A 144,179-nucleotide genomic window follows, 5' to 3' on the forward strand; every position below is an offset into this window, starting at 1 on the left:
TATGAAAATTGGACTATTGGCCTCATTAAGAGTGATTGCAGGCACCAGTCACAGAGCTTGACATAGAATTGATGTCAGCTAGCTGGAACAACTGGCAACAACCCATAACGTTAATGTGTGGCTTTACCGTCACATTAATGGAAAGAGCTACCTCGACAAAGCAAAAAGCCAGATATCAAATGGTATCTGGCACAGTTTGGCATCTTTATGCAGCTGTTGCGATTTGCACAGATGATCCTATCCTCACTGAATGAACATAGTTAACGAGTGACTCCTATAATTTTCAAATGTTAAACAGACTTTTGTTCTTCTTTTCCAAAGCTGAATTATTGGAAAAAAGTAATTGTTTCTATTGTTTAAAATGTTTCATACTCTACATGAGAGGTCCTTCCATAATATACAATGACTCATTTATGTACAGGCCTAACCATTCAACCCCTTAACATGGTTATAGTACATTATTTAAAGAATAAAGTATGATATTTCAAATAAATCTTCATCAGCAAACCTTACAAACCTCAAGGAGATGCAAGACATAATGCTTCCTAACTTGAACATATATCACTGATCTTTTAGCATTATGGGATCAAGATTCTGGAACTCCCAATCTAATAAAAACCTGAAAGAACATTCATTGTTTTGGCAGAAATGTTCAAAAAGACTCACCACTAACTTTTTAAAGAAAGAAATGAATGCAGATTTTGACTACAATAGCCACGTACTTGGAATATGAACATGGCACCGCAGTCCTACTTATCAATGTTAATAACATCATTAGAGATGAAAGTATAGAGATCTGCATATTACATTTTATTTGTAGGTCACAGTAAATCTGTAAATGAGAACAGCCAGATTAAGTAAAGACATGGTCAAATGTAGCAAATGTTTAAAACAGGAGCAGATGAAGATAAAAGGAAACACACAATTCGAGTATTTTCTAAATGGTAATAAACCAGGTTCTGTGAAAGAAATGTGTGCCACCATTTGTATGTGGTGGAACACGGTAATGCAGGTGAGGACCTCACTGGACTGCTCAGCCTGACCCGCCTCCGACCTGGTAACTCCTCCCCGTGGTTTCCCATAAAGGGTGAGAGTCCTAGTCTCCTCCCTCAATTCCAGCCTTGGATCTGGGCCAGAAGCATGTAGTTACATGCTGGATGTTTCTGGATATTAAAGCCTTTAACCACGTGCTTCGTATCTGCTTGTGGTTATTGATCATACTACATTGTACAATTCATTAAATAAGAAGACGTTATTACAAATTTTCAGTAGATCATCAGCCAAACATGATTGGCTGGAGGAAAAGAAATCATGCTTCAGTTGTATAGAAACTTAGTATGGTCCCATTTGAAACCGGACATTCAGTCCTATGAAGCAAGAGTATTTAAAAATTTTAAAAATTTAGTCATGCTGTACTGTAACAGGCCATTTTGGTCCACAAGTCCATGCTACCTAATTTACACCCCATTTACCTACACACCTGGTACATTGTTTTTGAAGAGTGGGAAGAAACCTAAGCCCCTGTAGAAAACCCACACAGACATGAGAACATACAAACTCCTTACAGACAGTCCGGTACTTGAGTTCAAATGGTCCAATGAGCCTCAGATTCTGGGCCTTAGATTTTATCATATGGTGGGGGAGTCTGCATTGGTTTGTGGCCCACTTTCTAGATATGTGATGTTGGTGGTTCGTAAAGAATGATGACTTTCAGAGCCATGTGCTGAGTTTGACAGAATCAAAGTATTCTTGTGGACTAGAGACTAGGTTAAGAGGTTACAGGTCTGAGAAGTCCTGTTGGTGATCACATGGCTAGTTCTCAGGCAATAGGTACACTGTAAGGAATGGGGATTGTTGTATGAGGGAGGACTAGGACATCAAAACTCCTTCCAGGATCAGATATCTAGGACATTTGACGTGCAGTGCACATTATGGTGGGCACTTACTATTGTGAATAGAATACCAGAGAAACATTGTGATTAGGGATTTTTGTTTGTAGCTAATTCAAATCAGTTGTTGGATGGCTCATGGCAAACAAAAGTTGTAGCAGGGATCAGAATCAGGTATCAGCCTTATTATTTGGATTCAAATTGCCTAATCCTTACTGCAAGATTAGTTAAAGAACACCATGTTCTTTTCCTTTACCATTTTGGCTTCAAATACATTAGATATATTCAAAAGGGATTGGCAATGGCCCTGTTGCCTAAATGAATCAAGGAGTATAGAGAGAAAGCAGGAATAGAGTACTTAAGTCATATGATCAGCCATGATTGTATTGAGTGGTGGAGTAGATTTAAAAGGCTGAACAGCTTTCTCCTGCTCTGGTTTTCTGCTTCTAAACATACCCAGACACTTTCAGTTTGCCCCACAAATTAGCCCATTGTTTGCCAAACATTGACTGTTTCAAATTTCAAGTCTTTGAAAAGATTGTGAAACTGAAATAGTTAAATTATTATATGAAGAAATATGACATATTTCCTTGAGTTTAAAAAGTTGTTCTTATCAAGATGCAGAAAAAGGACAAAAAGAATTGAGGAGTGGACAAAAATAAATTATGGAGAAAGCAGGTTTTTCTCTTCGACATACAGGCTATTTCAGGCCATGAGAATGTGCTGCCCAGTTTACACCCAATTAACCTACAACACAAGGTATGTTTCAAACAGTGGGATGAATCTGGAGCTCTCAGGGAGAACACACGCAGACACGGGGAGAAAGTACAAACTCATTACAGACAGCGTGGGATTTGAACGCAAGTTCCCATCATTGACACTGTAAAGGCATTGCACTAACTGCTATGCCAACCATGCCTGAAAGACAGTAAACTAAATCTTTGAGGAATTAAATCATATGACAAGAAAGCTGCAGAGATCTAAAAACAATTTCCATGATAAGAGATAGGACCAGAAATAAGCTATTCAGCCTATCGAGTCGACCCCATCTCATTCAATGATGAGCTGATCCATTTTCCCACTCAGTCCCACTGCCCAGGCTTCTCCCCATAACCTTTGATGCCGTGGCTTATCAATAACCTATCAATCTCTGCCTTAAGTACATCTAATGATTTGGCTTTCTATGACTTCCTATGGCAACAAATTCCACAGATTTACCATCCTCTGGCTAAAGAAATTTCACCACATCTCTGTTCTTAGGGAATGGCCTTCAATGCTGTACTCATTTCCTTGACCGGGGTAGCCAAACTGCGGCTCATGAGCCACATGCAGCTATTTGACATATGATGTGCGGCTCACAGAAATATGTTGTCCAAGACAGGAATCGTATGAGCCGCATATTACATGACAAAGAGCTGCATCTGATTGGGGACTCTCACCTAGGCCCATCCAAGCTCCCGATGCCCCGGCCGCAACATACGATCTCCCAATGCCGCATCTGCCCTCCCATCTGAGTCCTGACGCCCTCCCATCTGAGTCCTGACGCCCGACCGCAAACTCTTGCCTAGGCCACAGCTGCCTGCCTATCCAATCTCCAGACCCTCGACACACCACCCAGTTCTGACCAACTATCTGAGCTCCTGACTCCCCGAACTCAGAGTTACCACCCAGCCCCAGCCACCCACCTGCCTATCCAAGCTCTGACGTCCCAAACACGAACTTAACATGCAGTCCTGGCCGCTCACCTGCCAAAGCTCCTGATGTACCAAATGACGTGGATACTTACCACAGTCAAAAGTAGTATGTATGTCATAGTCAACCCCCTAAATTTCCCCCTAAAAATTGGTCCACAAAATTCGACTATTACACACGTATGTACGATATGTGTACTTTTGAATTATTGAAACTGATACAAATTAGCAGTTTAAAAACTACATACACAAATAATTATTATTACATACAGGTATTTCTTAATATTTATATAATTTTTTTATAACAAAATATGCATGTAAGAATAAAAGGTGTATATTTTTTCATGACTTGCAGCTCTCTAACACCTGAAGTTTCCCATATGTGGTGTGATAGTAAAGATTCTATCACCGATGTGTATATGTACAGATTGTAGTGTAGGATGACTGTGATTGGCTGAGTGTGTAGCCACACCTACTGGCAGGTGTTAAAGGATTGCTCCTAGCCAGACCAGGTCATTCTGGACTGGTTGACCTACTTGTGATATGCTCCAGTCTTTTAGTTAATAAAAGCCTTTGGTTCTTTCGACGTGCACTACATGTGGCTCTTACATTAATTAAGTTTGGCCACCCTGTCCTAGACTCACCCACCACCTTTCTACATGTTCTCTATCCATGCCCTTCAACAGTCGAAATGTTTCAATGAGTTTCACCCACCCCCCCTCCTAAATTCCAAGAGTTGTCAAATATTTCCCCAAAAGGCTGTGGATATTGAGTCAATTAATTCTTTTGATATTACAGTAATAGATATTTTTACAATTATTTTGAGAAGTATGAAACAATAATAGCAGTAAATAGTCAAATATAAACCATGTGGAATACAAACTGATAATAACATAATTGGGATGGATCTTTACATTAGCCAAGATCTAGAGAATTGGTGGAATGGGTTAAACAGCCTATATCCATATGTTCTCATTGTTGAGATTGGGAATTTAACATATGAAAAACCATTTTTCATTGCACAGTATTTTAGAGGTTCAAAATATTAAATGTGACTAAGCATTAGACAAAATAATATCATGTTCTAGGTAAGAAGGCAATCACCATCAACTATTTTAGTGAAATTACTCATGTATTAAGAAGGAAAAATAAATAATGAAACAAACGTAGAGAATGCAGATTCTGTTTGTCTTAATTCATTTTGAGTTAAATTTTATTACAACATAGAGAGAAGTAATTCAGTCTATCAAGTCCATGTAGACTCCCAGATCAATCCCATTCATCCATTCCCTCCATTTATTTCCCTATAACTGCTCTCCCTCACATACCCATTAACTTCTTTCTGATTCTCCTGTCACTCATTTGCACCAGGGGGCATTTAGAGTAGCCAATTAATCTATAATTTTGTTTTTGGGATATGGGAGGAAACCAGAGGACTTGGGGAACAGCTATGCGCAGTCACATGGAAAATGTGCAAAACCTAGACAGGCAGCACCAGAGATCAGGATTGGACACCTGGAATGTTAACCAACCTTGGGTTCCAGCATACACATTTTAATGGAGCATAGCATAATAGCAAGAACAAGTGACAGGTAACATGTATTGAAATGTTGATTTTCAATATTTATGGCTGCGACATGCACGATAAAATTGGGGTCTGTATTCTTCAATGCATCAAAGATTATCAAACAACATAATGATATTTCTGATAATATTTAGCCTTTTTCACAGATAATACTTTTGTATATAATTGATTTCCACAGATGTTGTGGAAGAGATGATAAAGTTATGGAAAGTAGAGAATAGGTTTGCTTTTCATAATGTTTTAATAGGTGAAAATAAATCAAAGCAGGAACAAAAAAAACATTTCAAATGAGTGATGCCCTTCAAATGATTAAGGGTTCCCTTTTCAAATTAGTCAACTTTACAAATAAGGCCTGCATCTTCTGAATGCCTACAGTTAGTCTTTCCCCATCCTGAGAATTTGCATTGAAGAATTGTGTGTTCTGATCCAGTACAGGCAAGATCATCCATCCTGACACTTCCTGCACCTGCAAACAAAAAAATCAATTCCTATTAGTTGTCTTGTGGGATTTCTTCAAAAATGTTTTATCAGTAAAAGTGACCCATTCAGTCATTAAAGAAAAGCAAATCTTTATTTAGAGATACAGCATGGTAACAGACCCTTCTGGCCCACAAGCCCACATTGCCCAAATACATCAATGTGACCAATGAACCTACTAACCCAGTACGTCTTTAGAATGTTGGACGAAATCCACATAGATACAGAGAGAATGTATAAACTCCTTACAAATAGTGCCCGATTTGAAACAGGGTCGCTAGCACTGAATAGAGTTGCACTTGCTGCTAATCCTAACCATGCTACCTTAAAAAATGAGATTGATTCATCACCTGAATCAATCAGTATGAATGGCTCTAAAATCTACACCTTCCAAATTTGCTTTAAATTAAATGTTTGTTCCTGCCTGTTTTTGGCTGACTTTGCACAATATCCAGTGGTAGTATTTTTGGTTCAAAATGCTGATTGTTGAAGCTTTTGTACCAGATTTAACACTAGCATATTTGTCCGAAACAGGATCAACAATGAAATGAATTTATTCCAAATTGTCCAAAGTCTATTTCAGGCTTCTTAGGGAATTACAAACTTTGCACAGTTTTACTGGTTTCAGTTTTAGCCCAAATTTTATGTTGCAAACTTTCCAGTTCTCTGGTGAATGCTGTTTACCAATCACCAATCAAATAAATTGACTGTGCACCATGTGGCGAGTTAACTCAACACATGTGAGTTCTGAATTTCTTATTTTTGCAAAAGCTTCCTGATTGGAACCAGTTTGAATTCATTCAATACAACCTGAATTTTGGCCAATTTTTCCATTATAATTAAAATCACAAGAGACTACAGATGCTAGAATCATGGGAATGCTGGCGGCTGCTTAGCTTACTGGGTTCCTCCAGCAAGTTGTTTCTTGTTGCATACTGTAATTATTTTGTTGAGCCTGCTAAGTGAAAATAGTTGTGCTCCAACCACAGGGATTCAGTGTTCCTCTGCACGAGCTAGTTGCAATTTTTTGAGTTATCGCCAGTTTATCGCACACCCAATGCTTCTACACAACACCCACCACTACCATCACCTCTCTGCCCCTCCACACACAATCTCTATAGCTCTCATCTCTCACCACCAATATGCCATTTTGAGTTTTGCTGTTCACGCACAACATGCCATATTGCTTGCACAGAAACAATCTAAATGGAGAATATCATCAATTGCGTAGAAAGCTCAGGTCTTTTAACAAAGATATTTGAATGCATGTAAAATTTGAATTAATCTCAAAAATTTTGTCTCCCATTCTTCTGCAGTTAAGGGAAATGATACCTTTTGGAGGCTACTTTTTCAATCTGGTTTGATTTACAGTCTATAAATAGAAACATCAGCTGGAAGATGATGTTAAAGCATTAGTTTGTTTAAAATCATGTATATACCTGAATGCAGTATTCACCAAATAAGAACTTTGGTGAGCAAGGAGATCTTTGGTTTTGTTTCAAAATTTTGTTGATTGAATTTAAACTGACAGTTCAATCCTTTTAATTTTTTTTAATTTGAAGCAATAAACATGAGTATTGATAAGGGTTTATTGGGCACATAAGCAACAAAATTCTTGGTACAGATGAGCAGGTATACAAGTTGCAGCAACTACATTAAATTACTCCAGTACAGAAAGACAATAAATATAAAGGAAAGCTAGCTAATTAAATATTCACAATTACAGTTAGTACAAGAAAAAAAAAGTGGCATTTCAATCCTTCTGTGGTCCCAGGGTAGTTCATGGTTAGGGTTCAAGAGTCTGAAATGTGTTGAACCAGAGGTTCTCAACCTTCTTCTTTCCACTCACATACCACTTTAAGTATTCTCTATGCCATAGGTGTTTTGTGATTAGTAAGGGATTGCTTAAGGTAGTATGTGGGTGGGAAGAAAAAGTTTGAAAACCACGGTTTTAATTGTATCTAATTGACTCGTTATGTGCACGGTTTCATAACTCTAAAGGAAATGGGCCAATGACAATTTTTCTCAAACAATTAAGTCTAGAGCAGTGATTCTCAACCTTCCCTTCCCACTCACATACCACCTTAAGCAATCCCTTACTAATAACAGAGCACCAATGGCACAAGGATTACTTAAAGTGGTATGTGAGTGGAAAGAAAAAGATTGAGAACCACTGTGTTAGATAAGTGCTGCTCCAAAGGTAGTAGCAAGAAGAGGTTGTAGGGTGACGGGGGTCTTCTATGATGTTAGCTGCCTTCTTGAGGCAGCGCCACACATGTATGTCTTTGATGGATGGAAGGTTAGAGACAGTAGACTTGTAAAAAGATATTGAACTAGAAATATGTGACCCAGATACATGGGAATATAAATTTCAGGGACCCCAAATGAAAGCATGATTTTAGGATGGCATCCTGTGAGTGCAGCATTTGCAAAATGTGGTCCTTGGTGAAATAAAGCCAATAAAGACAAAGTTTAATTAAACAAGTCGTCTGATACAGGCATGACAGGATAGGTGTGATATTTGTGAGGTGCTAAAATCATTTGGATCATTGGTGTTGTAAATGTCAGCAGATTAAGGGAAATCAATGGATTAGGTTGTGATAAATCAAGGCGGCATGATTATTATTCGTACAGTTTGTTCCACACCATTGGTCAATCAGGAAGGACAGGAGAGGATGATAATGACTATTGATAATGGCATGTTGTGGGTATAAGAATCCAGAAGATAGGAACCTCAGCTCTTGCACTTTCAGTAGTTGTGAGCCTCTTGTTGTTTTATGTGGAGGTCCAGGTGGATGATCAAACAAACTACAGAACTGTGGTATAGGAAGTCATTCAAACTGGGGGAGTGAACAGGAATGTCATGGCAATAAGGTCCCATATAGTTAAAGATATAGGTGCTGTCCTCTATAGCCATGTGTTGCTTGCCCACTGGCAGGAGTAAGGACATCTTTCTTGGGCTTGAAAATAATTTGGAGTAGATGGGAAGGGTTTAGCTGCTAGAGTCCATTGAAGAACAAATAACATTGATAGAACAAAGAAGGAGATCCTGTCATAGGAAAACGAGTCCAAGGGTCACATGAATGTTGGAAAATAATCACCAATGCATCTATCTTTTCTAGATTCATTTTCATAAATATTCTGGAATATATATTATCAGGCCCTAGGGATGTATTGGCATCCAATCCTAGGAATTTCCTGAACACCATCTCCCTACTAATACTGACTTCATTCAGCTCATTCTTCATTTCAGATCACACAGTCCCCGGTATCTCTGGGAGTATATTTGTTTCCTCATTTGTGAAGATGGAATCAAAGTTAGAACCAATTTACATACTTAATTATTCTGCCATTTCTTTATTTCCAATTTTAAATCTATGTGTCCGACTGTAAAGGACTTGCATTGTTTCCACTAATCTTGTTCTCTTCACAATTTCACAGAAGCTTTTATAGTCATTTTTTATGTTTTGATGGTTACTTGCATTCTCTATTTTACCTCTCTAAATTAATCCCCTTGTCAATGGACATCTGTCTTCAAGTCCTCTGCATCCACAGTCAAGCAGTAAAGCTAGATATTGAGTTACAGAGCTTTGCCATTTGAACATGGCATGTCACCGCTGAATTTCTGATGGGACATAGACTATATACCGCACTTCCCTACTCTGCAGACCCAAACAGGAACAGAGATGTCAAAATTGTTGAATGGAAACAAAAGCATCTGCAATGGAGACAAAAAACAAATGATGACAAGCCAGCAAGATGCTTAGGGCCACTGGCACAACATGACACAGTGAGACTCAGAGATTCCAACACTTGGGAGGAAGTAAATCCAAGATCCTACACTGTCACAACAGAGGACAGTCAAATACTGAGAAGGAATTTAAAGAGCCCACTGAAAGTGCAAGAGACACTGCAGGAACAGACAAATACAGAAGATCCAGCCTGCACAGCAACAGAGGAAACACCACCAGTGTTAGAAAGTAGTGGAGCAGCAGAGCCAACACAAGCACCTGTGTTAAGAAGAACCACAGGCATTGTGAAAGCACCTGACAAACTGAATCTCTAAAGGAAAAGAATTTGTGCTGCTGATGTTTGTGTTTAAGTTTATGTTGAACTTTAAATTGAAATGAATACTGTATTAGTGTGTCATGTTATTAGATTTAACATCTCAAGGAAAGTGGATGTGGTGATAGACTGCTGGTCACACTCCTGACCACTAGAGGGAGTCAGAGACTAGTTTGTGGTAGCTTTGGTTGGATTCAAGATGTATGCCTCCACACAGTCCTGAGTGAGTTCTTTAGCTAATAAAGTATATTTGTTTTAAAATAACCCGTTTGTTTATTACAATAAAAGGAACATCACAGTGGTGCAGTTGAGTATTTTAAGAATTAAATAAAGGCAACAGCAAAGAAGGACATCAACTCAGAAAATTATGAAATATAGTCATATGGGTGGAACTAAAAATAGCTAAGAATTTAAAATATTGGCTTCCAAATGTGGCAATTTGCAAGATTGTGTAAATCAGGAAAATAGATATGCATGTAATCAGGGTGAAACAGTGATCACAGAGCACATTATTCTGCAATATATACTGGGCACACCAAGTGAACAGAATGCATGTGATAGATGAAATTGTGCAGAGACAGGTTCTTGGATGTTGAGAAATGAACAAGACCATTTAACATCTAATATTGTGTAGTGAGAATGGGTTCACTGATGATCTTGCAGTTAAGGCGTCTTTAGAGAACAATGATGATTGTATAATAACATTTGACATAAAGACTAAAAAAAATCTGGTACTTAATCTGAAACTAGCTTTTAAAATCTGAATAAAGTAAACTATGATGGTATGAAACACATTGCATATGGTAGATTAGGACTCTATAATTAAACATGTCACAGTAAATATGCAATGACTATGTTTTAAAGAAATAAGACATACAGTAAAACCCCAGCTATCCAGCACCCTTAGGAATCGGTAGATGCTAGATAAGTGAGTTTTCTGGTGGCTTGAGTCTCACTCTTACAATGGCTAACTAATACAGCTGTATTAAGAATAAAGTTTAAAATACAACAATACTATTCTGTACTTTGTCTGAACAAACTTCACCCTCATGAATATATAAACCTTTAAGCTTTTCACTTTACTTTCAGTACATTTTTTGAAAACATTTAACCATCAACACATCTGCAGGTTCCTCCCCTTCAATGGAACCACCCGAAAGATAAACAAAAACATCATAATTAACCCCCCTCCTTTGAGATTACAGATAAAGCTTTACCAATATACTTCATAATATGCTAATAAAGATAGAAGCTCTTACTAAGCATGGATAAGGAGTTACCCCCAACCCTCACGGTGAGTAGCATCAACCAGCTCTTTATCCTGGGCAGCACCATTTTATTGAAACACAACTTTATTCAAACAGCTGCTATAAGCAAAGCACAACTAAGGCACTCCGCTGGCTCAACATTTGCTCCCATCTTCACCAAACATTTATGTGTTACTTCAGAGAACATTTAGTTTTTCAATTTAAAACATTTATTTAAATACTTATTTATTTTAAATTTATTTATTTTCCTTGATATTTTTTGCATGATTGCTTGAGGTTGCCAGTTGCTTGAATTCTGGAGAACAGAAGATTACAACAGATATATAATCCCTTTGTTTCACAAAAATACAGGAGAATTAGTCCAGATTCGTAAAGTAAAAAAGATTATGAGTTGCTCACAAATTGAGAGAGGAGAAATTTTAATAAGGAAAAGGCAGAGACATTGAACATATATTTTGTGATCAATCAGGTGTGCGATAAGAGAAATAGTTGACATTTTAGGCCTGGACATTTCATAAAAAAAAGAGAAAGAGAAGAACTTTCTCTTGAGGTGCCGATAAAAAATTATCCTGTCACACGAAAAACCAAACAGGGCAGTTAAAGGGCATGGATCTAATTTAATCTTAAAAATTGCTGATAAAGACTGAAAAATATTCTGCCAATAGCCTCCTAATTTAGGACATTCCCAAAACAATGAGGATTCCACAATTTTAGACTTTTCACAAAATGAATCACCATCCGCATAGAAATGAGATAATTTGAGTTTACACATATGTATTCTGTGCTCTTTGATCAAACTAAGAGTAGAATACAAATCCTCATCTGAAAAAGTTTCATTAAGATTGCACTTCCAATTTAAGCTGGTCTTAAATCCAAAAAATGAATCCACTGTGAACAAATTGTAGTTCAAAAAGTATATCAAGAATATTTGAATTGGTGATTCTAGGAAAAACATTTAATTTTGACTGACCAAAATTCCTAACTTGCATATATCTAAAAAATGTCTACGAGAGAGCTTAAATTTAACTGACAATTGATCAAAAGAAGTTATTTTGAATAAATAAAGTCTTCATTTATGCTGAAGGTTATCTATAATTGAACTAGCCAGAGAAAAATTATTATAACCAAAAAATAACCAAACTTTTATTTGTACCTCAAGGGAAAGTTTTAGCGTTTAGCATGTTGATAGCTAGACGAGCAGTTTTAAAGGAATGGGAAGATGAACTCTTACTGACTCATGCTCAGGGGTTACATGATGTAATGATATATTTAAGTTTAGAGAAAATTAGGAATAATTCTAAAGATAAAAAAGTTTCAGTTTGAAAATGTTTGGGGCCCTATTTATAGAAATACTTTCATAATTGGTACTTTTAGATGATTTGGGTTCTTTACCGATGATCTGTTTGTCTTATGGATGGTGTATTGTCTTTGAATTTTACTTGTAACATTGATTAGAGGGAAAGGTTTGCTTAGTATTAGTTTTAGGGTTTTTCATATTGATAAATTGATTTTTGGGGTTTAATTATGATTATCCTAGATGATATCTCTTTTTTAAAGATAATATATTAAAGTATAATGAGGTTTGATATAATATTATTTAACTGATATTTATGTATAATCATTTTAACAAACAATCACAATTAGGGATGAAATTTAAAATTTGTTGCATTGTGCATTTATTTTAATTATATGCTATGTATATGCTAGCATTTGCTTTGCTATATTAATACCTTGTATATGGATTATTATGTTAAACTCAATAAAAAATATTTTAAAAAGAAAGAAAGAGAAGAACAATTTAGTCTTTCTAGCAGAGAAGGTGGGGAGGGGGAGGAATGTGTGAATCAAAGGGAATTTCATTAATCAGGTAAGATAATGGGGCAGACAAAATCACATTAGGCTTCTTTGTCGATGTAATTAAAAAAAAAATATTTAGACATACAGTTCAACTCCGATTGTCCAAAATCTTTTTAATCCAAATCCTCATTTATCCAAAATTTTTTAAAACTTGGAAGTGATGTCTGTTCACCTCTGAAAAATTTTGGATAAGTGAGGATATTCAAAATAATCAGAAATTGTCAGTTATCCAAAAAATTTTCAGATCCAAAAGATCTCACAAGTTGAAAAAAAATTCATCTGACATTATATTAGAACGATGATTGTCCTCATTTAAGATAATTCCTCCCTTCTCTTTTCATTTCTTCAAGTCCCTGTTGACTTTTCTCCAACTCTCCCTCTCAAACTGTGTGATGCTGTCTCCCAGCCACAAGTGGTCAGAAGAATCTCTTGTTCTAGTGTTATCAAGGATATTCACCTCCCAGGTAGGAGAAGGACCATGGGCTCCTGGGCAGGAGTGGGGTCCTTGGTAGGGAGGTACTCCCAGCAGTAGTTGGGAGGGGGGAGTGTGTGCAGGCAAAGACTGGGTCTGTATTGGGCTCCAACATCGAGAATCAGGATCCAAAGCTGGAACCCATGGGGTGACAGGAACCCACTAACTCATGAGTGTTCCACTGGCCCAGGAAGCATCCCCGGGGATCAGCAGCAGGGGTGGGGACGTGTTGGGGATCGGCGGCAGCAGTTGGAAGGTCTCAGTGAGGAGGTGACAAGGATTGGTGGAAGCCAACATTATTTTGGTGAGAATTAAACATTATTTTAATGCTTAAAAAGCCTTCCATTGTTGTTTAAACATTGATGCAAGTGATTTATTGTTCCTATTGGACTGGTTTTTTTTATAAAATGACAATTTTTCCAAAATAATCAGTCATCCAAAATAGGTCCAGTCCGGATCATTTTGGATAATCGGAGTTGTACTGTACAACTTCACTACTTACATCCTGCTTCTTTACCTAATCATCTGGAACTCTACACCTTTTCCTACCTGTTTGAACTGGTATGAATGCAGTGATTTTTCAGCAAGAGGCCAACTACTCACTGCCTGAGAAAACATTAGCATCCACAGCCCATCGCTGTTGGAGAAGGTAGTCAGTGTGGGGCTTTGAACCCACGATCTGACTCTGAGAACTAGCATTATGAAAGAAAGATTGAGTGCTGGAGAACAGGATTCATATTACTGATATGCAGCCTATCCTGCTGGGTATACATAATGCAAAATTAATGGGAAATTGTGGCCAGTATATGAACTACTTCCTGCTGTGTGTTGCAAATGGATGAGATTCCCCATCAGCAATGTGAACTTTGACAATCATCTTTAATGCCACAGTAAAGCTACTAAGACATTTATGTAGGTTGCACTATGGTGTCTGGAATCCTGATCAAAGTCTCAATTAAATGCAGACATCTGTATTTAATCACAATTTCCTTAAAAATCTCACAGCCAACAAATATGTATCCTATCTCCCTGACAAAGACATCTGTGAACCAAATGGATTTTTTTTTATAAGGGAAATAAGTTTTTGACATATTTTAAATAGCTTTCACTAGTAATGTTTCTTCAGTTTTTTGTTTCAAATAAGCAATTTTATGGGAAACATTTTATTTCAGTTTCACTTAATACAATAAAAAGACAGTTTTGCTTCATTTTTGCAACATATTTAAATTTCAATTTAATGTAAAGGTCAATAAATTTTTAGATATACGGCACAGTAACAGGTCCTTTTGGCCCACGAGTATCTGAACGTTAAAAAAACAAAAGAGATGGTTGTCAGCTTCAGGAGGGACCAGGGACCGCCTGGTTTGGAATCTGTACCACCATGGACTGCAAGACACTGCAGGTGATAGTGATGCAGCGGAAAGCAATAAATATTAAAAAAGACTCCAAACGTCCCACATATAAACTGTTCTCCCTTCTGCCCCCAAGCCATCAGGCTCCGTAAGAAAATACCAGCCCTCTCCAGAAAACAAAACAAAAAGTAAAGAAAAAGCAAAGCCACAGACACAGAAACCACAACAAATTAAAAATAAAGGTGTGGAGAAAATGGCACCAAAGAAAGAAAAACCAAAACTAATGGGAAGAAAAGAAGAAGGAAAGACGTCGGAGGAGAAAGGTGAAGGCCTTACCTGTACAAAGAGGCCCGCCATGGAGAGAGAAGCCCACTCCCTGAGGTCAGTGGAAACCCCGAGCGCAGGACTACAAAGATGAATAACGGAGCCAAACAGAAGTGTGCAACTGTACATGTGCGAATCCTCGCACATGCGCGATGCACATGACAAAAACAACACCGACGGGACGGGGGACCAGCTAAGGAGTGGATCTCCACAGCTTGAACAGACAAAAATAACACGACAGCAAGGCTCCCAACAGGAAAACACAGAAAATTAGAGAAACAAGAAGGAAGAGAGTAAAAAAAAGGAAATCAGAAAAACAGCAGATGACCAACCCAGAGGAAGAAGACCAACACCAAGACACCATTAATAAAAATAATAAAAACAAAAATACCCAACAAACTGAGATAAACAACCCAACAAGAAAATCAGAAGAGACAGAGGTAAAGAACACAGATCCTAGAGTGGACTCAGAAGAAGAGGAGGGAGAACATGAAGCTCTATACAGAGAAATGGAAGATGAAGGGAAGGGACAGTACATGGATAAAATTTTTTTAAAGAATATGTGGAAACATTAAAAGAATGGCTGACACAAGAATTCAGTGAAATAAAAAGAAGAATAAAAGGCACAGAAAAAAAAGTGAATAGATTAGAGATGGTCATGACAGAAATAGGGAAAAGAGTAGACAAGATGGAAGAATGAGAAACAGCCATAGAAATGGAGGTAGATGACTTAAAAAAAGAAATTGGAAGAATCTGATAAAAAAGTTAAAGAAACACAGGAGCTGTTAGCTCAGAAGATGGATATAATGGAAAACTATAATAGGAGAAACAATATAAAGATAGTGGGCCTTAAGGAAGATGAAGAAGACAAAGATATGAAATAATTTATAAAAGAATGGATCCCCAGGGTCCTAGGAATGCCAGAATTACAGGATGGAATGGAAATAGAAAGCGCACACAGAACATTAGCCGCTAAACCACAACCACAACAAAAACCAAGATCCATTCTAGTAAAATTCCTGAGATATACGACAAGAGAAAATATATTGGAGAAGGCAATGAAAACAATAAGAGAAGACAAAAAAACCACTGGAATACAAAGGTCAAAATTTTTTTTTCTACCCAACACAAGTTTTGAACTCCTGAAGAAGAGGAAGGAGTTTAACGCAGCAAAATCGACCCTATGGAAAAAAGGTTATAAATGTATGTTAAAATATCCAGCGGTACTTAAAACAGTTATCCCGGGGCAGCAAAACAAACTTTTCTCAGATCCGGAAAAAGCACGAGAATTTGCAGAACACCTACAAAACAGACAGAGAGATGAAGAGATATAACAAGAACAAAAATGACCACAAACTATATATGAAGAAGAAGAATAAAGTATAAATAAGAACTAAGAAGGGAAAGAAAGGGAAGAAAGGAAGTAAGAAGGGATTTAAGAGAGTGAGCTTTGTTATATGTGAAGATTAAAATCTTTTCTGGGTGGGCTGGGTGGGGAAGAATAACAGTCACTGCGAAATCAGTTGACGCTTGCGAGCAGATTCGCAAATCCAAATGGAGAGGGGAGATGTGGTTGCCCGACAAGGGAGAAAGGGCAACTCAGAGAGGGGAGGGACTATTGGGTTTAAAGGAATTTTAGATATGGGAATAGTGGAAATATTTTATGTTTTAGAAATGTTGTCTTACAATGTGTTCAAAAACAGAAAACAGAAATGGATAAGAAGGGAAGGTAGTGATGAGGAAACGGAAAGGAAAGATAAACAAAGTATGAAATGGCCATGTTGAACTATATGACTTAAAATATTAATGGAATACATAACCAAATCAAAAGGAAGAAGTTGTTAAATTTAATGAAGAAAGAAAAAATTGATATAGCATTCATGCAAGAAACACATCTAACTGAAGTGGAACACAAGAAATTAAAGAGGGATTGGATAGGGCACATAATGGCAGCATTATATAATTCAAAAGCCAGAGGAGTAGCTATATTAATCAATAAAAATGTACCAATTAAAATAAAAGAGGAAATAATAGATCCAGCAGGAAGGTATGTAATGATAAAGTGTCAGAATTTTGGAATTTACTCAATGTATACGCACCTAATGAAGAAGATCAAAAATTTATGCAAGATATCTTTTTGAAGCTCACAGATACGCAGGGGAATATACTAATAGGATGGGATTTTAACCTTAATTTGGTGTCAAACATGGATAAAACTGGAAAAAAGACTAACAGAAAGAACAAAGTAACCGAATTTATGATTAAATCGATGCAGGAAATGCAACTTTTGGATATATGGAGGAAACAACACCCAAAGGAAAAGGAATATTCATATTATTTGGGTAGACATAAAACATACACAAGGATAGACCTGTTCCTGTTATCAGCCCACATTCAAGGAAGAGTTAGGAAAATAGAATATAAAGCTAGATTGTTATCAGATAACTCAACCCTGTTATTGGCAATAGAGCTGGAGGACATCCCACCGAGAATGTATGGATGGAGATTAAACTCCATGCTACTTAAAAGGCAGGATTTTAAAGAATTAATTGAGCGACAAATTAAAATGTACTTTGAAATAAATACGGAATCAGTGAAAGATAAGTTTATACTATGCAACTCAATGAAAGCATTCATCAGAGGGCAGATAATAAGTTATGTAACTAAGATGAAGAATGACTACAATCGGGAAATAAAACAGTTGGAAAGAGAAATAGCAAGTACAGATAAAGAATTAGCATTAAAGGAAGATACAACTAAAAGAAGAGAATTGGCAGACAAGAAAATAAAATATGAAACACTACAAACATATAAGGTGGAGAAGAACATAATGAAGACAAAACTGAAGTATTATGAGCTAGGAGAAAAAACACACAAAATACTAGCGTGGCAGCTTAAGACAGAACAAACTAAAGGAATGGTATTGGCATCAAGGAAAAAGGACAAACAAATTACATATAACCCAATGGAGATCAACGAAAACTTCAGGGAATTCTACGAGCCACTATATCAAACTGAAAATGAAGGGAAAGAAAACAAAATAGATGCATTTCTAACTAAAATTGAAGTACCGAAATTGCAAATAGAGGAGCAAAATAAATTAATAAAACCATTTGAAATAGAAGAAATACAGGAGATATTGAAAAAACTACCGAACAATAAAACACTGGGAAAGGATGGACTCCCAATAGAATTCTATAAAACATTTAAAGACTTATTAATTCCTCCTCTCCTGGAAGTAATGAACCAAAGTGAAAAAATACAAAACATACCAGATTCATGCAAAACAGCAATAATTACAGTAATACCAAAGACAGGGAAAGATCCACTAACACCAGCATCGTATAGACCAATATCTCTACTTAACACAGATTATAAGATAATAGCTAAACTATTAGCAAACAGATTGGCCGACTGTGTACCAAAAATAGTAAAACTAGATCAAACTGGATTTATTAAAAAAAGATGAACAACGGACAATATTTGTAAGTTCATTAACTTAATCCATGCAGTCCAAGGAAACATGACTCCAACAGTAGCGGTTGCTTTAGATGCAGAGAAAGCCTTTGACAGAGTAGAATGGAAAGTACTACAGAAATTCAACCTACCAGAGAAATATATTAATTGGATTAAAGCATTATATAAGGGACCATTGGTGAAGGTGACAGTAAATGGATATATATCAAACCAATTTAAATTAAGCAGATCAACAAGGCAGGGATGTCCACTATCTCCCTCACTGTTTGCATTAGCTATAGAACCACTAGCAGAACTGATAAGAACAGAAAATAAAATACGAGGGATAAAAATAAAAGAGAAGGAATATAAAATCAGTCTATTTGCAGATGACATCATAGTATACTTAACAGAACCAGAAATATCAATAAAAGAATTACATAAGAAATTGAAGGAATATGGAGAAGTATTGGGGTACAAGATCAACGCAAATAAAAGTGAAGCAATGCCAATGAATAATGCAGATTTCACAAAGTTTAAGAAAGAATCACCATTTAGATGGCAAACATAAGCAATTCGATACCTAGGTATACAACTAGATAATAATCTCGGCCATCTATACAAACTAAATTATCAACCATTAATGAAAAAATTACAAGACGACTTAGAGCACTGGAAAGACTTACCACTAACACTGATAGGAAGGATAAACTGTATTAAAATGAACATCTTCCCAAGGATACAATACCTATTTCAATCATTACCAATTCACCTAACAGAGAAATTCTTTAAGGAGCTAAAGAAAATAATAAGGAAATTCTTATGGAAAGGAGGGAATCTGAGGATAGCACTAGATAAATTAACAGAATGGTCCAAACAAGGGGGCTTACAGCTACCAAACTTTAAGAATTATTATAGAGCAGCACAATTAAGATACCTATCAGATTTTTATCAAACAAGGGAAAAACCAGATTGGACCAGATTAGAGCTAGATAAAATAGGGGAGAAGGTTCCTGAACATATACTATATAAGTGGGATGAAAAGTTGGTGCAACATAGGAATTCACCAGTATTCACCCATCTGCTAAAACATTTGGAAAAAGATTCACGTAGAAAGGAATAAAATAAATTATCAAGTACCAAAATTAATATTGACACAAAATCAACTAATCCCTTTCACAATAGATAACCTTTCCTTCAGAGAATGGGAGAGAAAAGGGATCAAAAGAATAGAAAATTGTTTTTCGGGAAATAAATTATTATCTTTTGAACAAATGAAGGACAAATATAGTATAACTCACGATACAATGTTTGCATACCACCAACTGAAAACCTACTTGAAGAACAAATTGGGAAACAGTCTGAGGTTACCAGAAGGAAGCAATTTTGAATATGTGATTACAGACACAATGGTAATTAAAAAAATTATAACAAACTTGTACATCAAACTGCAAGAAAAGGAGAACGAAGAAACAAACTGTAAACCTAAACAAAAATGGGAACAAGATCTAAACATAAAGATAAAGAATGAAACATGGGAAAAGCTATGCTCTGGAACTATGGGAAATACAATAAACATGAGGTTACACATGATACAATATAATTAGTTACACAGGCCAATTATAATTGGTTATAATTGGTTATACATCTCACCCCAAAAGTTAAATAAATGGTACCCAGCAGTATCAGTCAGATGTTTTCGCTGTAAGAAGGAAACGGGAACAACAATACATGCAATTTGGGCATGTGAGAAAGTGGAAAAATTTTGGGAAGATCTAAACCAGGTATTAAATAAAATCACAAAAGGCAACATACCAAAAAATCCAGAGATCTTCCTTCTAAGTAATATAAGAAATAAAGAACTTGGACTCGATTTGGATGGAGCACAAAAAAGATTTATGATAGCCCTAGCTGTAGCAAAAAAATGTATTATGTCAACCTGGAAATTAGAAGATAACCTGAGAATACAGCAATGGTACATAGAAATAAATAAATGTATTCCATTAGAAAAAATAACATATAATTTAAGAAATAACATCACAGTATTCAAACAAATATGGGAACCATACATGCAACACAAAAGAGAAATCCTACCATGGATCTCCACCACCTAAAATGACAGAAGGAGAAGACAACAAAATTAACTGAACCAGTATGTAAAAGTAGAAGACACAAGTTTATTTTTATTAAGTGACGGCGTTGTTTAACGGGTTTAATGTATCATATAGGTTTAACGTTGAATAAATGGAGAGGGGAGGGGTGAGGGAGGGAGGGAAGGGAGGGGGTAAAAAGGGGAGAAAATGACACTGTGTATATTTAAGAGAAAAATGTCTGTATGTATTTTGGTCAGTATGGTACATAGTGTGAAAAATAAAAAAATTAAAAACAAAACTCCAGTACAGATGTGGATGGTGTACTCTGGACGTTCGGTGTATACATCATAATACATTAATATTTTAACTTGTTAACTGTTTTCCTAACTTATATTTATGTAAATATGCTCCATGGTCCTGGAGAAATGCTATCGTGTCCTACCGTGCAAACATGATATGAACAGTAAATAAAGTTGACTTGACTTGATGAGTCTGTGTCATCCAAGTCCACTAATTAACCTGCAAACCTGGAGGATGAGAGGAAACCAAAGCACCCGGAGCAAACCCACACAGACATGGGGATAACATTAGAGACAATGCCAGATTCAAACCTGGGTCACTGGCACTGTAATAGGGTTGCACAGATTTTTGCACGATGATATTTGTTCTGTGTGGAGATGAAAGGGGGACAAATTTATAATTGTTTCCATGCATTATCCACAACATGTAGCATTATATGTTTATTTTACACTTCTAAAAGTTGATCCTCTGTGGAGCTAAGTTTTGGAAGCAGAATAAAATGCACTTATGCTCCTATATCACATATTCAGTGCATGAAATGGAGCATGCATTATGGTGTTTATTTTCTTTCATAACACTGAAGCATATAAGCAAATTGTGTTGCATGTCATTTGTCCATGAAGTCTACATTTATTAAAAATTTGGAAACATAATGATAATATGAACACTTCCTGACAGTCAACCTTTTCCAAAGCTTTGTTTTTAAAAGCAGATTTGCTCTGGTAAATACATAAACAGAATCAACAGATCAGCAATAAATAACAGTAACCAAGTTAGTTTTGTTCTCTCATGTTTCCTTTCAGCTAATGTAATACATGAAGAATTAAATGAAATGAAGTTTTGAGAACTAGATTACAAATTAGGCTAAATTTTATAAACTAGTTGACAGTGCCTTCTGAACCATGACAAGAATTTTCACACAAAAACAAAACAAATGGAATTGTTTATTTAATGAACATTATTGATTGCTAACCCACATAAACTGCAAATTGAGAAACAGGAGCATTAACATACTAGGGCAGATATATCACCATCACTTATGTTACTGTAGTGGGCTGAGCAACCGTGCAAGTAAATGGGCTGAATCGCCGCAACACACGGCCGGTGCAAGATGGTGAGAGCTCCCCTTCACTGCCAAGAAGCCGCCCACGCCTAATGCTACGTGCGGGCTAAGGAGTCCTCCACTTCTGCATAGCGTCCCGCTGGCCGGAGAGTGACACCACAACACAATTATATCACTTCCGGAAGCCAGCGGGTACGCCACAGGAAGTGGACAGGTCAGTGTAGAGACGCGGCAAATTCAAACCAATAAAGACATTCTTTGGTTCACCCTCACGCTGTGTAGATGTCTCTTTACTCGGTAGCGCTGCCGCAGCAGTCGTTACAGTAGTGACCCCGATGGTTCCAATGCTTTGGAACCAGCATTGATCACACGAGAATGCAGCAACTGGCTGAATCCACAGTCGCAGTGCCTGCAACCACCATGGTGGGTGTACATCTCCCGCCCTTCTGGGTAAGCCAGCCCAGGAAATGGCTGTAGCTGGCTGAGTCCCAGTTCCATATCAGGGGAATTGTTTCAGAGGACACCAAGTTCTGGCACGTCGTCAGCGTACCGGATGCTGCCACAATTGCCAAAGTAAGCTCCTTCATAGAAAACCCACCGATGGAGCTCAAGTACGAACAGTTTCATCGTTTCCTCCTAGAGCTCATCCGGCACGAGCATGCCATCAGGGCCTGGGTGACAGAAACCCCTCCTGCCACTGGGAATCCACACCCTGGACCAAGATAAACTTACTAGCCAAATACCTGGCTTTATTGGCACCAAACTTCCATGACTCCAACCTGCCACATGGCGTGGAGCACCATATAGAGACCGCTGGCCACCCGTTGCATTCACAAGCCTGGTGCCTCCCACCAGACAAGCTCCAACAAGCCAAGGCTGAGTTCACCACTATGGAAGTGTTGAGGATCATCTGCCATTCCAACAGCCCATGGGGCTCCCTGCTCCACGTGGTGCAGAAGAACTCGGGTGGTTGGTGTCCGTGTGGTGACTTCCGACATCTAAATGAGGTGACGGTCCCGGACAGGTAGCCCATCCCACACATCAAGGTTTTCACCATGAGGCTACAGGGCTGCAGGGTATTCTCCAAGGTGGACCTCGTAAAGGGGTACCACCAAATCCTGGTACACCCCAGCGACGTCCAGAAGACGGCCATCATCACACCCTTCGGCCTCTTCGAATTCCTAAGAATGCCTTTCGGACTCAAAAACATGGTCCAGACATTCCAGCGGCTAATGGACATGATCAGCAGAGACCTCAACTTCATTTTCGTTTATCTAGACAACATCCTCATCAACGTCAGCACCCACATGATGCATCTCACCTGTCTGTTTGACAGACTGCAGCAGTTTGGGCTCACAGAGAACCTGGCCAAGTGCCAGTTTGGCCTGCAAACAATAAACATCCTGGGGCACCGCATCACCCCAGAGAGCACCACACCACTACCTTACAAGATGGAAGCCATCTATAATTTCCCTAAGCCAAGCACAACCAAAGGACTACAAGAGTTCCTGGGGATAGTCAACTTCTACCATCACTCCATCACGGGAGCGGTCACCCTCATGTCAAACTCATCAACAAAATGCTGCAATGGATGCCGGAGGCCATGGAGGCTTTCCACACCACCAAGGTCACGGCACTGGCACACCCAGATCCCGACTCCCCCCTGCCCTCACAATGGACACTTCAGAAAGGGTGGTGGGCACGGTGCTAGAGCAATGGGTTGATGAACACTGGCAGCCCCTCGCCTTTTTCAGTAAGCACCCCCAAACACCAGAGCTCAAATACAGTGCATTTGACAGCGAACTGCTGGCCTGGTGATACAGCACTTCTGCTACATGTTAGAGAGGAGAGTGTTCACTGCCTACATGGACCACAAACCGTTGGCCTATGCTCTGAACAAGGTCTCAGACACGTGGTCGGCAAGACAACAACGGCACCTCTCCTACGTATCAGAATTCACCATGAATATCCACCACGTCACCGGCAAGGCCAAAGTAGTAGGTGACGCGCTGTCCAGGCCAGTCACCACAACCTGCAGACGCTTAACATCACCCAGCTCGCCAAGGGCCAGAGGGAGAATGCAGAAGGCACTCTGGATGGCCATCACCAGCCTGAATGTCAGAGATTTCTGCCCTGTACCAGGGGAGCTCCTATCCACAACCTGGCAATGGTGGGTTTTCGACAAGATCCATGGCTTATCTCACCCCTCCATAAGGTCCACAGTCTGCCTGCTCTTGGACAAGTTTGTGTGGCATGGACTCTGCCGAGTCATTACCCTATTGGCATGAACTTGTTTACAATGCTAGTGCGCCAAGGTGCACCGGCACACCAAAGCTCCCCTACAGACTTTTGAGCTGAAGCAACACAGGTTTGAACATGTCCACGTCGACATTGCTGGCCCCTTCCCAGTGAGCCAGAGTATGTGGTATCAGTTCACGACCATCGATAGACTCACCTGCTGGCCAGAGGCGATACACATGGTTGCGTGCATCACAGAAATGTACGCCTGGGATTTCCTTGCCACCTGGGTCACGTGTTTCAGAGTCCTGACCCACATCACATCAGACTGAGGAGTGCAGTTCACCTCCTCTCAATGGTCCAACTTGGTAAAATTTTGCGGTAGCCAGGTCCACCATACAATGGCCTACAATCCCCAAGCAAATGGACTGGTCGTACAGTTCCACCGCTACCTGAAGGTCACGTTGAAAACCCAACTGACCAGGCCAAACTGGATGGATGAGCTCCCATGTGTACTGCTGGAGATGTACATGCCACTGAAGGAGGATCTACCAACATTGTCTGCAGAAATGGTGTACAGTGCACTGCTCTTCATTCCATGGGACCTACATTTCAACTCCACCCCTCCAAGCCCACAGACCAGCACATTAGACGTCCTGCACAGTCTGAGAATGATACCCCCTGCCATGGCTCGCCACCCAGTCACATTCCAGTAGATCTGCAGTTGACCCACTATGTTTTTGTATGCAGAGAACAGCAAGGAACCCCTCCTACTGTGCCTGTAAGAAAGCCCCTTCAAGGTATTCTGGAGAGATGGTGTGGTTTTCACATTTGATATTGGGGACCGACAGGACAGATTTACAGTCGACCGCCTCAAAGTTGTGTACCTGGGCTCTGACCTGCCGGCCCCGGACCCATGAGTCAATCACAAAGGGAGACCACCCAGAGAGGTAGACCACTCAGAGTGCAGTGGCGATTCTGCATGGGGTGGTGTAGCGGGCTGAGCGACCGCGCGAGTAAACGAATTGAATCGTTGCAACATGTGGCCAGTCCAAGATGGCGCAGGCTCCCTTTCACTGCTGGGATGGAGCCCGCACCTAGCGATAGGTGCGGGCTAAGGAGTCCTGCACTTCTGCGTAGTGGCCTGCCGGCTGGAGAGTGGAACGGCATCACTGAAACGGCATCATGATGATGTCACTTCGGGAAATTCGTCACCAGAAGTGGGTGGGCCAGCATGGAGACACGGCAAATTCAAACCAATAAAGTCATTAATTGGTTCACCCTGATGCTGTGTGGATGTCTCTTTACTTTGTAGTACTACTGCAGCAGTCATTACGCTTCAATGCATGGTTGTGTGTAGTAAACTACTGTAATGTATAATTATCTATTGGCCTGTGGCCCCTCCCCACAGACTCCTGTATAAAGACGGCTGTTCCACAGTCCCCTGTGACTCAGTGCAGGACAACCAAACAGTAAGGATATGAGATGTTTTCAAGTGAATGAAAGCCTATTGGTTTCTCCACAATGTGACTTACAAAACTTATTACTAGGCATGTATGGTTTCCAGTCATCCTAAGAATTAAATTCAGAATTAGGTCTTAACCAGAGAATTAAGGCTTGTTCCTGGTCTACCTGGTCAATGCAAATTTTGATCTAAAGGTTCTACCTGGATAGGTCTTTCCTCATTAGGTCCAATTTTCAGTAACTAAGCTTAAAGCAGTGGTCCTCAACCTTTTTCTTTCCACTCACATACCACTTTAAGTATTCCCTATGCCACAGATGCTCTGTGATTAGTAAGGGATTGCTTAAGGTGGTATGTGAGTGGAAAGAAAAAGTTCAAAAACTACTGTTTTAATCGTACATAATTGACTTGTTAGGTGCACGGGTTCAGAATGCCAAAGGAAATGGGCCAATGACAATTTTTCTCAAGCAAAATATTTCAGTTACAATTGGGTCTAGAGCAGTGATTCTCAACCTTCCCTTCCCGCTCACATAACACCTTAAGCAACCCCTTACTAATCACAGAGCACCAATGGCATAGGGATTACTTAAGTTGAAATGTGAGTTTAGGGGGTAAGTTCTGATTTTTAAATGAATACATTGACAAGATAAGAGGGATATAGGTCAAATACAGGCAGGTGGGACAAATGTTGTGGGGGGGGGGTGGCATTTTGGTCAGCACGATTAGGTTGGGCAAAGGGTCTCTTTCCATTCTGAATGATCCAATCACTCCATTTAAGAATCAAAGGTAATGTGGGTACAAAGAAGATGAGAACAAATACAATTTCTAACTGCTTCATTTCAGTACCAAAGGATGCAAAATTAACAATATAATAGAAAGAGGAAGTCTGAAAAGTTTATTCTCGTTCTCATTGATTTGGTCTGCTGAATACTTAGTCTTTCAAATAATTCCAGTTGAGTTTAAGTTGTATATTGGAGAATAAATAAAGATAATCACAGTCATAATATCAGGATAGTGATGTTATTTTCCATTGGAATGTGCATGGAATGTATGAAACACCCTGGACTGCAAGGGTTGTTCTTTCATGAACAGGTAGATCTGCTTCCTTTGAAGTTTCAGAGAATGAGGGGTGATCTTATTGAATCACAAGACTAAAGGACAGAGCAGAGTAGATGTTGAAGCAATTCCACTAGAAGGAGAATCTCGAACAATGGATCATGGTTACAAGAAGAAGTACTCATTTAAAACTGGCGTGTGTAAGACTGAGGTAGTGATTCCTTGGAATTCTCTACAATGAAGAGAAGGAGGCACTTAAAGATAATCTTTTGAAAGATGAAGGAATTAGGGCAACGTGGAGCCCACTCAGAAGAGGAGTTGAAGCCTGGGCCCCATGTACCACGGTTATATTGAATGGCAAACCACATTTAAAAGGCTAGGTGGTGGCCACTCCTGTCTTTATATTCTTGTGATAACTAGTACAGTCAGACCATTGAAGTTGCCAGTATATTGAGGAGTTGCTGTACTCCTCAATGAAGTGGGTTGCTAAGTGTGGTAAACCACTGTTATGCCATGATTGGCTGCTGCTGGCTAGACACATCTCCTGAGACCAATCCTACCCATAGCCCCTTGCATGCTCCCCCTTTCTTGTTCCTTCGATCAGTCAATGAGGTAGACAGTTGTTCCAGTCTTTAGTTAATAAAAGCCTGATAGTTTCACAACTCCAGTCTTTTGTGACTATTAATGATGCATCACAAATCTTAAATCTGCAACTAGCATGGCTCCCCAATTTCTGTAGGAGAGCACCAAGGTTTCTGGAACATTATTTTTGAAGGGTTTTAGCAAGCTCCTAATTTGTAAGCTCTATTACATATGTTTTATGGATTGGAAATAAAATCCATCCATTATGCTTTAAATACCTCTAATCAGTTCTCTATTATTGTATATCTTTATCCACTTTCTTGTTATAGCAGAGGAGCAGAAGGTTTCTCCTTACTGAAATCCTTTGCCCCAGTGCCAAATTTTGATGTTCCCTTTAACGTTGGGAAGCCTGTTCAATAAGACTAAAGTGCAAAATAGGAAGAATAAAAAAATTCTACCTGGAGAAAGTTGGAGAAAGATGCTGTCGATAACTTGGTTATGTTATCATCTCCGGCTTTTCCCAGTGCTGTTCAGACTACAAACTATATAATTAGATTAGTGGTGTCAGTGGATGAACTTGCCCAACTACTTCATATTTATGTACATTGGGCTAGGCTTATGCTCAGCAGTTGCTAGAGCTGGTGGTTTAGGAGGGGAGACATTTCATAGTCTCCTGGGGCTTCAGTGTAGTTTATTAGACATTTTTTCCCCATAGAATGACTGATAATCAAAAGATAAAATACCATCCAACATTTCAAAGCCACAATAACAAAGTGAATTCCCAGCAACGTGCGACAAACAGATTGCACTCATTAGAGCCAAAGTTGAAAGGAGTCAACATGTTGGAATCACAATCCAATCTTGCCCCTGAAATTAAATATTAGAATAACATGCTGCAGCTTTTTTGAGTTAGGAAAGCAGACCGTGACTATTTTCTCCTCTGAAAAAGATGAAAACACTAAATATATAAACTGAATGTAGAAAAAAAAAATCAAAAGAGGGATAGAGTTGTTAAATATGAATGAAAATAAGATATTTTAACTCTTCTCCCCACTTTCCATGAATTTCTTAGATCATCTTTGAAGCTGACTTCTCACCTACATAAGAGTCTGGCATGAAGCAGGGTCTTTGAAGCCCTCAGTAAACATCTAAAGCTGTGTGTCTGGATCAAATTGATGCAAAATTACTACTCATATTTTCTGCAGATGTTTTCTTTTCTGATCCATTAAATAACTAGTCACTATATTTTTCAACAAAAGGACTTATCATCCATGGATTGAAGAGCCCATAATGCATTCTAGTTTGCATTTGTAAATCGACCACATGCCAACAATTACAAGTTAGCTTTCATCATAGTTTGTGAAATGCCAGAAAAAATATTGTTTTCTCAACCACAATTTACTATATTTAATTATGAAACATTTTATGTTTTTTTTCTCAATTAATTTGAAATTAATACATAGTGTTTCAGTGCAACTATTAATGAATTATATACATTTATTGGAAGACATCAGTCCTGTCTGGTGCTTTGAACCAAGATAGAATGTATCATTGACAGTGTGGTAGCACCTGGAGCATAAATAGAAACATGGTTGAGTACCTTTCTGGTGACTATTTTAAAGAAAAGCAAAAATAAGATAAGAAATAAGAAAAGAGTAATTAACTAGAATGCCAATGAAAGAATGAGAGGGGATGAGAGGAAGAAATACAGTCGGGGAAGTGTGCTGCACCTGACGGGTACCCAGTGCTCACCATTAGGGAATTCTGTTTGGAACCAACTGTGTTTTCTTTGTGTGCCCAGAATGATATGATGGGATGGCTTAAGATGGTAAGTGAGTGGGAAGGGAAGGTTGAGAATCACTGGCCTAGACCCAATTGTTACTGAAATATCTTGCTTGAGAACAATGGTCATTGGCCCATTTCCTTTGGAGTTCTGAAACCGTGCACATAACGAGTCAATCAGGTACGATTAAAACAGTGCTTTTCAAACATTTTCTTTTCACCCGCAGACCACCGTTTGGAAGGAATGAAGAGCTGATAGAAGGTAAAGAAAAGAATTACAAAAATTAAAACCAAAATTAATGAGAAAGGGAGCAGAAGGATGAAGAAAAAAGGACAGGTGACAGGGTGAATCCCCTAACACTGGTCTAGAAAAGGGACAGAACTCCCTATGCTGTTATGTGGACTTGTTGAGACTTTCTGAGGAAGATGTATGACCCACACCTGTATTGTCTAATTTCATGTTAAAAGAGCACAAGAATTTCAACCTAACTGTAAAAGAGCATTACCTTGTCCAAACTTCTTTGCTGGATGTATCTCAGAAACATCTTTATAGCCCAGCATCCTGCAGACCACTTCTCCATCCAGCTTGTTCCATTTATCATCACATACTGTTCCCCAGAGCTTGTCATAGAAAATCTCTACCCTTCCTTCGTGAGGTCCTGAGCCATTCACCAATCTTACCATCGGTCCAATTTCTCCTAATGGAAAAACAGAAGAACAAAATAAATATCCAATCAACATAAATGATCTCTTGGCATGTGATGGTTGAAAAGAAATTGCACCTGCTTCAAGTATATTTCCAAAGCTGTCTGGACTATAAATTGTGTTCTTGGCTGAGAAGATTGCATATTTCACTCCATTAGGGAAGAATGAATGGAAAGATGTAACAGAAGGGAAGGCTTAGCTTCACTGGAATATTCACTGGTAAGAAGGGATTTAATTTTAAGAAAGATTTGACAAATGCAGCTCCTTTCATAAAAAACAATTGAAGGAGAAACTGATATAATCTGAGTGTCTAAAACTATAAAGAAATGGGAGAAATTAGATTGAAAAAGATTAACCTTGAAACTGATGAATTGGGTTGGGTGAGATGTAAAAATATCTAAAATCTCAAGACTCTGCCCACTCAAGATATATCTTGTCCAAATCCAAACTGAGAAAAGTGTGTCACCTTTGGGCAACAAAATAATTTTTCAGAGGAGGACTGGCTAACTAAATGTATCATGAGATTGAGAACCTAACATTTAATTCCACCTTTTGGTTTAATGCTGGTTCTCTGAGACTTCTAGACTTTGGAAGCTCAGCAGCTGCGTTAAGAACCTTTGCAGCACTGCAGGAGGAATGGGAAATTTTAAATGCCCCTCAAAATCAAATGATTTATCTAGTAGACAGTTTCTTTGAGATTCCCTCATACAATTTTGGGCTTCCCAGTTGTGGCTAAGGAACCATTTTTCCCATTCCACCTAAATGGAAGTCAAACCTAACAGTTGGTGTTGACCACAAGAGAAAGTCTGAGATATCACGGATTTCAGATCCTGGAGAAAGTCCAGTTGAAGTAAGGGATGATTGACAAACCTAAACAAAGGTGCATGGGTTACAAATTAAATATAAACCATTCATTTTAGAAACCAGTTCAAGTTAATTATACACAGTGTAACGAAGCCCCCATTAGAGTTAGTAATTGAGGAAAAGTTTGAGTGATCATTTAACAACTGATAAGATGGATGGGTTCAAATGAAAAGGAAACAAACTATAGATGAGCAGCACTCGTACAAGGAACTTACATGCAGAATATACGCCAAAATACCTGGATGAGATAAGATGTGAAGTACCATGGTGGTTATGTTACTGGACGAGAACCCCAGTTAAAAATAGAGGAAATGTATTTAAGCACCACAAAGTTCAACATTTTTATAAAATTTGCTGAATATGATCAGGAAATTTTGATTGTAGAAAATATAATCAATTTAAGTTCATAAAACATTGGCCTAGAAATTCTTTGATGTCCAGAAATAGATACATTATGTGTTTGAGGCAAGGCTGTGAACAAAGTTGGGAATATTGTTAAACTCTGACTTCAGTGATAACTAGAATGTCGGGAGTTGAAGGAAGAGCAATAAGGGAACAACAAGTAGTCTTTATTTCTTAAACATACATCGTAACGTCATTAGGTTCCAGCCCACCTGCCTTACTAACATAATAAATACCGCACTGTACAGAAACAGTGGGGAATGGCAAACAATGAATACTTTTTCAGGGTTTGTGCTGCTGCAGGATTCTACTTTACATGAAGCTTGGGCACCATAAAGCATAGAATATGTTTATATGTTTATAGTTCATGATTCTTTAGTGAGAAAGAGTAATGGGGTGGGCGTTAGCTGGGCATGGTATGGTGCATTATGATTTTGAGAATTAGTTTGGGCATAAGGGGAAAGGGGGGAATGTGTTGTTAAGGTCATTAACATGTAGTGAGTGGTAAGAGGATTAAGATTGCAATGAAGGTGCCACATGCAATTGGGAAAGGGGGCGATGGGTCCTGAGCACAGGTGTTCCATTATAGACCAATAACCTGCAGTGAGTTTTCTGCATTGGGCAGCATGACAAAGGGATTTACTCTGGCCCGTGCTTCTACAGTTCATGTGCTCGCAATGGCTGAGGTGGTTTCAGGCATGTGTTGAACACTGCTTGGTATCACTGTAAGTTCATGAGAATCTTCATACTGATTAACAGATAGAACATTGTAATTCCACAAATCATGATTCTTTTTTAAACAAACACTTTAAAAATTGAAATTATATCATATAGAAACCAGTGGCTGCACCAAAATATTTCTAGTCCCACACCAAAAACATGACTCTTTGCTATCCCCTGAGGATGATATTCAGTCATATCAAACTACTTTCAGGAAAACAGCTCAACACAATTTTGGACACTAGAGATTGGGACAACATGTCCATTATGGCAGCAGTGTCCACTTTACAAGCCATAACTGCTAGATAATTCTGTGGTTGAGAAATTGCTCAGGAAATTATTTCACTGCAGTGGAGACACCTTTTAATGAGATTTTAAGTAACTTTTTTCAGTGAAATAGTTCTGGTGAATTGGCAATGGATCCAAGGGATTTCTGGCCTTCATTTCGGTTAGCACACCTTTTTGGTTCTGCACTTCAATACCAAATTCATTTCTATAACTGCAGAAAGTACATATCTACCCAGCTGAAGAAAGCAATGATGCTCTCAAATGATTGGACATATCCAATAATCACAAAAATGTTCAGAAAATCAAGGAAAAGCTCTTTTTTCTGGACAGGAATATCATGAGAGCATTCATTGTTTATTTAATGGATATAAACATTACATGCTTTGAGAAAAGAAAAATGCCTAAATTTATGTTGTTAGTCATTCCAGAATGCTTTACCAGCAGTGATTTATTTTGAAGTGTGGTTACTATTGTCTCAGCAAGTAACTATCAACTGTAAATGGGCAAAAGACAAGATGATCTGCCATTAGTATTGTTAGTCAAGATTGGACAAAACAATACCAGAACTCCAGGTCTTCTTTGCTTCATGTGAAGTGATCAAGACACAGTTTATCATTCCTTTACAAAACTTTGATTAATTGGGTCTTAACCCATACACTGACAAAATTTAGGAATAAGCAGATATTTTCAGGGCTGTTGTCTATATAAACATGCTAAATGCATGGGCGGAGTATATATCCTTCATTCAAATTTAATTCACAAAATTGATTTATATCTAATCATAACCACATCTCATTATTGGTGCTGGTTGATCCCTGTTTAATGTCCAGGTTAGAAGACTAATGTGAATTATTTTGATTATCCAGACATTCCTTCCAGTGTTTTGTGGACTGTGATTTATGGCTAGCAGATGTAACTGCTGGAAATACTTTAGTTTACAAACTAAAGCAACCTTCAGGGCCCTTTCAGATGATATCATGATGAAATATCTGCAAGGATTTGGCAAGCCCAGCTAAAGTGGGCAGAAAGGCATTGTAGATGGCAAGCAATTCTTGGTAAAATGTGGACAAACAGTCGTCACAACATAATATTAAAAGAAAGTAAGAAATTAGCCTTTAGGAAAAGTATACAACCTTGTATGATGACTCCCACTTTGGAAAATTTCCAATGATAAAAATATTGAGAATATTTTCTCCATTTACTCCAGTATTGCTCCTGAGCAAGCGGCAAAAAAATCAAGGAAATAAATAAATAGATAATAAAATAAATACAAATTTAAATAAAAGTTTTAAATTGTCAAAATAAATGTTCACCGAAGCAACACACAACCCTTGGTGAAGATGGGAGAAAACATTCAGTCAATGGAGTGCCCCTGTCATGCTCCTCCTGCAACAACAGTTTGAATAAAGTTTCAATAAAGTTGTGTTTGAATAAAATGGTGGTACCCATGATGAAGAGTTGGCCAATGGCGGTCTCCACTGGGGCGACTTCCAAAATGTCTCCCTAACCCTGCCTATCTTTGTCTTTATTAGTATATTATTAAGTATACTGTATTAGTAAGGCTTTATTTGTAAACTTGGGGGAAGGGGATTAATTATGATAGTGGGGATTAATTAGATTAATTAGTATAGCAGTTAGCTCAACACTATTACAGTATCTGAGGCGCCTGCAAGCTCACACCAAGACACAAGAGAAACTTGTCCGTGAACTACTCTTTGCAGACGATGCCGCTTTAGTTGCCCATTCAGAGCCAGCTCTTCAGCGCTTGACGTCCTGCTTTGCGGAAACTGCCAAAGTGTTTGGCCTGGAAGTCAGCCTGAAGAAAACTGAGGTCCTCCATCAGCCAGCTCCCCACCATGACTACCAGCCCCCCCACATCTCCATCGGGCACACAAAACTCAAAACGGTCAACCAGTTTACCTATCTCGGCTGCACCATATCATCAGATGCAAGGATCGACAATGAGATAGACAACAGACTCGCCAAGGCAAATAGTGCCTTTGGAAGACTACACAAAAGAGTCTGGAAAAACAACCAACTGAAAAACCTCACAAAGATAAGCATATACAGAGCCGTTGTCATACCCACACTCCTGTTCGGCTCCGAATCAATGGTCCTCTACCGGCATCACCTACGGCTCCTAGAACGCTTCCACCAGCGTTGTCTCTGCTCCATCCTCAACATCCATTGGAGCGCTTTCATCCCTAACGTCGAAGTACTCGAGATGGCAGAGGTCGACAGCATCGAGTCCACGCTGCTGAAGATCCAGCTGCGCTGGGTGGGTCACGTCTCCAGAATGGAGGACCATCGCCTTCCCAAGATCGTGTTATATGGCGAGCTCTCCACTGGCCACCGTGACAGAGGTGCACCAAAGAAAAGGTACAAGGACTGCCTAAAGAAATCTCTTGGTGCCTGGCACATTGACCACTGCCAGTGGGCTGATATCGCCTCAAACCGTGCATCTTGGCGCCTCACAATTTGGCGGGCAGCAACCTCCTTTGAAGAAGACCGCAGAGCCCACCTCACTGACAAAAGGTAAAGGAGGAAAAACCCAACACCCAACCCCAACCAACCATTTTTCCCCTGCAGCCGCTGCAACCGTGTCTGCCTGTCCCGCATCGGACTTGTCAGCCACAAACAAGCCTGCAGCTGACGTGGACTTTTACCCCCTCCATAAATCTTCGTCCGCGAAGCCAAGCCAAAGATTACAGTACCAGTAACTGGAGTATGAATTTAAATTTTGTAAATTATAGGTATTACTAAATTAAAGTGAACTTTACATAATTAAAGAATACAATACTGATTTTTTTTCAGATTACATTTTTACACTGTCATTTGTCTTTTAAATTGTTTATTTTTATTGTAGTTAGGCATTGTCAGGCAACTGGAAAATTCGCATATCTGGCATCCACAATCCCCGTAGGTGCTGGATACCGGGGATTTTACTGTATTTGTACAAAATGAAATCGTTTCTCTTGGACCTAAATGCAAATGTACAGCAATCAGTACAAGGAAAATGGAAACAATTATGAATGAAAGGAAACATGAAATCATTCATGATTGTAGGGTAAAACAACAAAAATACCTTCATGGAGTTTGAAATGACTAACAATGTATTTCTAATGAGTTTCACATTACATCTTGAAGGAATAGACTTGATAATGCCTCGGCATTCTCTTTAATTACTCAAAAGGTACCAGAGCAGAAGAACACCATGCTGCCAAAAAAGTGAAGCTTGGGAGAAGACCAGACAGGTAACATACCATAATCAGTAAACCAGTGAGGGGCATGGTAGCTGAAGGACTCACCAGACTGCAAGAGATTAGATTGTGGGAACCATGTTTTGAGTTCAGTTCCCAAAAAGCATCAGGTGTTTAATTTTCTAAATTGAAAAAAAAATTTAGAGATGCAGCACAGTAACAGGCCCTTCTGGTCTATGAGCTCACTGAATGCACACATGTGACCAATGAATCTTACTACCCCATACATCCTGTGGGAGGAAACCAGGAAGATATTCATTCAAGCCATAGAACCATAGAACACTACAGCACAGAAACAGGCCTCTTCGGCCCTTCTAGTCTGTGCTGAACCATTTTTTTTGTCCAGTCCTACTGACCTGCTGCGATTCCGTAGGCCTCCGTACCTCTCCCATCCATGTTCCTGCCCAAATTCCTCTTAAAGGTTAAAATTGAGCCCACATTTGTCACTTCAGCTGGAAGTTTGTTCCATACCCCCACCATCCTCTGTGTGAAGATGTTCCCCCTAAACCTTTCCCCTTTCAATCTTAACCCATGCCCTCTGGTTTGTAGTAAATCACAAAATTCTGTAGATAACATGAATGAAGTAAAAATACAAAATGCTGGAGAAACTCAGTTGGTCAAACAGTGTCCTTTACGTAACAAAGATTTTAAAAAATAACCAACGTTTTGGGCTTGAGCCCTTCATCATATGAAAGCGTGTCGGCAGGTGTCCAAACAAAACAATTGTGGGGGGGGGGCTGAGAGGCAAAGGCAGGAGATGATAAGTGGAGAAGGGAGAGAGGGTACAGCAATGATCAGGGGGAAGAGGGACATTTAGGTGGGTGAAGGGGGAAGGGAGATGAGAACTAGAAAAACTAGAAAGGGGAGGAGAAAGAAAAGGTGAGGAAGTTAGCAGAAATCAGAGAAATCAATGTTAATGCCATCTGGCTAGAGAGTCCTAGACAGAAAATAAGGTGTTGTTTCTCCAATCTGCGGGTGGTCAGGATGGGACAGTACATAAGGCCATGGACAGACATGTGAGCATGGCAGTGTGACTTAGATCTGAAATAGTTGGCTATGGGGAGGTCTCCTTTGTGGCAGAGGGAGTGGAGGTGCTTAGCGAAGTGATCTGCCAATCTGCAACGGGTCTGTCCGATGTAGAGAAGGCTGCAAAGGGAATACTGGTTGCAGTAAATCAGTCCTGTGGATATTCAAGTGAAGTGTTGCTTCACTTGAAAAGCCTTTGTGGCCCTGGACCATGGTGAGGGAGGAGATGTGGGCATAAGAGTTGCACCTTCTGCAGTGGCGGATTAACCATTAGGCTGACTAGGCTGAAGCCTAGGGGCCCCGAAAGGTAAAGAGGCCCATAACAACCATTGGTTTACCAATGCCAAAATCTGCTCTCGGAACTCCAAATTGATTAAAGTGCTCTCATCTGGAGTCTATCACTATTTAGTATCCAAAATGCCAAACCAGAGTCAGGAAAATTGGGGTGCTTGGTGTTATGAAAAATGACTGCAGCAAACTTCACAGAACACCAGTGGTTAGTTCTATGACTGCCATAAATACCCAGAAAACTCATGGCAAGAATGCATCTTATCTCCACTGAAGAAGCCGAGGGTGCAGTCACGACTTGGAAATGACTTAAGGAACATGCGTGGTGTTCTCCAATACCCTGAATGGCAGCAGTGGGAGTGGAGCTGCACGGTAGGGGGGGGGGGGTGGGTCGCACTGATCTCATCAATGCGGATGTGGGGATCCACATTGAAAAGAGCAGCCACCGAATGGGAGTGAGGAACTGGGGTGAGCTCTGGGAATTCCATGGGTAGCTCCATGGGACTGTGCCCTGCCCTTCGCCTTTGCAAAGTTTTGCACCTAAGGTCCCAATGCTACCTGTTAATTAATGTTTGCATTTGTATGTACATGTGAGTCCAAAGTCTTCCTCCTGCAACAGAGGTCGGCTGATACAGCGCCACTCAAGGAAGGTTTACTTTTTTTTTTAAAAAAGACTCTCCCTTCTGTGTTATTTTGTATCGAGACTTTTTTAGAACTGATTTTATTTATCCTTTTGTAACTAGCAGACTTTTCAAATTATTTGGGGCTAGCAGATGGCTTCTGTAATGTAAAGTTTTGTTTGATTTTAATGAAGTTTTTCCTTCGCTCCTCCAACAAACACAAACTGGTGTATTCGCAGGACATACCTGGCAGATAAATTTAGAATATATGAGGGCATCACACCCAAATGATAATAGATGGAATAATTTTACTTCATTCTATTCATCGAACAGGGGGCAGGGGGCAAGGTCAGGGGGGGGCCTTACTAAAACAGCCTAAGGCCCAGGTGGTAGTTAATCTCCCACTGACCTCTTGCAGCCAGAGGGGAAAGGCTGGGGGGGGGGGGCGGCATTATAGGTGGGGAGGGATGAGTGCACAAGAGAATCACGGAGGGAGGGAGGGTCCCTATGGAAGGAAGAGAGGGGAGGGAAAGGGAAAATGTCTCTGGTGCAGGAAATTCTGGTGAATGGATGCGGAGGCTGGTGGGGTGGTAGGTGAGGGTGAGGGGGATTCTATGTTTGTTGTGTCTGGGGGCAGAGGGGGCCAGGGCAGATGAGCAGAAAAGGGAAGTGATACGGGTGTGGGCTGAGTTGATGGTGGTGGAGGGGAAGCTATGTTTGTGGAAGCCTCTGGTTTGTATCTCAACTACCCTCAGTGGAAAAAGCCTATCTACATTTACTCTGTCTACCCCCCTCATAATTTTATCAAATCTTCCCTCATTCTTGAACACTCCAGGGAATAAAGTTCTAATCTATTTAACCTTTCCCTGTAACTCATGGGGATAACATACAAACTCCTTACACATAGCACTGGATTTGAATCTGTATTGCTGGCACTGTAATAGCGTTGTGCTAACGGGCTAACCACTACACCAACCATGCTGTCCAATATGTTGACAGCTTCCTAATCATATTGGAGGTTCAGAACTAGGGGCCGAGGAGTTAACTTGGATGCCTAGAATCCGGGTTAACTACTAGAACAGACAAGAGGCCATGCAGCTACATAGATTATTAGGCGATGCCATTGGAGGAGTCTCAATGTCTCTGAAGGGATTCTCTTTTGCATTTCCATCTCCTCTTGGTGGGGGTGCTGAACTAGCGGTGTCTCCAGTATAGTAAACTAAACTAATTTTGTGTATTTATGCACATGACAATGAAAAGGGATTGACCTGAAACTTATGAATAATCTGAATTACTCACTTTTAAAAAGGGGAACTGTGTAGACTGCTGACGGATGCTAATTAATGTATGATATATATATCCATGAAGAATGTAGCTGGAGAGAGTAGAATAAACATGCATCCAGTTTAGCCGTTCACCATGCCGCTTTGTATGCTTGAAGTTAAAATATAAACCCACACATAGTTGATATTGAAGCAACAATAAGAACTTGTCTTTATACAAGAGACTATTTCTTCACTGACCTGCAGAATTCCACCAGTGGTTTAACTTTTCTCTGCAGTCTCTTGTGTCCCTCCTTATTGTTATTTGTAGAACCATATTTCATGATCTTTACTCAAGCTGCTGCAGATAAGGCAGCACAAATTTTGCTAATAAATTGAGTGGCCGAGGATTGGCATGAATGTTTCTTCACCTGATTTCACAAAAACTTTGTTTGCACCATCATAAGTTGTAAAGGAGAGAAGCACTTTGGAGAAGAGTACCAGCATATACTGTTTTCCCTCCCTCCAATTCCTAATAGTCAATTATAGACCAAGTAGTACCTCAGCTCAATGTAATGGGCATCTAATACCCCAGGATATCATTGTTAGAGATGTACTCTGTACTCACCGTTATCACCCTTCTGCCCTTTTTGTCCTTTTCTTCCTCTTTCACCTCTGCGACCTTTTAAAAAAAAATACAAGAAATACACATTAGTGAGCAAAAATGCTCAAATTGGAGGCCTGTAACCATGGTGTGCCACAGGGATTGGTGATGGAGTCACTGACTGTCATCCATAACAGCGACTTGTATGACAATGAAGTTAGTAAGTTTCTTGATGATGCCGAAAAACAGCTATAGAGAACAGGATTGAAGTGAGCTGGAAAAGTGGGCCTTGGAATGACAGATAGAATTTAACCGAGACAAGTATGAGATTTTCACTTTGTTCAGTTAAACCAAGACAGGGCTTACAAGATGAATGGTAGAGCCTTGGGGAGTATTGTAGACAAAAAAGATACTTGGGAGGTACAGCAACAGGGTTCTACGAAAATGGTGTTTTCCATCAGGACTTGTCCAGTTTTGTTTTTGGTGGCACTGCAAAGCTACTTTTGCTGGTGGGCATTGATGACCCTAATCAGAATACAATATACATCCTTCTTTCGACTAAATCTGAAGACTACTAATTCATCTGATTCATCTGCCAAGAGATAGTAGGTGTAATCAGAAGGTTTCCTTGCCCGTGTTTGACCTGATGCCTTGAAACATCCTAGGGTCTGTAGCCAATGTTGAGGAACTGAATGGTTACTGTGTTTCCCCCTTGTTAAATAATCTATATAAGCAAAATTAACTTGACTCATCTTAAGTTAATCTCTTCTGCACTAATCAGGGTTGTGCATTTCTAAATTTATCTCACTACAGAGAAATGAATAATGTAGAACACTTCAAATGTGGCCACTGAAGATTCTGAAGTGTGCCATTCAGGTTCTGAGGACTAGAATATCAATTATGAAGAGACTTGAATAAACTTTAATAAATACAAAACTAATTTCTCTCAGAGGCTTCCAAAACAATGAGGTATAAATGGAGGAAAATCAGTCTGACTTCAGAAGTCATAAACCTTGCACCAGATCGAGGATTTTTGGAAAATCAATATAATATATTCTGTTTTATTAAATATGATTTTAACACACCATTTTAGGGATTGCACTTTCCAATTCTTCCTCTTTATAATGAAGACCAGTCATTCACAAAAAAAAACTAAGCAAATCAAATTCGATTTTTATCTCCATGACATTTTGGGTTTTCATAGTTTTCAGAGTTCTTTTTTTTTTGAATATTTTATTTTCAAAGGTTCATGCAAATGCAAACAATACAAAGCATTTTCTTGCCAAGCAATATCATTTACAGAGTCCAGTATTTTTTCCCTTCCACTCCCCTTGTTCTCTCCCCACCTTCTCTCAACTTGTACAAACACACAACTACATAAGAAAAATGGCCTAGCACCAACGGGATCCAAAATCTTCCTCAAAGTTCAAGAAACACGGGAGTTAAATAAACTGTAAAAGTAAAACTAAAAAGTAAAACACGTCGTCTGTGCCACAGCCCCAATTCACTCTCTCCTTTATTTACCTGGTAGGACGGCTTGCTTCCTATCTCATTACTCAAGGGGAGGTGGGTGAATATAGATAATTTCTGCACACCTATATGCCTCAGATATGGCTGCCATACTTCAATGAGTGTGTCATATTTATATATAAGTAATCTTCTCCAGGGGAATATAACTCTGCATTTCCATATTCCATCGTGTAATACTAAGTTGAGAGTTAGCCATTTCCTGGCTACCAACAATGCGACTTTCACAAACTGAATTTGGTGCTTGGATAGTCTAAACTGCATTTCACCAATATCACCCATATCTCTCTTCTTCTTTCTTATCCAAGTAACTGTCTAAATGTTGTTTAAACACCATTTTCTCTGGCAACTCATTCCAGATAGCCACTACATTCATGTGAAAACTTTGTCCCAAAATCTCCATTAAACTTCTCCCCTCTCAACTAAATCTATGGCCTCTACTTTTAGATTCTCCCATTCCTGGGAAAAAGACCGACTATTTACTCTATCTATACCTTACTCCAATTAGTATTATTTTGGAAGGCTAACTGAAAATGAAATTGTATCTGTGCAATATTCCTGGAGAACAGCAATTCCCTGATAAAAAATGAATTGGACTATTAATGTACGACAGGATGAAGCTTGAATAATAACATACCCCATGATCCTTTCTGTCCCTTGACAGAAAACCCAGGTGGTCCACGCTCTCCAGGATCCCCTTTGAGGCCTATTTGTCCAGGTTTTCCAGGATAACCAGGAGTCCCTAAAAAAAAAGCAAAAACATGCCTCAGAATGACTATTATCCATAGGTTGCATTTTGCTCTTGGAACAAAGGCAGAGTTTATGGCAATTGAGGAGTTGGGTATCATTCAACGCTCCAACAGTCCTTGGGCATCTCCATTATACATGATATCCAAGAAAACAGGTGGATGGAGACCCAGCAGCAATTACCTTAGGCTTAATGATGTTACAACACCTGACAGGTACCCAATTCCTCATATACAGGATTACTCTGCCCACCTACACCATTGCCACATTTTTTCCAAGGTTGATCTGGTCAAAGGATATCATCAGATACCTATCCATAAGGATGATATCCCTAAAACAGCAATTATTACCCCTTTTGGACTTTTTGAATTCCTCAGAATGCCATTTGGATTGAAATACACTGCTCAAATATTCCAGCGGCTGATGGACGCTTTAAGCAGGGATTTGGAGTTTGCATACATTTACTTGGATGACATCCTCATAGCCAGTCAAACTGAGCAAGATCACCACCTGTATTTGCACCACCTTTTCCAATGGCTAGAGGAATTCGGTCTTACCATCAACCCTAGCAAATGCCAATTTGGCAGATCCACCATTGACTTCCTCAGACACAAGATCACGGTCAACAGTATATTTCCCTTATCCAGCAAGATAGACGCAGTTCGTGCTTTTTCCAAACCTACCACGGTTAAGGGACTGCAGAAATTTCTGGGCCTGATAAACTTCTATCAACGGTTTATTCCTTCAGCTGCTGACATTCTTCGGCCACTGTTCCAGATCATCTCCACCAAGCACAGGGACGTTACCTGGACATCAGAGGCACAGGTTGCGTTTACGACTGCTGAAGAGGCATTGGCCAAAGCAGCAATGCTCGCCCATCCCAACCCTGAGGTTGCCTTGGTACTAAGCACTGACGCCTCGAGTACGGCTGTGGGTACGGTTCTCAAGCAGTACATCAATGGCCATTATCAACACCTCGCTTTCTTCAGCAGGCATTTAATGTCAACGGAACTTAAATATAGTACATTTGATCGGGAACTGTTTTGCATTGTACCTAGCCACACGGCACTTCTGATATATTTTGTAAGGTCGCCATTTCACTGTGTTTATAAGCCACTCATTTTTGCCTTCAGCAAAATAACGATCCATGGTCAGCAAGACAGCAGCGTCACTTATCGTATGTTTCAGAATTCACGACGGACATGCACCATGTTTCAGGGAAAGATAATCTTGTCGCAGATATGCTGTCCAGACCGACTGTATATCATATTCAGGGTGGAATTGATATTCCTGAATTGACTAGTGCACAGGCCATCGACGCCGATGTTCAGACATATAGTTCGGCCATTACTAACCTGGACATACAACGGGTGGCACCACAACAGGGTGGCCCAACCCTTCTTTGTGACATTTCTTTAGGCTACCCTAGACCGTTGATTCTGGCATCATGGAGATGACGTCTTTTTGACCAGATACATGGCTTGTCTCATCCATCCATCCATCAGAACGTCAGTCAAACTCATTTCAAATAAATACGTATGGCATGAACTAAGAAAAGACGTCGCTCAATGGGCACGTATATGTGCCTCCTGCCAGACGGCCAAAATTCAGCGGCCCACCAAGCACCTCCTCAGCCTTTTCCAGCGGTACGCAGGAGGTTTGAACACATGCATGTGGTCCTGGTCGGCCCATTGCCAGTATCTCAAAACATGAGATACGTTTTAACAGTGGTGCACCGTTTCATGTGTTGACCAGGGGCCATCCTGCTGCCATTCAGTGACACTGAAGCATGTGCTAGGGCGTTCATCATCAATTACATCGCTAGATTTAGTGTCCCAACGCACATAATGTAAGACTGCAGAGCACAATTCACCTCTGCATTATGGTCTGCCTTTGCATGCTTTTGTGGCTTACACCTGCACCACACGACGGCGTACCATCCACAGTCAAACTGCCTTGTGGAGCGTTTCCACCAGCAACTAAAGTCCACGCTTAAGGCTCGACTCACCGGTCCCAATTGGGTCGATGAATTGTCATGGGTTCTACTGGGAGCTCCCAAAGGAAGATTTGTCTGCATCATCGGCAGAGATGGTTTATGGTATGGTACTTACAGTTCCAGGGGACATTCATTTCACAACCAACTCTAACCTGGACAACCTTCAGCAACTTTGACACGGTATCATTAGCAGGAAACCGTTTCCTACCAGCTGGCATGGAACCCCTAAATAACATGTGCCCACAGCTCCTCGACGCTAATTTTGTTTTTGTATGCAGACAGGTCCCAGTAGCACTGTTACAAGAACCATATGATTAAGAGGGACGGAGTTGTGTTTACTTTGGACATTGGGGGACATTTGCAACTGTTTAGTGTCGACAGACTGAAGCCTGCCCATATGGATCCCACTGCACCCATTCAATGCCCACAGCCCAGACGACGTGGGTGTCCTCCTAAGGCACACGCTACTGGTGTTTTAATTTCCAGTGACAATTTGGGGGGGGGTTGTGATGTAGAGGGTGTGTAGCAGGCTGAGCGTGTGCACAGCGCGGCAATGCGAACTGTTGCCGGTGGGGTTCTGCGGGCATGCAGAACCATAATGTGAACACCTGCCTACTCACTAGGACCGCACGCAAGGGATACCGAGTGCTGAGGAACAGCACGTAGAGTCCCCTGCTGGAAGGCGCAGGACACTTGCAAGGCTAGATTTAAACCTGCCGGACACAAGATCACGGCAGCAATTTCATAGTGACACCCCACCTTGTCTCATGGAGCCCAGGACACACAGTATATAAAAGAAGCCTGTCAACCTGAATAAATCAGTCTTCAGCTGACTAGTCTGGTGTGTGGTTTTGTATTATTTCAGTAGCTCTACCGTAGTAGCCGCTACAGTACGGTTTTTTTTGGAAGGGTGAGAGGAAACCGGAGCCCCCAGAGAGAACCCACGTAGACGTGGGGAGAACATACAAACTCCTTACAGACAGCGCGGGATTCAAATCCCTGCCCGATCGCTAAGGCTATAAAGACATTGGCAAAAGCCGTTATGCCAACCGTGCCGCCCCAATTCAGTTTATGAAAACTAGGAATTGAGAAGCAAGATGAGAGCAATGCAGCTAATGTGCAAAAAGATACTTGGCAAGACACAATATATTAGGGTTGTTAGCAAAAATGAAGCCCATGTGCTGAGATCTGCAGTAACAATATGAAACCGATTTTGTGGAGAGTTGTAGCAGCCTCCCCTACTGTTAGAGTGAGGCCAGATGTAAACAAGAAGAGTAAAAGTAAGATATTTAAAAAAAACACAACCCTTTGCACTCTCTCTAGCTCTGAGGAGGAATTGTTGAGCTGAAAAATTGGATGATTTCTCTTTCATGGATGCTGCTTGACTTTGAGTTTTTTTAAATGTAGATATGGTAATTTTGGCTCACGAGTCCATGCCGCCAAATTTATTCCTGCAGTTCTATTTATCTTTTGTATTCCAACATCTGCAGTTGTATTTGTTTTCCACTTTTTATGCTATTCATTGTTTCCAGTGACTAAAAGATTGATTTCTGCTGACTGGAACAGAACAAAGCATGATGATGAATGAGGAAAGCTTCCATACATGAGAGTCTGGTATTTGGAATGCTCTCCCTGATGGATTGACATACAGAGACTCAAAGAGTCATCCTCAGAGAAATCCTGAATAAATATTTGAAAGAGAAAAATAATGCCGATATGGGCAGAATGCACCATATTGAAATAACTAAGTTTCTTTAAGATTTGGCACAGACTAAATGAGTCAAATGCTTTTGTTCTGTGCTATTGATATACTACGATTATAAATATCCCAGACAAATGACTACTGATGTTTGAATAATGATTGAAACATTTTTTGTGGAAGCACCATGGTTTCATATTTCAATTATCAATCAAATATCATTCCATTTTAGTGCAGTATACAGTAGAGCTGGAGAAAGGCAGCAGGTCACACAAAATCCATAGGAAGTAAAAGGCAGTCAACGTTTTTGGGTCAGGGATGTTGAAAATCAGTTAGACACAAGAATAAAATGGTTTGGGGAGAGGGGAGGAGAGGAAAGGGGAGGAGCATAGGCTAACAGATAAGAGGCAAATGGTGGATTCGGGTGGGAAGATGAGGAGATGAGGTAAGAATGGTAGCTCTCTGATCGGAGAAATATGGGAGACTTGACACAGACTGGGTGTTTGTTTTGATAGCACCTTTGCTCTTTTTGTTGTAATAACAGGTCTTTTCAGTGGCCAACCACTTTAATCCCACATATCACACCCACACTCATATCTGCCCATGGCCTCACGTACTGCCAAATAGAGGCCACCCACAAAATGATAGAATAAATCTTATATTCTGTCTCAGTAGTCTCCAACCAGATGGCATCAATATTGATGTCTCCAATTTCCATTACCCCCCCTCACCCCCAGTTTCTCTCTTTTCCTAGCCGTCTGTCTCCAGCTCTCCACCTCCTTCCCTTCCTTTTCCTATCAGGGAACTGTCTTACTGTTAGGTCTGCTTTGTTCATGAATGAGTGAGTCAGACACCAGACTGAGTCGAAATCAAGGTTCTTTGTTCTTTATTACCGGATTGTAACACTTGTAACTAACAGTGTTAGTTGGAGAAGGCGCATTCTGCTGTTATCAGCAAGTGGTGTTTTTTATACCTCAGGATACGTACTTAGTGAATTATCATACCATTACATTGTCCAATGAATAAACTGTTGCTATCCTTCTCTGCTAGCTTGCTGCACATCAATTTGTCATTACCACTCTTATCTTGAGAGTACAAGGTCACAACTGCATCTTGTTACGGCCCAGCACTGGGTGACTCCTTCTTCATTCCCAGCTCATGATGTTTTTACCTAACATTACCCCCTCAACACATTCTATTTACGATGTGCAGTGAACTGGAATTCACTATCTATGTATTGTTCAGATGTCTGGCTCCTCTCCTGGCTCCACCCTCACCTACCCCCAATATGAACCCTGGTTTTCCCACCTTATCTCAGATTCCTCTGAGGACTATTGTGTCTACTGGCCATTGATTGTAAGCTATTAAAAGCACGTTTGTACTCCTCACTTGTCTCCGAGTGCATTTAGTCACATTACAATTTTAATAGCTTAACTTTGAAGCAGGATGGAAGCCCTGTTGAAGCCAGGCATGCTCCAGATAGACCCTTTGTCCCGTGGAGTCCCAGAGGAATTCACCTATTGGCTGGAGTGCTTCCTGTCTTACCTGATGGCCACACAAGACATCTTAAACTCAGATGGTCTACGGAAATCGGCACTTCTTTCTTGAGTCGGCCCCAAAAGATTCACTGTCATCAGAGACTGTGCTACCTACGATTCAGCCTTTGAAGGCTTGAATGCTTGCTACACGAGGCCCCAGACGATGAGCTGGTGAGACACAGATTCTCTCAACGTCGGCAGTGTCCAGGTGAGTCACTGGACGACTATGTTCTTGAACTGTGGGCCCTGACCAGAAAATGCCACTATGAAGCGGCCACGGCCTGGGTGAGAGAGGAGGAACAAATCCGGGACACCCTCATGGCAGGAGTGAGGTCAAGGTACGTGAGACAGTGACTCCTGGAGTTGGGGAAGAAAGACTTGGCCAGAACCCTGGAGGTGGCGAAAGTGCTCGAACAGGTCAAATGAGAGCTGATGACCTCATGGGCAAATGTGCTGCCTTTTCAGAAGGCCAGGTCATTGGAGCACCTGTGACCCCCTCAGCTCCAGTGCTGACCACTGTGGCCTGGCATAGCACCTCCTCGCTTGATGCCCCACGAAGGACTCCATGTGTGCAGGATGCAGTAAGTGAGGGCACTGGATGAAGGTCCACCGGGCTAAAGGAAACCCAAAGAGGACGACCTAGTGTGCAACCCCCAAATCATCACTCGACCTATGCTAAGTCCTGAAGGACTGGCCTCCTCCTCTCCGTGCTGTTTGCTGCCAGTGTCTTGATGCACCTCGTGGTGGGACCCACCACCAGAAGTGAGGCATCGCAGAAAGCCACGGTGGCCATCTTGCTACGCCTCAAGGTCAGCGCTGCCTAGTCCTTCGTCGGATCAAGATGGAGGGTGGCATCTTGCCGTGCCTTGTGGTCAATGCCATCTTGTCTGCCCGTGGGCAAAGAGGAGGGAGTCGACATCAGCATGGGGAGCAACAGGGTTTCTGGAGCACTGGCATCGGTCGTCCTGAATCAGGCAATACCTCACTAATTGAATAACTTGATAATGGAGGTGAGGGTAAACGGACATTTGACTGATTGCTTAGTTGGCATGGTTCCACTGAGAGCTTTATAAATTCTACAACGACTCTGTGGAACATCTTAAGAGTGTAGCTGATGGACTATCATATTTTCCTAGCTTCACACTCGCACTCTGCGATGATCCGGGGTATTGTAGAGTACATCTAACTGTAAAAGGTGGGGGGGGGGGGTGGTAATTTTGCAAGTTCTGATTGAATGTATTGAAGGATTTGGGTACTCCTGTGTTGCTGGGTCCAGACTTCCTGTGTCAGTCACCTCTGGCCCACTCCCCCAATCACGGTGCCGAACAGAAGGTCCCAAAAGCCGGACACCTCATGCATTCTCTCCACCCTAAATATTGATCACGGCCCACTGTTTCCGAACCTGACTCCCAATTGCAAACCAATAGCTACAAAGAGCAGTGTGGGGGATCGGGGATTTATTAGGGCCAAGACACAGAGGCTGCTCAAAGAAAACATCATTGAGCCCAGCAACAGCCTATGGAGAGCCCAGGTGATAATCACGAAAGGGGAAGAAAAATCCAGGCTAGTGATTGATTACAGCCAAACAATTAATCGTTTCACACTCCTGGTCACGTCAACCACTCCCTTGAACATCAGCCATGGTAAATGAAATTGCGGAGTATCTGATCTATTCAACCAGCAACCTGGAAGCTGCATACCATCAATTACTGATCTATTCCAAGGACTGCCCCTACACCGCACTTGAGGCAGACGGATGGCTCTATCAGTTCCAGAGGGTCCCTTTTGGTATTACCAAAGAGTTCTCAGTTTTCCAGGGACAGATGGACAAAATGGTCGACAATTATAGATTGAAGGCCACCTTCCCTTATCTTGACAATGTCACCATTTGTGGACACTCTCTCGATCATGACCCCCAACCTCCAGAGGTTTTCCACACGGCCAAGGCCCTGAATCACACGGACAACTCCAGTAAGGCCGTATTCTGGAGGAAACATCTGATGATCCTGGGCTATGTGGTGGAGAATAGCATAATTGGGCCTGACCCCCTGTTAGACCTCCCGATCCTGAGGACCATGAAAGCTTTAAGGAGGTGTCTGGGCTTCTTCTCCTACTATGCCCAATAGGTCCTTCATTACATGGATAAGGTCAGCCCTCTTTTAAAGTTCGCCTCTTTCCCATTGTCAGCCGAAGCACAGGCGGCTTTCGAAAAGCGATGCCTCTGACATAACTCTGGCCGCTACCCTTAACCGAGAGGCAAGCCAGTTGCCTTTTTCCCCTGCACCCTACAAGGCCACGAACTTCGGAACGCATCAGTAGAGAAAGAGGCTCAAGCCATCTTAGAGGCCATCAGGCACTGGAGGCATTACCCAGCTGGCAGAAAAATTACACTGCTCGCTGACCAGCGATTGTTGGCATTTATGTTTAATAATGCAAAAAGGGGTAAAATAAAGAATGATAAGATTGCCAGGTGGAGGATCGAACTCTCCACCTATAATTACAACAAAGCATACAGGCCAGGTACTCTCAATGAATCCCAGATGCCCTGTCAAAAGGGAGCTGTCCCTCTGCACATACCGACCAGTTGCGGTCATTGCACAATGAACTTTGCCATCCAGGCATCACCCGCATGGCTCATTTTGTCAAGGCATGCATTGAGGACATCAGGGAAATGACCAGGCCCTGCCAAGTCTGCACGGAGTGCAAGCCCCAATTCTACCACCCTGTCAAAGCACACTTGATAAAGGCATCCTGCCTCTTTGAATCACTCAGTGTCGATTTCAAGGGTCCCCTCCCTTCCATTAATGGAAACGTGTACTTTCTCAATGTCATCAATGAGTATTCTCATTTTCCATTTGCCATCCCCTGCCCAGACATGACCACCACATGGTCATTAGGGCTTTGCACTCTATTTTTACCATGTTGGGTATCCCAGCTATATCCATAGTGACCAGGGCTCATCATTTATGAGCGAAGAACTATGCCAGTACCTGCTCGCAAGGGGCATTCCCTCAAGCAGGACGACTAGCTACAATCCCCAGGAGAACGGACAAGTTGAAAAAGAGAACATGACTGTATGGATGGCTGTGAAATTGGCTCTCTGGTCCAAAGGCCTTCCAGACTCACACTGACAAAAAGACCTACTCACGCTCCACTCCATAAGGTCACTCCTCTACACTGCGACCAACGCAACTCCTCACGAGCTTATGTTCCAGAGGAATCCTCATCTGGGACTACTCTCCTGGCTTGGCTGATGGCACCAAGGCCAGTCCTGCTGAGAAATCATATGAGGAGGAGCATCCTCTCATATCGAGAGGATGCATCTGCTGCACGCCAACACAACATATTCTATATGTTATACCCTGATGGCAGAGAGGTCACCTGGCACCTGCTGGAACTGAGAGTCTGTTGCCTCAAGTTTGCCAGGAACTACCGAGTACCTGACTCAGGGTCCCGAAAGTCACTGTTTGGGAAGTGGTCCAATCCACCTCAAGACCTGAGCCGGAGCCCTCGAGACTCACTGATCCTGTACCACAGCGAGTCCAGGAAGTTCAAGAAGCCCAAAATCATCCAGTATTGTGGTGCTCAACTAGAATTACAAAACCCCCTGACAGACTTAACATAAATATTTGTAAACTATTAGTTTTTTGAATGAATGGTCTCTGTTTTTCACCCACAGGCTCAATTCTGAAGGAAGGGGTGAATACAGTGAACTGGCATTCAGATGGCTGGCTCCTCCCCTGGTTCCACCCTCACCTAACCCAATATAAACCTTGGTTTCTCTGCCTTACCTCAGATTTGCTTGAGGACTATTGTGTCTACCGGCTATTGATTGTAAGCTTTTAAAATCGTGTTTGTACTTCTCACTTGTCTCCGAGTGCATTTAGTCACATTACAATTTTAATAGCTTAACTTTGATGGAAACCCTGTTGAAGTCAGGCATGCTCCAGATAGACCCTCTGTCTCCTGAGGTCCCCTTACACAATGCACCAAAGCCAGTCAAGTAATCTCTTTCACCAATATCCCCTCTAAGTGATTGAACGGTTCCACATTGTCTGAAGTCTGCTCTTCAGAAAAAAATAGTCCGAGCCTCATCCGAGGAACCATAATCATAGATCTGTACTGTGCCCTCCTTTACAATCTCATATTCATTCCACAATGTGGTGACCAGAACTGAACTTGACTACTGTTTATGAAGATTCAGCCCAATTTCCCTGCTTTCATGCTCTTTTTCACTCTTCCTCAAGTCCAGGAGAACAGAAGCCTTATTAATCACCTTGCAACTTTTGAAACACTTCAGTGATTTTCAGCTGATAAAATATTTTGCAAAGTATTAACAAAGTTTAATTCTTCAATCATGTAACATTAAATCAAAGCACATTTTATTAAACTCACCATCAGCTCCGGGAAATCCACTGAGTCCACCAGGCCCTTGTAATCCTTGATCACCTTTGTCACCTTTCGGTCCCGGGGGTCCTGACAAATTAATAATTTGTAAACCATTGAAATGTAATAGTTTAACAATGGACCCAATTTTACATTAAGAAATGCAGTAATGAACACCGGATTTTTGTTTAAGGAGCTCTGTTCTTAGATCTCATTCCATTCTTAATGTCTACATATATCCAATGAGGTATTACAGTAATTAATGTCATAAAAATGAGATTTCTCATTAAAATGACATTTTTTAAACACCACATGCAATTGTCATATTTTGAGTAGTCATGAGAACATTTGCACTGATAATAATTTAACAAGAAGTCGATGAATGTTTTTTTTAAACTTTGTGACATGGCTTTGACCACATTTAATGTTATTGTCCAAACAAGGAGCCACTCTCTTCACTTTAATTTATGCTGTTTATCCAGGGCATTGACCGGTTTTTATACAGTATATTCCAACTGAATCATCTGGCATTGAAGCAGATGAAATAATTTCCTAATTAAATGAAATACTTTCATAAGGCACCAGTTCATTTATTCAACCATTCTGTTATAGACTTTATACAAGACACTCAGTGGTGGAATTTGCATTGTATTGTTTGTCAGTTTTACCATTTAACTTTGGCATTTTCCTCATAATTTTGCCAAGTTTGTTGTATTACCACATTTGTACTTTTTTTAAGAATGCTGAGTCTCACGTCTTAACTTTGTAAGGCTTAATTTTAGGACCAGTACTTGGCCTGGCTTGTTACTAACAAAACAGGAAGAAACAATGAACAATCAAGGTAATATGATACTTAAAACCCAGCATGTTTTCATTATGCCAAATATTAAGAGCAAGAAACCACAAATCAATATACAAATGCCTTCTGCCTATTGAATATACAATTTCACTTTCAATCACATTGGGGCAGCAGAGAGGCTCAGCTTTAAATCTGCTGCTTCACATCTCTGCCAACCATGATTCAATCCTGACCTCCTGTGCTGCCTACATAGCTTTTGCTCCTTTTCCCATGACCACGTGACTTTCCCTCAAGGGCTGAGGTTTTCTGCGTGTTGTATATAATTGTCCGGCTGATTGTATCTTTGGGCCCTGCAATCACTCAGCAGGGCCTACTCAACTGACATCACAGCTGCCTCATGTTTACCTAGGGCACCGCCATCTTGGGATGCACCACTTCCCATTTGCTCTGCTGACGATTAGACCATGGCAGCATTGCTCCACAATCACCTTCCATCATTTTTGTCCAGTCTGGTGAATACAAGACTGTGTCCGCTGCAGAGTACACAGAGAACCTAATCCAGGATGCCTACGTCGCGGGGATCAGGTCAAACTACATCTGACTGAGACTCTTGGAGCAAGGGGAGCTCAGTCTGTGGAGAGCAGTTGTGCTGACATGTACGCTGGAGGTGGCTCTCCAGGACATGGAGGCCTACTCAACTGACATCACAGCTGCCTCATGTTTACCTAGGGCGCCGCCATCTTGGGATGCACCACTTCCCATTTGCTCTGCTGACGATAAGACCATGGCAGCATTACTCCACAATCACCTTCCATCATTTTTGTCCAGTTCTGGTGATGACCCGACCACAGCTGGGGTGCTACGGGAACATCCAAAGCACTACTTCTGCAGCCTGGGCAAGCATCAGAGGAAAGTGCTGCCCAGTGAAGAATTCAACTTGCTCCAGCTGCGGGAAGAGCCACTACATCAAATTGTGTAAATCAAAACCTCTTCCTAGTAGTGCCACGTGCGGATCGTGGGGGCCGCCGTCCCGTGTACTATTATCTTGGGGGGGCCAGCAGTGCCATGTGTGATCCATGAGGGCCGCTATCTTGAGTGCCATCTTTGGGACCTAGTAGCATCGTGTGCAGACCGTGGAGGCCAACATCTTCGGAATCCAGTAGTGGCGCATGCGGGCTCTGGGGGGCCACTATCTTGGATGCCACTGACTTCCACAGCAGTGATGTGCATGACCGGACACTGGCCTCTATCACACTCGACCAGGACAGCCCACATCAACTCGCCAGGTCGATGATGGATATTCAGGTAAAGGGCCATGTGCTGAGTTGCTTTTATAATAGTGGAAGCACAGAGGGCTTCATACATTCAGTCACAGTGCGGTGGCTTTCCCTTACAGTATTGCCGGTGAACCAGAAGATCTCCTTGGCATCCTAGTCACACACAATGGATAACCGTGCCTTCTGCTTAGTGACTCTAATAGTGAAGGGTACTGAATATAAAGAGTTTAGACTGATGGAATTGCAGCAGCTCTGTGCTGCCGCGCTATTGGGACTGGATTTTCAGTGTCACCTTAAAAGCGTGATGATGGAGTTCAATGGGCCCCATCCACCTCTCACTGTGTATAACTGCTGCATACCACTCACTCCCGCAACCCCTTATTATACACGACCAACAACCCAACCACGCACGACCTGCAGGCTCTCCACCCTTAAGATGACTCCCTGTCATTATTTGCCAACCTCACTCCCGACTGTAAACCCATCGCCACTAAAAGCAGGCGGTGCAGTGCTGGGGACAGGGCCTTCATCCGGGCAGAGGAACAGCGTTTACTCAAGGAGGGGATTATTGAAGCTAGCACCTGCCCTTAGAGAGCACAGGTAGTGGTAGTATGGAATGGGGAAAAGAATAAGATGGTCATCAACTACAGTCAGACCATCCACAGATACACGCAATTGGCTAACTACTCCCTCCCATGAATCGCCGACAAGGTCAACCTAATACCCCAGTATCAGGTCTTTTCAACCTTCCTGAAGTCGGCATACCAGCAGCTCCCTATTCGCCCAGAGGATCACTAGTATTTGATGTTTAAGGCGGATGGCCACCTCTACCACTTCCTGCGGTCCCCTTCAGTGTCACGAACGGTGATCAGTCTTCCAGCAGGAGATGGACTGCATGGTGGATCAGTATGAGTTGCGGTCCACCTTCCTCTACACCATCTAAGGCCACTATCTGCAGGACCATGTTGCCAATCTCCAGAAATTTCTCAAAACAGCCAAGCTTCTTAACCTTACATATAATAAGGCCAAGTGCATGTTTCACACAACTTGTCTGGCCATCCTTGGCTGTGTCGTGGAGAATGAAGTCATTGGCTCCAACCCTGACTATATGGTCATGCAGTTTTCAATTGCATTAAGACAAATATCACCAAGGCTGCAATGCATGCTGTGGACGAATCCACCCCATTTCAGATGGGAAGCAATGCATCAGACTTCACCCTGGCAGCCATCCTTAACTGGCAGGCCAGTTGTACTTTTTTCACGTATCGTGCAGGGCTCCAAGATTCGACACATCTCGGTCGAAAAAGAAGCTTAAGCTATTGTTGAGGCAGTGCGAGCACTGGCACCATTACCTGACCAGTAAGAGGTAAGAGATTCACCTTGCTAACTGATCAATGCGCTTTTGCATTCATGTTTAACAATCTGCAGTGGGGTAAATTAAAAAAAGATAAAATACTGAGGTGGAGGATTGAACTGTTTACTTAAAATTACGATATTCTGTACCGTGTGGGGAAACTTAATGAGCCGCCAGACATCCTGTCCCACAGGACATGCGCCAGTTCACAGATCGACCAGCTGCAAAACCTCCACAACAATCTCTGTCACTCTGGAGTTATCAGGTTTTTTCATTTTGTCAAAGCTCGCAACCTGCCGTACTCCATCGATGAGATCAGGTCCACGACAAAGAATCGTCAGGTCTGCACTGAGTGCAAGTAGCACTTCTACTGGTTAAACAGGGTACAATTAATCAAAGCCACCCACTCCTTTGAGCGGCTCAGTGTTGATTTGAAAGGACCCTTGCCCTCCACTGACAGCAATGTGTATTTTCTGAATATCATCGATGAATACTCCCGTTTCCCATTTGCCTTCCTTTGCTTCCACAATCATCAAGGCCCTGCTCAGCCTCTTCACTCTGTTTGGTTTCCCCAGTTATATCCACAGGGGGTTTCCTTTATGAGTGATGAGCTGCACTAGTACCAGTTGGCCAGAGGCACTGCCATGAGCAGGACCATTAATTACAACCCCCGGGGTAATGGGCAAGCGGAGAGGGAGATTTGGAAGGCAGTCCTTTTAGCATTCCGCTGGCAAGAGGTCTTCCTGGAAGCACTCCACTCCATCAAGTCCCTGCTATGTACTGCCACAAATATCACACCACATGAATGTGTGTTTTCCTTTCCCATGAAATCTGTGACAGGGACCACATTATCAACATGGCTGACATCCCCAGGTCCCTTCCTACTCTAGAAGCCTGTGAGGAGCCATAGGTTTGACCCCCTGGTCGAAAGGGTCAACCTCCTCTATGCCAACCCCCAATATGCCTACATGGTATACCCTGATGGATACGAAGACACTGTCTCTGTCAGGGACTTGGCTTCCTCAGGGGCCCTGAAGACCACTGCTGATCACCCCACACCCCAATCTCCATTGAACATACACAATGCACCTGACCCCGGTACTCTGTCTCTGCCCCAAAGGAGGTTACACTGGATTCATTGCTACGTACCCACTGACAAGTATGCACAGGCACCTGAAACCATCCAGGACCCAGCCGCTGCACCAAGGCCGCAACCGGTACTACAACAGTCCCAGCGAACAACCAGACAACCTGAAAGAATGAACTTGAGACATTTGAATTTGTAATTTTGTAAGTTCCACTTCACCCCGCTGGACTCTTTTTAAAAACAAGGGGTAAATCACTGTTGCTTATGATTGTCTGGTCAGGCACCTCTATTGGCCAATTGGACCTGTGGTCCCTCCCCACAGGCTCCCGTATAAAGGCGACTGTTTTATAGCCCCATCCTCAGTGCAGGATGTACCATTGTACCTAAGTGAATAAAAGCCTATTGGTTTCTCAACAACAGTCTTTTGAGTAATTGATGGTGCATCACTCTGCACTCCAAACTCTGCATTTGATAAATTAATTGCCACTGGAAGTCCCCCTACCCCTCCCAATATAAGGGTGAATGGTAGAATCTGAGGAGGGGATCTAGAACATAGAACAGTACTGTGGTGCGCTGTCAGTCAGAAGCAAACACACAAAACTAAAAGACTGTACAACAGGCTTTATTCGACGTAAACTTCCACAGAGCCAGCTGGGAGATTGTGCTCCTGTGAACTCTGAGAGTGACTTCAAAGGGCCGGCTCTGGCTTATGTCCTGGAAGGGTGACTGATACCCGACTGGGTGGGGCTTGGTCCATTCAGATCAGCTGATTGACAGCAAGCCAGGTGTTGTCTTGTCCCTGTGCTCTTCTGCAGGTACAGAGGTTTCCCCTTGCAGTAGGCCAGTGGTGTACCACCACATTCACCCACTTCTTTAAAATTGACCCGGCGGGGGGAGTTGCAGTAAAGCCCCAAACATATACACAAAAATTACAGATTAAGGCCGTCTGGTGGCCATTGGAATCTCTGCAACCATCGCATGACTGGTTCCTGGTCACTGGTCAGTGAGACGAGGGGGAAGGGGGGGCTGGGGGCAGGGGCCAGAGCGGCTGGCATAGTGCAGCACGGAGAGGTGGCCGGGGGGGCGGGGTTTTGTGTGTATCACATCAGATGGGCAGGGGGGGCGTGTTCGTCCACCACAGTTGTAGTAAGTCCTTGGTGACAAGGAGGTCTTGAGTGCCCCATAGCTGTTCGGGGTCAGGGCTGTGTGTCAGACCAGTGGGGTCCTGGGCTGGAGGATGGTGTGTTTGAGTGGGTGCTGCTGCCGGTACCAGGTCCCTGGTTGAGACGGTGTCCTCTCTGCCGCTGCTGAACCTAACATAGGCATATTTGTGGTTTGCGTGTAGGAGGAATTCCTGCTCAACCAGGGGTTTGGCCTTGTGAACCTGCACATGTCTACACAGGAGCACCAGTCCCGGGGATGTGAGCCATGCTAGAGGGACTTTCCCATCGCCGATCTCCTGGGGAACGAAATCAGGCATTCGTGAGGGGTCACACTGGTACTGAAATGACTGAATGGCATGGAGTGCCTCAGGAAGAGCATCCTGCCAGTATTCTATGGACCACCCTTTGACTTAAAAGCCAAAAGAACTGCCTTCCAGATCATTCCATTCTCGCATTCCACTTGCCCATTACCTCTTGGGTTGTAACCAGTCATGCGACTAGTCGTGATGCCCCTTGATTTAAGGTATTGACACATTCAATCACTCATGAAGCTAGACCCCTGGTCGCTGTGGATAAATGTGGAGGTTGCCAAACATGGTGAAGATCCGTGTCAGTGCCCTGATGACGATGGCCGTGGAGGTTTCTGGGCAAGGGATGGCAAAAGAGAAGCAGGAGTACTCGTCTATGACCGTGAGGAAATAGACATTGTGATTCGTGGAAGGCAGGGGCCCCTTGAAATCCATGCTGAGGTGCTCAAAGGGCCAAGTGGCCTTCACGACACGAGCATGTGGTGGGCGGAAAAAGCGAGGTTTGCATTCCATGCAGACCTGGCATGCCTGACATCTCTGATGGTGTACGGGAGGTTCCGGTACTTGATAAAATGGTATAAACGGGCGAAGCCCAGGTGGCAGAGGGACTCGTGCAGTGCCTGCAGCTGATCGTCATGGGGTGACGCACAGGTCCGGGAGAGGGCATCGGAGGAGTCGTTAAACTTCCCTGGACAATACTGGATGTCGTAGCTGTATGTTGCCAGCTCGACTCTCCAGTGCAAGATTTTGTCATTCTTAATCTTGCCCCTGTGTGTGGTGTTGAATATGAATGCTATTGCCCACATGACAGTGAGGAGGGTGAACCTCCTGCCTGCCAGGTAGTGGTGCCAGTGATGGACCGCTTCCAAAATTGCCTGGGCCTCCTTTTTGAATGGCGCAGTGCCCTAGCTTGGAGCCGTGGAGGGTCGTAGAAAAGAAGGTGAACGGGCACCCCCTCCTTGGTTGAGGGTCAGGCAAGAGCTACATCGGAGGCATCGCTCTCCACCTGGAAGGAGGAGTCCTCGCCCACGGCATGCATCGTACCTGCCTGATGTGCATGAATGCTGCCTGCGCCTCGGTTGGGAGCAGAAATGTTGTGGCCTGGGCCAGTGGGCGGACCTTGTCCGAGAAGTGGGGAACCCACTGGGAGTAATAAGAGAATAAGCCAAGGCACCTGCAGAGGGCTTTGAGCATTGGGGGGAGGGGCAGATCCATTAACGGGCGCATCCGTTCTGGATCTGGGCCGATGACATCATGTGCCATGATGTACCCCAGGATGGCGATACGGGTGGTGCTGAATACACATTTCGCCTTGTTGTACGTTAGGTTCACTCCTCAGCCATCCAGAGAAATTTCTCCAATTTGCATTGTGGTCCCGCTAGTCATGGGCGCAGATGGTGACATTATCCAGGTACGGGAATGTCGCCTTCAGCTTGTGTCAGTCTACCATTTGATCCATCTCCCGCTGGAAGACCGAGACCCCATTCGTGACCCCAAACGGAACTCAGCAGACCTGGTACAGGTGCCTGTCCACCTGGAAGGCGGTATGGGGCTTGTCCCACGGGTGGATGGGGAGTTGGTGATAGGCTGACTTTAGGTCAATTGTGGAGAAGACCCAGTAATGGGCTATCTCATTAACCATGCTGGCCCCCTTGGATGGGGAAGGCATCCAGCTAGGTGTACCGGTTGATGATCTGGCTGTAGTCCATGATCATCCTTGGCTTGCTTCCCCCTTTGACCACTCAGACTTGGGGTCTCCAAGGGCTGTTGCTGGGCTCTATGACACTTTCTGCCAAAAGCCGCTGCACTTCTGCCCTGATGAACTCTCTGTCTGCGGCGCAATAGCGCCTACTTCTGGCGGCTATCAGCTTGCAGTCTGGTGTGAGGTGTAAGAAGAGGCCAGGAGGGGTGATGCGCAGTATGGAGAGGCCGCAGGTCGGCCAGGACTGGTTGGACAGCACGCTGTGGAGCGTGAGTGGAGGTAGGGGCTCCCCAAAGGCAAGGGTGATGCTCTGTAGGTGGCATTGGAAATCTAAGCCCTGGAGGATTGAGGCGCAGGGTTTGGGCATGATCAGGAGCCTGAACCCAGTGTATGCCTGCACCCACCACCCCCCCCCCACCCCACCACAGTCAGATTGGCTGAGCATTGCCTGAGGGTATTGATAGTCCGGTCCTTGGCAATAAAGGCAACAGAGAAGGTGGTGGGGTGCATTTTTAGCTTTAGTGAATGGGCCACGCTCGGATGAACGAAATTCTTGGTGTTGCCACTGTCGATTAGGTACTTTGTTACCTGTCCATTGATTTTAACATCCATCATGGAGTGCCCAAGGTCGTGGGGAATGTCCCTGGTCAGTGTGGTGGCTGCTAGGACCTTCTCGAGGTCCGAGTCATCCTTTCCCGACAGTGGAGGTGAAGTGTGGTTGTCGGAGTCTACTGTAGACATCGTGAAAGGTGGTGCTCACCATAGTCATGGGGTGGCCTGGTCAGTGCCAGTGTTGATCATGTTGTCCTTGCTGGAGGCCTGGGGGTGCCTTGATGTTGGTGGCTGGAAGTTGGGTCGCTGGGGTTGGGGAGGCCAGAAGTGGATGCAGGAGCAATGGCGCCACCTGGCAATCGCACGTGGCAGAGGCTGTGAGGGAGGGGTTGGAAGATCGTAGAGGGCCACTGAGCTTGCTTTTAGAGGTATACCTTCGCAGTGGCATTTCTTGCCGCATCTTGAGCAATACTGTGTTTTGGCCAGAGTAGTTTTGGCGTGATCGACGATCAGACCCACACCGGGACCCACAGAACTTACAGGGGCGCTGGGCGTCCACAGCAGCGAAGTTTTCTTCCCCAGCTTGATCCAGGGCCACAGCAGCCGAATGTGCTGACCACAAGGAGGCCTGAGGAAGCCTGGAATCGAAAGCTTCGGTGTGCAGGGCTGCTGCCTCCAGGGTTCGGACCACCTCCACTGTTTTGGCCAGTGAGTAGATATTTTCTTCCAGCAGCTTCTGCCTGGTGGCCCTTGGACGTAGGTGTCCCTGATCAGCCTCTTGACCTCCCTTTCACTTACCCCGGGTTCAGCCAGACAAGGTCAGGCCAACTCATGCAGGGCTCCCAGGTAAGACTCGGCCGCCTCCTCGGATACTCAGGAGGTACCTTGCAAAGACCACATTTGTGGGAGGTTTATACATGGCATTGAGGGTGTTCATTGCTTCTGAGTACCTGGTGCAGTCTTTGAGAGCCTGGAAGCCTCGGGGCCCCAGCTTTGATTGGAGTAACTCAAACCTCTTTCGATCGGAGTCCAGGATGTCATCGGTGTGAGCCTCAATGATCACTTCGACCGTGTCCTTCCAGATCTCAAAGTGTGTTTGTGCTTCTGGGTGGTGTGGGTCGATTTTCAGGCTCCCGGTGCTCAGGAGCTTTTCCATAGCAGCTTTTAAAATTTGCGTTGAATAAATTGTGGTGCGCTGTCAGTCAGAAGCAAACACACAAAACCAAAAGACTGTACAACAGGCTTTATTCGACGTAAAACTCCACAGAGCCAGTTGTGAGATTGTGCTGCTATAAACTCTGAGGGTGACTTCGAAGGGCCGGCTCAGGCTTATATCCCGGAGGGTGATTGACACCCGACCGAATGGGGCTTCGTCCATTCAGGTTGGCTGATTGACAGCCGGCCAGGTTTTGTCTTTTCCCCTTGCTCTTCTGCAGGTACAGAGGTTGTCCCCTGCAGTAGGCCAGTGGTGTACCACCACAAAAACAACACAGGAACATGTGTCTGCCCAAGTTAAAAAAAATCCAAAATATGGAATAAAATACAATCTCACAGAATATATGTGGCAATGTAGATAAATAAGCACAAAATATTTACTTTTTGACGCTTGCACAGATGAAGCAGATTCACATTGCAGAAAATAATGATGCAAGACTTTGCCTTGAAATATAACACCCCCTGCCCCTCTGTCCCTACCAATGTGGAGGTGCAGGGTGAGGGAGCAGGGGATTGTCTTTATAGCTTCCCAAATGTGGAGGAATTATCATTTGTTCCAGGATGGAGGCAACAAGGCCTCCAATGGTGAACTAAAAGAAATACACTTCAAAAATACTGAAACTTTTTATATCTGGTAAACCCTTTTCCACAAATTTTCTCATGGTCAAATTTGTGAGGAATTTTAAAAATCTCGAAAAAACATTTTAAATATTTGAAGCAAATAGCGTAATTTTAAAACTTTGAAATTATTATTTTAAGGGTTAGGTTGGTGATGCATAACATGAATAATAGTACACTAAATTAGAAATTGAAAAAAGAGCTTCCCTGTCCTTTTCCACCTTTAAAATCAGGTACAATCAGATGTAAGATCCAAGAACTTTATTGCCACTGTAAATGCTGATGTGTCTCAGCAATTTCTCCCATATTTATCTCTCACTTCCATCCCATCCTAATCCATGTAAAATTCAATCAGATTTTATTCAGCATTCACACACACATACACACAAACACACACCTCATCCATCAAACTCTCATGCTTGCTTCCACTTAAATAGGTAAATTGCAGAAGCCCTGTTGAGAATTGTCATTTATATTCAGTTTTTGGGCCCATTAAATGAGGATAATGGAGAAAAAAAAAAGGCATGAAGAGGCTTTGGCTGACAGAGTAGAAATAAATCCAAAGGGTTTCTATAAGTACATTAAAAGTGAAAGATTAGTGAGAGATAAAATTGGACCCCTTGTAGATAGTGAGGGTAGGCTGAGTGAGAAGTCTGAGGAAATGAGGGAAATTTTGAATGATTTCTTTGCCTCGGTATTCACTAGGGAAAAAAATGCTGAACCAGTTGAAGTAAAGAAAAATAGTGGGGAGGTCATGAAGCATATAAGGATAACCGAGGAGGTAGTGATGGCTGTGTTAAAAAAGATAAAGGTGGATAAATCTCTCGGACCGGACAAAATATTCCCTAGGACACTCAGGGAGGCTAGTGGACAGTTAGTGGGGCCATTAACAGAGATATTTAGGATGTCACTGGCCACGGGGGTGGTACCAAAGGATTGGAGGGTGGCGCATGTAGTTCCTCTGTTTAAGAAAGGGTCCAAATGCAAACCTGGGAATTATAGGCCTGTAAGTCTGATGTCTGTGGTGGGTAAGTTGATGGAAAGTGTTCTGAGGGATGCTATTTACAAATTTTTGGAGGTACAAGGATTGATAGGGAGTAATCAGCATGGTTTTGTCAGGGGTAGATCATGCTTGACAAACCTGATTGAGTTCTTCGAGGGGGTTACAAAAAAGGTTGATTAAGGGAAAGCTGTGGATGTTGTCTATTTGGACTTTAGTAAAGCTTTTGACAAAGTTCCCCACAGGAGGTTAGAAAAAAAGGTGGAAGCATTAGGTATAAATAAGGAGGTAGTGAAATGGATTCAGCAGTGGTTGGATAGAAGGTGTCAGAGAGTAGTGGTAGAAAATTGTTTGTCCAATTGGAGGCCGGTGACTAGTGGAGTTCCTCAGGGTTCAGTCCTGGGTCCACTATTATTTGTTATATATATTAACGATCTGGATGTAGGGGTAGAAAATTGGATAAGTAAGTTTGCAGATGACACAAAGATTGGTGGTGTTGTGGACAGTGAGGTAGATTACCGTAGATTAAAAGGTGATTTAGGAAGGCTGGAGGTGTGGGCTGAGAAATGGCTGATGGAATTTAATACAGATAAATGTGAGGTGCTGCATTTTGGAAAGGCAAATTGAAATAGGTCATATACATTGAATGGTAGACAATTGAGGAGTGCAGAGCAACAAAGGGATTTAGGAGTTATGGTAAATAGTACCCTCAAGGCTGATACTCAGGTAGATGGTGTGGTGAAATATAAACAAAATAGAGAGAGTGCAGAGAAGGTTCACGAGAATGTTGACAGGATTTCAGGGTCTGAGTTACAGGGAAAGGTTGTGCAGACTGGGGCTTTTTTCTCTGGAGCGTAGAAGACTGAGAGGAGACTTGATAGAGGTGTTTAAGATTTTAAAAGGGACAGACAGAGTAAATGTGGATAGGCTTTTTCAATTAAGAAAGGGGGAGATTCAAACTAGAGGACATGGTTTAAGATTGAAGGGGGAAAATTATAAGGGGAGCATGAGGGGAAATTTCTTTACTTAGAGGGTGGTGGGGATGTGGAATGAGCTTCCGGCAGACGTGGTCGAGGCGGGATCATTGGTTACATTTAAGGAAAGACTGGATCGTTCCATGGATAGGAGGGGACTAGAGGGGTATGGACCGGGTGCTGGTCAGTGGGACTAGGAGGGTGGGGATTTGCTACGGCATGGACTAGTAGGGCTGAACTGGCCTGTTCTGTGCTATAAGTGGTTATATGGTTATATGGTTATATGGCTATAATTTAAAAAAATGCAAATATGTTCAAAATGTTTAACATACTTAAAGTACTTCATGCAATTATTTTATAAGTTAGAATTTGGGTGAAATTCTGTTGATAGAAATGAGGTCCAAAGTGGAACCGATGCTAGAAATGTACCATGGCTCTTCAGCCTATCCATCTGAGATGCCGCTGAACTTTTTGTTTATTCCTTGCTTATCCAATTCCTCCTTGTTCCAGTTGGGCCATTAGCTATGTTTCCTTCTCTGACATTCTGAACTCTAGCCTTTTGGCTCTCTGCCATCACTTCCTTTTATTAGAAGCTACCACATTCCCAGACTGATGATTATGCAGCACTGATTCCCTCAGTGGTTTAATTAGAAATACCTGGCATTTGTTTATAGATTATGTGATTCATTGGGTATGCGTTAAACCTACATTTTCTAATACCCATCTTGAGCTAACCTGTTATAAATCCCTTGGTCAAATGATCATTTCTTTACCAGGTAGGCCTGTGGTTGCCCCCAGTAATTGGTCACTGACTGTGGCTTTATATCCACAAAAGGCTTCTTATCCTATGTTCTGATGGGGACACATAGTCTGACAATCTGGAAAGATATGCTACTTATTCAAGATAATTTGAAGGAAAATTAGATTTAAAAAATACTGGTTCACAGAATAAAATAATGAGAGTATATTGAAGATAGTCTTGAAATGACTCAGTTATTATTTAGCATGCCAAAACTTAGATCACAAGAATTGTTAAAAGATAGGAACAAAAGGATTAGAGGTCAAACTCACCTTGTACTAAAGTAAGATTTTTCAAAGTGAGTGAATGTTCCCAGTCTTTCAGCCTCAGATCCTCTGTTATATTGTTGAGCAAGGCTACCTCCTCTTTCAGTTGTTTCTCTGTGTTTTGCTGAACAACTTTCAAGAATTTTGCATTTTCTGACACATTAGCTAAATGTACTTGAAATTGCTGAAGTCTCATGTGATGGATATTAATGTCCTCTGTGAAGGTGCTGTTGACTGTATTTAGTGTCCAACGAACCTCCTTCACCTGCCTACTCAGATTTCCGACGTTTAATGTTATTTTTTTCAAGTCTGCTTGCTGTTTCTGGAGTTTATCTTGCTCAATATTTAAATTTAGACTCAAATTGTACATTTCTTGTCTGTTTGTTAAACTAAACTGTTGTAAGTCATCTTCTAAATCATTCACAGATGCATTAATGTCATCCATGCGCACCTCGAAGCTCTGCAGTGTATTTTCCAGTCTCTGAACAGACTCACTCAGTTGAAGCCACAGGGCTGAGCGATTCCGGAAAAGTTCATGCAGTTTCAAAATATTATCCATGACATCTTCCTGGGTTGCCTTCTGCTCCATTGTTTGGCGCATGTCTTTGAAGTTTTCACCTAAAGTTGTAATGTTGTCTGTCAATATTTTCCAATCAACGGATGAACGTTGATGTCTGGGAACTGAAAGATATTAATGTAAATGTTACTTGCAAACATTTTGTAGTTTTTAGGTTAATTCTTTTATGAACAAAATTACTTTAGACTCTTATCAAAGTAAATAATTTATTTACCAGTTCTAAACATTCGTTCAATAATTCTGGCTTAGAATGTGCATATTTGCTGAAAAAATGTAAATTCTCAGAATCAAACTGCAAAGGTTTACAAACATTATTACTGATGATTAAACATGAGATAATTGGGCCTTTATGGGGAATTTGTAGGTGATTTACTACATTTATTAGGAAACATCTGATTCAAATACAAACAATCTTCAGTAAATTTTGTAATATATGTTAAAACAACTGATCACATGCTTCGAGAAATGTTCCATCTGTTGAATGTGACGTAGTTGACTGTAATATTTATTTTTTAACCATACAAGTTGAAAACATGGATGGCACAGTGGGACAGGTCATAGAGTTGATGTGTCACAGCTTCCTTGACGTGGGTTTAATCCTGATCTCTAGTTCTCTCTGTGTCGAGCTTGCACATTGTCTCTGTGATGCTGTGGACTTCTAGCAGGTCCTCTGTTTTATTTCCGCATCCCAAAGATGTGTGAGGTAGTAGGTTAATTGGCCACAGCAAATGACTATGCACAGGAATGGTATAACCCAGGGGTGTCAAACTCAAAAACACAGAGGGCCAAAATTAAAAACTTGGACTAAGTCATGGGCCAAACTAAATATTTATTGAAATTTTTCAACAACATCTGTATGTTTTCTCTTCTTTCAACATATGTAATGTTAAACTTTTTCTTATTAAAATAAATGTTTAATAATAGTTTTGGTTAAACTCTTCCCAGAAGAAGCATTAACAAATGAGAAATAAAATATTCAATAAATAATATTTCTCTATAGCCTTTAAGCTCCTTTTAAATGTATTTTTTTTCACAAGCCAACAAGTCAAAAAAATAACAACTTGCTTCAATGAAAATCCAATCTTTCAACTATGATCAGTCCAAAGTTAACCAAAGAAAATATGAATCCAAGCTTAGCTTGCTACACTGTGATTTACTCTGATGCACCTGGGTCTAAACCAGATACTTGGCATCTCTTCTTAGATGCAAGTTCATCAAACTCTGGGGTCAGAGTTTGCCTCCCACCTGTCCTGTTTTCTGTCTTTGGTTTGGCCATTTTTTGTAAGGGGTTTATTACATGTGAGTTGGGCGACAGGTCACAGATGCTAATGAAAGTAAAGAGAGGAGGTGGGGGCGATTAGCGGGCTGACGGGTCGGCGCCAACGCATTTGCAAAGCATTCTGGGATTTGTAGTATTAGTTATGCATGCTATACTGGCGCGGCGGCCAGCGGGCCAGCTCTAATACATATTTGATATGATCTTGCGGGCCAAATATAATTATATCACGGGCCAAATTTGGCCTGCGGGCCTGAGTTTGACATGTATGGTATAACCTGTAAGGAGTTGATGGAATTGAGGGGAAAATTAAAAATAGGTAAAATGGGGTTAGTGCAGAAGAGAGATAGCAGACAGTTGCAGGGAACAAGGTTGCGATAGGAGATTTTAAATTTCCACATATTGACTGGGACTCCATACTGTAAAAGGGCTGGATGGCTTGGAGTTTGTCAAGTGAGTTCAGGAAAGTTTTCTAAATCAATATATAGAGGTACAAACTCTAGAGAGTGCAATACTGGATCTCCTATTATACAGGACAGGTGACAAAACTATGTGCATGGCAACATGTTGGGTCAATGGATCAAAATACCATTAGTTTCAGGTTAATTATGGAGAAGGATAGGTCTGGGCATCAAGTTGAGATTCTAAATTGGAGAAAGGCCAAATTGTGGAAATGAGAAATGATCTAGAATGTGTGGATTGGAATTTTGTTTTCTGAAAAGGATGTGCTGGGCAATTGCAAGACCTTTAAAGGTAAAATGTTGAGAGTACAATGCTTGTTTACTCCTGTCAGGATTAAAGGCAAAGTTAACAGGCACATGGAACCTTGGTTTTCGAGGGACATTGGGGAACTGGTTCAGGAGAAGAGAGAGGTATATAACAAATATAGGCAACATGGAGCAATTAAGATACTTGAGTATTAAAAAATGCAAGAAAAACCTCAAGAAATATATCAGAAAGACTAAAAGAAGACATGATGTTGCTTTGAGAGACAATGTGAATGAAAATCTGAAGTTTTTCTGCAGGTATATTAAGTGCAAAAGGATGGTAAGGCCCTTGAAGATCAGAGTGGTCAGATATATATGCAGCCAAACGAGAAGGGAGAAGATCTTAAATGTGTTTTTGCATCAGCATTTATTCAGGAAACTGGCACAGAGTCCAGGGAAGTAATGAAAACAAGCAGAGAGGTCATGGAACCTATACATATTAAAAAGGAGGAGGTGCTTGCTGACAAAGTAAATAAAGATGAATAAATCACAAGGACCTGACAAGATATTTCCTCAAATCTTTAGGGGGGCTAGTGTAGAAATTGCAGGGCTCTGGCAGAAATATTTAAAATTTCCTTAGTCACAGGCGTCATGCCGGAGGATTAGAGAGTAGCTCGTTATTTCTCATAGTTTCTGGATCATTGGGCTCTCTTCCAGGGAAGGTGGGACCTGTTCTGATGGGGTGATTTGCATCTGAACTGGAGGTGGACAATATCCTTGTGGGAAGGTTTGCTAGTGCTGCTCTGGGTGGTTTAAACTAGATTTGCAGGGGGATGGGAACCACAGTGCCAAAGTCGATAGGGGATTTGATGTGGGAAAATATTATGCAAAAATTGCATGTAATGTTAGAAGTCAAAGGGTTTTATGTCATGGAAATTTTCTCAGATGAATCTATTTCATGCAAGGACTATTGTAAGAAAGGCAAGCAAGCTTAGAGGTTTGATTGGCACATGGAATTATGACATCATGGCCACTAGTAAAACTTGACTGCAGGAGGGGCAGGACTGGCAGGTTAGGTTTTGGGCTTCCATTGTTACAGATGCTATAGTGCATGGGGATGAAAGGGAGAGGAATGGCATTGCTCTTCAGAGAAATATCACAGCTGTGCTTAGAAAGGACAGACAAGAGGGTTTGTCTTCTCAGTCTATATGGGTGGAGCTGAGGAAAAGAAAACGTATGTCTACACTCATGGGGTTGCATTATAGACCACTCAATAGTCAATTTGAGGAGCAAATTTGTCAAGAGATAAGGTTGTGATAGTACGAGATTTTAACTTTCCACATATTGACTGGAACTCCCATAGCATAAAAGAGCTTGTGGCTTGGAGTTTGTCAAATGTATTCAGAAAAGTTTTCTCAATCAATATATAGAGGTACCAACTAGAGAGAATATAATAATGGACCTCCTTTTTGGGAATAAGCAGGACAGGTGACAGAAGTATGTGTAGGGGGAACATTTTGGGTCCAGTGATCAAAATGAAATAGTTTCAAGTTAATTATGGAGAAAGATAGGTCTGGGCCTCGAGATTCTAAATTGGAGAAAGGCCAATTTTGAAGAAATGACAAAGGATCTAGAATGCATGGATTGGGATAAGTTGTTTTCTGGTAACGATTAGGAAGTGAAATTCAGAGTTTGTATGTTCCTGTCAGGATTAGTGGCATAGAGAACCTTAGTTTTTGAGGGATATTGGGGATCTGGTTTGGAAGAAGAGAAAGGAGTATATCAGATAAAGGGAACACAGAACAAATGTAGTACTTAAGGAGTATAAAAAATGTAAGAAAAAACTCAAGAAAGAAATTAGGAAGGCAAAAAAAACAAAACAAGGCTACTTTGGCAGACAATGTGAAGGAAAATCTTAAGGGTTTCCACAGGTACATTAAGAGCAAAAGGATAGTAAGGAACAGAATAGGTTTCCTTGAAGATCAGAATGGTCTACTATGTTTGAAGCTAAAAGAGATGGGTAAAGTCTTAAATGGGGTTTCTGCATCAGTATTCACTCAGGAGACTGACAGACTCAAGGGAAGTTAAGAAAACAAGCAAAGAGGTAATGGAACCTATACAAATTAAAGATGAGGAAATGCTTATTGTCTTAAAGCAAATAAGAGTGGAAAAATCCCTAGGGATATTCCCTCAGACCTTGAGGAGGTTAGTTTAGAAATTTCAGGGGCTCTGGCAGAAATATTTAAAGTGTCCTCAGCCACGGGTGCGGTCCTGTAGGATTGGCGGGTAGCTCATGTTGTTCCATTGTTTAAAAAAAAGGCTCCAAAAGTAACCCTATAAATTGTAGGCTGGTGAGCCTGACGTCAGTAGTAGGTAAGGTATTCGAAGAGATCAGATATACAAGTATTTAGATAGCCAAGGACCGATGAGGCATTGTCAAATAACTTTGTGCATGGTAGTTCATGTTAAATAAACTTATAGAGTTTTTTCAAGTAGATAACCAAGGAAGTTGATGAAGAAAAGGCTGTGGATATTGTCTACATGGACATTAGTAAGGCCTTTGACAAGGCCTTACATGCGAGGTTAGTCAGGAATGTTAAGACGTTCAGTATTCACGGTAAAGTACCGAAATGGATTCGACATTGGCTAAGCAGGAGAAACCAGAGAGTAGTAGTGGATGATTGCTTCTCAGACTGGAGGCCTATGACTCATGGTGTGCCTTAGAATCACTGGTGGGACCATTGCCGTTTGATTTGGATGATATAGTTGTAAATTAGATCAGCAAATTTGCAGATGATACATTATTGGTAGTGATGTGGATAGTGAGGAAGGCTTTCAAAGCTTGCAGAGCTACCAGGACCAACTGAAAAATGGCAGATAGAATTTAATGCAGACAAGTGTAAAGTATTGAATTTTGGAAGGACAACCCAAGGAAGGATGTACACAGTAAATGCTAGGGCACTGAGGAGTGTAGTAGAACAGAGGAATCTGAGAAAGTGGTATCACAGGTAGATAGGCATACTGGCCTTCATATATCAAAGTATTGAGTATTGGAGTTGGGATGTTATGATAAAGTTATAATTTGTAATGTTAATTAATAAATAGGCATTTATATTCATTATATTATATTCAGTATGATTAATCTTTAAAATCACTGGTCACTGGTCAATGTTTTTTCCAGGTTAGTTGTGCTGACTTACTCACACGATGGTGTTGCATTGTACAAGCACTACTTCTGTAGAAAGTCCATCATCTCAAGTCAGGAAGATTCTTTTTACTTAATTGACACCTAATGATCTGCCAGGCTACAGAGTTTGTGTGATGTAACAAACTGTCAGAAAGTAGCAAGAAATTGTAAGAGTGATCAGTGTAATGAGCAGGTCTGAGAGGTGTCAAATGTTGATTTGCACAAAATGAGGTGGGAGGAAATGTCCTTTGAGAAAATTAGTAAACAACAAAATTATCTTGATGTAGAAAAAGAGCAAATGCTGCTCCTCATCCCACAAAACCATTATAAAAACAAGATTTTTGGTCCTTGTTGAGAAGGTTTTAACATAAAAGAAAGTAAGAAACATAAAAAAACTGCAGAGATTGGAATCTTGTGCAAAGAATTGCAGGAGGAACTCAGCAGGTCAGACAACATCCCATGAGCACACGAAAATATCTTAGCCTTGATACAGGGTTCCAACCCTAATCATTGACTGACCATTTCTACCCACAAATGCTGTCGGATCTGCTGAATTCCTCCAGCAATTCTGTCTTTGATAAAATAAATTGAAGTTGATTCTGTTCAAAACTGTAGTAAGGCTACATCTGGAAAGCAAGGTATAATTTTACAAACTAATGTGAGGCTCAATTCCCAATGCAGATTCCTGGGAGCATGATTCATGTGCACAGCTTAGATTGCTCATATTAAGAGGGACATGATATCTATCCCAGGTTTAGGTGCAGTCCAGATTTTTGAGCATTGGAGCAGAGTGACGGGGATGAAGTTTGAAAACTGAATGAACATGTAATTATATTTTAATTTTCATGAACAGACAAAGCAAAGAAACAATGATCTCAAAATAAGCTGCAGAGAACTAAAGGACTTGTGTAAGAAAAATCTGTTTCATGGAAGGATTTATCAGAATATAGCAGCTTTGGCAAAAGTGATGGTCAACGCTAAACTTTATGTTTGTGCTTTAGCTACAATATCTTATTTACCTGCAGATAAGATACACAATTATGTCTTTAGTTGATGAATTCCAATGGCATTAAAGAAACCATAAGCACATGTGAATATAATTACAGACGTAAAATTACAATATTGATCTCAACAACTACTATCCTCTTTTAAATAGAAGTAATGCAATTGTGACATAACCCTTCATATTCTGGTATTTCTGGACCACATCCCTCCAGTGTCAATAAATCCATCTCAAAGTGCCCTTTAGCTGCAGTTGACAATTACTGAAACTTAAAATATAGAAATCTACAGCATAGTACAGGTTCTTTGCCCCCCGCCTCCCCCCTCCCCCCACCGTGTTGTGCCATCTTAATAGCCTACTGAAACTGAATCCTTGACTTCCTCATCGGAAGACTACAGTCAGCATGAATTGGAAACAATGCTCATCCTCACTGACAATCAACTCAGGCACACTTCAAGGATGTATGCTTAGCCCATTGATCTACTCGTGATTGTATGTCTAGTCTTATAGAAAAGCCACCAGACAATGGTAAATTGAAAAAAATAGTATTTTAATTAAACTATTTCTCTTATAACATCTCTCAATAACTCAAAACAACGCTAAATTAACCCCCACTATGCATTAGTATAAAATGTGTGCGTGGGTGTAGTTTCAAAGTCCAGACTATTACAAAGGCTTGCTTCTGGAAATGCCAGTTTTAAAGTCTCATTTCAAATCTCTTGTCCAACGTCAGGATCTTTTCTTTAAATTATGTTCCAGAAGACTTTATAAAGCAAGTATACTTATTTAACTGCTTTCTTACAAATTCACACGTCTTTCGATGAGTCAGCTTTTAGACAGAATTCTTCTCAATGGTGAAATCACTCGTTTTCCTCTAGCTTTTTAGGGTTATAGAGCTGATTTTCTTGATGATAGAACAGCAGTCCTGCCTTCTCAGAGATTGCAGCTTTCACATTGCCCTTCACAAAGGTCAGGTTTTGTTCAGCTCTCTGAGTTCCATATGCTCTTCCTCCAAACAATGACCTCCAGTCTTATTTATCCTGCCTCTCTTTCCATGTGACCTGACATCATACAGCTTCAGTCTATTTTTGCAAAATCTCTCCTGTTCCAACAAGTGATTTTGGAAAGTCTGGCACCTGTCACTCAAATGGATCTAGGGGTTGCCGCACTGTCAGCACAAGGCTGAATGTATCTGTTCTATAGACAGGATAATGTAAACTATTTTGTAACTATATAAGAATACACCTTTCTCAATGTTGTATGGTAGTGCACCACTGTGGGGCATATGTATATGTATATGTGAATATGTGAACAGTTTCCTGAGATGGTGGAAGGCATCAGTAAGTAAAGTCTCTTTTGTTATTTGAATCTTGCATCTCTAAGTTATTTAAGAAGCCTCCCAAGTAACACAGAGATATAACATGGTGGCAGCGGTATAAGAGAATAAGAATAGAGCCATACAGTTGATTGTAAGTCACTGAAATACAAAGGGGAAGAAGAAAAATAACATTACTGAAAACAAATGGCTGGAGCAACAGCAGTTCACCCAGTAATGGACTGGGAGGCTGAAGATATTGTTGAATCATTTAAAAGGTTTCAGCAGAAGTGCAATTTAGCATTCAAAAGCTATTTTAAACATGGTACAGCAGAGGAAATGGTCACATAAACTTCTCTGGAAGGGGAGCAAGGCCTTGATTTATTTAATAGCTGGAGCTTACAGAAGCAAAGTTTGCTTCTCACCTTGAACCCAGGTCTAATCATAGAATTAAATACTATGAATTTCAAGGCTTAACGCAAGAGACTGATGAAACTGTTGATAACTTCCTCACTAGACTAAAAATTGTTGCTGCACAATGTAGATTTAAGGATATAGAGGAAAGATTAGTTGATCAACTAATATGGGGGAGAGCCCATCCCGAAGTGCAAAAGTCTCTTACAGGGATGGATAGCTTGAAGCTGGGTGAAGCTATAGACACAGCCATGAGGATGAAGATGAAATTCATATCTTTGCAGACCCTTCTACAGCAAAGAGAAGGAAGGGTTGATGCTGTAAAGAAAACAATCAGAAAAATGAAAACCCCAAAGACCTGCAGGAAGTGTGGCAAACAACACCTCTTTGATGACCAAAACAAATATCCTGCATACAGTTCTAAATGTAGAGCCTGTGGTAAAGCAAACTTTTGGGCGAAGATGTGCAAGTCTGGTTTGAAGAAAACAGTAATACTAGTGAAACAAAAAGACAAGAAGATCCACCACATAAAAGGAAACAAAAGTGAAGATTCCGACACTCAGATACTAGACATAGAATCCATACACTTCCAAAAGATTTCGGGTGAGATGAAAGAAGGAAGTGAGTTGCACACAAGGATCTAAATACATAGGACAATCCAGAACAAGCCTACAATATTTAACCTAAAGGTGAAGCTGGATACTGGTTTACAAAACAATGTCCTTCCACTCAGACTCTACCGCCAGATGTTCCCACAGAACATAATAAAAGGGTATCCAAAAGACAGTGCATTGGAAACAGCAAATGTCATATTAACGGAATATGGTGGACCCATGATGAAGCAACTAGGGAGAGCTAAGATCAATGGCTGCCATAAGGGAAAGAATATCCTTTGTACATTCTACATGGTAGGTGCAGATGGACCAGGATTCTAGGTCTGGTTAGTTCCCAGAAGATGCAGTTGATCTCTGTCAATTATGAGATCCAGACGAAGAAGATATCCAGAAGCATCAACAGAAACGCACAGCAAAAAGAGGAAATGATTTCCACAGAATTACATTCCAGTGGGAGAAGACTTATTCGACGAGAATCAAGAGTGGTATTTAATAGTAGCCTGTTACTACTCTAAGTTTCCATTCGTCAAAAGGGTGAAAGACCTGAGAGAGTCAACTCTCACCACAGGAATGAGAATGCTCTTTGCTGAACAAACAATACCTGAGCAAGTAATATGTGACAATGGAACATAGTTCACATCACAAGAATTCAGAAAGCATGCTGCAGAGTATGGGTTTGTTAACACTACATCATTCACATACTACTTCAAAGGTCATGGTTCATTGAAAGGCAAGTGCAAACTGTGAAATGTCATGAAAAAACTAATGAATTGATTGTGGATTTTAAGAAGAGGAAGCCAGGAGAATGTATTGAGCGTCAGCATTGAAAAAGATAAGAAACTTCAAATTCCTGTGTGTCAACATCTCTGAAGACCTATCCTGTGACCATCATGTTCATGCAATAATGAAGAAGGTTCACCAGTGGCTATATTTTGTTAGGAGTTTGATACATCACCAAAGACTCTTGCAAATTTCTACATGTGTTCTGTGGAGAACATTCTGATTGGTTGCACCACTGGATGGAGGTGCCAATGTACAGGATAGGAAAAGACTACAGAGAGCTATGAACTTGGCCAGCACCATCAGAGACATCAGTCTTCACTCAATTAAGGACATCTACAAGAGCTGGTGTCTCAAGAAAGCAGCCTCTATCCTCAAGGATCCTCACCACCCAGGCCATGCCCTCTTCACACTGCTACCATCAGGAAAGAGATACAGGAGCTTGAAGAGGAACACCCAATGACACATAAACTGCTTTTTCCCCTCTACCATCAGATATGGACATTGACCCTCAGACACGACCTCACTTTCTCTTCTTTTTGCTTCGAGCAAAATTAACAATGATCTGGCTCTTAAAATAAGTTGAATGCATGTTCAGCAGATGTGGTTGGATATTTTAGTGGTTTTATGGAATTTTGTTTTTCACATTGGGAACAATTGCTTTCCCGCTCTGGGAATCTGTCTAATTTCATAACATATAAATTCTGATGGTTGATTGCTTGTGATGCAAATTAGTTTTCTGTTTTTAACTGAGTGTGTTTTTCTATTTGCCTCAGTTCAGTTAATTTCATATTATTGTGGTTATTTTTCAATATCATGCTTTTTTTCCCCCCCTGAAGCTAATGAGATTCAGTTCCAAATGATTCTTCAGCATCAATCTGCTTTCTACTTTCAAGCATCTGTGTGATGTGTATTGTAGTTTCAACTGTTAATAATTTGATTCAAGATTGTGAAGATTTAAGGAAGTCACGTGATGGAGTAGTGACGGGTAAGAAAATACCAGCCCTCTCCAGAAAAGTAAAAAAAAGTAAAGAAAAAGCAAAGCCACAAACACAGAAACCATAACAAATTAAAAATAAAAGTGTGGAGAAAATGGCAGCAAAGAAAGAAAAACCAAAAAGAACAGGAAGAAAAGAAGAAGGAAAGATGATGGAAGAGAAAGATGAAGGCCTTACCTGTACGAGGAGGCCCGCCGTGGAGAGAGAAGTCCGCTCCCTGAGGTCAGTGGAAACCCCGAAATCAGGAATACAAAGATGGCTCAGGGAGCTAAACAAGAGTGCACAACCATGCATGTGCGAGGTTTCGCGCATACGCGATGCACAAGACAAAAACAACACAGACAGGAGGGGGGACCAGCTGAGGAGTAAATCTCCACAGCTGAAAGAGACAAGAATAACACAACAGCAAGACTCCCAACAGGAAAACATAGAAAATAACAGGAACAAGAAGGAAGAGAATAAAAATATGAAATCAGAGAAACAACAGATAACCAACCCAGAGGAAGAAGACCAACACCAAGACACCATTAATAAAAATAATAAGAGCAAAAATACCCAACAAACTAAAATAAACAACCCAACAAGAAAATCAGAAGAGACGGAGGTAAAGGACACAGATCCTGGAGTGGACTCAGAAGAAGAGGAGGGAGAACATCAAACTCTACACAAAGAAATGGAAGATGAAGGGAAGGGACAGTACATGGATAATTTTTTTTTAAGGAATATATGGAAATATTAAAAGAATGGCTGACACAAGAATTCAGTGAAATATAAAGAAGAATAAAAGGTACAGAAGAAAAAGTGAATAAATTAGAGATGGTCATGACAGAAATAGGAAAAATAGTAGACAAGGTGTAAGAACGAGAAACAGCCATAGAAATGGAGGTAGATGACTTAAAAAAGAAATTGGAAGAATCTGATAAAAAAGTTACAGAAACACAGGAGCTGTTAGCTCAGAAGATGGATATAATGGAAAACTATAATAGGAGAAACAATATAAAGATAGTAGGCCTTAAGGAAGATGAAGAAGGCAAAAATATGAAAGAATTTATAAAAGAATGGATCCCCAGGGTCCTAGAATGCCAGAATTACAGGAAGGAATGGAAATAGAAAAGGCACACAGAACATTAGCCCCTAAACAACAACCACAACAAAAACCAAGATCCATTCTAGTAAAATTCCTAAGATATACGACAAGAGAAAATATATTGGAGAAAGCAATGAAGAAAATAAGAGAAGCCAAAAAAACCACTGGAATACAAAGGTCAAAACATTTTTTTCTACCCAGACATAAGTTTTCAACTCCCGAAGAAGAGGAAGGAGTTTAATGCAGCAAAATTGACCCTATGGAAAAAGTTATAAATTTATGTTAAAATATCCATCGGTGCTTAAAATAGTTATCCTGGGGCAGCAAAGCAAACTTTTCTCGGATCCGGAAAAAGCACGAAAATTTGCAGAACACCTAAAAAACAGAGAGATGGAGAGATGTAACAAGAACAAAAATGACAACAAACTATATATAAAGAAGAAGAATAAAGTATAAGTAAGAACTAAGAAGGGAAAGAAAGGAAGTAAGGACGGAATTAAGAGAGTAAGCCTTGTTATATATGAAGATTAAAATCTTTTCTGGGGGGGGGGGCTGGGTGGGGAAAAATAACAGTCACTGCGAAATCAGTTGACGCTTGCGCTCGGGTTCGCAAATCCAAATGGAGAGGGGAGATGTGGTTGCCCGACAAGGGACAAAGGGCAACTCAGAGAGGGGAGGGACTATTGGGGTTAAAGTAATTTTAGATATGGGAATAGTGGAAATATTTTATGTTTTAGAAATGTTGTCTTACAATGTGTTCAAAAAAAGAAAACAGAAATGGATAAGAAAGGAAGGTGGTGACGAGGAAATGGAAAGGAAAGATAAACAAAGTATGAAATGGCTATGTTGAACTATATGACTTTAAATATTAATAGGCAGTCCTTGTACCTTTTCTTTGGTGCACCTCTGTCACGGTGGCCAGTGGAGAGCTCGCCATATAATACGATCTTGGGAAGGCGATGGTCCTCCATTCTGGAGACGTGACCCATCCAGCGCAGCTGGATCTTCAGCAGCGTGGACTCGATGCTGTCGACCTCTGCCATCTCGAGTACCTCGACGTTAGGGGTGTGAGCGCTCCAATGGATGTTGAGGATGGAGCGGAGACAACGCTGGTGGAAGCGTTCTAGGAGCCGTAGGTGGTACCGGTAGAGGACCCATGATTCGGAGCCGAACAGGAGTGTGGGTATGACAACGGCTCTGTATACGCTTATCTTTGTGAGGTTTTTCAGTTGGTTGTTTTTCCAGACTCTTTTGTGTAGTCTTCCAAAGGCGCTATTTGCCTTGGCGAGTCTGTTGTCTATCTCATTGTCGATCCTTGCATCTGATGAAATGGTGCAGCCGAGATAGGTAAACTGGTTGACCGTTTTGAGTTTTGTGTGCCCGATGGAGATGTGGGGGGGCTGGTAGTCATGGTGGGGAGCTGGCTGATGGAGGACCTCAGTTTTCTTCAGGCTGACTTCCAGGCCAAACATTTTGGCAGTTTCCGCAAAGCAGGACGTCAAGCGCTGAAGAGCTGGCTCTGAATGGGCAACTAAAGCGGCATCATCTGCAAAGAGTAGTTCACGGACAAGTTTCTCTTGTGTCTTGGTGTGAGCTTGCAGGCGCCTCAGATTGAAGAGACTGCCATCCGTGCGGTACCGGATGTAAACAGCGTCTTCATTGCCTAAAGAAATCTCTTGGTGCCTGCCACATTGACCACCGCCAGTGGGCTGATAACGCCTCAAACCGTGCATCTTGGCGCCTCACAGTTTGGCGGGCAGCAGCCTCCTTTGAAGAAGACCGCAGAGCCCACCTCACTGACAAAAGGCAAAGGAGGAAAAACCCAACACCCAACCCCAACCAACCAATTTTCCCTTGCAACCGCTGCAATCGTGTCTGCCTGTCCCGCATCGGACTGGTCAGCCACAAACGAGCCTGCAGCTGACGTGGACTTTTTACCCCCTCCATAAATCTTCGTCCGCGAAGCCAAGCCAAAGAAGAAAAAAAAGAAAGAAATATTAATGGAATACATAACCAAATCAAAAGGAAGAAGCTGTTAAATTTACTGAAGAAAGAAAAAATTGATATAGCATTCATGCAAGAAACACATCTAACTGAAGTGAAACACAAGAAATTAAAGAGAGATTGGATAGGACATGTAACAGCAGCATCATATAATTCAAAAGCCAGAGGAGTAGCTATATTAATCAATAAAAATGTACCAATCAAAATAGAAGAGGAAATAATAGATCCAACAGGGAGGTATGTAATGATAAAGTGTCAGATATATTCAGAATTTTGGAATTTACTCAATGTATACGCACCTCATGAAGAAGATCAAAAATTTAAGCAAGATATCTTTTTGAAGATCACAGATACGCAAGGGAATATACTAATAGGAGGGGATTTTAACTTTAATTTGGACTCAAACATGGATAAAACTGGAAAAAAATACTAAAAGAAAGAACAAAGTAACCAAATTTATAATTAAATCGATGCAGGAAATGCAACTTTTGGATATATGGAGGAAACAACACCCAAAGGAAAAGGAATATTCATATTATTCAGGTAGACATAAAACATACTCAAGGATTGACCTATTCCTGTTATCAGCCCACATTCAAGGAAGAGTTAAGAAAACGGAATATAAGGCTAGATTGTTATCGGATCACTCATCCCTGTTATTGGCAATAGAGCTGGAGGACATCCCACCAAGAATGTATAGATGGAGATTAAACTCCATGCTACTTAAAAGACAGGATTTCAGAGAATTCATTGAGCGATAAATTAAAATGTACTTTGAAATAGTTAAAACTAAATTTATACAATGGGACGCAATGAAAACATTAATCAGAGGACAGATAATAAGTTATGTAACTAAGATAAAGAAGGACTACAATTGAGAAATAGAACAGTTGGAAAGGGAAATAACAAATATAGAAAAAGAATTACCAATAAAGGAAGATACAACTAAAAGAAGAATATTGACAGACAAGAAAATAAAATATGAAACACTGCAAACATATAAGGTGGAGAAAAACATAATGAAGACAAAACAGAAGTATTATGAGCTAGGAGAAAAAACGCACAAAATACTGGTGTGGCAGCCTAAGAAAGAACAAACTAAAAGAACGGTATTGGCATAAAGGAAAAAGGACAAACAAATTACATATAACCCAACTGAGATCAACGAAAACTTCAGGGAATTCTACGTACAACTATATCAAACTGAAAACGAAGGGAAAGAAGACAAAATAGATGAATTTCTAACTAAAATTGAATTACTGAAATTGCAAACAGAGGAGCAAAATAAATTAATAAAACCATTTGAAATAGAAGAAATACAGGAGATATTAAAAAAAAACTACTGAACAATAAAACACCCGGAGTGTATGGACTAAAACATTTAAAGACTTATTAATTCCGCCCCTCCTGGAAGTAATGAACCAGATTGAAAAAACACAAAACATACCAGATTCATGCAAAACAGCAATAATTACAGTAATACCAAAGACGGGGAAAGATCCACTAACACCAGCATTGTATAGACCAATATCTCTACTTAACACAGATTATAAGATAATAGCTAAACTATTAGCAAACAGATTGGCTGACTGTGTACTAAAAATAGTAAAACTAGACCAAACTGGATTTATTTAAAAAAGACGAACAACAGACAATATCTGTAAATTCATTAACTTAATCCATGCAGTACAAGGAAACAAAACTGCAACAGTAGCAGTTGCTTTAGATGCAGAGAAAGCCTTTGACGAGTAGAATGGAATTATTTATTCAAAGTACTACAAAAGTTCAACCTACCAGAGAAATATATTAATTGGATTAAAGCATTATATAAGGGACCATTGGCAAAAGTGACAGTAAATGGATATATATCAAACCAATTTAAATTAAGCAGATCAACAAGGCAGGGATGTCCACTATCTCCCTCACTGTTTGCATTAGCTATAGAACCACTAGCAGAACTGATAAGAACAGAAAATAAAATAAGAGGGATAAAAATAAAAGAGAAGGAATATAAAATCAGTCTATTTGCAGATGACGTCATAGTATACTTAACAGAACCAGAAATATCAATAAAGGAATTACATAAGAAATTGAAGGAATATGGAGAAGTATCGGGGTACAAGATCAATGCAAATAAAAGTGAAGCAATGCCAATGAATAATGCGGATTTCACAAAGTTTAAAAAAGAATCACCATTTAGATAGCAAACACAAGCAATTCGATACCTAGGTATACAACTAAATAATAATCTTGGCCATCTATATAAACTAAATTATCAGCTATTAATGAAAAAAAATACAAGATGACTTAGAGCACTGGAAAGACTTACCACTAACACTGATAGGAAGGATAAACTGTATTAAAATGAACTTCTTCCCAAGGATATAATACCTATTTCAATCATCACCAATTCACCTAACAGAGAAATTCTTCAAGGAGCTAAAGAAAATAATAAGGAAATTCTTATGGAAAGGGGGGGAAACTGAGGATAGCACTAGATAAATTAACAGAATGGTCCAAACAAGGAGGCTTACAGCTACCAACTTTAAGAATTATTATAGAGCAGCACAATTAAGATACCTATCAGATTTTTATCAAACAAGGGAAAAACCAGATTGGACCAGATTAGAGCTAGATAAAATAGGGGAGAAGATACTTGAACATATACTATATAAGTGGGATGAAAAATTGGTGCAACATAGGAATTCACCAGTATTGCACCATCTGCTCAACATTTGGAAGAAGATTCATGTAGAAAGGAATAAAATAAATTATCAACTACCAAAATTAATATTGACACAAAATCAACTAATCCCTTTCACAATAAATAACCTTTCCTTCAGAGAATGGGAGAGAAAAGGAATCAAAAGAATAGAAAATTGTTTTTCGGGAAATAAATTATTATTTTTTGAACAAATGAAGGACAAATATAATATAACTCACGATACAATGTTTGCATACCACCAACTGAAAACCTACTTGAAGAACAAATTGGGAAACAGTCTGCGGTTACCAGAAGGAAGAAATTTTGAATATGTGATTACAGACGCAATGGTAATTAAAAAAATTATAACAAACATGTACATCAAACTGCAAGAAAATGAGAACGAGGAAACAAACTGTAAACCTAAACAAAAATGGGAACAAGATCTAAACATAAAGATAAAGAATGAAACATGGGAAAAGCTATGCTCCGGAACTATGAGAAATACATTAAACACAAGGTTACGCATGATACAATATAATTGGTTACACAGGTTATACATCACACCCCAAAAGTTAAATAAATGTGACCCAACAGTACCAGACAGATGTTTTCGCTGAAAAAAGGAAACAGGAACAATACATGCAATTTGGGCATGTGAGAAAGTGAAAAAAATTGGGAAGATCTAAATCAGATATTAAATAAAATCACAAAAAGCAATATACCAAAACACCCAGAGATCTTCCTTCTAAGTAATATAAGAAATAAAGAATTTGGACTCGATTTGGATGGAGCACAAAAAAGGTTTATTATGATAGCCCTAGCTGTAGCAAAAAAATGTATTATGTCAACCTGGAAATCAGAAGACAACTTGAGAATACAACAAGGGTACATAGAAATAAATAAATGTATTCCATTAGAAAAAATAACATATAATTTAAGAAATAACACTACAATATTCGAACAAATATGGGAACCATACATGAAATACAATAGAGAAATCCTACCACGGACCTCCATCACCTAAAATGACAGAAGGAGAAGACAACTAAATGAACTAACTCGGTATATAAAAGTAAAAGATAAAAATTTCTTGTTTATTTTTATTAAGTGATGACATTGTTTAATGGGTTTAATGTATCTTATAGATTGAACTTTGAATAAATGGGAAGAGGGGTGAGGGAGGGAGGGAAGGGAGGGGGAAAAGGGGGAGAAAATGACACTATATATTCAAGAGAAAAATGTCTGTATGTATTTTGGTCAGTATGGTTTATAGTGTGAAAAATAAAAAAATTTAAAAAAAGATTGTGGAGATTTCTAACCATGTCTCAATGGCTTCACTTTCATTCATCTAATGTCATTTAAATATGATATACTGTATTTTTTTTTAAAATGTAGATATAGAGGGGGTGGGTCATGTTTCCAGAATGGAGGACCATCGCCTTCCCAAGATCGTGTTATATGGCGAGCTCTCCACTGGCCACCATGACAGAGGTGCACCAAAGAAGAGGTACAAGAACTGCCTAAAGAAATCTCTTGGTGCCTGCCCCATTGACCACCGCCAGTGGGCTGATATCGCCTCAAACCGTGCATCTTGGCGCCTCACAGTTCGGCGGGCAGCAACCTTCTTTGAAGAAGACGCAGAGCCCACCTCACTGACAAAAGACAAAGGAGGAAAAACCCAACCCCAACCAACCAATTTTCCCCTGCAACCGCTGCAACCGTGTCTGCCTGTCCCGCATCGGTCTTGTCAGCCACAAACGAGCCTGCAGCTGACGTGGACATTTACCCTCTCCATAAATCTTCGTCTGCGAAGCCAAGCCAATGTCAATGTCATTAAGTTCTTCAAATCTACCAATTGAAATGAAAATCTAGAACTACTGCTCAGGCAAATCTTGCTCGTTAGTTCTGGCCTGCTCCTCAAACAGAATAAAGTGGGCAAATAATGCATTTTGTGCCACATTTCTATAAACCTAATCAGTCATATATTTTGCTCACTAACAAGTTTATTTAAGTTCAATAATACTGTATATACTACACTCGTGTAATCATTGAGCCTGTGTAATAATCAAACCCCCTCCCCCCTTTTCGGCCCCAAAATTGGGTGTTTTCCATATGACCCGTATAAAAGTCAACCCCTCTACTTTTCATTCCGACTGCCTGCCTATCCGAATTCTTGATGCCCCAACTGGGGACCCTTGGCCCAACCATCTGCCCGTCTGAAATCAAGGCACTCCAGCCGCCCACCCATCCGAGCTCCCAACTATGGCCACCCGCCCTTCAAACTCCTGACGCCCCGGCTGCGTGTCCGTCTGAGCTCCCAGCACCCCGAACCTGGATCCTCACCTTGTCCACCTGCCCATCAAACTCTTGATGTCTGAATGCAGACTTACTACCCAGTCACGCCCATCCAAGCTCCCAACACCTTGAAAGACACAAGTACTTACTGTGGTCAAAAGTTTGACCCCTATAATTATCAACCCTCCCTCCTTATTTTTTTACCTGAAAATGCTGTCCAAAATTTTCAACGATTATATGAGTATATAAGGTAAGTGAAAACTGAGATAATAGTACTCAGAGAATCATTAGATGTTTGACTATATGGTTACTCTAGCTTGGGCTATTTCATCCTGTTGTATGTGGAGGAAGCATGGCCTCCCTGCCTGTCTGGAATGTATGTATTGTAGGTGGTCACAAATCTTCTCTATCTGAAACTTATTTGGAAATCTGATCACCTGTCAACCAAAGTTGGTGTCTGGCTACTAATTAGGGACATCATTGACTAGCAGCACAGACTATATAGTACCAGCACACAGCACATTATCTCTCTCTGCTTTGTGGTCCATGCCCAGGACACCACTCCATGCCTGGTCACTACTGTGGACATTGCTAGAAGGGTCGCGGGTAAGGTATGCACTATGTTATGAGCCAAAAGGATTCCAGAACCCAGCAGCAATAGAAATTCACCAAATAAATGGTTACTTAAACAAAAGTTGTTTTTAATTTTCTTTAAACATAAAAACAGGATCAATCTTTAACTTATTACTATTAACTTAACTTAACCTAACTTATCCCCCTTCTAATTCTAAGCGCATGTTTATGTAATGTGTATATGTTCAGGAAAGTTCTTTGTTTCACAGTCCAATCATTCACTTTTCACTTCTCCAAGTTCACCGGTATCAGGCAATTCTTATACTGTGCACAGAATGTAACATTTATGAATTTTCAACAGGCTCTGGTGCTTAAAGGTAAATGGTCACTGCTCAGGAAGGCTCTTGTTGGTTTCAGAGAGATATTTTTTGCTTGTTTGGACACACACAAACTGATTTCCTCCAATCAGTCACTTCAGTGTCTTGCCGAAGAAACTTTCCCCATCATGGGTTTTCCAAATGATAACCTCTTCTTCCAGGTCACCACAGAGTTCCTCTTATTTCCCTTATTTCAGGAGAAACACACGAGCCAGCCATTTCCTCTTGTAAGGACTACAAGGGTTTTGAACAGAATGAACTCAGAAAACACAACCCTTCTTCAAAATGGGATTTTTCCACAAGCCTGCCAGTTTGCCATTTTGCAGCCTCAACTGCTACTGTAGAACTGATCTCTCGCTCTCTCTCTCTCTCTCTCTCTCTCTCTCTCTCTCTCTCTCTCTGAGAAAAATCCTGTTTGTTTTTTTCTCTCTCTGCTTGTAAAAACCAAAACTTCTCCCAAGGCTCCAAACCCAATCTTTGAAAGATTTTATCAGCCTGAACTTTTCAAATTGCACCTGCTTTTGAAATTCTTTCCAAAGCAGTTCCATTGTCTTTTGGAAAGCCACTCAGAGCCTGGATTTCTGGCTTCAGCAAAACTCTAGCATTTTAAGTGAGATATCTTTTGTGAAGTGTTACTATATTTATGAAGTGATCTACACTAAACCCCCATAATCCATCTTTTAATGACATATTTATTCATAATCATACTAATATAACCCATAACAACTACCCTGAAGCTGAGCCATAATATTGTGATAAATCAATACTGGCAGTAGAGCCACACTCCCATTGATCAGGGAACCTTGAGCATGTGTAAGAGTCCTTGTTTATAATGTGTGAGCAGGATCTAATATACTGTAGTTTTACCATTGTCGGAGTCCTACTGATGTCCAAGGTTAATGTCTATATCGTTGCTCAAGTGAAACAGTGTGTATAGTGTATGAATGGGGTCAAATATAGGTTTACCATTCTCAGAGTCTAACTGATGTCCAAGGTGAATGTCTGTATTGTCGATTATGTGAATTAGTAATTGTGTACCGTTTAACATCCTCTTCTGTTTGTTTCATGTGTGTTAATGAAAGTTACATATGATCGTAGAACTTGTGTCCAGACTCGTCTCACTGTGAACCCACTGAACCTGATATTCTTCTCTACACAACAATCCCTCACAATTTATAAGGCTTAGTATCATCAGGTATCAGGTAGTCATCTCCATCATGTAGAACTTCAGTTAATTTCCTCTATAAATGGAATAAATACAGTTGAAACAAAAATGTGAAACATCAGCAAAAAGGGACAATTTTTCCAATATCCCAACAATTCTCTACCTATTTTTTTTAACTATGGAAAGTGTTGAAGCAAAAAAAACTTCAGCAAGGAGTGTTTACAATTTAAATACAGTAGCTCCTGTTTGGAACCAGTATCTACTGGAACACCAGGTCAGAAATTGCCCCTTTGAATGTTGCCAATTAAAGCTTCATATTCATTGTGCAAACAAGGAATTACTGGACAAGCTCAAGTAGATGATAGGAAGCGACTACATTCCATTGAATGTCAGCTCCCTATGGATTTAGCACACCTTCTCCACTGCTACACCAAGTATTAATCTGAAAGAAGCCATGTATACTTTTCAAGCATTCCAACTGAGTGCTCCTATTTACAAACTGCAAACTTCTATGGACTTTTAAGCTTTATCCATTTGCATTCATGTGTTTATGAAATGTTGAGGAAAAAATATAAAACCTATTTGTGCAATTATTTTTAGGCAATGACGTGAGGGAAACTAATTCCAAGAGTTCTTAATAAGCCACATGAAATCTCACCGAATGTGCATCAACTTTTAGGAATTGTTTTTTGTTTGAAACTGAGCTGAAGGGGAATTTCTTCTTTCAGAGGCTCATAAATCTTTGGAAGTCCTGCTCAAGGGACCAATGAAGGCTGACTCACTGAACATAGTCAAGGCAGAAATAGACATATTTTTGGACTATAACAAAATCAAGAGTTGCAAAGAACAGGCAGGAAAGAAAAGCTGAGGCCAATGTAGGATCAGTCTCTATGTTATTGACTGGTGAAGCAGGCTCAAGAGACCAAATGAACTTCTCCTGTTCCTATTTCTTACATTCTTGTGTTCTTACACTGGAAACCAGTTATTTCCAACAATCTGAGACAGCCTTTGAAAGCAGATTCTTGACTAGCAGAGCATCGTCAGCCACCAACAGGCCCAACTGTCCTTATATGTACCATTCAGGACCTGCATAGCTTAAAATAGTACAGGAATAAGTTATTAAATTTTACAGTTTAATTTCCATGGTCTTGAGCCACAATTGATCTTCCTAGTTTCACAAACCAGCAATGAGGATAGTGGCGACAACTTCGCATTTCCTTCCAATTTAGTTCCTTCTTGCAGCAAATTTGTGACAGCACTTTTTATTACAGCACCTATCTGACCCAGCAGCATGCAGATAGAACTTGAAACCCAATTTCCAGCTTGCCTTTGGGCCAGCATTTTTGGCCATAGATTCACTTCCTGATGATCCATGTTGACTTCAAATTTTCATTCCTTTTTTCAAATTCTATTCATTAACACCATTTACCATTATTTGCACCCTCCAGCTTACTTCCCTTTCTAAAATGGTCTCACACTTCAAGTAAGGCTTGGTGGGTGGGGGGGGGGGAAGACCTTGGGCAGATGAAGACAATTGGGAGTAGGGAAGGGTTGGGATGGTAAGGAGACACTGGCTGGCAGAGACAAAGAAAGAACAAAAATTTAAGATAAATACATTGACTTTTCTATCAAGATTCTTTGAAAGCTATTGAGGTAAAAATGTCTTTATTGTTTGTGTTAAACATCTGTATTAGCTGCTGCATGCTTCTGATTGGTTGGAACTAAAGTCAAGTTTAGTGATTAGTAATCAACTTATTTATAGTGTATGTTTCTTGAGCAAGTGTACTTTATTATCTCTTTTTCTATTTAATTGTATTGATAATTTGTGACTATACCACTTCAGTGACATTTCAACAACATGTTATGAGGGCCCTTAACTTAACCACCTTCTGAAGGAGTCATGTGATGGAGTAGTGGCTGGTAGGAGAATACCAGCCCTCTCCAGAAAAGAAGAAATAAAGTGAAGAAAACGCAAAGCTCAAGAAACACAAAACACAATGAATAAAAGATAAAGGTGTGGAGAAAAGAAAGAAAATGGCACCCAAGAAGGAAAAACCAAAAACAACAGGAAAAAAAAAGAAGGAAAGACGCCGAAAGAGAAAGGAGAAGGCCTTACCTGCATGAAGAGGCAGGGAGCTGCCATGGACAGAGGAGCCTGCTCCCCGAGGTTAGTGGAGACCCAGCAGAGTCGCGACCCCCCGACTGCTGGACTGCAAAAATGGCTCTCTGAGCCAAACAGAAGTGCGCAACTGCGCACACCAAGGAAAAGGAAAATACCGACGGGAGGGGGGACCAGCTGTGGAGTGAACTTACACAGTGCGACCAGCTGAGAGATGCCCGACAGCAGGGCTCTCAGCTGGAAGAGGAGGAAAGCAACAGGAAAGGGAGTGATAAGAAAGAAAAACAGCAATTGGAAGCCCAACAGATAACTAGCCCAGAAGAAGAGGACCAACATCAAGAAGCTATGCAAAAAAATACACCCAACAAACTGAAGCAAACAGCTCAACAAGAAAGTCAGAAGAGACACAGATACAAGGAAGTAGAAGACACAAACCCAAGAGCAGACACAGAAGAAGAAGACCAAGCTCTGCACAGAGGAATAGAAGGTAAAATAGATGGACAATATATAGATTAAAAAAATTTCAAGAACAAATGAAAGCATAAAAGAATGGTTGACATTAGAATTTAGTGAAAGGAAAAGAAAAATGAAAAGTACAGAAGCAAAAGTGAGTAGATTAGAGCTGGTCATGACAGAAATAGGGAAAAGATTAGAAAATGTTGAAGAACGAGAAATGTCTGTAGAAATGGAAGTGAATGACTTAAGAAGAAAATTGGAAGACAGTGACAAAAAAGTTAAAGAGTCACAAGAGTTGTTAGCTCAGAAGATGGATATAATGGAAAACTATAGTAGGTGAAACAATATAAAGATAGTGGGCCTAAAGGAAGATGAAGAAGGCACAGATATGAAGGAATTTATAAAAGAATGGATCCCAAAATTCCTGGGAATGCCAGAAATACAGGAAGGAATGGAAATAGAAAGGGCACATAGAAAACTAGCCCCGAAACCATAGTCACAATAAAAACCGAAAGGAAAAGGAATACTCATATTATTCAAGTAGGCATAAAACATACTCATGGATTTATATGCTTTTGTTGTTGGCCCATATTCAAGGGAGAGATAGGAAAATGGAATATAAAGCTAGATTGCTATCTGATTATTCACCCCTGTTATTAGCAATAGAACTGGAGGACATCCCACCAAGAACGTATAGATGGAGATTAAACTCCATGCTACTTAAAAGACAGGAATTTAGAGAATTTATTGAATGCCAAATTAAAATGTACTTTGAAATAAATACGGAATCAGTGAAAGACAAATTTATATTATGGGATGCAATGAAAGCTTTCATTAGAGGGCAGATAATAAGTTATGTAACTAAGATGAAAAAGGAAAATAGAGCAGTTGGAAAGCGAAATAGTAAGTACAGAAAAATAACTAGCAACAAGGGAAGATACAACAAAAAGAAGAGAATTGGCAGACAAAAAAATAAAATACGAAACATTACAAACGTATAAGGTGGAGAAGAACATAATGAAAATAAAGCAGAAATACTACGAGCTAGGGGAAAAAAAAACAAACAAAATATTAGCCTGGCAACTTACAACAGAACAAGCTAAAAGAACTGTATTGACATCAAGGAAAAAGGACAAACAAATTACATATAACTCAACAGAGATCAATGAAAACTTTAAGGAATTCAATGAACAATTATACCGAACTGAGAATGAAGGGAAATAAGACAAAATAGATGAATTTTTAGCTAAAATTGAACTACCAAAATTGCAAGAGGAGCAAAACAAATTGATAAAACCATTTGAAATAGAGGAAATACAGGATATATTAAAAAAGCTGCCAAACAATAAAATGCTTGGAGAGGATGGAACTCCCAATAGAATTCTATAAAATATTTAAAGTGCTATGAATTCTTCCTCTCCTGGAAGTAATGAACCAGATAGAAGAAACACAAGACTTATCAGATTAATGTAAAACAGCAATAATTAAAGTAATACTAAAGACAGGGAAAGATCCACTAACACCAGCATCATATAGACCAATATCTCTACTTAATTCAGAATATAAGATAATATATAATATACAAAACTATTAGCAAACAGATTGGCCGACTGTATACCAAAAATAGTAAAACAAGATCAAACTGGATTTATTAAGAAAAGACGAAAAACGGACAATGTCTGTAAGTTCATTAATTAAATCCATACAGTACAAGGAAATAAGATAGCAACAGTGCCTGCTGCCTTAGATGCAGAGAAAGCCTTTGACAGGGTAGAATAGAATTATTTATTCAAAGTATTATAGAGTTTCAACCTACCAGAAAAATATATTAATTGGATTAAAGCATTATATAATGGACCATTGGTGAAGGTAACAGTAAATGGATATGTATCAAACCAATTTAAATTAAGTAGGTCAACTAGGCTGGGATGTCCACTATCTCCCTCACTGTTTGCTTTAGCAATAAAACCATTGGCAGAACTGATAAGAACAGAAAATAAAATAAGAGGGATAAAAATAAAGGAGAAGGAATATAAAATATTGGGGTACAAAATCAATGCAAATAAAAGTGAAGTGATCCCAATGAATAATGCAGATTACACAGAGTTTAAAAAAGAATCACCATTTAAATGGCAAACACAAGCATTCCCATACCTAGGTATTAGATTAGATAATAATTTAGGACACCTATACAAATTAAATTATCAGCCATTAATGAAGAAATTACAGGATGACTTAAAAATGAATGTCTTCCCAAGGATACAATACCTATTTCAATCATTACCAATTCCCTTAACAGAGAAATTCTTCAATGAACTAAAGAGAATAATAAGGAAATTCTTATTGAATGGGGGAAAACTGAGGATAGTGCTAGATAAATTAACAGAATGGTACAAACAAGATAGTTTGCAGCTACCAAACTTTAAAAATTATTATAGAGCAGCACAATTAAGGTATCTATCAGATTTTTATCAAATAAGGGAAAAACCAGATTGGACCAAGATAGAGCTAGATAAAATAGGGGAGAAGGTACCAGAACATATACTTTATAAGTGGGATGAAAAACTGGTGCAATACAGAAGTTCACCAGTACTGCACGTAGATTCACCTAGAAAGGAAAAAAAACAAATTACCAACTACCAAAATTATTATTGATGCAAAATCAACTAATCCCTTTCACAATAGATAACCTTTCCTTTAGAGAATGGGAGAGAAAAGGAATTAAAAGAATAGAAAATTGTTTTTTGGGAAATAATTTATTAACTTTTGAACAAATGAAGTACAAATATGGAATAACTCATGGTACAATGTTTCCATACCACCAACTGAAAACCTACTTAAAGGACAAATTGGGAAGCAGACTGAGATTACCAGAAGGAAGCAGCTTTGAATATGTGATTACAGAAACAACAATAATAAAAAGATTTATAACAAACATGTACGTCAAGCTGCAAGAGAAAGAAAATTATGAAATAAGCTATAAACCCAAACAAAAGTGGGAAAAAGATTTAAACATAAAGATAAAAAATGAAATATGGGAAAAGTTATGCTCTGGGACTATGAAGAATATAATAAACACGAGGTTACACATGATACAATATAATTGGTTACACAACCTATATATCATGCCCCAAAAGTCAAATAAATGGGACCCAACAGTATCAGATAGATGTTTGTTGCTGTAAGAAGGAAACGGGAACAACAGTACATACAACTTGGGCATGTGAGAAAGTGAAAAGTTTTGGGAAGATCTAAATCAAGTATTAAACAAAATAACAAAAAGCAACATACCAAAAAATCCAGAGATCTTTCTTCTAAGTAATATACGAAGTAAAGAATTAGGCCTCAAACTGGATGAAGCGCAAAAAAGATTTATTATGATAGCCTTAGCTGTAGCAAAAAAATGTATAACGTCAACTTGGAAATCAGAAGAGAGCCTGAGAGTACAGCAATGGTACATAGAAATGAAGAAATGTATTCCATTGGAAAAAATAAAAAATAAAGTCACATTATTTGAACAAATTTTGGAACCGTACATGGAACACAACAGAAAGGGCTTACCACAGACCTCCACCCCCTAAAATGATAGAATAAGAAGAAGACGAAATGACCTGATCAAGTGTGTAAAAGTAGATGACACAATTTTCTTGTTTATTTTCATTGTGTGATGACATTCTTTAATGAGTTTATTGTATTGTATATGTTGAATGTTTAATGGGTTTGGAGGGGGTGGGAAGGAGGAAGGGAAGGTAGGAGGCAAAAAAGGGGAGAAAATGCCACTGTGTATATTTAAGAGGGAAATGTTTGTGTGTATTTTGATTGATATGGTTCATAGTGTGAAAAATAAAAAAAATTTTAAAAAAATCTTAACCACCTTCTGACTGATAAATATTCTTTTCTCAGTCAACTCTGATCATTTACAAAACCAATCCAAAATACATGCATCACATTCCTAACCACTAAAATTAGATTTCCCATTAATATCATTCTTTTTTAAAAAAAATATTTTTTGAATAATTAAAAGTAGAGGACAGTTGGAGAGACTGCCTCTTGGTTGTATTTCCTGTCCCTATTCCAGGATCCTGGACAATTTGTCCTTGCATACCTTATTATAATTAGGAGGCAGGAATGTCTCCCAATGATGTGTTCTTTTTACTTCCAGTGCATGTACTCCCTGGACATGGCAAATATAATTTTGTTAGTGTTACAAAGTTCATACTTTATAAAAAGACGTGTCTGGATCCAAGACAAGGGTATTTGGAATTGAAGTTCATCTTCAATTTGTACTAACTGAACTCTGCATCTGAAATTTAGCCCAGTTGAAGTCAGTCGACCTGCATTTTGAAAACTGAGCCTAATCTGCAGTTACTACTTTAATGCTTCTTTAAAAAGTGGCAACGAACAAATGTCTACCATTTTAATAATTGACATAAATGGCAGGAAGGAATTAAATACTCAATTGATTGAATAGAAATCATTTGTTTCTACTGTTTTGAGCTTTCATTTACTGTCAGTAGTGAACTCTGACTTGAAAGATAATTACAACATAACCAAAGCATCACTGGCCACAGCAGTGGTTTCATTTTGTATGTCCCCCATTGTTCTGGTTAGTGATGGACTGTAGAATCCAAGTTATTAGCTGTTTCAAATAGGAGCTAGTGTGAGTTTGAGTTCTTCATAGGTTTGTGAGTTTGGAACATGAGTGGATTTACAAGGAGGTTCAGGTTACTATGAAGTTAACTCACAGCTACAGTATTCTTTATCATTAACTAGATTTCTGCCAGCCTGATGTATAGCCTAGGTATTCCACCAGATGTGAGTTGTTGCAGAATCCTTGCTGCTTAGGTAGAGATTACCAGGTAAGATTTGCAGTTCAGTAATGGTAAGGGTTAATAATGATAAAAGTAAAGGAAGATTAGCAACAAAATGACAGAATTGGGATTAGAGAATTTGCAGCAATAATCATGGAAGATTAATCACAATGGGTAGTCAGTGATTACAATACACTGCACAATATCATCTGAAAGAGATTGGTTTGGAGGACAGTCCTGAGAGACAAACCAGTAATCTTGGGGAAAAAAAAACATTTATCTTTTCAAGCAATATACCAGCTTTCTTTAGCTTCTAATTCCCCAAGGCCTGGGAAATCCACTTGACCAATTATAAGGTGGCAGAGAGTTCCTGAAGTTTACAATCTTATTATATGCTTAAAGAAATGATAGAACTTGGTAGATGATTTATCAGATTTTGGGCTTTGGAAAATGATCGAAAGCATCCCATATTCCCCTGTGGAACTTCATAACATTTTAGATGGCCACAAGATCTACACAGCTCTCAATTAGTCTCATTTCCTATGCCTTTCCTTATACCAAGGCTTCACACAGATGTGACGTATTTCCAGTAAACTGTTAAATTCTGAACATATTGGCTTAGTCAAGAGTTTATTTTTGAGTTAGCAGTTGGTGAGTTTCATCATTTTAATGTGTTTGCCTGTAAAGAGTTACAAAATCAAAATTCTTTAGTGAGGTTATAATTTCCCATTCAGTTCTGCTACAGTCTCAAAGGACCAGCTCAACAACTAGCACTGATTTGATTTGTGATTCATGAAATAATGACTCATTTCTAAGATTTGAGCCAGATGCACCATTTTCTTTTACAGTATTATGTTGCTTTGAAGGGATAAACAAAAAATTACAAGCCAAAAGTGGCATTAATAGTTTTCTTTAAATGATACAACAAATGTCAAAATAACATTACTTTTGATTTGTATAATCACACAGGCTAAATTTCAGAATCTAAAAGTTGCTGGCTGGTGGGGGTTCAGACTAGTAGTTTTAAACCTTTAAGATGGATCCCAAAAGCTTGTATTTTTCAAAACAAATTTAGGTGTTGTGGTGGTACACCATCGGCCTACTGCAGGGGGCAACCTCTGTACCTGCAGGCGTGTAAGGGGATAGGACAACACCTGGCTGGCTGTCAATCAGTCAGCCTGAATGGATCAAGACCCACCTGGTCGGGTGTCAATCACCCTCCGGGATATCAGCCTGCGCCGGCCTCCCGAGGCCTCACTCAGAGTTGCTGCAGCCACAGCCAGCCTGGCTCTGTGGAAGTCTTTGCGGATTAAAGCCTGTTGTATAGTCTTTATCTTTGTGTGTGTCTGATTCTGGCTAACAAGGCACCATAGGTGTACTTAGCAAACAACCAGCAGAAGATGAGTCATTTAAAATTTTGTGAAAAAGGGAAGTATCTGATATTCTATTCACACTAAGTTCCATCGATCAAATCTCAACGTTTATAATGGGCCTTAGGATGGCACACTAATTTCCTTCCAATTTTGCGGTATGGTATCAAAACTATCAATGCCTAAATCACCATACCATGCCCAGCTTCAGAATCAAACAGAGGTTCAACACCACCACCACCTCACAACCTCAACTCATCGATATAGCCCTGAACCTATAGTGAACTCCTGAATACTTCCTTCTGATCAGAAGCCAAGTTACCAATCAAGTTGTGATTTAAATCACCACAGTTTATTGGAAAATTCAGATTTATGTGTTTCTGGCCTGACCCTTCTGCCTCTGCCTAACTCACTGAACTATACCAAAACTATACCAAAACTATACCAAAACTATACCAAAACTACACCAAAACTATACCAAAACTATACCAAAACTATACCAAAACTACACCAAAACTATACCAAAACTATACCAAAACTATACCAAAACTATACCAAAACTACACCAAAACTATACCAAAACTATACCAAAAACTATACCAAAACTATACCAAAACTTTAAAACTAAAATATAAACTTTTTTCTTCAACATGCCTTCAACATTACAAAATCATTAAAATGAATCTTTATTGATCTATAACAGTTGAGACAGCTGATATACAGTATGCATAACACTTAGGGTTTCTGATTTGTTTTTACTGTCCTAACTCTTTGCACAGCTGTGTTTTACTATTAGACAACTTGAATAAGAACAAATTATTTTGCTTTAAAATCATCAGTTTTGCTGAATGCCACGCAGCAATACAAACCTGGTAGAAAATAAAAAGGAAAAGTAACTTGGATCAAAATTAAACGGTTCCTTTAATTTAACATTTGGTTGAAAGAACATCTGTAACATTTTAAAGTCAATGGAAGTTATTAGAATTTTACCATAAAAATCTGTCCAACTCAATTTCAGTGCATATCTTTGTCTGCTTGAAAGTTTCCTTCATTGCAGTGATTTCCTCAACTGGCAATGGTACTAGTGCTAAAAGTATAGAATACATAACCAAATAATATTAGAATATCTGCCTGTCCTTTGTGTAACAATACATCTATGGGATGTGGGCAATTTTCACTTTCTGGGGCAAATTATAAACATTCTCCATGCATGGATGAGAATATTATAGACTGAATGAAATATGACAAACATGATATAGCTGATACACCCAGAAATCAGGAGACAGATGGGAAGTGATAGGGGTGGAAAAATATATCTGGATGCATTGCGTCTCCATTCAAAAGTAAATACTTGCCAAAATTTCACCTGTGATAAGGAAAGGGACAATTATATTTGTGGTTCTTGCCAATTGACAGTAGTTGTAATAACCCATACAACATAAAGTAGAAGAAGGGATGTATGGGAAGGCCAACATTTCCATTAGCTCCAATTTCTGCAGCCACCAAATAGTCTGCCAGCTAGAATTTACTCTGAAATGTCTCTTTCCCACTTGCTAGAAGCCATAATACAATGAGATAAATGTAAGGTGTGTTTGCAAACTTCCTGAACTCTTAACATTTGATTGAGTGTCCATTATCTATCTCCACTATTTGTGATGCACTGAACTTTAAAGTCTGGTCGCCTATGGCCCTAAGACTATTGATGGAGCTTTGGCAACATTGTGTTAAGTTTAGATTTTCTCTTCTTGCAGAATGTCATTGCCCAGCATCCGTGAAGAGTGAATGCTGCTTGCCATTGATCAGCCCCTGCCTGAATGTTGCCCAAGGCTTGATACATGCGAACATGAATTGTGTCAACATATGAAGAACTGGAAGTGGAGCAAAATATTATTCATTCATCAGTAAATATTCTCATTTCTAGGTTTTGTTGGAGAGATATCTTTAATGAAGCAGCTGAAGATGGTTAAGTCAAGAACACTTCCCTGGGGAGCCACTGAAATATCCTGGGATGTTAATTTCTAACAACCATACAATTTTTTTTTATACTAGGTATAATGCCACTCAGTGATGAGTTTTTTTTCCCCCCATTTTCTCTTTTGATTCCACTTTTGCACCGTCATCAGGGAAAGTGAATCTTCTCTAGAATTCAGTTAATTTATCCATGCTCACACCTTGAGCATCAATGAGCACATTATTGATGAACAAGTGCCAAGGTGATTGACAATAGTTTCCATCACTGATAATTGAAAGTAGTCTTGGAAAACTGTCACTAGCCATGTGAAATGAACCTTGCCTTTTGTATATAAATTCATTGCATCATTGCCCCATGTCTCATAATACCTCAACTTCATAAAAATCTATTGCCCTTGGTCTTGAAATTTTCAATTGACTTAACGATGAGAGTCTCTTTTAGAATTAGTGTTTGATTGACTGAGGTTTATAAATCCCCTGTCCCAGAATGTTGCTGGGGCTGTATACTTGAATGTGTTCCAACCTGGATTAGGTAGATACAAGCTTATGGGGAGAGTAGGGAAAGTGGATTTAAAGAAAGTTGGATCACCCTTGACCTATTCAATGGCAGAGCAGGTTTCAGGGGACAAACGGTCTTATGGCCTGAATGAAATAAAGTAGTGGCCAACTTTCTCTTGCAGATTGTGGACAAGAGATGAACCACAAAGTAAATTCCAACAGGCAGTTACACATATCACCCTATTTTAGCTGGCCTCTTAAATTCTCGGCAAAGCTGAAGTGCAGAGCATCCTAAAAAATTGTTTTCCTGCAGTTATGTCAAGATCAGTGTAGTTGGCACCAACTTCACTACTCTTAAGCTTCTTTCGCCTTCACTAAAGGATTATATTTCAAATTACAGTAAATGAAGACTTGCAAATCTATTCTTTGCCAATTAGAATGAAGATTTTGTGAATGCATTTGTAGTGATTGTTTTTTGAATATAGATATATAGATCAGTAACAGGCTCTTCCAGCCCTTGAGCCTGCACCACCCAAATAAACCCATGTGGCCAATTAAGGAATTGCTAGAGTTGGGAATGTTTCCAGTGAACTGAAAAATTGCAAGTGTCTCTCCCCCTTCTTTAAGAAGAGGGAGAGACAAAACAGGAAATTATAGGCCAGTTAGCCTAATTCTAGAAGTTTGCAAGATTCTTAAGTCCATTATTAAAGATGAGGTTTCAGAGTACTTAAAGATGTATGATAAAATTGGACAAAATCAGCATGTTTTAAAAATTTTACTTTTAAATTTAGTCATACAACACAGTAACGGGCCCTTCCAGCCAATGAACCTGTGCCATCTAAATGAACCTATGAGCCCCGTATGTTTTTTGAAAGGTGTGAAGAAACCAGAATACCAAGAGGAAACCCATGCAGTCATGGGGAGAACATACAAACTCCTTACAGACAGCACCAGATTCAAACCCTGGGTCATTGGCACTGTAATAACATTGCACTATCAAGGGAGATCTTGCCTGACAAATCTGATGGTTCTTTGAGAAAGTAACAAGCAGGATAGACAATTTGGATGTTATTTATTTGGATTTTCAGAAGGCCTTTGACAAGGTGCTGCACGTAAGGCTGCTAAACAAGATAGGAGTCCCTTTAGAACAGAGATGAGGAGACATCTGTTGAATTTGTTGTCTCAGATAGCTGAGGGAGCCAAGTAATTAGGTATATATAAAGCTAAGGTTAATAGGTTCTTTCTTGACAAGTAAGAATATCAAAGGTTCCAGGGAGAAGAAAGAAGAATGGGGTTGAGAGGAAAATGACACCAGACACAATTTAAATGGTGGAGCACACCTGATGGGCCTAATCGTCTAATTCTGCTCCTTTGTCTATGATTTTATCAAAATTTCAAGACTGGAGTTACAGTCATTGTACCACTTCTAATGGAGTTTTATTGTGAATCAGAATATACTTTCAGTAGTAGAATATGCTTTCATAGGTCGACAATGCTACTTTAGCTACTAATCCCATTCTGAAGAAAAGCTGTTTTATTTACATTAAAAATATTAATAGTTAGATTATAAAATTCTCTGTATGGACAGAGAACTCTGAGGTTTTCAAACACAAGTCTTCAACTCTAATGTTACATTATTATACAATCTCAGAGGAGTGGGCTGACAGTAATTCTAACCTCAGTGTACATTGTTGTAGATTCCCACCCTATTCCTATCTTGCACTCATCTTCACCTTGATCTGCATATAGAAACTATTTTATATCAAAATTAAAATTACAATCTAATGGTAGCTGGACATGATGTCACCCTTCCATATATATATATATATATATATATACACATATATATGTATATATAAAACCCTGTGTGTCAGTAGCCATGTTAATCTAATAGAAGTAAAGGATGAGAAAGCATCATGTCTCTGAGTTTTAATTATGTGAGTGCATACACAACAGTAGCCATAACAACAACTCTCATATAGGGAATCTCTAAGGTACTTAGGAAACATTTACCATGTATTTTATACCTGTTGTTTACTGTAAGTCATTAGCTTTATCTTTTTTAAAAATTAACACTTTCATCTTGCGGTTAAAAATTTTCTTTTCTGGCATTGACCTAATTTCCACTTATGTGTGGTTTTTTTTCCAATGCATTATAAATAATTCTGAAGCTGCCTTTTTTGCTAAGTTAAAGCATCTCACTTTCCTTCAAAAAGACAGAAAAGCCAGTTTTTCAGTTGAGCTACATCAACAAAATTTTAAGTGATCATGTGTTTCTCTCAAGAAAGGGCAGAGATCGGATGAAGATATATTACCTGCAACAATGATAATTCCAATGCAAATGAGAAAAACGAGAAGATATAGGACAGCTATCGCACATTTGATTCCTCCCATTGAGCTCCAATGGTTGCAAAAATTGCTAGGTACTCTTCGTCTCCCAGTTGGCCCTAAGCAAAATAAAATGTATAGTTAGACTTTCTTTTATCCTCTTCCCACACTGTATGCATTGCTAAAAAATACAACATAAATCCTTTTAACTTGTTTTTACATGAATGTCTATTTTCAAAAACCACTTTTGTGTCATGCAGTCGTTCTTAATCTTTTTTATGGATATGATACCTCAGCTCAAATTTATGAACCCTTTTTCCCATGAAGCAGTCAAGTTTTGGTTTCTTCTGTATTTCTCTCCAACAGACAACATTAAAAACAAGCATAAAAATATTTGTTACATGAGGTGAAAAGAAAACAAGTCTTTTAGTTAAATATGCTGTGGCACCCAGGGGGGGGTGGCCTGTGAAATGAATTTTGATAAATTCCAGCTTTGCTGGCAATAGAAAGCAACCATCCAAGTGAAAAAGTTTCTCCTGAATTTGACATTGAATATAGGAGTGATTATACTGGGGTTAATATTCCAAATGGTGTCTCTGCCTTAGTTTTGAGGGTTTCTTTAAAATAAATAGGTTGATTATTTAATAAGGAAAAACATCCTCTTCATAAAACCCTGTTTTCCTGGCTTTTATTTTCTAGACCTCAGTACTTCTGTATTGTAGTTCAGAAATTGGAAATGGTTTGAAGGTCATCTGAAATTCTACTCCATCACTGAATCTATCTTAAAGCCCAGAGGTGGAATTCAAATAATTAAGCAGAGGGGTGCATTTTGCTGAAACCTATTCCATCCATAGCCATGTGCAGCTCCAGTAATTTGCATGGGGTCACTGACTTGGAATGAAAAGATAAGTCACTGGATGCTGTTCACTTTTACTCCTTCTTTGTCCTTAATATTAACATTTTAATGAATTTAATCAAACATATGTATTTTAAATAAATTGATTATTCATGGAGGATGACCATTAGGCAAGAGCTGGATTAAGCAGAATCCAGTTTGGCACTTGTTCTATGATTTTAAAAATTTTTTTTAGTGTTTTGTTGTGTATTTTTTGAGTAGATTGTAATGCTGCCATAGTAACTAGTAAAATAGCTTTCTTTGTTCTTCAGAAATACAGCACAGGAGTTGATGCATGAAACATTTAAAGCATTTTGTAAACAGGCTTTAACACCACATCAAAATAAAACAAGTTTCCTTCCCTGTTGGTTATAAAACAAAATCACAATCACATAAATGAATGTAATTTTCTTCACTTTTTGAATGATGTTTACACTTTACATAACTTCAATTAGTCAGGTTTGGTGTATCACCCAAAAAGAGAATTCATATTCATGTTTTTACTAAGACCTTGTGTTATCAGACTTGGGAAAAATTATATTTTTTTTGCAGGTGGTAACTACAAAGTTATTCCATTAGTTATACATATCTACATTATCCTGTTGATGACTGTCAAAGTGTTTATGCCTTTGAATTTTGGAGAGGAAACATCAGCAATACCAGTTAATTTCCTTTCCATGAGGGTCCTTCATTAATTACTGGCATCTGCTAAAAGTCCATTCTCCCCGAATGGCAATTCTTGCTTGCCAGGTCTGCTTAATGGTGGTAAGAGCACAGGATACAAATTCCAATGGGTCCAGATCTTTACTTAGGTCCATGTTAATTCTGGCCATGACCATCCTCTCAAAGCATTTCTGGCATCTGCTAAAATTCCATTCTCACCGAATGCAATTCTTGCTTGCCAGGTCTGCCTAACTGTGGTAAGAGCACAGGATACAAATTCCAGTGGGTCCAGATCTTTACTTAGGTCCATGTTAATTCTGGCCATGACCATCCTCTCAAAGCATTTAATCAATGTAGAAGTTAGTACTACTGTGTGGTAGATATTGAGGCAACCCACCCTACTCTTCTTGGAGGCAGAAGAGCTAAATTTCATGGTTGACTCAACAAGTAACCCTTTTATTCATTCTCTAAGAAGTTAGTAAAATGCTGTTAATTCAAATTATCAACAAAGCTTCTTATCTTGTGGAAGAACTCAATGTTACATTCTAACGGTGGCTCTCTTCCAATAAAACTACCTCCTTTGATTCCTGTATGTAATATTTCAGCTCGTCACAATAACATGACCTTAACGTTGAGACAGCGTTAAAGCAATAACTATTGTCCATAAACTAATGTTACATGTGGGAATATTAACAGCCATATTGAGCTCCATGGCTCACTGCAATGGAATACAAGGTTGGATAGATTTTAGGGGAATTAAAAGATTTTAGGGGAATTAAAAGATATGAGGAAAAGGCAGGTAGGTGGAAATGAGCCTATTATCAGATCAGCCATGATGTCATTGAATGGCAAAGCAGATTTGACAGGCCGGGTGGTCTCTCTTGTTCCTTTTTAATATATTCTTATGTTCTTACATCTTTGTCAACATGCACCTTGTCAGTATCAAACACCACCAGATCAATGCTCATTCTGCAATTTTTGAATTCAATTTTTAATTGAAGTTAAAGAGGGAATATAAACATCACTGTTAACTTATCACAGCTATTTTTCTCAATGCTTCCTTTTTATTCTTACCACAGACACAGATTTGGATTGTAAAAACAATGAGGTCCATGCAACCAGCAAGATTATTATGAACCTGCAAATGGCGACACTAAGGAGCACTTCAGGTCGATCAATAAATTATGGGGTGACTTTAAGTGTCCTCCTTCCCAACCAAGTCAGCATTATCTCTGTCATCTATTTGAGACAGCAAATTTTTCCATAAAAACATCTGCCTTTTGGGAAGAAGTATTCTGGGAGTAGATCCAGAGAAGGTTGCAAACATTTATTCATGAGGATGTAGTTTCGTGCAGCCAAGAAAACTTATTCAGGAACGTTTCCAAGCTATTTTGAACTATGTTCTTGAACCACTACTGAGAACAAGATTTATGTTCATAAACAACAATCCTTAAACATCTCTGCCATACAGTCCTCTCTTCAGAAATAAAATCATCTCTAGATAATGTTCAAAAATATAGAATTGCCATGTCATACGGATTTTTCCCCCACAAAACTACCCTTTTTGGTATATATAATTCAGACAAAAAAAAGTTCTGTCAGAGCTGTTATAACGGTTGACCTGGTGTTGTGGACCTGGGAGAGTGGGGACTGGAGACACAGCGATGTTCCGCAGGGTCTCACTAACCCGGTCCTGATGCCAATGACTCCATATAGGCTTTAAATGATCTGTTAAAGGAGTTGTGATGTTGCTTTTCAAATCCTGCAAACATGGATGTGTGTGCCCAAAATGATAATGCCTGTGCTGGGCAGTGTTCCACAGTGGGTTGCAGACTCTGGGGAAACAGCAGACAGGTACAAGGCACCAGAAGTGAGGCGAACAGATCCAGTTGATGAGGATAAGCATGAGATAACCCTATAGGGAAGGTGACCATGACAATGGACCAGCGAGAAGGTTCATCAGCTGAACAACTGAAGGACTCACACAGGATGTGGGTAGTTGGCGACCTGCGGTCAGAGGACCCACACAAGTTGCAGGCTGCTGGAGACCAGTACAATGGGAACCCTGTATCAGATCTGAGGGGGTGCTGAGGGCAAGAAGGGCTCCCAAAGGGACTCAGGCTCAGAAGACCTCTTAACTGTATTGCAGATTTGGATATGGAACTCGGGCTGCCAATGGTTTGCTCTGTGTGGCTGCAGAGGCTGGAGGAGAATCCACAGGCACCTGGTGTCTGTGAAGGGACTCTCTTTTTCTTCCCTTTCTCATAATATTAAGGGTGCCAGACAATGCCCATGGTAACTCTCACAGCAGATAGAAGTTGAAGTATCACATTTTTAATGTATTATTACATTATTATTATTACAAAGGACCTTTAACTTAAGATGCAATTTCTTTAAAGTAATTCTTCAACTGAAATAAAAGTTCCACTGGTGAGTTTCATGATTTAAAAGTGAGGTTGTTTGTGTGGACTGGAAAATCTGCACAAGTTCCCAAGGCAGTCCTCCATCTCATTGAGCAAAGCAGATTGGTTCTGGCTATTTTATTTGGTACTGTGTACCAACTGTTATTGCATGGGAATGATAGATGGAGTGAACTTATTGTTAACCTTGCAAAATTATGTGTCACATGTAACCTTAGTTTATGGACAATAGTTATTGCTTTAACGCTGTCTCAACGTTGAGGTCATGTTATTGTGACGAGCTGAAATATTACCTACAGGAATCAAAGGAGGTAGGTTTACTGGAAGAGAGCCACCGTTAGAATGTAACATTGAGTTCTTCTACAAGATAAGAAACTTTGTTGATAATTTGAATTAACAGCATTTTACTAACTTCTTAGAGAATGAATGAGAGGATTAGTTGTTGAGTCAACCATGAAATTTAGCTCTTCTGCCTCCAAGAAGAGTAGGGTGGGTTGCCTCAATATCTACCGCACGGTAGTACTAACTTCTACGTTGATGAAATACTTTGAGAGGATGGTCATGGCCAGAATTAACATGGACCTAAGTAAAGATCTGGACCCACTGGAATTTGTCCATCACCACAATTGGTCCATAGCAGATGCAATATTGCTGGCTCTTCATTCAGCTCTGGATCACCTCAAAAACAGCTCTTCGTCGACTATAGCTCAGCCTTCAACACCATTATTCCGTCAGTGTTGATCAAGAAGCTACAAACTCTTGGCCTCTGTACCCCACTCTGCAATTGGATCCTTGAATTTCTTATTGGAAGACCACAGTCAGTATGAATTGGAAACAATGTCTCCTCTTCACTGATTATCAATACAGGCGCACCCTGAGGATGTGGGCTTAGCCCACTGCTCTACTCATTATATACTCATGATTGTGTGGCCAGGCACAATTCCAATGCCATCTACAAGTTTGCCGATGACACCATAGTTGTCGGCAGAATCACAAACGGCAATGAGGAAGTGTACAGGAGGGAGACAGATCAGCTCGTTGAATGGTGTAATGATATCAACCTTGTGCTCAATGTTAGCAAAACCAAGGAGATAATTGTGGATTTCAGGAGGGAGTCAGGGGAACATGACCCAGACCTCATCGAGGGCTCAGTTGTGGAGAAGGTCAAGAACTTCAAATTCCTGGCTGTCAACATCTCTGAGGATCTGTCCTGGAGCCTGTATGTTGAAGCAATCACCATATATGTTGAAGGCTCACCACCAGCTATACTTTGTGAGGTGCCTGAGGAGATATGGCATGTCACCGAGGACTCTCATAAACTTCTACAGGTGTACCGTGGAAAACATTCTGGCTGGTTGCATCACTGCCTTATGGAGGCACCAACTCTCAAGACAAGAATAAACTCCAGAGGGTTGTTTACTTGGCCTGCAACATCATCACTGCATTGAGGACATCTACATTAGCCAGTGTCTTAAAAAAGCTGCCTCTATCCTGAAAGAACCCCATCACCCAGACCACACCCTTTTCACTGCTAACATCGGGGAAAAGGTATAGGAGCCAAAGATGAGCACTCAGTGGCACAAGGACAGCTTCTTCCCCGCTGCCATCAGATTCCTAAATAATCATTGAACCAAAGACTCTTTTTGTTCACTACTATATAAAAAAAATTACAATAATAATGTCATAAGATGGTTCATAATATGAATGTTTGCACCGTGATGCTGCCACACAACACTAAATTTCATGATTTGTTCATGACAATAAATCCTGATTCTGATCAGAATTCTGGGGGACCTCCTTTCAAGACAACTTGTCAAGATAAAGCAAGCTGTGTGATCTAATTTACATTGGATACAATGGAACAAATTAAGCTGCCTGAGTTGCTGGCAAGGCAGGAATGGAGGGAGTGGAACAAAGAGCTTGAATTGTATATTGAACATTCCATGGCAGATAAACCATAGCTAACTAAATTAAAAATGTAATTGCATTTCATTAAGTCAAGGGAAAAAAATACCATTGTATAAAGTCTTCAAGTGATAGACTGGAGAATGCATTTGATGTGTTACGAGGACAGCACAACCTGCCTAAAAATAGATCAATTTTTTATTATAGCTTGGCGCTTAACACCATTATAACAGCAAAAGACATGACCAAACTAAAAGACCTGGGACTCTGCCCATCCTTCTGCAACTTGATTCTCAACTTCCACATTAGCAGTTACCAATCAGTGTGGATTGGCAATATAATTTCCTCCTCACTGACCGTCCATGGCTGTGCTTTGTCCCGTACTCTTATTTTTTGAACACCCATGGCTACATAACCAAGTTTAAGTGCAACTCAATCTACAAATTCGCTGATGAGATTACCACTTTCGGTTGAATAACTGAAAACAGTTAGCGTAGGCAGGAGTCACGTGATGGAGTAGTGGCTAGTAGGCGAATACCAGCCCTCTTCAGAAAAGAAGAAATAAAGTGAAGAAAATACAAAGTTCAAGAAATACAAAACATAACAAATAAAAGATAAAGTTGTAGAGAAAAGAAAGAAAATGGCACCCAAGAAGGAAAAAGTAAAAACAACGAAAAAAAAAGAGGAAGAAAAGACGCCTGAAGAGAAAGGAAAAGGCCTTACCTGCATGAATAAATAGGGAGCCGTCATGGAAAAGAGAGCCCATTCTCCAAGGTTGGTGACGACCCCACAGAGTCGCGACCCCCCCGACCGCTGGACTGCAAAAATGGCTCTCTGAGCCAAACAAAAGTGCACAGTGCGCTTACTAAGGAGAAGAACGCCGACAGGAGGGGGGCTCAGTCGAGGAGTGGGCAAGCACAACACGACCAGCTGAGGGATGCCCAACACCAGGGCTCTCAGCTGGAAGAAGAGGAAACCAACAAGAAAGGGAGTGAAAGGAAAGAAGAGCAGCAGCAGGAAGCCCAACAGAAGAGTAGCCCAGAAGAAGATGACCAACAGCAAGAAGCCATGCAAAAAAACACCCAGAAAAGTGAGGCAAACAGCTCAACAAGAAAGTCAGAAGAGACACAGATTTAAGGAAGAGAAGTAGAAGACACAAACACAGGTGCAGACACAGAAGAATAGGAAGAAGAAGACCAAGCTCTGCACAGATAATAGAAGGTAAAACAGATGGACAGAATATAGATAAAGTTTTTTTTCAAGAACAAATGAGAGCATTAAAAGAATGGATGACATTAGAATTTAGTGAAATGAAAAGAAAAATGAAAAGTACAGAACAAAAAGTGAATAGATTGGAGCTGGTCATGACAGAAATAGGGAAAAGATTATAAAAAGTGGAAGAATGAGAAACAGCCGTAGAAATGGAAGTGAATGACTTAAGAAGAAAATTGGAAGAAAGTGATAAAAAAGTTAGTCACAAGAGTTGTTAGCTCAGAAAATCGATAAGTTGGAAAATTATAGTAGGCGAAACAACATAAAGATAGTGGGCCTGAAGGAAGGTGAAAAAGGCATAGATATGAAGGAATTTATAAAAGAATGGATCCCAAAGGTCCTGGGAATGACAGAAATACAGGAAGGAATGGAAATAGAAAGGGCACACAGAATACTAGCTCCAAAACCACAGACACATCAAAAACCAAGATCCGTTTTAGTAAAATTTTTGAGATATACAACGAGAAAATATACTGGAGCGAGCAAAGAATAAAATTAGTGAAGACAATAAACCATTGGAATACCAAGGGTCAAAAAATATTTTTTACCCAGACATAAGTTTTGAACTCTTAAAGAAGAGGAAGGAGTTTAATATATTAAAATCGATCCTATGAAAAAAAGGTTATAAATTTATGTTAAGACATCCAGATGTGCTTAAAATATTTATCCCTGGGAGCAAAACAGATGGTTCTCGGATCTGGAGAACGCACGAGAATTTGCAGAATGCCTACAGGACAGAAGGAGAGATGAAGAGATGTAACAAGAATGAAGAACAGCGATAAAACATATTTATAAAGATGCAAAAATAATGTATATGTAAGAACTAAAGAAGAGAAAGAGAAGGGAAGAAAGGAAGTAAGGGGAAAAAAAGAGGGTGAACTTTGTTATATGTGTAAAAAAAAGTTTTTTCAGGGGGTGTTGGGTGGAAGAGAATAACTGTCACTGCGAAATCAGTTGACGCTTGCTAGCGGGTTCACAATCCAAAATGGAGAGGGGAGTTGTGGTTGTCCAGCAAGGGATAAGGGGCAACTCAGAGAGGGGGCGGGGGACATTTGGGGCTAAGGGAATATTTAATGTGGGAGTTGTTGAAGTATTTTATGTTTTAGAAGTGTTGTCATACATTGAGTTCAAACAGGGAAAACTGAGAGGTGAAAATGGGGAAAAGGGGGATGGTGGTGGTGAGGAAGCAGAAATTAGGTGTAAACAGGGTATGAGATGGCCATGTTGAATTATATGACTATAAATATTAATGGAATACATAACCAAATTAAACGGAAGAGGCTATTAAATTTCCTGAAAAAAGAAAAAAATAGACATAGCATTTGTACAGGAAACACATCTAACTGAAGTGGAACATAATAAATTAAAGAGAGACTGGGTAGGGCATGTAGTGGCAGCATCATATAATTCAAAAGCTAGAGGTGTAGCTAAATTAATTAATAAAAATGTACCAATCAAAATAGAGGAGGAAATAATAGGTCCAGCAGGGAGGTATGTAATGATAAAGTGTCAGATATATTCAGAATTTTGGAATTTGGTCAATATATATGCACCTAATGAAGAGGATCAAAAGTTTATGCAAGTAATTTTTTTGAAAATTGTAGATACGCAAGGGAGGAGATTTTAACCTTAATTTGGATCCAATGTTGGATAAAACTGGACAAAAGACTGGCAAAAAGAATAAAGTGACCAAAGTTATGGTTAAATCAATGCAGGAAATGAAACTTATGGATATATGGAGGAGGAAGCACCACAGGGAGAAGGAATATTCATATTATTTGAATAGGCATAAAACATACTCAAGGATTGATATGTTTTTGTTGTCGTTCCATATTCAAGGGAGATTTAGAAAAACTGGTTATAAAGCTAGATTTCTATCTGATCATTCACCCCTATTATTAGCTATAGAATTGGAGGACATCCCACCAAGAACATATAGATGCAGATTAAACTCCATGCTACTTAAAAAGCAGGAATTTAGAGAATTTATTGAATGCCAAATTAAAATGTACTTTGAAATAAATATGGAATCAGTGAAAGATATTATTGGATGCAATGAAAGCTTTCATTAGAGGGCAGTTAATAAGTTATGTAACTAAGATGAAAAAGGACTACAATTGGGAAATAGAACAGTTGGAAGGGGAGATAGTAAGTACAGAAAAGGAACTAGCAACAAGGGATGACATAACAAAAGGAGGAGAATTGGCAGACAAAAAAATAAAATACAAAACATTACAAACGTACAAGGTGGAGAAGAACATAATGAAAATAAAGCAAAAGTATTATGAACTAGGAAAAAAAACCCTGGCAACTTAAAACAGAACAAGCTAAAAGAACTGTATTGGCATCAAGGAAAAAGGACAAACAAATTACATATAATCCAATGAGAACTTTAAGGAATTTTATGAACAAATATACCAAACTGAGAACGAGGGGAAAGATGATAAAATAGAAGAGTTTTTAGCTAAAATTGAACTGCCAAAATTGCAAGAAAAGGAACAAAACAAACTGATAAAACCATTTGAAATAGAGGAAGTACAGGATATATTAAAAAAGTTGCCGAACAATAAAACGCTTGGAGAGGATGGATTCCCAATAGAATTCTCTAAAACATTTAAAGAGTTATTAATTCCTCCTCTCCTGGAAGTAATGAACCAGATAGAAGAAACACAAAACTTGCCAGATTCATGTAAGACAGGAATAATTACAGTAATACCAAAGACGGGGAAGGATCCACTAACACCAGCATTATATAGACCAATATATCTACTTAATTCAGATTATAAGATTATAGCAAAATTATTAGCATACAGATTGGCCAACTGTGTACCAAAAATAGTAAAACAAGATCAAACTGGATTTATTAAGAAAAGACAAACAATGGATAATGTCTGTAAATTTATTAATTTAATTCATGCAGTTCAAGGAAATAAGATGCCAACAGTGGCTGTTGTTTTAGATGCAGAAAAAGCCTTTGACAGGGTAGAATGGAATTATTTATTCAAAGTATTACAGAGGTTCAATCTAGCAGAAAAATATATTAATTGGATTAAAGCATTATATAATGGACCGTTGGCGAAGGTAACAGTAAATGGATATGTATCGAACCAATTTAAATTAAGTATGTCAACTAGGCAGGGATGTCCATTATCTCCCTCACTGTTTGCTTTCGCAATAGAACCATTGGCAGAACTGATAAGAACAGAAAATAAAATAAAAGGGATAAAAATAAAGGAAAAGGAGTATAAAATCAGTTTATTTACAGATGACATCATAGTATACTTAACTGAACCAGAAATATCAATAAAAGAATGACATAAGAAATTGAAGGAGTATGGAGAAATATCAGGGTACATGATCAATGCAAATAAAAGTGAAGTGATGCCAATAAATAATGTGGATTATACAGAATTTAAAAAGGAATCACCATTTAAATGGCAAACACAAGCAATCCGATACCTAGGTATTAGGTTAGATAATAATTTAACCCACTTGTACAAATTAAATTATCAGTCACTAATAAAGAAATTGCAGGAAGACAGAACATTGTACAGAATTACCGCTAACATTGATAAGGAGGGTAAATTGCATTAAAATGAATGTCTTCCCAAGGATACAATACTTATTTCAATTGTTACCAATTCCCTTAACAGAGAAATTCTTTAATGAACTAAAGAGAATAATAAGGACACTTTTATGGAAAGGGGAGAAACCGAGGATAGCGTTAGATAAATTAAGATACAACCAAGGTGGCTTGCAGTTACCAAACTTTAAAAATTATTATAGAACAGCACAATTAAGGTATTTATCAGATTTTTTTATCAGACAAGGGAGAGACTAGATTGGACTAAGATAGAGCTAGATTAAATCAGGGAGAAGGTACCAGAACATATACTTTATAAGTGGGATGAAAAGCTGGTACGATATAAAAGCTCACCAGTATTGCATCATTTACTCAATATATGGAAGAAGATTCACATAGAAAGGAAAAAAAAACAAATTACCAACTACCAAAATTATTATTGACGCAAAATCAGCTAATCCCTTTTACAATAGATAATCTTTCATTTAGAGAATGGGAGAGAAAAGGAATTAAAAGAATAGAAAATTGTTTTTTTGGGAAATAATTTATTAGCATTTGAACAAATGAAGTACAAATATGGAATAACTCATGGTACAATGTTTCCATACCATCAACTGAAAGTCTACTTAAAGAATAAATTGGGAAACAGATTGAGATTACCAGAAGGAAGCAGATTTGAATATGTGATTACAGAGACAATGATAATTAAATGATTTATAACAAACATGTTCATCAAGCTGCAAGAGAAGGAAAATGATGAAATAAGTTATAAACCCCAAACAAAAGTGGGAAAAGGATTTAAAAATAAAGATAAAAAATGAAATATGGGAAAAGTTACATTCTGGAACTATGAAGAATATAATAAACGCAAGGTTACACATGATACAGTATAATTGGTTACACAGGTTATATATCATGTCCCAAAAGTTTTAAAAAAAAGGATCCAACATTATCAGATAGATGTTTTCACTGTAAGAAGGAAATGGGAACAACAGTACATGCAATTTGGGCATGTGAGAAAGTGAATAAGTTTTGGGAAGATCTAAATCAGATATTAAATAAAATCACAAAAAAACAACATACCAAAAAATCCTGAGATCTTTCTTCTAAATAATATAAGAAGTAAAGAATTAGGCCTCAAACTGGATGAAGCGCAAAAAAGGTTTATTATGATAGTCTTAGCTGTAGCAAAAAAATGTATAATGTCAACTTGGAAATCAGAAGAGAGCCTGAGAGTACAGCAATGGTACATAGAAATGAAGAAATGTATTCCATTGGAAAAAATAAAAAATAAAGTCACATAATTTGAACAAATTTGGGAACCATACATGGAACATAACAGAGAGGGCTTGCCTCGGACCTCCACCCTCTAAAATGATAATAAGACAAAATGAGCTGATCCAGTGTGTAAAAGTAGATGACACATTTTTCTTGCTTATTTTTCATTGTGTGATGACATTGTTTAATGGTTTTATCGTCTTGTATATGTTGAATGTTTATTGGTTTTGGAGGGGGGTGGGAAGGGGGGAGGGAAGGTAGGAGGGAAAAAAGGGGAGAAAATGCCACTGTGTATATTTAAGAGGGAAATGTTTGTATGTATTTTGGTTGATATGGTTCACAGTGTGAAAAATTTAAAAAATTTAAAAAAGAAACAGTTAGCGTAGCACTTAGTTTGACACTATTACAGAACTAGTGACTCAGGTTTGAATTCGGCAGTATCTGTAAGGAGTTTGTACATTCTCCCCATGGGCATAGGGTTTCTCTGAGGGATTTGGTTTCCTCCCACCCTACAAAATGTCCAAGGTTGTAGGTTAATTTGTGTGCAATTGGGTAGCATGTTTAAATGGCCAGAATCAACTTCTACCATGCCATAAATAAAACTTAAATTTTAAATTTAAAAAGAAATGATAAGTCAGATAAGTCTTTCTCTCAATTTCAGCAAAATCAAAGAGACAATTGATGATTTTTGGAAGGGATGGGTACATGTTTTAAAAAAAAGTAATGAATCAGATAGTGAACCTGGGTGGTCTTTGATCCAAACACATATACAGAAGTCACCTCATATTTCAGAATCACAAATTCAACTTCGTACCCAGAATCACAACATCCAAATATTAATTAAAATAATAAGCTAAGTGGAGAATGGAAAATGATTACGGTCTCACTGAAAACAAAGAACTTTTGCCATAAATTTAATTAGATTTTAAGAAATTTTACATACTTTCTTCACAGAGGTTCAATTTTGAGAGGTTCCTTCCACCAAATTCATCAAGTGATTCTTCAAACATTGACCCGTTCTCCTGGAACTCATTTGTGATAAGGGGTAGATCTTTGTTCTCCATTTATTCTGAACTGTGGACTTTTACCTGAGAAATGCAGAGCTCACTTATTCAGTTGTCTCAACCAACATTTCATTTTTAGAAACAGTAGTAAGTCCTGTTCATGCAGAGACACCATTTTCTTAATATAAAATTTGAACCTTGAGCCAAAGTGGTTAAGATGCTAACATTTTAAACATAAATGAATGATAATAAAGAGCAGAAAATTATAAAGCATTTTCTCCTAAATCGCAGCTTCAAGGACATTCAATGCTTAATTTAATGGTTGACATTGGAGATTTCCATAGCATAAACCTCCAAGAATGATAAACTGGCTGTCCACATTATTTAAACTATCCCAAGGTGAGTATTTCCATGTGGCCAAATGTCAATAAGAAGTGGCACAGTGACACAGCTGATGGACTGCTGTTTCACAGAGTCAGAGATTAGACTTCATCTCAAGGTAAGTTTAGTTGCTATTACTAAGGAGAAGGTGCTTGGGATGCTGAAGAAGCTGAAGTTGGATAAGTCACCTGGACCAGATGGACTACACCCCAGGGTTCTGAATTAGTTGAGGAGATTGTGAACACTTTAGTAGTGATCTTTCAGGCATTGCTAGAGTGGCGAATGGTTCTACAGGACAGAAAAATTGAAAATGTTATTCCACTCTGAAGCAAGGATATAGAAAATTATAGGCCAATTAACAAGGTTCTGGAGTCAATTAGTAATGATGAGGCATCAGGGTACTTGAAAGCACAAGGTAAAATAGGCTGAAGCCTGCATGATTTTGTTTAGAGGAGATGTTGCCTGACGAACTTGTTGGAGTGGATGTTGTTAATTTGGATTTTTAGAAGACCTTTGACAAGGTGTTGCACTTGAGGCTGCAAACAAGGAGCCATGGTAACCACAGTGTCAGCAGACTTTTGTGTTTTACTTCCTTTCCTTAGGATCCATGGTTTTGCAGGAAAGATACTAACATGGAGAGAAGAGTGTCTGATTGGACGAAGGCAAAGAATTGGAATAAAAGAGGCATTTTCTAGCTGACTGCCAAAGACTAAATGTATTTCACAGAAGTTGATGTTGGGTCCGTTACTTTTCATGCTGCATGTAAATGATTTTGATAACAGGATCGGTGGCTTTGTGGTAAATTTATGGACAATATGAAGAAAGATAGAGTGGCAGTGGTACTGACAAAGCAGTATGTCTGTAGAGGAAAATGGATTGATTGGGGGAAAGAGCAAAGAAGTGGCAGATGGAATACAATGTAGGGAAATGTATGGTGAAGCAGTTTTGTTTAGAAAGAATAAATGAGTAAACTATTTTCTAAATGGGAGAAATTCAGAAAGCGGAGATGCAAAGGGACTTGGGAGTCCTTGTGTGGGATTATCCAAAGATTGTTTTGCAGGTTGTGTTAATACAATGTTAGCATTCATTTTGAGAGGACTAGAATACTAAAGCAAAAATGAAGGCATTACAAGGCATTAGTCAGACAACATTAGGAGCATAGTGAGCAGTTTTGGACTCCATATCTAAGGAAGGATGTGCTGGTATTGGTGAGGGTCCAGAGGAGTTTAACGAGATTGATCCCAGGAATGAGAGGATCTTGGTCTGTACTCACTGGAGTTTAGAAGTATTGTTGGAGATGTCATGAAAACATATCAAATACTGAAAAATCTGGACAGAGTGGATGTAGGGAAGATGTTTTCAATCATAGGAGAGACTAGGACCAGAGGACACAACCTCAGAGTAAATGGATATGCCTTTAGGAGAGAGATAAATATTGAGAAATTTCTTCAGCCAGAGGGTTGCAAATCTATGGAATTTATTTGTTGCCACAGGCAGTTGTGGGGGGTGGGGGGGAAGAGAGAGAGAGAGAGAGAGAGAGAGAGAGAGAGAGAGAGAGAGAGAGAGAGAGAGAGAGAGAGAGAGGATGACAAGGTCATAAACATGTGAGGGGGATGAGGAAAATAAACAATGGATTAAAGTAAATGAGTTGGTGTAGTCTCCTACGGCAGAAGGGTCTGATTCCACGTTGTGTCTTTCTACGGCTCTTTGAAAAAGGCAAGTCAAGTCGCGTTTATTTGTTGTTCAGTGTACAGTGAAAACGAGTTAGTGTTCTTCAGACCGTGGAGCTGGTTATTTACATGGCTAAGTTACATCAGAAACTATTTTTTTATAAATAACATATCACTTATAAATATCATGTTACATATGCTAGACCTGAGTCCCCAGAATTCAGAAGGCTCACGGCTTGGGGAGAAAAATCTATTTCGCAATCTAGCCATGAGGGTCCGAATGCTTCAGTACCTCTTCCCGGATGGCAGGAAGGAGAACATATTGCGGGAGGGGTATGAAAGTAATAAGATTTATTCCCTTGCTTGTGGTTTGGATGCATGGAAGAACATGACTAAATTGAGCTGTGGATGTAATTTATTCCAGATATTTTTGCATTTCTACCGTAACCATGTATATTCTGAATTTATAAACAATTGCTAATAAAGGAAAATTGCAAAAATTAAGTAAAAATTAAAGACTGAAGGAGAAAGATCTAAAGAGATGATAATGTATTATTTTCCTTAAAGCTAAATAAACTGTAGAAGTCTCAGCCTCTCATGTAAATAACTAATTTAAAAGCTATGGTCAATTATTGTTCTCTTCCAATAAATCTCTTAAGTCTTACAACTTTAGCTTCATGAGCAGTTAATATTTCTTTTGCCTCAACACTGGCTACTATAGCTCCAAATACTTCCACATATTTCTCATCTCTTAAGGTTCTACCCATCACTGAGCCAAGTTAAAATGAAAATGCTGGAAAGATTCACTAGATTAGCCAGCAACTGTGGAAAGAGAAATAGGCATAATGTTTTAGAGCAAAGACAGTTCAGCTGAACTACCTGAGATAGGATCTTTGATTTTTAATGTTAATTCTGTTTTGTTTTCCACAATGCTGCCCAATTGTTTCAAGCATTTTCTGTTTTTATTTCAGATTTCCAGCATCTGCTATTTTATGTGGTCAAATATTTGATGACCTATCCCAATATCACCTCCTTTAGCATTACAATTTTGCAATTTGTTTTAAATTTTTAAAATAATCAATTAATATGTACAGAAAAATGTAACAATAATTCAATTTGGCCTTTAATTCCATATTACATAAAGGGACTCAGCAATTTATTTAGAAATGGTACTTTAACAACTAGAGCTGGTTTTGGAGAAGAGTTATTTTCTTTTTCTCTTGCTTTCACACCCTATTCCACAGCTGAATCTTCAGTCCCAGTGCACTGTTAGTCCAAATGCAATCCAAAAGCTCACCCTCAGCATGAGTGAAAACACAATGTAAACTGTTGAACTTTTCACTTTTCTCAACTGCACCAGTCATTTCTGCTGAGCATTTTCAGCATTTTTGTTTTTGTGGCATTTTCATTTTGTTTATAGCCATTGCAAGAAATTAACTCTATAAAGTGCAAACCTTTAAGCAAATAAAATAAAGAAACAATGCTAAAATTATTAATCGTGGACCAAATAAAGTGTTTTAAATCAGAACAATTTGGACTGTTTTCCCACATAATTATATGCAAAGGTATTATTTTGCCACTTTAGATGTTCGTATAAAATACACTCTGTCAGCTAAAATACAGCTGACTTGTAAAATAACTCAGTGGGAGAAGTTTCAGTTCAGTCACTGCAGTGATAAACATCTGCTTCATGTCAATCTTTACCCTCACCATTGTAAGAGCACTACTAGTGCCTGGCATATATTTATCTGAATAACAATGGTACCCTTTTATCTGAAAGTTTCTATCACCATTATTCATTTCATACACTGAGACTGTTTCATGTAAATCAAGTAAAGGGAAATGCAGCACAAGGGTCTCCTCACTGGAGAGCATAGAGGAATATTTACTTGAGCTCAGCAGTAATATGGTCATCTTCCAAATTGATGCATGTATCTCCATTCTCCTGGTAAATACACAGTGGTTTAACTATGGCAAAGATATTTCTCCCTACTTTTGATGAAAATTTACAGCTGTGATTCGATCTTTGTAGTCAAGAAACTTGGATACGGTATATTTTATAATGAAATGGTTTTCTTGCTAGTTTAGTTATTAGATTGATGTTTCTTTTTTCTCACAGCGCATTGAGAAAATCACGTGTGGTATCTAACAATTTAAATATATGTGTTTAAAGGCAAGATTATGATCGGATTTTGGACACAGGATCAGAAATGCCATAGTCTCTAAAGTCACGAGACTCCCTTCACCCATCCCCCTGCCCCAAGACTCAAAGTGGAAGTAAAACCAGGGTTATCAGTTTGCTCTTTACAGACATTTACAGATATGTGTCTAACATAGTATAATAAAACAAAGTAAACTGCAAATTAATCAAATATCGGTGCAAGAGGATAGCATTGAAAAAAAAAGGCTATATTTGACAGTTTCATGGTTTGTAATGAGTTGATGTTTGGGATGGAGCTTCCCTTTTGGATCTCAGCCAACAACAATATTCCATTTGTTCAATGCCTTTAATAGAGTAAATATATCTCAAGAAACTCCACAGAGCATTATCATTCAAAATTTAATTCCAAACCAAATAAAGAGATATTAATATAGATTATAAAATATTTGGTCAAAGAGCTAAAAGGGATGTTGGGGAAACAATTCCAAAACAGTTTGATGGAGAGAATTCCAAAATTTAATTCTTAAACAACTGAAGGCATGGCCATCACTGGTGAAAGAACTTATTCAGGGATATGTATGAGGCAAGAGACGGAGGAGGAATCCCTTATTAATCACAGATCACTGATGGCATAGGGAATACTTAAAGTGGTATGTGAGTGGAAAGTTGAGAACCACTGGTATATGCCAATAATCTGCTATTACTCATTACTGGCACTACCAGATAATTGTCCTTCCCATGTCCATTAATCCACTACAAGTTCATGACCTTTTTTTTAAGACCATTGGGATCATCTTTCATTTCTCTAACTTTTCCAACTATCACGTATTTTTGATTCATACTGATCACTACAATCTAATTTTATGATGCCCCAGCACAATCATTGCCCTCTCTTTATATTCCTCGCCCCATGTTTTCTGGATGTGTATAGGTTTCAAAGTTCTTCACCTGCAATATTTATTAAATTCTAATGTTAGGCTATTCATTTATGATGTTAATTCCACTTCTCCCTCTTCGCAAAAACCTCCCAACTGCTGATAATTTCCAACATTTTCCTTTTTAATTTTTGTCTTTAATTTTTTTTATCTGGAATGTGTGAATATGCAACAAATTACAATTAAAATTAATTGCCTAAGCACTTTTGAAACTAGGAATCCCTCTGGAGTCAGTTATTTTGCTGATGTTTATGAAGATTTCACATGATCAGTACGCAGTCAAATTTCACTGTTAAGATGTCTCTTAATTTGTGAAAATAATTAGCAAAGAATACACCTCAACCATATTTTAAATACAGTTGTACATAACATACAAGGGAGTTCTCACCCTCAGATCAGTGACATCTCATGTGATGCATTCATCCAGCAGAGGGATTCAAAGATGCCCTGTTTCCAGAAGGGAAACAACATTTACACTAATGGGAGGAACCAGTGTCGCAGCTGGAGAGGAGTTTAACTTCCATGCTGGGAAGCACAAGATTCCTGAATGATCCATTTAATACAGTCTGCACTTTCAGTGCTTTTTGATAATAATAGTTATATATTTCAATAGCAAGAAACTGTTCTTCATGCCTTACATTAACATAATTTTAAAGCAATAATCAAAGTTTAGTTAATGATTTCCATTCTTATTTATATTAAAACACAGTGCATCAGTGATTATAAACTTGGAATGACTTACCTTTGTGTTAAAGAATCCTTGTTTTTTCCTTGCAGTTATAGTTAAACCAAAGTTGCATCATTTAAACTGAAGTACAGTAAATGCTAAATCGCTTGGCTGATTCACATTCTTTTCTCTTTGAACATTTTTAGTTTCCTTTCCACAAGGTGACTTGGACCTGATCTGGTATTACAGACGGTGCATGATCTTAGTATAACATTATAGCAGAGTTGTCACACTAAAATGGGTCTGTTCTTAATCCAAAAAAACTTTTCGTCGAAAGGAAATTGTGAAATAATGGGAGGTGGAAAAAGATTGAAGGGAGGAGACAAAATCTGCATCAGGCCTGTGTTCCAAGTGTTCTGCAACTCAAGATGTTATTATTCCTACAAATGTTAAAGCGTCCGCATTTTTGACTGGGAAGTTCACTGGTGCTCCCTGCTGATGTTGTTTGTCATGGATGTTTGATAATCGTAATAAATAGCAGATAAAATAATACTTATATTAGGTATGCACAAAATAAAATGCTACTGCATTTTTTTGTCTCTGGAATGTTGACACCAACATTGCTGGCAAAAGCAGAGTACAATATTAATTCAAGCTGTAACATTCACCTCACAGCTCATTATCTGGCTATAAAAGATATTTAACATGCTGCAGCTTTCCTTATATTTGAGAATTGTTAGGCATGGTTTATGTGATACAAGTCTTCAAATGTAGTTAGGGTAGCTTTCTTTGATTTGGCCCACAACTTGTTGATTTTTTTTCTTTTGTACCCTGAGGCAAGTGGCTTCTGCTTTTAACTACCACATCTGTTTTTTTTCTTATTTTTCTTTCTTAGCAGTTCGCAGACATGAATTATTCAATAGATTTCTAACAATATGAAGGCAGCAAGCAATCACAAACTCTATTTTTATCATTAGATTAAGATTGTTATCCTTGGCTAATCATAGATCGCGTTAACTTGTATATGTAATATTGTGATTTTTATGATGTCACACAAGAGCTGGTATCGTGTTTTGTTTGCTATAAATTAGGATGTTTTTTTTGTAAAGCATGGAATACCTCCAGCTGAATCCAATGAATGAACATCAACTTGTACTATATTATCAGGATCGGTTCCTTGGATTTGCCCCCAGAATGATTCCCTTTTCCATGGTCTGTGAACAAAGCCACTGCTAAGTTATGGCAATCAATCACTGAATGGAATCCTGGGATAACATGCATTGGTATGAAAGGCAGCACTATCGGAAACAACTTCACTAAAGATCTTACATGGACTGTTATCTCATGCATGTGGCTTGCTGGCCTTCTATAGGCAGGATATAGAGTACAAAAGTTGAGAACTCATGATTCTGTTGTACAAGGTGGTCATAAGACCACACTTAGTGAACTGTGTACAGTTCTGGTCAACTGGCTACAGTAATGACATCAATACATTGGAAAAGGTGCAGGAAGTGATTCACTAGGTCATTTTTGGGACTGGAGTGGTTGAGTTATAGGGAGAGTGGTCAGGCTGAGTCTTTATTTCCTAGAAGGGTGATCTTATAGACACTTACAAATTTATGAGGACCACTGATAAAGTGAATGCTCAGACTCATTTTCCCAGGGTAGGGGACTTGTATAAGGTGAGGACAGAATGATGTAAGGGAATTCTGAGAGGAAATATTTTCACTCAGCAGATCGTCCATATTTGGAATGAGATGCTAGAGAAAACTGTAGAAGCAGCACAATAACAGCATTCAAAATACATTTAGACATATAGATAGGAGGGGCTTTGAGGGAAATGGATGAGATCCAGGCAAGTGGGATTAGCCCAGAATGTCAAATTGGTTGGCATGGACTATTTGAGCTGAAGGGTTTGTTCTGTGCTGTGTGATTCAATGACAGGAATGTCACTATGTCACTTCAAGTTATAGTTCAAAACAGCTTAGAGTCACTTCAGATCAGATGTCAAGAAAAGTGAGAGCAGAAATTCTAAGGATAGTATATTTTGAAGCATTTTATTAGACAATTGGAGGAGATGATCTACAGTAGGAAGATGCAGTAAAAATGTGCTCAAACAATCCATTTACATCAGCTACCATCAAATAGCATTACATAAATCATATTCCATTTCAATTTGAACAAAGTTGAATTTCACTAGTGATGTGAATGCATGAAGAGTTGTTGCTGTTCAGATAGTTGGCCATACAAATTACATCTATTTACATTCACTCCAGTGCTTTGGTTACACATAAAATAACCTATGTGGTCCTTAATCAACCTCAGAGGTTTGTAATAGCCAGTAATGAGGGATTTATCTGGAAGCAAGTGTATAGTAACCCACATTAACCTCACAGGTTGCTAAAACTAGGCATTTTTTCACATTTTGAAGTATCACCCTTGTATTTTTTTAATTTATATATAGGTTCAGGATGTCATTGGGAAAGCTATACATTGCCTTTTGATGGGCTATATATCTTGTGGTGAAAACTTTCCTGCAGCCTTGGGAGAAGCAACACATTCCAGGATTTTGATGTACAAAGGTCAGTGAAAAAAATTACCAGTTGCATTTAAATCAAACTGATTTTTGGTATATTCACATTTCCCGTTTAACAATTCCTATTTGTGGTTCAGGTACTTACGCTAATATACTCAGATTTTAAATAATTTGACTTGCAAGACCACTTATACTAACACCAGTAGCATAAAACTAATTTAAATTACTCAAATCAGTGAAATACTGTACATTTTTTCATTAATAAGCAACACCAATAAACAAAAGCTGTTTTATTCTCTTGCTGTTAATATTTGGAAATATATATTTCAAATAATAATTTTGCTAAACACAATAGCTTGTTAATCCTTTCTCCCTAATACCATTGCTTTTTGATTCCAAATTACAATCTCTGCTTGCTAATAAATTTGGGAATTTCAACTATTTATGTCTTAATCCTGAGAACTACAAAGAAAAGCAGGTACTGCCTGAACACGTCTCTTAGTAAACGTTTTCTAAGTTCATTCCAGTGCGAGAGAGGATTTTCACATAAATTTTAGAACTGAGTTAATTCATCCCCTGCGCATTCCAATATAATGGTGGTATTATAAATGCACTTTAATTGAATCAGTGTGTGTGTGGTTAGGGAGAAAGGCAGCTCAGAGTAATTGAACTACAGCTGGGTAATGTACTAAAAAGAGAAATACAAGCCAAGCCTCACACAAACTGACTTCATTTAACTCCTTTGTTACCCTAATGCATTTTGTTTTCATTTCAAGGAGAGTACCACAAATCTTTGCTTGTTTTACCAGTGATAATTTAGAGTCTTACCTTCGTTATGATGTCGTGTCCTGGAATTTCCTTCAGTATAGCAGTTTCTGAATCATCAGGCTGCAGTTGTAGATTCAAGTGCCAAGTTTTGTAAAATCTCATAAGGCAAAAGATGTGCTCTGAGAGGGACCCTACTCTGCAGCTGGTACCTCCTTTCAGATAAACCACTTTCTGTATAATGCAGTAGAGTTGTTGTCAATAACCACATTTAATTAAAGGCAGGCTTGTTAAGCTACATCTGGAAAATATGATGCTGATCCAGTCTATAATGTGAATGTTTGCCCTTTGGCCATGGGATGAATGAATTTCACCACATTATTATCTCTTAGGCAGCAGGTGCTTAGGTTCCTGGTGCGAAGCAAAAGTAGACTTTTGTTGTCTGGTATGATTTTAATTCAAATTCAATAATTTGAACCTTTGTTCTTGGAATGAGTCTGCATATGTCCAAGAGAGCCTTGCTGTAACTAACTAGAAAATAACACCACTATCCTGACACCAATGGCTTTTATCCTTCCCCAAAGAGAGAAGATTCTTCAACTTCTGTTATGAGTGACTAGCACATCTGAGAGAAAAAAAGGAAGTGACATCTTCACCTTCTTCATCTGGAATGTTGGAGTGAAACCTCAAAGGCAAGTTGGGAGGAGGGCAAAATGGCAAAGAAAACAAAAGAGACCATAGTATATAATAACATCATCTGAGAAGACATACCCCAGAGGCAAGGAAATAGTAAGAGCACAGCAAAAATATAACACCATCTGTACTTATCTTCTTGGCTCATGCTGTGAGCAACCCTGAGATTCCAAACTAATGTGCATTATGTATGGAGACTGCAGATGTTGGAGTCTGGAACAACACACAATCTGCGGTAGGAACTCAGTGAGCTGAGCAACATCAGTGAGAGAAAAAAATAGTTAATGCTGCAGGCTGGAACCCTCCTCAATCCTGAAGAAGGGCTTCATCCCACAGTATTGACCATTCTGGTGCATTGTCTATGTGGGTTAGCCCTGCAGAACTTAATATTAGTTATAAAATAAAAGCAGAAAATGCTAGAAATGCTCAGCAGGTCAGACCGCATGTGTGGGAAGAGAAACAACATTAATGTTTCATGTCAAGGATTCCTCAGCTGAACTGGGAAAGAGGGTAGCGAAGCTTATTATGTTGAAGGGAGAGTGGGAGAGGAGGAGATGTCTCTAAAAGGGTGAAACCAGGGTGAACATGGAATAAGAGGTAGATAAGGTTTTCTGTTCAATGAGTGTTTGGGAGCAGTTAGGGAGCAAGAACGTAGATAAACAAATGTAGGATTTGCAAAATAGGAGCAGGAGGACATGCCTAGCCAGCCAGGCAGCCAAATCTTCCACCTCCAGGAAGGAAGAAAAGGAAAAAACATGCCTACACATATTGAGCCAATACTACAGGTGAATGACTGATACAGTTTGAGAAATCAAGGTACTTGAAATTGCAAAATTCAATATTGAGTCTGAAGGCTACAACCTACGCAGATGGAAGATGAGGGACTGTTCGTCAAGCTTGTGTTTAGCTTCATTGTAAAAGTACAGGTGGCTACACACCAACAGGTTGGCATGGGGCTGTAACAAATAATAACAGTATTTTAGATATGCAGCATCAGAATTTTTTCTTATTTTCATTCTTATCTACTCTGGACTGCTGCAGTGTAACATGTTACTTGATTAGAAACTTTGGTATCAGTTTGCTTATTAATATTGATGCACCATCAATTAGCACAAAAGACTGAGGATGTGTAACTGATAGGCTTTTATTGACTAGAGTAGAAATCAACTGATCATGGCAAGAAGACTGGTGAGCCTGCAAGGGGTAATGGGTAGGAGGTGTGTCCCACTGGAAGTAGCCAATCACAGTAATAACAGAGGTTTTCTGGTGGCGCACATTGAAACACAGGCGAACCAGCTCCGCATGTGATGGCTGCGGTAGCGGAGCAGCTGCATTAAGATGGCGCCATCAAATTCGGGGATTCCTCATGGCCTCGGTCACCGTGCGCGCCTTTCGGCTGTGTCATGACGTTACAGCTGACGCAGTGACGTGGTTCGCACTCACCTCTTAAAGGGCAGCGGACGAGCTTTCAAATAAACAGTTGAAACTGAAACTCACCTCAGCTTGTGGTTTCTTTCAATTTTGCTCCTTGTAGCTACTGCTATAATTGGTGACCCCAACGAGCCTAGATGATTCTGGTCTTTACATCATGGATGCTGTTGCAGTAAACGTAGTCTCCGTGAAACTACCGCCCTTCTGGATACTTCACCCGTGCACATGGTTTGGTCAAGCAGAAGCACAGTTTCACCTCCAGCAGATCAGCTGCGAATCGATGATGTTCTACCACGACATCAGCGCCCTCAACCAGGAGACTGCTGCCAGAGTGGATGACCTAATCCATGACCCCCCGAACGAGGGTAAATACCCAGCGCTCAAAAAGCTCCTACTCAGCTCATTTGGCTTGTCCAGATGCCAGTGCGCCACCAGGCTCATGCACCTGGATGGCCTAGGAGACAGAGTGCCGTCTGCCCTCATGGATGAGTTGCTCACCCTGGCAGAAGGCCTCAAGCCGTGCCTCATGTTTGCCAGGCTTTGGACATCTAGCTATTGTAGGCGGATGAAGACTTCTCGGACCCATGCAAGGTCACAGTCCGAGTGGACGTCCTGTTGCGCATGAAGCATGAAAATGAAGCAGTCATGAGTCAGGTGATATCCCCCAACCCCAGCCGACCACAACCACATCCCAGCAAAAAGACAGAGGCTCCAAACAACACCAGTCGCTTCTATCATCAGTGTTGGGGAGCCCAGGCACACAAATGCAGACAACCTTGCTCGTTTCAGGAAAATGACCAGGCCAGCCACCGCTAATGGCTGGCCACATCAACAGCCTCCTCCATGTGACAGACAAGGTGAGCGGCCTAAGGTTCCTGGTCGACATAGGCGCCGAACTCAGCGTCATTCCACTAATCGCACTAGAGACCCGCACCCGGCAGCAAGGCCCCATGCTACGGGCAGCCAACGGCACCAACATCAGGACTTGTGGCACCTGCAATGTGCACAATCAGCTGGGAAGTGAGAAATTCCATTGGAGATTCACCCTAGTGGGCACGGTGATCCTTGGCGCTGACTTCCTCTGAGCACACAGTCTGCTGGTGTACCTCAAAGGCAAACACCTGGTACATGCCTGGACCTTCCAGACAGTCCACCTCGAGGCCACCACTGCCCGTGGCCCAGGCATAGCCACAGTCAGTGAACCCAACAATAGGTATGGCCACATCCTCAATGAATTCCTGGCAATACTCCGACTGCAGTTCACCTCCACCATACCACAACCTGGGGTGCTACATCAAATTCTGACCCACAGCCCCCCGCTCCATGCCAAAGCCAGAAGGCTGCCTCCACACATGCTGCAGTTGGCCAAGGGAGAATTCTCCCACATGCAGGAGTTGGGGTTAGTCTGCAAATCCAACAGCCCATGGGCATCCTCACTGCACATGGTTCCCAAATCCTCGGGCAGTTGGTGCCCTTGCGGAGACTACTGCCATCTGAATGACGCAACCACACCTAAGCACGACCCCATCCCCCACATTCAGGACTTTACAGCCAACCTCCATAGCGCGAGGGAGATTTTGAAGGTCGACCTAGTGCGGGGCTACCACCAAATCCCCATACACCCTGATGACATTGGCAAGAAGGACATCATTACCCCTTTCAGACTCTTCAAATTCCTGTGCATGCCTTTCAGCTTCAAGAATGTGTCACAAACTTTCAGTTCCTGATGGACGCAGTGGGCAAAGACCTGGACTTTGTCTTCATTTACCTCGACGACATTCCTCATCGCCAACTGGGACCACGATGAGCACAAGGCCTACCTCCACAGACTTTCTGCCCGCCTGGCCGAGTTCGGGCTCACGGTTAACATGGCAAAATACCAGTTTAGCAAGAAATCCATGCAGTTCTTAGGCCGCTCCATCATGGCAGATGGAGCAGCGGCATCGGCAGAGAAGGTTGCAGCCATACGCCAGTTTGCCCAACCCAACAACCTCAAAGGCCTCCAGGAATTCACGGGGAAGGTTAACTTTTACAACTGCTTCATCTCAGATGCAGTCCATGTTATGTAACTGTTGTTCGCCATGATAACCACCAAGAACAAGAATCTGGCATGGACAGAGGAGGCTGACGGGAGCCTTCACCTCTACCAAGGATGCCCTGGCGAATGCCACCTTACTGGTCCGCCTGTAGTCTGATGTACACACCGTGTTCTCCGTAGGTGCATCAACCATAGCCATGGAGGCGTCCTGGAGCAGTCAGTGCAAGGTCAGTGGAGACCCCTGGTGTTCTTCAGCCACCACCTGAGCTCAAATACAGCACGTTCGACAGTGAGCTCCTGGCTCTCTACCTGGCCATCAGGCACTTCCAGTACTTCCTGGAGGGCAGGCCACTTACAGACTTCACGGACCACAAGCCCCTAACCCAAGGCCTCGCCATGGCCAAGGAACCCTGGTCGGTGCACCAACAATCCCACCTGTCCTACATCTTAGATTTCACCATGGCCATCTGACACCTCGCGGGCAAAGACAATGTCGTGGCCGACATGCTCTCGCTACCCACCATCCATACCTTAGCCCCTAACCTGGACTACTCTCAGTTAGCACAGGCACAAAAAGGGGACAAGGAGGCACAAGCGTTCCGCACAGCCATCACCGGCCTCAACTTCGAGAACCTCAAGTTGCCAGACAGCCCCGACATGCTCCTGTGCGACATCTCCACAGACACGCCACATTCGGTAGTGCCACAACAATGGAAGCTCCAGGCCTTCAAAATGGTCCATGATCTTGCACACCCATCCATCAAAGCCATGGTTCATATGGCAGCAGAAAAGTTCACGTGGCATGACCTGAGGAAGCAAATTGCGCAGATGGCAAGCAGTTGCACCCAATGCCAGATACCCAAGGTCCACTGCCATGTCAGGACCCCAGTTCAACACTTTGACCACCCCCCGACAAAACTTTTTGAGCACGTCCATGTTGACATCGTGGGCCCATTGCCTGTCTCCTGGGACACCCATTACCTCCTCACAGTAGTCAACCACACGACAAGGTGGCCAGAAACCATTCCCCTCAAGGACACCTTGACTAACTCCTGCGCCAGGGTTCTGCTAACCAATTAGATTGCGAGGTTTGGGGTGCCGGCACACATGACCAGCGACAGAGTGGCACAGTTCACATCCGCGCTCCCGACACAACTCGCAACCCTGCTGGGCATCAAGCTTCATCACACCACCGCCTACCACCCTCAGGCCAACGGGCTTGTGGAATGTTTCCACCACCAATTAAAATCAGCCATTATGGCTCAGCCAGACATCCCCAATTGGGTGGACAAACTCCCCTGGGTCCTGTTGGGCATCAAGACTCTTGACTCTTGACTCAGGCATTGGAAAAAGGGCATTGCTACAGGAATTGTGGGGCGTTGGCTGCATTTGCACTCCCCCTCCATCCCACCATGGCAACCGGCCGTCGTGCATCCCCAAAGACATATCCACGGCCAACTTTGTGTTCGTTCGGCACAGCCCACATCCAGCTCCCCTCCAATAGCCTTACAAAGGCCTGTACAAGGTCCTACGACATTCTGGCAAAACTTTCACTCAAAACATTGGGGACAAAGAGGAGTTGTTCATGGCAGTCAGACTCAAAGTGGCCCACTTGGACCTCGGTCAACCAGCCATTACTGCACAGCCAAAAAACAGGGGCGGCTGCCCAAAGCATCAGGACACTAAAGCTGGTTCTGGGGGGTGAGGGTTGTGTGGCGGCGCACATCAAGATGCAGGCAAATCGGCTCTGTTTGTGACGGCCGTGGTAGGGGAGCAGCCACGTTAAGATGGTGCCGTCGGGATCGGGGATTCCTCATGACCTTGGCCATCATGCATGCCTTTCAGCTGCGTCATGACATCACAGTCGATGTGGTGACATGGTTCATGTTCATCTCTTAAAGGGCAGTGCACGAGCTTTCAAATAAACAGTTGAAACTGAAACTCACCTCAGCTTGTGGTTTATTTCAATTTCACTCCTTGGAGCTACCACTACAGTTTACCATATTCACCCCTCCTTTTTAAGAAGAGCCCTATGGGGTGAGAGAAATATAAACAGCAAATGTATACACATAAACATATTTTACAGGTCAAATCTGCCAGGGGGCCTCCTCTGCCGCAGTGAACAATGTGGTAACGATTGGGATGCTGTCATGACATCCTGGGCAGAGGGGCTCCCAATCGTGCCAAGTCCCAAATGGAGACTGTGTCTTTGCGCCCATCAGGAAAGGCCATATAGATGTGGAGGAGGCAGACTCTCTCAACCAGTGGGTCATTCTTAGATTGCCTGGCATGCTTCCTGGAGCAGGACCGGTCCCAGGCAGGCAGTGTAGTCCCTGACATAGACTTCCTAGGGAATGCAAACACACATTTGTGAGGTGTATTGTTAGTGGCCATACACAGGGGCAACCATACTGAATGGAGTGCATCTGGGAAGACCTCCTTCCAGTGGGTCTTGTGAAATAAAGCATTTTTTTTTAAATGCTGTCTGCCTGAGACCTTGAACTGCAGACAAATTCTTTGCAATAGGGTTTAGTCTCTTGCTCAACATAGCATTACCTACACACTGGGCGGATAGCCTGAAGATTTTTTGCAGTTCTGGCAGTTGCTCCGCAGAGTGCCATCTGCCAGCTCCTGTATGACACTACAGACTCTGAGCAGCAAAAGACGATCGCTCCGTGAAGCACCTCCTAATAGATACTGTGTGTCATTGCAGGCTTCAGCTGCTATTAGACTTTTTAAACTTAACTCTTTTCTAGCAGACATTGTGATTGGCATTATCACATTTACCAACAATCTGCTTACTGTATGGAATTTTAGTTTTAAATAGTGTTCTGAGTTTCTCATGTGCCTTAACTCTAATGGTCTGTAAATCAACGTTGACTTTTCACAACTGTCTTTGATTACCTTTTGCAGACCTTAAGTGTCTCATGTGATTCCTATTTATTTGTGTTGTCAATTATTGTTTTTTGGCTTAACAATTGATAGTACATTTCCTTCCCCAGCAGCTTTTGTACACGATGCACCGGCACAGCGCTATGCACATGTCACTTTGGTTTTGCTCTCCCTGCACAATTCTACACAGCGCGTCGGCAGCTAGTTGGTCGCTTACCACAGGTCCTGGGGGAGCTGTGTAGTGGTATGCTGGGGGGAGTAGGCAGAACCAACACTAACAGCTCCAAACTCATGATAGCTAGACACAAAAGACTCCTATCTATTGGCAACAACGAGCCACTACAGCCATTAGGCATAGTGACTCAGCAGCACCTGCAGGTGAAGCCCTGGCCTACTCAACATGAAAGTCATGAGGTAATATGTACTCCAGATGTCAAGACGCCGGGTTACCTGTTGTTTGTCTATATCAAGCCTGACAGCATGAGGTGTTAAACCTGAGGTGTGGTCTCGTTATTCATTCTATTTCAACATGATGGCATATGTCCATAATTTACATCTGCCACACACCATCAATTACTACAAAAGAGTGAGGACGTGTAACTGATAGGCTTTTATTGATTGGAGGTGCAACCAACCTCATTGACTGATCATGGCAGGAAGACTGAGCCTGCAAGGGGTAATGGGTAGGATCAGTCTCAGGAGGTGTGTCCCGCCGGCAGTAGCCAAGCTCAGTATAACAGAGGTTTACCACAAATATTATGTTTTCAAACTTCCCAATCTCACCTCTTCACAAAGTTATGATGACAATAAGAATATCTTGGAAATATTCAAGACAATGGGATCCAAAAATTATTTAAAAAATGATATAAAGCAAATAGATTAAACATCTTGAATGTGGTTCCTGTTGTCCTTGAGCAAAAGGACCCATTTGTTGCACAAACTGAGTAAATAAGCTGAATAAATGAATGTCTGATGCCAGAAGTATTTAGTTGAAATGGTTTCATGGAATTGCTTACTTCACTTGAATCATTGCACCCTACAAAAGTTTAGTTGAACACCATGCGTGAAAATTCACATTTCATTGTGATATAATGAAGAATCTTCTTAAAAACTGTTAGCACACTGGAATCATTTGGTAGGCCAGGTTGCACTTGTTCAAGGAGAAGAAGAATGAACTTTTCAGGTTGCAGACCTATCATTAACAATTCCGAAATGGCACGGATTAGCAGAACTTGAGCCAAGGGCATTTTTGGAGATATTTTTCCTTTTGATCCAATTAAATTATTTAATTTGTACCAAATATTCAAAATATGCTTTGTAAAAGGTGCTTCCTTTAACATAAGCAGAACTTAAACATTAGTTTATGCTCTGAGTTGAGTGCTGCTAGCTTTGGAAAGAATATAATTACCTAACTGTTGAATGCTCCAGGCAGAAAAACAGGTTATTTTTAGTCAATTGCATTTGTATTGTTTCTCCCCATGTAATTTAAGTCTTATATCTTGTCCCATAATGTTTCATTTTCCAATTATATCTCCTTCAAATAATTTTCTGATCCTCTTGCAGCCACAAATAACAGAATCCAACAAACTTTTTCTGTAAATTAATTTAGTTTGCTTCATGGGAACATTATGAAATGAGAAAGGAAAGGGCATATTGAAATTCCCAATAACCATCCAAGTGATGTTACAGCTGTAACCAATTTTAGCAGAGCTTTGTCACATAACCTGTGTTGCAACAATGACTGGAGAATTGGCTTTTAGTGCTGTCAGTTGAAGGAAGGGCAAATTTCTAAAACCTGCTCTCCAGCCTGAGACCCCAGGTGCTTTATTCAATATCTGTGTCATCATCGTGGCATTTCCTTGGAAGCCCATTATTTTCTAGAAAAGAAAGGCTCACAATCAGTCAATATTCCTGCTCAGCTTGGTAGAATTGCAATCACTTCCAACTTCTGTTATTTATCAATATAAAAGGGAGGGAGCAGGCAGGGCTGGAGACTTCCGAGGCTAAGGATTCCTGTGGTATTACCTCATACTTATGAACAAGCTTGTGTCTGCAAAGCACAAATGCTTTCACTAAGCATACCTCATCAAACATTATTTTCCTTCCTAGACAGTAAAGCACTGAGGATTACTTGCTTCCATTCCAGCTCTTCATGTTCTGAAGTGGTAGATGAGGCCTGAGTGGAACCTACAGGTGGAACACAATGGAGCAGATGGGATGATTGGAAAATCATGAATTCCTTCTGCTGCTGGAACAGGATCTGCGTGTTCCTGTTGGAGATATTCAAAGCAGTTGGTATCTTCCCTGATGCTTCTCCACAAGTTTGAGCCGGGGTTGACATGGATGTAACATTCTTATTTCAAGGATGCTGTGAAGAATTTTATCTGCTCCCTTGTAAAATGTCTGATATGCGAGCTGCATGTGATAATTTGCTCTGGGAACCTGGTGTGAGTTAAATTGACAATATGAGTCTCCATAAAAGCTTGTTGGACATGATCAGATTCATAAAGCTGACAATATTAGCCTGGGAGTTGACATGGATATTGATCCCCTTTCTTGCCAGTGAATTTGGAGAATTTTGCAGAAACAGTTCTTCTGCACTGCTTTGAGTTGCCCTATTATATTTGTATATGGAATTACTGTTGCTTAGTAAACCATGATGCTGTGTTTGAAGTCTTAGTCTTCAAACATTTTTTGCAAAGACAACATTGATGCCCTGGAGACAGTCATGGATTTTGTTATTGGCGTCTTCCCTCCTGGGAGGTGGCTTCTGAAATATTCAGTGTCAAACACAGACCAGAGTCTTCTCATGAATTTTGATTGTTAACTGGCAGTGTTGTGCAGCAAGGGTCAATGGAGAGGAACTGTGGTTTCTGGAAGGCAGATCCAGCATGTGAGCACTGGAGACAAAGATGATGCACTCACCACCATTTTCATCTAGAAGCAGCAAGTGTAGTCTATCTTCACTTTCTCTTAAGGTCCCTCCATCATAGAAACTGATCTTTAATAAATTCAGTACATTCACATGATATTAAGAGATAGCTGAGAGCACCGGGTTGAGCAAAGGTCATTGTACTCAATAACACCTTGGCAGTTGTCCTGAGGTCTGTGCTCTGCTCTACTTTGAATTGTATGTGCCTGTATTATTTCAACACTGGGATCAATGTGGAAAATTGCCCTTCTCTGTCCTCTCAAAAAATAAACAGCCAAACCCAATTCAGCTAACCAGTGCCCAATCCATTTATTGTTAACTATCAGAAAATTGATAGAATATAAGACCATAGAATAAAGGAGCAGATGCAGGCCATTCTGTCCATTGTTTTTTCTGCCATTCCATCATCAGCTGATCCATTCTCCTACTCAGCCCCACTTCCCTGCCTTCTCCTCATAACCTTTGATATCCTAACTATTCAGATACCTATTAATCTCTCCCTTAAATATGCCCATCAATTCGGTCTCCACAGCCATCCATGGTAAAACAAAATTCTAGAGGTTCACCATTCTCTGGCTAAAGAAATTCCTCTGCATCTCTGTTTTACATATGTGCCCTTCAGTTCTGATGTAGCACCCTCCTGTCCTTGAATTCCCCCACCATGGAACACAACTTTGCCATATCTACTCTGTCCAGGCCTTTCAACATTTAAAATGCTTCCATGAAGTCCCCATCATTCTTTAGGATTTTGTCATGTCATCTGTAGAGCCAATGCTGGGTAATTACTGATCATTATCCTGCTCAGTAGTGACCAGTTTGAGTTTTACCAGGATCATTCCAGTTCAAAGCCTTGGTCCAAACGGAGGCCATGAAGTTAAATTCCTGAGCTCAGGTAAGATCACTGCTCTCAACATCAAGCCAGCATTTGACTAAGCATGGCAACAGGGTGAGTGCAGCACCAAGATCTCTAGAGAGGTTCAAAACTTGCAAGACAATGCAACCCATTTGATTATCACTTCATCAACTGTAATGGAGAGATTGTGCCCGCCACATGGTGGTGCTGCCAGGCTCCTATTTTGAGGTCACATTGCATGCTAATCAAGGCTGGACTCACCCCAAGCCATTAAGGTGACCCTCGCGATTGGCCGTCCAAATTACCAGGTATTGGACTCCAGGCAGTCTGCCTGGACTTAGCCCTGACCTTCACCTAATTGGCCCAGGTGAAGCACCTGGGCTGACTCCTGCCAAGCCTCTGCACTTGGCTTCAAGCCATTGGTCACAGCAACCAACAGGGCCCAGCCTGCCCTTGAGTGATTGGCCTCCCAATATCTGCTGCAGGGCTATAAAGGACCATGTTTTCCTTTGCTCTCTCTCTCTCTCTTAACTCCTCATGGCCCATGAGTATCATCTTTTGTATTGGGTTGGGGTGAGTCCGGAGGCCAATTATTTAGAGCCGTGTCCATACAGATTAAGGATGGAGGTACGTAGATTGTTGACTGTATGTGTGTTTATGCAATTTCTAAGTTTTGTGATTTCCCATAGTGTATATTCATCCCCTTGCGAACTGTGTGTTTAAGTTAATTTAGCATTTAGATTCTGTTGTTTCCTCTGCATCTCTTGAGAATAAACTTGTGCTTTGTACCTCAATCTTGATCTGGTGGGACACACATGAACCTTCACTTATAATATTAACTATCTTAAACATTCACTCCTTCCACCTCTAGTGTATAGTGGCTGCAGTACATACTATCTGCAAAATTCAGTGCAGTTACTGACGCATGTGCAATAACACTAGCTCCCAAACCTGTGACATCCATCACCAAGAAGGATGAGGACATGCAGGCTCTTCTGCAAGTTGCAGATATTTCCAAGTAGGGAATGAAGCTAGCCAAAGGGTTTTCAAGGGGAGGAAGGGGGTCGATGGAAAACTTGCCAATCATTCTGACCTTGTCAGCCTCATTCTGGATATGGGGAGCCAAATCATTTGCATAAGAATTGGGAATATAAGTACCACACTCCCGACCAATAATGGGACTGGTATGCCCTTCCAAGAAATATAATGCTAGTCCATCGCGAAGTGTTAAGTATGAATTGCTACCATCTTGGCTGTAATGCCCTGACAGACAACCTGCAATGTATGAGCTCTTTCAATTGCCAACTTTTTCACTGCAGAACCCATCTTGCTTTGAGAGGTTGGTCATGGCCAGAATTAACACATACCTAAGTAAAGATCTGGACCCTCTGTAATTCATTTATCCTCACAATTGCTCCACAGCAGATGCAATATCTCTGGCTCTCCACTCAGCTCTGGATCACCTTGAAAACAGCAACTCATACATACGGCTGCTCTTCATTGATGACAGATCAGCCTTCAATACCATTATTCCCTCACTGCTGGTCAAGAAACTACAAACTCTAGGCCTCAGTACCCCCCTGCAACTGGATCCTTGACTTTCTCATCGGAAGACCACAGTTGGTAATGAATTGGAAACTGCGACCCTCCTCACTGATCATCAACACAGGCACACCCCAAGGATGCCCATTGCACTACTCGTTATACACCCATGACTCTGTGGCCAGGCACAATTCCAATGCCATCTACAAGTTTGCCGATGACACCACAAATGGCAGAAACACAAATGGGAATGAGGAAGCATACAGGAGGGAGATAGATCAGCTCTTTGAATAATGTAACAACAACACCTTTAGCTCAATATTAGCAAAACCAAGGAGATAATTGTGGCTTTCAGGAGGGAAATACGACTCACTGCTCATCGAGGGCTCAGTCATGGAGAAGGTCAAGAACTTCAAATTCCTGGGTGTCAACATCTTCGAGGATCTGTTCTGGAGCCTCCACGTTGATACATGAGGTGTCTGAGGAGATTCAGTATGTCACTGAAGACTCTCGTAAACCTCTACAGGTAAACCATGGAGAGTATTCTGGCTTATTCCATCACTGCCTGGAATGGAGGCACCAACTCTCAGGATAAGAATAAACGCCAGAGAGTTGTTAACTCAGCCTGCGACATCACAGGCTCCAGACTTCACACCATGGAGGTCATCTATAAGAGGCAGTGTCTTTAAAAAGTGCCTCTATCCTCTTCACTCTGCTACCATCAGGAAAAAAGGTTCAGGAGTCTAAAGATGAGCACTCAGTGGCACAAGGTCAGCCTCTTCCCTGCTGCCATCAGATTTCTGAATAATCAATGAATCAACACACTGCCTTACTTTCGTGCACTTCTATCTTTAATTTCTTTAATGGATATCAATGTTGCAAGATGTTTATAATATGTTCACACCGTGACGCTGCTGCAAAACATCGAATTTCGTGACTTGTTCATGACAATAAATTCTGATTCTGATTCAGGTAGATTTGGCACCCAATAGTTGCAATGACCTTCCGGTCTTCAATAAACCTGATGGTTTCATTTAGTGCCACACAATACAGCAACATGTTTTTGCTCAAGATATGGATGTCCATTTGTTTAAAAGAACAGGAATGAGTGACTGGTAAGTGAGTGGAAGTCCCAATACTATCTCACATGGAGCTAAGCCCATAATAGGGTTTGGAGCACAGCACATTGTCATGAGGCCAGTGGAAGTGCCTCTGGCTACTCTAGTCCAGTTACCTTATGTAATTTTGCCAGTCTGTTTTTCAGTATTCCATTCTGTCATTCAACTGCCCCAGTAGATGGGGAGGGGGGGGGGCGATTTACAAGAAAGTAAAGTTGTGTTTGGACTGCAAGGTCTTTGTCAGTTCTTCTTCCAATTTGCCAGTAAAGTGTGGGCCCTTGCCTCCTGATATCTTTTCAGGGATCCCAAACCTAGGATTAAATTTTCATAATAAAAGATGATCAGGATACCACCATATGCAGGTTCTCCCACAAGTCATGCACTATCCCAGCTCAGAAGTGGGTACTGCTAGTTTAATTTGCTGCATCTAAATCAGCCATATGGCCTTCTCTGGGGGCTACAGCACATTTACAGGGTACCACGGACTGAAATCCTTAATAAGCGGGGTCCAAGGTGTACATGGTGTCATGGAAACTGAATAGATTAAATATTTTTTTGGGAAGGGAAGGACTTTTCTGCATAGTTGCCAAGCAACACGAGATTCTTTTCAAAGTTGGAGACATTCGAAGACATAATTGAATGACCAAGATAAATGCGGAAAATTAACACAGTTTTCAGAGCATTCTTTGCTTTGACATAATTGTGTTTGACAAATGTGGAACCAACTTTGCCAAGGAATTGCCTTTCAAGTAATTTTCCTCTTTTGTTCTATGGTCTTCTATAGCGTGTGTACTGAAAAGTTTTACTCCAGATTTCTCGCATCTGCAAGCACCTTCATTTTGCTTTGAGTTTTTGTGGCAGGTAGTGAATGTATGTCTCCTGCTAGCTTTATTGAAGAAGGTATGTATTATTTATTATTTTCCATAAAACCTAAACCACCTTTGGAGTTCCTCAGTGAAAAAGAAGTGTTGGCACTATTTAGTGGAATACTTATCGTATGGTTTCATTACATCTCCACAAAACACTTCTCTGCCCTTGTGTGTTTGATTTGTTTGAAAACATTTTTTAAACTAAAGCATGAGACTAAGCAAGCTGAAACAACATTTAGAGACCGTACATAAAGAAAAGAAAGACAAATCCATGGATTATTTCAAAACCCTTTGAGATAATTTTGAGGTAAGGCCAATGCTCAAATAGATGATTAATGAAACATCACAGAAATTAGAAAAAGATCTTCTTGCATCATACAGTATAAGTGAATTGATTGCTATAAGTGGAAATATTTATATAGTGGCTAAGTCACTTATTTTGTCTTTAGTGCCCATAATAATATCTGACGTCTTGAACTTAAGAAATTACTGTATATATGCGTGTAATAGTTGAATTTTGTGGTCTAAATTTTAGGGTCAAATTTAGGAAGTTGACTATTACACGCATACTTCTTTTGACCGTGGTAAGTGCCTACATCATTTGAGGCATCAGATGCGCGGGCGGGCAGCTGGGACTGGGTAGTAAATCCACAATCAGGGTGGTGGGAGCTTGGATGGGTGGGTAGGCAGGGCCTGGATGAGAGATGGTGGTTAGGCCATGTCTTGGGTAAACTTATACCTCTAATTTTGTTCATTTTAGATTGGTCACAGTGTTTGAGCTACCGAAAGAAAATAGATACACACACACCGAGAGCAGTTCAGTTTATACAAGTCTTTATTATTAAATCTAAAGCTGAATTCACACTACAATATGCAAGCCCTTCCCAATTATACTTATCAACGCCTGGACTGGTCCCAACTGCCGAAGCGAGGCAACGACTGCACACTTGTAGTAGGATGTCGGGGCGCCGGTAGCAGCTTCTCCACCTCCCTCGACTGGGATGTTAGCTGGACTCTTGAAGTTCTTCTTCTTGCTGAGAGATGTTGCCACCTCTTGGAGAGTCTCAAACTTCAGCAGTGGGACCATGGCTTATATTACCCAAAAGTTGTTTACTTCAGATCTTATCTCTTTGAACAAATGATTTAATTATCTTCAAGGTCTCCTGACAGTCTGCGACCAACAAAAGAAAACTGCATCTCTGGGCCTCATGGTGGAATTTAGATGTGTCTACTAATTCATATGCATTCTGGGCCTCATGGTGTAAATTAGATAATGTCTACTGATTCAACTGCATCCTGGGCCCCATGGTAGAATTTTGATGTGTCTACTAATTCTAAAAAAACGAGCAGGTTCTCAGCCTTGCAGAAGCAAAGGCTGCAAAAGTAAAAAACACAGTTTAAATCTTCCATTACAGGGCATTAGAAGTTCGGATGAACGGGTGGTCAGGGCCTGGACAAGAATCAATCTTTGAGGCATCAGGAGCTCCAACAGGTGGCTTGGTCCTAGGTGAGAGTCTGTAGCTGGGGAGAACAGGAGCTTGGGTGGGACATTGGGTGGGGCCTGGGTAAGAGCCAGTGGTCGGGGCATCAGGAGGTGTGATGGACACGTGGCCTGGGCCTAGAGAGTCTGAGATCAAGTGACTGGGGCTAAAAAAAAAAATAGGGGGTTAACTTTTACACACAATATATGGAAAATACTACATTTTGGGGCCAAAAATAAGGGAGGGGTAGCATTTATATGGTATTGACTATTACACGCTTATATACGGTGATGCACTATCAATAACACCAAAAGAATGGAGGTGCAGGATGACAGGCTTTTAATACAACAAGGCTTGGACCATGCTCCTGTTCTGTCCCAATGCCAGGACTTGTATTGAGGGAGGGACTTAGCTTAATACGTTTATTAGGGGAGTCCAGGGAGAGGAGTCACCAAAGGAAGGTGGGCCATTCATACATATGAACCAACCATATACGCAGTGCCAGTAACCAAGTAATAGTATACAGTGATGTACACCATATATGGTATTGAGGAAATTCTTTTCAATAATTCCAGAATTGATGAGATGGCAAGGGATATTGAAAATCAATTAGTCATTTCATTATAATCTAAGAAATTGTCTTCAAAATTAGACGAATCCACTCTGCAAGAGAATGATGCAATTCTCATAATTTATGCAGATTCTGGAATGAAAATTAGCTGATGGAAGAGATGTTTGCCAGGAGGATTAAAACAGATACTATGGGACTTAATAGTTTTGAAGAAGAATGACATGAACGAGAACAGTATTCCATTCGAGAGCATAGTTTCCTGTGCAACTGATGGTGTCGCTTCAAATGTTGGACGATACAGAATGTAGGAGCCAGAATTTACCTGATCGTGGCATCCCCAGGTCAGGAGGCTGCGTGAGTTTGGTTTCTTCCAGTACCCATACGCTATTCACTGGAGTTGTTGGTGCATACATGGAGGTTTCGCACGGATGGATTTTAGTTAGCCTGCATTGACTGCAAATTGCGGGACAGACGGTGGGTGAGTAGCACTCCGATGTTTTCTGTTCACTGCTATGCTATGTTACATTAACTTATGACGGTCATTATCGATGGTGATAAGACTATTTTAGCAAGATTGTTACTACGTTATCATTACAAAACTTATAGAAGTTACAAGTTCCTTTGTGTTAATAAATAAACCACTTAAAACTCATTTGGACTTCATGAATTCCTTGAACTCATCACAGTAAAGAGCCCACTAAGCCTCCAAACGGCTTTTTTTTGTGGATAGTAGTCGCTACATCACATGCCTGAAAAATGTTATAACTTCAGTCTTTACTGTTCATTGCATCATTCAATTAGTGGCTAAAAATTTAGAAGGATGTTTAAATGCTTCATTTTCAATTGTCATAAAGGACTAAAGTTTATAAAATCACATCCCATTCAAGACAGTGGCTATGTTTAAGAAAAAGTGACGAACATTGTTAAATGCATACTGAGGAGGGGTGGCAGTCCAAAGAAATTGTCTTCATTGTTTTGTTGCACTCTGAGACACAATCGTTTCCTTTTGTTCTCATAGCAATCATGGAGAAAAATCATTGATACAGACACATATTTTACCTGGCAGATATCTTTGATAAAGTCAATTCATTGAACAAGATTTTATAGGGTAAACACAATGCCCTCATTCATAGTAAGAAAAAGATTGTTTATTTCCTTAAAAAAGCTCAAAACCTACTCCAGCAATATCAGACATCAGGGAATTTCTATGATTTCCAAAACTGAACATGAATGCTGTTGGAATCTAGGGGTTAAAACAGTATGAAATAAATGATTAATTAATAAGTGTATATTTACTGCATGGTTCAGGGAAAAAGGAATGTGATTAAGTGGCAATCACAGTATGGAGCAAAGTTGGCTGAGCAAAATTGTCTGCTCCAAAATACAGGGAGAGGAAATGCATAAAACGATTTAGGAGGAATGCTCAAACTGAAGGAGGTGGTGAGTAGCACAGGAGACACAGGCCAGACCAGAACAAAGAATGGCCTGCAAGAAACAAAGGGAATGGAAAACCAGTCTAGGAGGAAGATTAAGGCATGAGTAGGTGTTAAAGAGAACAGCAGAAATTGGCCAGACAAGAACAGAATGGTGATTAGAAATATCTGGGGATAAATTAATTTCTGATCAACACAACAGGATAGTCTGGCCTGGAGGATTAAGATGGGAGTGCTACACCCCAGATATCTGCAAAACAGGAGATGACTTGTGATAACCCTTATGCAAAAAGATCTAGCAAAGGAAGACAACTTTTGTTCTGTATGATAATGAAATCTAGCAAAGGAAGCCAACTTTTGTTCTGTATGATAAGGTTGACCTATATAAACTGAACCAACTGAACAATAGGGGTCAGTCTTGGGGAGTAGCTCACTGTGCAGGTGACCTATGAACTAATGAGTGACCCAGAGCTCTGTTAAGTTTTATTCTTGTGCTGTGTAATAAATTGACTGTTGAACCGAATACCTTCTCCTATCACTTCATTCAAAGAACACGCTGGACTCAGACTACACATAGACTAAATTAAGAGTAAGGTAAAGCCAGAGTCCGACAATTTGGTGACCCCGACGTGATGAAGATGGAGAAGTGACGGAAGAAAAAGATACGAAACACCGGTCGATTGTGGTGTGGTGATAACAAGAAGTGACCATCCTACAAAGGGAGGTAAGCAGACGCCTGTTTTAACGAAGTTCTGCTATTGGCAAAGATAAATTGTGTGTTGTCACTACTCTGCAAAAGCCCTCGTTAAAGCCAAAGAATAAAACAAAAGGGGGTTGGAGTCCCCCTAGTAGAACGGGGTTGGAGTCCCCCTAGTAGAACGGGGTTGGAGTCCCCTGTAGTAGAAGGGGGTTGGAGTCCTCCTAGTAGAACAGGGTTGGAGTCCCCTGTAGTAGAAGGGGGTTGGAGTCCTCCTAGTAGAACGGGGTTGGAGTCCCCTGTAGTAAAAAGGGGGTTGGAGTCCTCCTAGTAGAACGGGGTTGGAGTCCCCTCGTAGCGATCTCGAGAGATAGCTTTAGACACTTGGCCAATTAGAATAAGGTGTATGGTGATGGTTATTTGCTTCTATAGTGTGTAATAAGTATTTGATTAAGGATCGTGTGCCATAGTAGTGTATAAGTATCTGTATAAGGTGCATTGTGATGGTTATTTGTTTTCATAGTGTGTAATAAGTATTTGATTAAGGATCGTGTACCATAGTAGTGTATAAGTATCTGTATAAGGTGCATTGTGATGGTTATTTGTTTTCATAGTGTGTAATAAGTATTTGATTAAGGATCGTATACCATAGTAGTGGACAATCAGTATCTGTATAAGGTGTATTGTTTTATAGTTATTTGCTTCTATAGTGGATAAATATCTGTTTAGGAATCGTCTAGTGTATCATAATAGTTTATAATAAGTATTTGTTTAAGGATCGTGTGTAGTGTGCTGCTGGTGTTCATAATAACGTGGGAAGGGACGAAGTATATTGCAGGGTGTCAAAATCCTACCAGGGGAGAGACCCAGTGAAGTACGAAGTCTAAAGGGTTAAAGATCAGAACGGAGATGGAAGGAGTAAATAGGGATGTAGGGCAAGAGCTCGGGGGAGACAGAGGGGTTCCCCCATCTGTAAACTGACTGTGGGAAAAAACAAGGAATCAATTACTGGGAGGAGTACCGAAGGGAGAGGAGGTACAGGCTATGGCACGGTACGAACAGATATGGAAAGAGCTGCAGAGTCAGGGGAAGGTACCACGAGGGTTTGAAAAAATCCGGCTGGTACTGTATTTAGGAGAAGCAGAGAGGGAAGCAGCCAAGGAGGTACAGGAACATGAGGCAAAGGGACAAGGATCTATATGGAATAGAAGAAGGCTTAAACCACAGAGAGAAGTGAAGGAACAGAGAAGGGCAGATTTACACAATATGACATTGGCTTGCATGGCTGTGGAAGCGAACCTTCAACATGATATTAAAAAGGGATCCCATATCACTAAGGAGAATACGGGGGAGGTTAAGCCGTCAGCCCCGCTATATCCAAAGTTACCAGAGACATTGCCACCACCTTATCCTATTCCTCAGATGTCAGTGATGCAGATAAATGAGGGAATAGTGAATGTCACTGAATTAGCAGGTCACGAACTCCAGGAGGCGAAGGAGAGACTTAAGAGAGTTATGCAGGAAAGGGTGGAGGAAATGAAGGAGTTAACAAAGGAAATACAGAATGGTGTCTGTAAAGTGAGGGAAACTAGTATGCGACTGGAAAAAACAAATGAGAGAGAGCAAGAACAAACCCTTGAGAATGCCTTCTTGTTAGGAATGTCAGAGGATCACACCACCCCCACTCCTCACAATAGACAAAAGGAGTCAGAGGATGAGGAGATCTCGACTTTTTTGAGTCAGTGTAAGGAGAGTTGGACAGACAAAGCAGGAGTACACCCAGCCACAGATCCCTTGCAGACTACACTCTTTAGGGCTGCAGTAACGAGCGGACTGCCAGCTGTAGTTAGGGAGGCGTTAGAGAATAACCCTGATATTCCTGGCTGCTCGAGTGAGCAATGGGAAAAACATTTGACCCATCACATGAAACGTTACAGGGCTAAGCAAAAGGAGGACAAACAAATTATGGAGTCTGCACAAGTGCAACTCCTTAAGCTTCAATTGGAAGAGGCTAGGAAAAAGGCAAATGAGGCAAAAAAGATTTCCTCAAAGGGTGCGAACCAGATGATTCAGCAGCCACCGCAGCCACCACAAGGGAATAATATGAGTTGGCACCCGGCCCCAAATTGGGCACCGGGTCCCACCTATGTGGCCAGAATGGGAGGTCCAATGGGGGGATTCCGAGTAAGAGGGAGAGGTCGGGGTGCTCCACGAATGCAACCAGCCGTATGTTTTGTATGCGGTCAGCCAGGACACTGGAAGAGAGACTGCCCCCTGGCTTGGGATCCTCGGGACACTGGGGGAAGGGGATATGGACCACTACAAAATGAGCATTGGGTCCAGCCCCAGAGATCGTCAGTGCCACCCTCGGTACATCAGGCACCCCATGCGGCTTTAGCTCCAAAGAGACAATTCCCTTTGCTGACAGAGGAGGAGCAATATTGCCCACAGTGACGGAGCCCGAGCACCCACGAGCAGGCTAGGTTGGCAGACCCTTTCCTGCAGATTAAAGTTATGGACATGGAAGTATCCTTTTTAGTGGATACGGGAGCCAGATTTTCAACACTCACTGGCACTGAATTTCAAGATAAAACATCATCCTCTAGCGTCCAGCTGATAGGGTTCTCGGGTACACCAGAAAATCTGCCGTTTTCTACACCACTAGTCACTTCTGTGGCGGGACAGACTTTTACACATCAATACATTTTGTCAGCCAGGTGCCCTACCAATCTCTTGGGCAGAGACCTGTTGGTCAAGTGCGGAGCATCAATCCTTTGTGGACCCAGCGGAATAGAGGTCACCTTTCCAAATGGATATTCTATGAACTGTTCATTAACTACACTGCATTCCAGTTCTCAGATGTTGTTGGCGGCAGCTGGAGGATCCGCGTCTGAGGGACAATGGGCTGACATTTACTGGGGGTTGTTGCAACCAGAGGACCCTCAGAAGGGAGGGCTGCTAAAACTTTATAATCAATGGAAGCCGTGGATCCAGACGTTACACCCGTATACCCCTCCCTCGGACCCTCCCCATATGACCCTCTTTTACGATAGGGATGGGGATGAAATGTATCAGCATGCCTTTTATGAAGAGGTAGAGGGCATGCTATGGGAAATTAATTTGGACTACATAGTGGTAGGAAAGGAGGGAGTGGCCGCTGCGGTGGCACTGACATCTGAACAGCTGGAATGGTATGAGATGGCAGGTGAGGCCATTCCTCATGTCACCCTTGCAATTGGCACTACTCATCAGGCAAAAGATTTGGGACCGATGTGTCGGAACTTGAAGTCCCTAAGGGACTGGTCTGACACCCAAATACCGACAGTGCAGTTCTCCTCATCTGGTCAGGGAAACAGGATTTTGTCCCCGACATATGATCGAGTCCTCCTTGAGCATAGACAGATTGAACGCTTTCATGGTAGAGAGAAGATGGATCACCCCGACTCGGCCCCTATGCTAGATTCTCTCCCTGAGAACCTGTGGTCAGTGGGATCAGCAGATGTGGGTTTTTGTCAGCAGGTTGATCCCATAACCTTCGAACTGTCAGATTACACCCCTATTTGGCAGATGCAGTATCCCCACAAACCTGAAGCTGAGGAAGGTTTGGCAAAGACCATTGATGGCCTTATGTATTCAGGGGTGTTGGAACATTCGCGTTCTAGTTGGAATACACCCATTTTACCGGTTCCTAAACAAGACACAGGCAAATATCGGATGGCCCATGACTTAAGGCGCATCAATGGTATTGTGAGAACACCCACAGTTCCAGTACCAAACCCATATACTGCCATGACTGCTTTAACCCCCAACCACAAGTGGTTCTCTTGCATAGATTTAGCGAATGCTTTCTTTTGCTTGCCGCTGGCAGAACCATTAAGAGATGTGTTTTCGTTCACGTATAGAGGTAGAAAGTTGCAGTATACTAGGCTTCCGCAGGGCTTTATTTTATCTCCAGGGATTTTCAATCAGGTGTTGAAAGAACAGCTGGGGGGGCTAGCACTGCCAGGTGGGGTAGTTCTGATCCAGTATGTAGATGACATCCTATTAGCAGCACCTCATCATACTTCCTGTTTGGAGGCCACCTGTCTCCTGCTAGTGCAGCTGTTCAAGGCAGGCTTTAAAGTCTCTCGCTCAAAGCTGCAATGCTGCAGGCAGGTGGTCACCTTTTTAGGGAGAATGGTCTCAGCGAAAGGCACAGGGATTTCCCCTGCACATCGAACAGCGATACTACATCATACAAAACCAAAGACAGTAAAGGAGATGCTTTCGTTTTTGGGTTTGTCAGGTTATAGTAGGCAGTTTATCCCATCGTATGGTGAGTTGACACATCCACTGCGAACTTTGGTGAATGAGCAGGGGATGAGGAATCTGGGAGCTACACTTGATTGGACTGCACAGGCTGAGATGAGTTTTATTCTATTGAAGCAAGCTCTTACAACAGCTATAGATTTGGCGATTCCAAATTATAAACTACCTTTCTTTTTGGATGTTTCTGAAAAAGCACACACAATTGATGGTGTTCTTTTTCAGAAAAAAGTGGGTGGAAGATGTGTGCTCATGTATGTGAGTATCACATTAGACCCAACGGAAGACAGACACCCACCATGTACGAGACATGCAGCGGGAGTAGCAAAGATTTTACAAAAGGTGGCACACATAGTAATGGGACATGGCCTGACGGTATTAACAACACATAGCATTGTAGCATTTGTGAGCTCGACAGCATTTACAATGACTTCACTAAGGCAGACGAGACTAGAAAAGATCCTGAATGCTCCAAATGTTACATTTACCCATGAAGGCA

At 40.5% G+C, this 144,179-nt stretch overlaps 1 protein-coding gene across 1 annotated transcript; it reads right to left on the reverse strand.

The window, feature by feature from the left end:
- Positions 1 to 4,756: 4,756 nt before the first annotated feature.
- Positions 4,757 to 117,861, reverse strand: scara5 (scavenger receptor class A, member 5 (putative)). The gene is made up of 9 exons (XM_069886778.1): positions 117,600 to 117,861; positions 111,650 to 111,794; positions 98,678 to 98,809; positions 64,065 to 64,739; positions 50,954 to 51,034; positions 41,216 to 41,320; positions 39,076 to 39,129; positions 29,519 to 29,710; positions 4,757 to 5,631 (listed from the first exon to the last, which is right to left on the reverse strand). Exons 2-9 carry the CDS (start codon positions 111,768 to 111,770, stop codon positions 5,495 to 5,497), a joined length of 1,497 nt encoding a protein of 498 aa, XP_069742879.1. The 5' UTR covers positions 111,771 to 111,794; positions 117,600 to 117,861; the 3' UTR covers positions 4,757 to 5,494.
- Between the last annotated feature and the right edge of the window lie 26,318 nt (positions 117,862 to 144,179).

Source organism: Narcine bancroftii, chromosome 6, assembly GCF_036971445.1.
Source record: "Narcine bancroftii isolate sNarBan1 chromosome 6, sNarBan1.hap1, whole genome shotgun sequence".
Taxonomy (NCBI): domain Eukaryota; kingdom Metazoa; phylum Chordata; class Chondrichthyes; order Torpediniformes; family Narcinidae; genus Narcine; species Narcine bancroftii.

Bases quoted from the DNA above. Each gene is read 5' to 3' on its own strand.
- scara5 (XM_069886778.1), bottom strand. From the start codon at position 111,770: ATGGAGAACAAAGATCTACCCCTTATCACAAATGAGTTCCAGGAGAAC. The intron at 64,740-98,677 runs GTAATATATCTT...AATATCTTTCAG, and splicing joins TGGAATTATCATTGTTGCAG to TTCCCAGACATCAACGTTCA. The intron at 29,711-39,075 runs GTGAGTACAGAG...TTTTTCCATTAG, and splicing joins AGGGCAGAAGGGTGATAACG to GAGAAATTGGACCGATGGTA.